We start from the raw sequence: 144,179 nt of genomic DNA on the forward strand, positions 1-144,179 counted from the left end.
CTTTCGCATTCTTCACATACTTGTTGAACGGATCCTGGGTTTTTTCTGGTTTGGATCACGTAGTAATGTGGGACCACACTGAAGCAGTCAATTAAACCTGGTTTCCATCAATATTTTAGAGGACAACGCAAGTTAGGTCTGGGATAGGTCTGGGATTTGCCCTCATCAGGCTCATACCATCGCGTTTTTCACATACTTGTAGAACAGATCCTGGGTTTTTTCTGGTTTGGATCCCGTAGTAGTGTGGTACCACAATAAAGCAGTCAATTAAACCTGGTTTCGATCAATATTTTAGAGGATATCGCAAGTTAGGTCTGGCATAGGTCTGGGATTTTCACTCATCAGACTCATACTTTCGCATTCTTCACATACTTGTTGAACGGATCCTGTGTTTTTTCTGGATTGGATCACGTAGTAATGTGGTACCACACTGAAACATTCAATGAAACCTGGTCTGGATAAATATTTTAGAGGATAACGCAAGTTAGGTCTGGGATAGGTCTGGGATTAGCCCTCATCAGACTCATACTTTCGCTTTCTTCACATACTCGTTGAACAGATCCTGTGTTATTTTCTGGTTTGGATCACATAGTAATGTGGTACCACACTGGAACAGTGGATTAAACCAGGTTTCGATCAATATTTTTGAGGATAACGCATGTTAGGTCTAGGTCAGGTCTGGGATTTTCACTCATCAGACTCATACTTTCGCATTCTTCACATACTTGTTGAACGGATCCTGGGTTTTTTCTGGATTGGATCACGTAGTAATGTGGTACCACACTGAAACATTCAATGAAACCTGGTCTGGATAAATATTTTAGAGGATAACGCAAGTTAGGTCTGGGGTAGGTCTGGGATTAGCCCTCATCAGACTCATACTTTCGCACACTTCACATACTCGTTGAACAGATCCTGGGTTTTTTTCTGGTTTGGATCACGTAGTAATGTGGTAACACACTGAAACAGTCGATTAAACCTGGTTTCGATCAATATTATTGAGGATAACGCATGTTAGGTCTAGGTCAGGTCTAGGATTTGCCCTCATCAGGCTCATACTTTCTCATATTTCTCATACTTCATGGCTGGATCCTGGGCTATTTCTGGATTGGATCACGTAGTAATGTGGTACCACACTGAAACAGTCAATTAAACCTGGTTTCGATTAATATTTTAGAGTACAACGCAAGTTAGGTCTATTTAAGGCCTGAGATTTTCACTGATCAGACTCATACTTTCGCCTTCTTCACATACTTGTTGAACGGATCCTGAGTTTTTTCTGGTTTGGAACACGTAGTAATGTGGTACCACACTGAAACATTCAATTAAACCTGGCCTTGATAAATATTTTAGAGAATAACGCATGTTAGGTCTGGGTTAGGTCTAGGATTTGCCCTCATCAGGCTCATACTTTCGCACACTTCACATACTCGTTGACGAGATCCTGGGTTTTTTTCTAGTTTGGATCACGCAGTAATGTGGTACCACACTGAAACAGTCGATTAAACCTGGTTTCGATCAATATTTTTGAGGATAACGCATGTTAGGTCTGGGATAGGTCTGGGATTAGCCCTCATCAGACTCATACTTTCGCTTTCTTCATACTTGTTGAACGGATCCTGGGCTTTATCTGGATTGCATCACGTAGTAATGTAGTACCATACTGAAACAGTCAATGAAACCTGGTTTCCATCAATATTTTAGAGGACAACGCAAGTTAGGTCTGGGATAGGTCTAGGATTTGCCCTCATCAGGCTCTTACTATCGCATATTTCTCATACTTCATGGCTAGATCCTGGGCTATTTCTGGATTGGATCACGTAGTAAAGTGGTACCACACTGAAACATTCAATGAAACCTGTTCTGGATAAATATTTTAGAGGATAACGCATCTTAGGTCTGGGTTAGGTCTAAGATTTTCACTGATCAGACTCATACATTCGCATTCTTCACATACTTGTTGAACGGATCCTGGGTTTTTTCTGGTTTGGATCACGTAGTAATGTGGTACCACACTGAAACATTCAATTAAACCTGGTCTTGATAAATATTTTAGAGGATAACGCATGTTAGGTCTGGGTTTGGTCTAGGATTTGCCCTCGTCAGGCTCATACTTTCGCATATTTCTCATACTTCATGGCTAGATCCTGGGCTATTTCTGGATTGGATCACGTAGTAATGTGGTACCACACTGAAACAGTCGATTAAACCAGGTTTCTATCAATATTTTTGAGGATAACGCAAGTTAGGTCTGGGATAGGTCTGGGATTTGCCCTCATCAGGCTCATACTTTCGCGTTTTTCACATACTTGTTGAACAGATCCTGGGTTTTTTCCTGTTTGGGTCACGTAGTAGTGTGGTACCACACTGAAACAGTCGATTAAACCTAGTTTCGATCAATATTTTTGAGGATAACGCATGTTAGGTCTAAGTTAGGTCTGGGATTTTCACTCATCAGGCTCATACTTTCGCATTTTTCTCATACTTCATGGCTAGATCCTGGGCTATTTCTGGATTGTATCACGTAGTAATGTGGTACCACACTGAAACAGTCAATTAAACCTGGTTTCGCTCAATATTTTAGAAGATAACGCATGTTAGGCCTAGGTTAGGCCTGGGATTTGCCCTCATTAGGGTCATACTTTCGCAGTTTTAACATGCATGTTGACCTGATCGAGTGTTTTTTCTGCTTTGGATCTCGTAGTAAAGTGGTACCACAACTAAAACAGTCAATGAAACCTGGTTTCGATCACTATTTTAGAGGATAACGCAAGTTAGGTCTGGGATAGGTCTGGGATTAGCCCTCATCAGGCTCATGCTTTCGCAGTTTTAACATGCATGTTGACCTGATCGAGGGTTTTTTCTGCTTTGGATCACGTAGTAAAGTGGTACCACAACTAAAACAGTCAATTAAACCTGGTTTCGATCAATATTTTAGAGAATAATTCATGTTAGGTCTAGGTTAGATCTGGGATTAGCCCTCATCAGACACATACTTTCGCACACTTTACATACTCGTTGACAAGATCCTGGGTTTTTTTCTTGTTTGGATCACGTAGTAATGTGGTACCACACTGAAACAGTCCATTAAACCTGGTCTTGATAAATATTTTAGAGGATAACGCATGTTAGGTCTGGGTTAGGACTAGGATTTGCCCACATCAGGCTCATACTTTCGCATATTTCTCATACTTCATGGCTGGATCCTGGGCTATTTCTGGTTTGGATCACGTAGTAATGTGGTACCACACTGAAACAGTCAATTAAACCTGGTTTTGATCAATATTTTAGAGAATAATTCATGTCAGGTCTAGGTTAGGTCTGGGATTTGCTCTCATCAGGCTCATTCTCTCGCATATTTCTCACACTTGATGGCTAGATCCTGGGCTTTTTCCGGTTTGCATCACGTAGTAATGAAGTACAACACTGAAACAGTCAATTAAACCTGGTCTTGATAAATATTTTAGAGGATAACGCATGTTAGGTCTGGGATAGGTCTGGGATTCGCCCTCATCAGGCTCATACTTTCGCGTTTTTCACACACTTTTTGAGCAGATCCTGGGTTTTTTCTGGCTTGGATCACGTAGTAATGTGGGACCACACTGAAACAGTCCATTAAACCTGGTTTGGATCAATATTTTAGAGGATAACGCAAGTTTGGTCTAGGTTAGGTCAGGGATTTTCACTCGTCAGACTCATACTTTCGCATTCTTCACATACTTGTTGAACGGATCCTGTGTTTTTTCTGGTTTGGTTCACGTAGTAATGTGGTACCACACTGGAACATTCAATTAAACCTGGTCTTGATAAATATTTTAGAGGATAACGCATGTTAGGTTTGGGTTAGGTCTAGGATATGCCCTCATCAGGCTGATACTTTCGCATATTTCTCATACTTCATGGCTAGATCCTGGGCTGTTTCTGGATTGTCTCACGTAGTAATGTGGTACCACGCTGAAACAGTCAATTAAGCCTGATTTCGAGGAATATTTTAGAGGATAACGCAAGTTAGGTCTGGGATAGGTCTGGGATTCGCCCTCATCAGGCTCATACCTTCGCATATTTCTCATACTTGATGGCTAGATCCTGGGCTTTTCCTGGATTGCATCACGCAGTAATGAAGTACAACACTGAAGCAGTCAATTAAACCTGGTTTCCATCAATATCTTAGTGGACAACGCAAGTTAGGTCTGGGATAAGTCTGGGATTTGCCCTCATCAGGCTCATACTTTCGCGTTTTTCACATACTTGTTGAACAGATCCTGTGTTTTTTCTAGTTTGGATCACGTAGTAGTGTGGTACCACACTGAAACAGTCCATTAAACCTTGTTTGGATCAATATTTTTGAGGATAACGCATGTTAGGTCTAGGTTAGGCCTGGGATTTTCACTCATCAGACTCATACTTTCGTATTCTTCACATACTTGTTGAACGGATCCTGGGTTTTTTCTGGTTTGGATTACGTAGTAATGAGGGACCACACTGAAGCAATCAAATAAACCTGGTCTTGATAAATATTTTAGAGGATAAAGCATGTTAGGTCTTCGTTAGGTCTAGGATTTGCCCTCGTCAGGCCCATACTTTCGCATATTTCAAATACGTCATGGCTAGATCCTGGGCTATTTCTGGATTGGATCACGTAGTAATGTGGTACCACACTGAAACAGTCGATTAAACCAGGTTTCGATCAATATTTTTGAGGATAACGCAACTTAGGTCTGGGATAGGTCTGGGATTTGCCCTCGTCAGGCTCATACTTTCGCGTTTATCACATATTTGTTCAACAGATCCTGGGTTTTTCCGGTTTGGGTCACGTAGTAGTGTGGTACCACACTGAAACAGTCTATTAAACCTGGTTTCGATCAATATTTTTGAGGATAACGCATGTTAGGTCTAGGTTAGGCCGGGGATTTTCACTCAGCAGACTCGTACTTTCGCATTCTTCACATACTTGTTGAACGGATCCTGGGTTTTTACTGGTTTGGATCACATAGTAATGTGGTACCACACTGAAACATTCAATTAAACCTGGTCTAGATAAATATTTTAGAGGATAACGCATGTTAGGTCTGGGTTAGGTCTAGGATTTGCCCCCATCAGGCTCATACTTTCGCATATTTCTCATACTTCATGGCTGGATCCTGGGCTATTTCTGGATTGGATCAGGTAGTAATGTGGTACCACACTGAAACAGTCAATTGAACCTGGTTTTGATCAATATTTTAGAGAATAATTCATGTCAGGTCTAGGTTAGGTCTGGGATTTGCCCTCATCAGGCTCATTCTTTCGCATATTTCTCATACTTGAATGCTAGATCCTGGGCTTTTTCTGGATTGCATCACGTAGTAATTAAGTACAACACTGAAACAGTCAATTAAACCTGGTTTCCATCAATATTTTAGAGGACAACGCATGTTAGGTCTAGGTAAGGCCTGGGATTTGCCCTCATCAGGGTCATACTTTCGCAGTTTTAACATACATGTTGACCTGATGGAGGGTTCTTAATGCTTTGGATCACGTAGTAAAGTGGTACCACCCTGGAACAGTCCATTAAACCTGGTTTGGATCAATATTTTAGAGGATAACGCATGTTAGGTTTGGGTTAGGTCTAGGATTTGCCCTCATCAGGCTCATACATTCGCATATTTCTCATACTTCATGGCAAGATCCTGGGCTGTTTCCGGATTGTATCACGTAGTAATGTGGTACCACGCTGAAACAGTCAATTAAACCTGGTTTCGATCAATATTTTAGAGGATAACGCAAGTTAGGTCTGGGATAGGTCTGGGATTCGCCCTCATCAGGCTCATACTTTCGCGTTTTTCACATACTTGTTGAACTGATCCTGGGTTTTTTCTGGTTTGGATCACGTATTAATGTGGTACCACACTGAGACAGTCGATTAAACCCGGTTTCGATCAATATTTTAGAGGATAACGCAAGTTAAGTCTGGGATAGGTCTGGGATTTGACCTCAACAGACTCATACTTTCGCACACTTCACATACTCGTTGAACAGATCCTGGGTTATTTTCAGGTTTGGATCACATAGTAATGTGGTACCACACTGAAACAGCAGATTAAACCAGGTTTCGATCAATATTTTTGAGGATAACGCGTGTTAGGTCTAGGTTAGGCCTGGGATTTTCACTCATCAGACTCATACTTTCGCATTCTTCACATACTTGTTGAACGGATCCTGGGTTTTTTCTGGTTTGGATCACGTAGTAATGTGGGACCACACTGAAATAGTCAATTAAACCTGGATTCGATCAATATTTTAGAGAATAATTCATGTTTGGTCTAGGTTAGGTGTGGGATTTGCTCTCATCAGGCTCATTCTTTCGCATATTTCTCATACTTGATGGCTAGATCCTGGGCTTTTTCTGGATTGCGTCACGTAGTAATGAAGTACAACACTGAAACAGTCAATTAAACCTGGTTTCCATCAATATCTTAGAGGACAACGCAAGTTAGGTCTGGGATAGGTCTGGGATTAGCCCTCATCAGACTCATACTTTCGCATTCCTCACATACTTGTTGAATGGATCCTGGTTTTTTTCTGGTTTGGTTCACGTAGTAATGTGGTATCACACTGGAACATTCAATTAAACGTGGTCTTGATAAATATTTTAGAGGATATCGCATGTTAGGTTTGGGTTAGGTCTAGGATTTGCCCTCATCAGGCTCATACTTTCGCATATTTCTCATACTTCATGGCTAGATCCTGGGCTGTTTCTGGATTGTACCACGTAGTAATGTGGTACCACGCTGAAGCAGTCAATTAAACCTGGTTTCGTTCAATATTTTAGAGGATAACGCAAGTTAGGTCTGGGATAGGCCTGGGATTTGCCCTCATGAGGCTCATTCTTTCGCATATTTCTCATACTTGATGGCTAGATCCTGGGCTTTTTCTGGATTGCATCACGTAGTAATGAAGTACAACACTGAAACAGTCAATTAAACCTGGTTTCCATCAATATCTTAGAGGACAACGCAAGTTAGGTCTGGGATAGGTCTGGGATTCGCCCTCATCAGGCTCATACTTTCGCACACTTCACAGACTCGCTTAACAGATCCTGGGTTTTTTCTGGTTTGGTTCACGTAGTAATGTGGTACCACACTGAAACATTCAGTTAAACCTGGTCTTGATAAATATTTTTGAGGATAACGCATGTTAGGTCTGGGTTAGGTCTAGGATTTGCCCTCATCAGGCTCATACTTTCGCATATTTATTATACTTCATGGATAGATCCTGGGCTATTTTCTGGTTTGGATCACATAGTAATGTGGTACCACACTGAAACAGTCGATTAAACCAGGTTTCGGTCAATATTCTTGAGGATAACGCATGTTAGGTCTAGGTAAGGCCTGGGATTTTCACTCATCAGACTCATTCTTTCGCATTCTTCACATACTTGTTGAACAGATCCTGGGTGTTCTCTGGTTTGGATCACGAATTAGTGAGGTACCACACTGAAACAGTCCATTAAACCTGGTTTCGCTCAATATCTTAGAAGATAACGCATGTTAGGTCTAGGTTAGGCCTGGGATTTGCCCTCATCAGGGTCATACTTTCGCAGTTTTAACATGCATGTTGACCTGATCGAGGGTTTTTTCTGCTTTGGATCACGTAGTAAAGTGGTACCACACTGAAACAGTCCACTAAACCTGGTTTGGATCAATATTTTAGAGGATAATGCATGTTAGGTCTAGGTCAGCCCTGAGATTATCACTCATCAGACTCATGCTTTCGCATTTTTCACATACTTGTTGAACAGATCCTGGGATTTTTCTGGCATGGATCACGTAGTAATGTGGTACCACACTGAAACAGTTGATTAAACCAGGTTTCGATCGATATTCTTGAGGATAACGCATGTTAGGTCTAGGTAAGGCCTGGGATTTTCACTCATCAGACTCATTCTTTCGCATTCTTCACATACCTGTTGAACGGATCCTGGGTTTTTTCTGGTATGGATCACGCAGTAATGTGGTACCACACTGAAACAATCAATTAAACCTGGTCTTGATAAATATTTTAGAGGATAACGCATATTAGGTCTGGGTTAGGTCTAGGATTTGCTCTCGTCAGGCTCATACTTTCGCATATTTCTCATACTTGATGGCTAGATCCTGGGCTTTTTCTGGATTCCATCACGTAGTAATGAAGTACAACACTGAAACAGTCAATTAAACCTGGTTTCCATCAATATCTTAGAGGACAACGCAAATTAGGTCTGGGATAGGTCTGGGATTCGCCCTCATCAGGCTCATACTTTCGCACACTTCACAGACTCGCTTAACAGATCCTGGGTTTTTTCTGGTTTGGTTCACGTAGTAATGTGGTACCACACTGAAACATTCAGTTAAACCTGGTCTTGATAAATATTTTTGAGGATAACGCATGTTAGGTCTGGGTTAGGTCTAGGATTTGCCCTCATCAGGCTCATACTTTCGCATATTTATTATACTTCATGGATAGATCCTGGGCTATTTTCTGGTTTGGATCACTTAGTAATGTGGTACCACACTGAAACAGTCGATTAAACCAGGTTTCGGTCAATATTCTTGAGGATAACGCATGTTAGGTCTAGGTAAGGCCTGGGATTTTCACTCATCAGACTCATTCTTTCGCATTCTTCACATACTTGTTGAACAGATCCTGGGTGTTCTCTGGTTTGGATCACGAATTAGTGAGGTACCACACTGAAACAGTCCATTAAACCTGGTTTCGCTCAATATCATAGAAGATAACGCATGTTAGGTCTAGGTTAGACCTGGGATTTGCCCTCATCAGGGTCATACTTTCGCAGTTTTAACATGCATGTTGACCTGATCGAGGGTTTTTTCTGCTTTGGATCACGTAGTAAAGTGGTACCACACTAAAACAGTCAATTAAACCTGGTTTCGATCAATATTTTAGAGGATAACGCAAGTTAGGCCTGGGATAGGTCTAGGATTTGCCGTCATCAGGCTCATTCCTTCGCATATTTCTCATACTTCATGGCTGGATCCTGGACTATTACTGGTTTGGATCACGTAGTAATGTGGTACCACACTGAAACAGTCAATTAAACCTGGTTTCGATCAATATTTTAGAGAGTAATTCATGTTAGGTCTGGGTTAGGTCTGGGATTTGCTCTCATCAGGCTCATACTTTCGCATATTTCTTATACTTCATGGATAGATCCTGGGCTATTTTCTGGTTTGGATCACATAGTAATGTGGTACCACACTGAAACAGTTGATTAAACCAGGTTTCGATCAATATTCTTGAGGATAACGCATGTTAGGTCTAGGTTAGCCCTGAGATTTTCACTCATCAGACACATTCTTTCGCATTCTTCACATACCTGTTGCACGGATCCTGGGTTTTTTCTGGTTTGGATCACGTAGTAATGTGGGACCACACTGAAGCAATCAATTAAACCTGGTCTTGATAAATATTTTAGAGGATAACGCATGTTAGGTCTGGGTTAGGTCTAGGATTTGCTCTCGTCAGGCTCATACTTTCGCGTTTTTCGCATACTTGATGGCTAGATCCTGGGCTTTTTCTGGATTGCATCACGTAGAAATGAAGTACAACACTGAAACAGTCAATTAAACCTGGTTTCGATAAATATTTTAGAGAACAATTCATGTTAGGTCTAGGTTAGGCCTGGGATTTGCCCTCATCAGGGTCATACTTTCGCAGTTCTAACATACATGTTGAACGGATCTTGGGTTTTTTCTGGTGTGGATCACGTAGTAATGTGGCACCACACTGATACAATCAATTAAACCTGGTCTTGATAAATATTTTAGAGTGTAACGCATGTTAGGTCTGGGTTAGGTCTAGGATTTGCCCTCATCAGGCTCATACTTTCGCATATTTCTCATACTTCATGGCTGGATCCTGGACTATTACTGGTTTGGATCACGTAGTAATGTGGTACCACACTGAAACAGTCAATTAAACCTGGTTTCGATCAATATTTTAGAGAATAATTCATGTTAGGTATGGGTTAGGTCTGGGATTTGCTCTCATCAGGCTCATTCTTTCGCATATTTCTCATACTTGATGGCTAGATCCTGGGCTTTTTCTGGATTGCATCACGTAGAAATGAAGTACAACACTGAAACAGTCAATTAAACCTGGTTTCGATAAATATTTTAGAGAACAATTCATGTTAGGTCTAGGTTAGGCCTGGGATTTGCCCTCATCAGGGTCATACTTTCGCAGTTCTAACATACATGTTGACCTGATCGAGGGTTTTTTCTGCTATGGATCACGTAGTAAAGTGGTACCACACTGAAACAGTCCACTAAACCTGGTTTGGATCAATATTTTAGAGGATAATGCATGTTAGGTCTAGGTCAGCCCTGAGATTATCACTCATCAGACTCATGCTTTCGCATTTTTCACATACTTGTTGAACAGATCCTGGGATTTTTCTGGCATGGATCACGTAGTAATGTGGTACCACACTGAAACATTCAATGAAACCTGGTCTGGATAAATATTTTAGAGGATTACGCATCTTAGGTCTGTGTTAGGTCTAAGATTTGCCCTCCTCAGGCTCACAGTTTCGCGTTTTTCGCATACTTGTTGAACAGATCCTGGGTTTTCTCTGGTTTGGATCACGAAGTAGTGAGGTACCACACTGAAACAGTCCATTAAACCTGGTTTCGATCAATATCTTAGAAGATAACGCATGTTAGGTCTAGGTTAGGCCTGGGATTTGCTCTCATCAGGGTCATACTTTCGCAGTTTTAACATGCATGTTGACCTGATCGAGGGTTTTTTCTGCTTTGTATCACGCAGTAAAGTGGTACCACACTAAAACAGTCAATTAAACCTGGCATCGATCAATATTTTAGAGGATAACGCAAGTTAGGCCTGGGATAGGTCTAGGATTTGCCCTCATCTGGCTCATTCTTTCGCATATTTCTCATACTTGATGGCTAGATCCTGGGCATTTTCTGGATTGCATCACGTAGTATTGTGGTACCACACTGAAACAGTCGATTAAACCAGGTTTCGATCAATATTTTTGAGGATAACGCATGTTAGGTCTAGGTTAGGCCTGGGATTTTCACTCATCAGACTCATACTTTCGCATTCTTCACATACTTGTTGAACGGATCTTGGGTATTTCCTGGTTTGGATCACATAGTAATGTGGTACCACACTGAAACAGTCCACTAAACCTGGTTTGGATCAATATTTTAGAGGATAATGCATGTTAGGTCTAGGTTAGCCCTGAGATTTTCACTCATCAGACTCATACTTTCGCATTCTTCAGATACTTGTTGTACGGATCCTGGGTTTTTTCTGGTATGGTTCACGTAGTAATGTGGTACCACACTGAAACAGTCGATTAAACCAGGTCTTGACAATATTTTAGAGGATAACGCATGTTAGGTCTGGGTTAGGTCTAGGATTTGCTCTCGTCAGGCTCATACTTTCGCATATTTCTCATACTTGATGGCTAGATCCTGGGCTTTTTCTGGATTGCATCACGTAGTAATGAAGTACAACACTGAAACAGTCAATTAAACCTGGTTTCCATCAATATCTTAGAGGACAACGCAAGTTAGGTCTGGGATAGGTCTGGGATTTGCCCTCATCAGACCCATACGTTCGCGTTTTTCACATACTTGCTGAACGGATCCTGGGTTTTTTCTGGTTTGGATCACGTAGTAATGTGGTACCACACTGAAACATTCAATTAAACCTGGTCTTGATCAATATTTTTGAGGATAACGCATGTTAGGTTTGGGTTAGGTCTAGGATTTGCCCACATCAGGCTCATACTATCGCATTTTTCACATACTTGTTGAACAGATCCTGGCTTTTTCTGGTTTGGATCGCGCAGTAATGTGGTACCACACTGAAACAGCCCTCTAAACCTGGTTTCGATCAATATTTTAGAGGATAACGAAAGTTATGTCTAGGTTAGGCCTGGGATTTGCCCTCATCAGACTCATGCTTTCGCATTTTTCACATACTTGTTGAACAGATCCTGGGATTTTTCTGGTATGGATCACGTAGTAATGTGGTACCATACTGAAACATTCAGTTAAACCTGGTCTTGATAAATATTTTTGAGGATAACGCATGTTAGGTCTGGGTTAGGTCTAGGATTTGCCCTCATCAGGCTCATACTTTCGCATATTTCTCATACTTCATGGCTAGATCCTGGGCTATTTCTGGATTGGATTACGTAGTAATGTGGTACCACACTGAAACATTCAATGAAACCTGGTCTGGATAAATATTTTAGAGGATAACGCATCTTAGGTCTGTGTGAGGTCTAAGATTTGCCCTCCTCAGGCTCACAGTTTCGCGTTTTTCGCATACTTGTTGAACAGATCCTGGGTTTTCTCTGGTTTGGATCACGAAGTAGTGAGGTACCACACTGAAACAGTCCATTAAACCTGGTTTCGCTCAATATCTTAGAAGATAACGCATGTTAGGTCTAGGTTAGGCCTGGGATTTGCCCTCATCAGGGTCATACTTTCGCAGTTTTAACATGCATGTTGACCTGATCGGGGGTTTTTTCTGCTTTGGATCACGCAGTAAAGTGGTACCACACTAAAACAGTCTATTAAACCAGGTTTCGATCAATATTTTAGAGGATAACGCAAGTTAGGCCTGGGATAGGTCTAGGATTTGTCCTCATCAGGCTCATACTTTCGCATATTTCTCATACTTCAAGGCTAGATCCTGGGCTGTTTCTGGATTGTATTACGTAGTAATGTGGTACCACGCTGAAACAGTCAATTAAACCTGGTTTCGATCAATATTTTAGAGGATAACGCAAGTTAGGTCTGGGATAGGTCTAGGATTTGCCCTCATCAGGCTCATAGTTTAGCGTTTTTCACATACTTGTTGAACAGATCCTGGGTTTTTTCTGGTTTGGATCACGTAGTAATGTGGTACCACACTGAAACAGTCGATTAAACCAGGATTCGATCAATATTTTAGAGGATAACGCATGTTAAGTCTGGGATTGGTCTGGGATTTGACCTCATCAGACTCATACTTTCGCACACTTCACATACTCGTTGAACAGATCCTGGGTTATTTTCTGGTTTGGATCACATAGTAATGTGGCACCACACTGAAACAGACGATTAAACCAGGTTTCGATCAATATTTTTGAGGATAACGCATGTTAGGTCTAGGTTAGGCCTGGGATTTTCACTCATCAGACTCATACTTTCGCATTCTTCACATACTTGTTGAACGGATCCTGGGTTTTTTCTGGTTTGGATCACGTAGTAATGTGGGACCACACTGAAACAGCGAATTAAACCTGGTTTCGATCAATATTTTAGAGAATAATTCATGTTAGGTCTGGGTCAGGTCTGGGATTTGCTCTCATCATGCTCATTCCTTCGCATATTTCTCATACTTGATTGCTAGATCCTGGGCTTTTTCTGGATTGCATCACGTAGTAATGAAGTACAACACTGAAACAGTCAATTAAACCTGCTTTCCATCAGTATTTTAGAGGATAACGCATGTTAGGTCTAGGTTAGGCCTGGGATTTTCACTCATCAGACACATACTTTCGCAGTTTTAACATACTTGTTGAACGGATCCTGGGATTTTTCTGGTTTGGTTCACGTAGTAATGTGGTACCACACTGAATCATTCAATTACACCTGGTCTTGATAAATATTTTAGAGGATAACGCATGTTAGGTTTGGGTTAGGTCTAGGATTTGCCCTCATCAGGCTCATACTTTCGCATATTTCTCATACTTCATGGCTAGATCCTGGGCTGTTTCTGGATTGTACCACGTAGTAATGTGGTACCACGCTGAAACAGTCAATTAAACCTGGTTTCGATCAATATTTTAGAGGATAACGCAAGTTACGTCTGGGATAGGTCTAGGATTTGCCCTCATCAGGCTCTTACTTTCGCATATTTCTCATACTTCATGGCTAGATCCTGGGCTTTTTCTGGATTGCATCACGTAGTAATGAAGTACAACACTGAAACAGTCAATTAAACCTGGTTTCCATCAATATTCTAGAGGACAACGCATGTTAGGTCTAGGTTAGGCCTGGGATTTGCCCGCATCAGGGTCATACTGTCGCAGTTTTAACATACTTGTTGAACGGATCCTGGGTTTTTTCAGGCTTGGTTCACGTAGTAATGTGGTACCACACTGAAACATTCAATTAAACCTGGTCTTGATAAATATTTTAGAGGATAACGCATGTTAGGTTTGGGTTAGGTCTAGGATTTGCCCTCATCAGGCTCATACTTTCGCATATTTCTCATACTTGATGGCTAGATCCTGGGCTGTTTCTGGATTGTATCACGTAGTAATGTGGCACCACGCTGAAACAGTCGATTAAACCTGGTTTCGATCAATATTTTAGAGGATAACGCAATTTAAGTCTGGGATAGGTCTGGGATTTGATCTCATCAGACTCATACTTTCGCGCTTTTCACATACTTGTTGAACAGACCCCGGGTTTTTCTCTGGTTTGGATCACGTAGTAATGTGGGGCCACACTGAAACAGGCAAGTAAACCTGATTTCGATCAATATTTTAGAGAATAATTCATGTTAGGTCTAGGTTAGGTCTGGGATTTGCCCTCGTCAGGCTCATTCTTTCGCATATTTCTCATACTTGATGGCTAGATCCTGGGTTTTTTCTGGTTTTGATCACGCAGTAATGAGGTACCACAATGAATCATTCAATTAAACCTGGTCTTGATAAAAATTTTACAGAATAACGCATGTTAGGTCTGGGTTAGGTCTAGGATTTGCCCTCATCAGGCTCATACTTTCGCATATTTCTCATACTTCATGGCTAGATCCTGGGCTTTTTCTGGATTGCGTCACGTAGTAATGAAGTACAACACTGAAACAGTCAATTAAAACTGGTTTCGATCAATATTTTAGAGAATAATTCATGTTAGATCTAGGTTAGGTCTGGGATTTGCTCTCATCAGGCTCATTCTTTCGCATATTTCTCATACTTGATGGCTAGATCCTGGGCTTTTTCTGGATTGCATCACGTAGTAATGAAGTACAACACTGAAACAGTCAATTAAACCTTGTTTCCATCAATATTTTAGAGGACAACGCATGTTAGGTCTAGGTTAGGCCTGGGATTTGCCCTTATCAGGGTCATACTGTCGCAGTTTTAACATACTTGTTGAACGGATCCTGGGATTTTTCTGGTTTGGTTCACGTAGTAATGTGGTACCACACTGAATCATTCAATTACACCTGGTCTTGATAAATATTTTAGAGGATAACGCATGTTAGGTTTGGGTTAGGTCTAGGATTTGCCCTCATCAGGCTCATACTTTCGCATATTTCTCATACTTCATGGCTAGATCCTGGGCTGTTTCTGGATTGTACCACGTAGTAATGTGGTACCACGCTGAAACAGTCGATTAAACCTGATTTCGATCAATATTTTAGATGATAACGCAAGTTAAGTCTGGGATAGGTCTGGGATTTGACCTCATCAGACTCATACTTTCGCAGTCTTCACATACTTGTTGAACGGATCCTGGGTTTTTTCTGGTTTGGTTCTCGTAGTAATGTGGTACCACACTGAAACGTTCAATTAAACCTGGTCTTGATAAATATTTTAGAGGATAACGCATGTTAGGTTTGGGTTAGTTCTAGGATTTGCCCTCATCAGGCTCATACTTTCGCATATTTCACATACTTCATGGCTAGATCCTGAGCTTTTTCTGGATTGCATCACGTAGTAAAGTGGTACCACACTGAAACATTCAATGAAACCTGGTTTCGATCATTATTTTAGAGGATAACACAAGTTAAGTCTGGGATAGGTCTGGGATTTGACCTCATCAGACTCATACTTTCGCGTTTTTCACATACTTGTTGAACAGATCCTGGGTTTTTTCTGGTTTGGATCACGTAGTAGTGTGGTACCACACTGAGAGAGTGCATTAAACCTGGTTGCGATCAATATTTTAGAGGATAACGCATGTTAGGTCTGGGTTAGGTCTAGTATTTGCCCTCATCAGGCTCATTCTTTCGCATATTTCTCAAACTTGATGGCTTGGTACTGGGCTTTTTCTGGATTGCATCACGTAGTAATGTGGTACCACACTGAAACATTCAATTAAACCTGGTCTTGATAAATATTTTAGAGGATAACGCATGTTAGGTCTGGGTTAGGTCTAGGATCTGCCCTCATCAGGCTCATACTTTCGCATATTTCTCATACTTCATGGCTAGATCCAGGGCTATTTCTGGATTGCATCACGTAGTAATGCGGTACCACACTGAAACATTCAATTAAACCTGGTCTTGATAAATATTTTAGAGGATAACGCATGTTAGGTCTGGGTTAGGTCCAGGATTTGCCCTCATCAGGCTCATACTTTCGCATATTGCTCAGACTTCATGGCTAGATCCTGGGCTGTTTCTGGATTGTATCACGTAGTAATGTGGCACCACGCTGAAACAGTCAATTAAACCTGATTTCGATCAATATTTTAGAGGATAACGCAAGTTAGGTCTGGGATAGGTCTAGGATTTGCCCTCATCAGGCTCTTACTTTCGCATATTTCTCATACTTCATGGCTAGATCCTGGGCTATTTCTGGATTGGATCACGTAGTAAAGTGGTACCACACTGAAACATTCAATGAAACCTGGTCTGGATAAATATTTTAGAGGATAACGCATGTTAGGTTAAGGTTAGGTCTAAGATTTGCCCTCATCAGGCTCACATTTTCGAATTTTTCACATACTTTTTGAACAGATCCTGGGTTTTTTCTGGTTTGGTTTACGTAGTACTGTGGTACCATACTGAAACTGTCCATTAAACCAGGTTTCGCTCAATATTTTAGAGGATAACGCATGTTAGGTCTAGGTTAGGTCTGGGATTTGCTGTCATCAGGCTCATTCTTTCGCATATTTCTCATACTTGATGGCTAGATCCTGGGCTTTTTCTAGATTGCATCACGTAGTAATGTAGTACCACACTGAAACAGTCAATGAAACCAGGTTTCCATCAATATTTTAGAAGACAACGCAAGTTAGGTCTAGGTAAGGCCTGAGATTTTCACTGCTCAGACTCATACTTTCGCATTCTTCGCATACCTGTTGTACGGATCCTCGGTTTTTTCTGGTTTGGATCACGTAGTAATGTGGTACCACACTGAAACATTCAATTAAACCTGGTCTTGATAAATATTTTAGAGGATAACGCATGTTAGGTTTGGGTTAGGTCTAGGATTTGCACTCATCAGGCTCATCCTTTCGCATATTTCTCATACTTCATGGCTAGATCCTGGGCTGTTTCAGGATTGTATCACGTAGTAATGTGGTACCACACTGAAACAGTCCATTAAACATGGTCTCGCTCAATATTTTAGAGGATAACGCAAGTTAGGTCTGGGATAGGTCTGGGATTCGCCCTAATCAGGCTCATACATTCGCGTTTTTCACGTACTTGTTGAACTGATCCTGGGTTTTTTCTGGTTTGGATCACGTAGTAATGTGGTACCACACTGAAACAGTCGATTAAACCTCGTTTCGATCAATATTTTGGAGGATAACGCAAGTTAGGTCTGGGATAGGTCTGGGATTTGACCTCATCAGACTCATACCTTCGCACCCTTCACATACTCGTTGAACAGATCCTGGGTTATTTTCTGGTTTGGATCACATAGTAATGTGGTACCACACTGAAACAGTCGATTAAACCAGGTTTCGATCAATATTTTTGAGGATAACGCATGTTAGGTCTAGGTTAGGCCTGGGATTTTCACTGATCAGACACATACTTTCGCATTCTTCACATACTTTTTGAACGGATCCTGGGTTTTTTCTGGTTTGGATCACGTAGCAATGTGGGACCACACTGAAACAGTCAATTAAACCTGGTTTCGATCAATATTTTAGAAAATAGTTCATGTTAGGTCTAGGTTAGGTCTGGGATTTGCTCTCATCGGGCTCATTCTTTCGCATATTTCTCATACATGTAGAACAGATCCTGGGTTTTTTCTGTTTTGTATCACGTAGTAATGTGGGACCACACTGAAACAATCAATTAAACCTGGTCTTGATAAATATTTTAGAGGATAACGCATGTTAGGTCTGGGTTAGGTCTAGGATTTGCCCTCATCAGGCTCATACTTTCGCATATTGCTCAGACTTCATGGCTAGATCCTGGGCTGTTTCTGGATTGTATCACGTAGTAATGTGGTACCACGCTGAAACTGTCAATTAAACCTGATTTCGATCAATATTTTAGAGGATAACGCAAGTTAGGTCTGGGATAGGTCTAGGATTTACCCTCATCAGGCTCTTACTTTCGCATATTTCTCATACTTCATGGCTAGATCCTGGGCTTTTTCTGGATTGCATCACGTAGTAATGAAGTACAACACTGAAACAGTCAATTAAACCTTGTTTCCATCAATATTTTAGAGGACAACGCATGTTAGGTCTAGGTTAGGCCTGGGATTTGCCCTTATCAGGGTCATACTGTCGCAGTTTTAACATACTTGTTGAACGGATCCTGGGATTTTTCTGGTTTGGTTCACGTAGTAATGTGGTACCACACTGAATCATTCAATTACACCTGGTCTTGATAAATATTTTAGAGGATAACGCATGTTAGGTTTGGGTTAGGTCTAGGATTTGCCCTCATCAGGCTCATACTTTCGCATATTTCTCATACTTCATGGCTAGATCCTGGGCTGTTTCTGGATTGTACCACGTAGTAATGTGGTACCACGCTGAAACAGTCGATTAAACCTGGTTTCGATCAATATTTTAGATGATAACGCAAGTTAAGTCTGGGATAGGTCTGGGATTTGACCTCATCAGACTCATACTTTCGCAGTCTTCACATACTTGTTGAACGGATCCTGGGTTTTTTCTGGTTTGGTTCTCGTAGTAATGTGGTACCACACTGAAACGTTCAATTAAACCTGGTCTTGATAAATATTTTAGAGGATAACGCATGTTAGGTTTGGGTTAGTTCTAGGATTTGCCCTCATCAGGCTCATACTTTCGCATATTTCACATACTTCATGGCTAGATCCTGGGCTTTTTCTGGATTGCATCACGTAGTAAAGTGGTACCACACTGAAACATTCAATGAAACCTGGTTTCGATCATTATTTTAGAGGATAACACAAGTTAAGTCTGGGATAGGTCTGGGATTTGACCTCATCAGACTCATACTTTCGCGTTTTTCACATACTTGTTGAACAGATCCTGGGTTTTTTCTGGTTTGGATCACGTAGTAGTGTGGTACCACACTGAGAGAGTCCATTAAACCTGGTTGCGATCAATATTTTAGAGGATAACGCATGTTAGGTCTGGGTTAGGTCTAGTATTTGCCCTCATCAGGCTCATTCTTTCGCATATTTCTCAAACTTGATGGCTTGGTACTGGGCTTTTTCTGGATTGCATCACGTAGTAATGTGGTACCACACTGAAACATTCAATTAAACATGGTCTTGATAAATATTTTAGAGGATAACGCATGTTAGGTCTGGGTTAGGTCTAGGATCTGCCCTCATCAGGCTCATACTTTCGCATATTTCTCATACTTCATGGCTAGATCCTGGGCTATTTCTGGATTGCATCACGTAGTAATGCGGTACCACACTGAAACATTCAATTAAACCTGGTCTTGATAAATATTTTAGAGGATAACGCATGTTAGGTCTGGGTTAGGTCCAGGATTTGCCCTCATCAGGCTCATACTTTCGCATATTGCTCAGACTTCATGGCTAGATCCTGGGCTGTTTCTGGATTGTATCACGTAGTAATGTGGCACCACGCTGAAACAGTCAATTAAACCTGATTTCGATCAATATTTTAGAGGATAACGCAAGTTAGGTCTGGGATAGGTCTAGGATTTGCCCTCATCAGGCTCTTACTTTCGCATATTTCTCATACTTCATGGCTAGATCCTGGGCTATTTCTGGATTGGATCACGTAGTAAAGTGGTACCACACTGAAACATTCAATGAAACCTGGTCTGGATAAATATTTTAGAGGATAACGCATGTTAGGTTAAGGTTAGGTCTAAGATTTGCCCTCATCAGGCTCACATTTTCGAATTTTTCACATACTTTTTGAACAGATCCTGGGTTTTTTCTGGTTTGGTTTACGTAGTACTGTGGTACCATACTGAAACTGTCCATTAAACCAGGTTTCGCTCAATATTTTAGAGGATAACGCATGTTAGGTCTAGGCTAGGTCTGGGATTTGCTGTCATCAGGGTCATTCTTTCGCATATTTCTCATACTTGATGGCTAGATCCTGGGCTTTTTCTAGATTGCATCACGTAGTAATGTAGTACCACACTGAAACAGTCAATGTAACCAGGTTTCCATCAATATTTTAGGAGACAACGCAAGTTAGGTCTAGGTAAGGCCTGAGATTTTCACTGCTCAGACTCATACTTTCGCATTCTTCGCATACCTGTTGTACGGATCCTCGGTTTTTTCTGGTTTGGATCACGTAGTAATGTGGCACCACACTGAAACATACAATTAAACCTGGTCTTGATAAATATTTTAGAGGATAACGCATGTTAGGTTTGGGTTAGGTCTAGGATTTGCACTCATCAGGCTCATCCTTTCGCATATTTCTCATACTTCATGGCTAGATCCTGGGCTGTTTCAGGATTGTATCACGTAGTAATGTGGTACCACACTGAAACAGTCCATTAAACATGGTTTCGCTCAATATTTTAGAGGATAACGCAAGTTAGGTCTGGGATAGGTCTGGGATTCGCCCTAATCAGGCTCATACATTCGCGTTTTTCACGTACTTGTGGAACTGATCCTGGGCTTTTTCTGGATTGGATCACGTAGTAATGTGGTGCCACACTGAAACATTCAATTAAACCTGGTCTTGATAAATATTTTAGAGGATAACGCATGTTAGGTCTGGGTTATGTCTGGGATTTGCCCTCATCAGACTCATACTTTCGCAGTCTTCACATACTTGTTGAACAGATCCTGGGTTATTTTCTGGTTTGGTTCACGTAGTAATGTGGTACCACACTGAAACAGTCAATGAAACCAGGTTTCCATCAATATTTTAGAAGACAACGCAAGTTAGGTCTAGGTAAGGCCTGAGATTTTCACTGATCAGACTCATACTTTCGCATTCTTCACATACCTGTTGCACGGCTCCTCGGTTTTTTCTGGTTTGGATCACGTAGTAATGTGGTACCACACTGAAACATTCAATTAAACCTGGTCTTGATAAATATTTTAGAGGATAACGTATGTTAGGTTTGGGTTAGGTCTAGGATTTGCACTCATCAGGCTCATCCTTTCGCATATTTCTCATACTTCATGGCTAGATCCTGGGCTGTTTCTGGATTGTATCACGTAGTAATGTGGTACCACACTGAAACAGTCCATTAAACCTGGTTTCGCTCAATATTTTAGAGGATAACGCAAGTTAGGTCTGGGATAGGTCTGGGATTCGCCCTAATCAGGCTCATACATTCGCGTTTTTCACGTACTTGTTGAACTGATCCTGGGCTTTTTCTGGATTGGATCACGTAGTAATGTGGTACCACACTGAAACATTCAATTAAACCTGGTCTTGATAAATATTTTAGAGGATAACGCATGTTAGGTTTGGGTTAGGTCTAGGATTTGCACTCATCAGGCTCATCCTTTCGCATATTTCTCATACTTCATGGCTAGATCCTGGGCTGTTTCAGGATTGTATCACGTAGTAATGTGGTACCACACTGAAACAGTCCATTAAACATGGTTTCGCTCAATATTTTAGAGGATAACGCAAGTTAGGTCTGGGATAGGTCTGGGATTCGCCCTAATCAGGCTCATACATTCGCGTTTTTCACGTACTTGTTGAACTGATCCTGGGTTTTTTCTGGTTTGGATCACGTAGTAATGTGGTACCACACTGAAACAGTCGATTAAACCTCGTTTCGATCAATATTTTGGAGGATAACGCAAGTTAGGTCTGGGATAGGTCTGGGATTTGACCTCATCAGACTCATACCTTCGCACCCTTCACATACTCGTTGAACAGATCCTGGGTTATTTTCTGGTTTGGATCACATAGTAATGTGGTACCACACTGAAACAGTCGATTAAACCAGGTTTCGATCAATATTTTTGAGGATAACGCATGTTAGGTCTAGGTTAGGCCTGGGATTTTCACTGATCAGACACATACTTTCGCATTCTTCAGATACTTTTTGAACGGATCCTGGGTTTTTTCTGGTTTGGATCACGTAGCAATGTGGGACCACACTGAAACAGTCAATTAAACCTGGTTTCGATCAATATTTTAGAAAATAGTTCATGTTAGGTCTAGGTTAGGTCTGGGATTTGCTCTCATCGGGCTCATTCTTTCACATATTTCTCATACATGTAGAACAGATCCTGGGTTTTTTCTGTTTTGTATCACGTAGTAATGTGGGACCACACTGAAACAATCAATTAAACCTGGTCTTGATAAATATTTTAGAGGATAACGCATGTTAGGTCTGGGTTAGGTCTAGGATTTGCCCTCATCAGGCTCATACTTTCGCATATTGCTCAGACTTCATGGCTAGATCCTGGGCTGTTTCTGGATTGTATCACGTAGTAATGTGGTACCACGCTGAAACTGTCAATTAAACCTGATTTCGATCAATATTTTAGAGGATAACGCAAGTTAGGTCTGGGATAGGTCTAGGATTTACCCTCATCAGGCTCTTACTTTCGCATATTTCTCATACTTCATGGCTAGATCCTGGGCTTTTTCTGGATTGCATCACGTAGTAATGAAGTACAACACTGAAACAGTCAATTAAACCTTGTTTCCATCAATATTTTAGAGGACAACGCATGTTAGGTCTAGGTTAGGCCTGGGATTTGCCCTTATCAGGGTCATACTGTCGCAGTTTTAACATACTTGTTGAACGGATCCTGGGATTTTTCTGGTTTGGTTCACGTAGTAATGTGGTACCACACTGAATCATTCAATTACACCTGGTCTTGATAAATATTTTAGAGGATAACGCATGTTAGGTTTGGGTTAGGTCTAGGATTTGCCCTCATCAGGCTCATACTTTCGCATATTTCTCATACTTCATGGCTAGATCCTGGGCTGTTTCTGGATTGTACCACGTAGTAATGTGGTACCACGCTGAAACAGTCGATTAAACCTGGTTTCGATCAATATTTTAGATGATAACGCAAGTTAAGTCTGGGATAGGTCTGGGATTTGACCTCATCAGACTCATACTTTCGCAGTCTTCACATACTTGTTGAACGGATCCTGGGTTTTTTCTGGTTTGGTTCTCGTAGTAATGTGGTACCACACTGAAACGTTCAATTAAACCTGGTCTTGATAAATATTTTAGAGGATAACGCATGTTAGGTTTGGGTTAGTTCTAGGATTTGCCCTCATCAGGCTCATACTTTCGCATATTTCACATACTTCATGGCTAGATCCTGGGCTTTTTCTGGATTGCATCACGTAGTAAAGTGGTACCACACTGAAACATTCAATGAAACCTGGTTTCGATCATTATTTTAGAGGATAACACAAGTTAAGTCTGGGATAGGTCTGGGATTTGACCTCATCAGACTCATACTTTCGCGTTTTTCACATACTTGTTGAACAGATCCTGGGTTTTTTCTGGTTTGGATCACGTAGTAGTGTGGTACCACACTGAGAGAGTCCATTAAACCTGGTTGCGATCAATATTTTAGAGGATAACGCATGTTAGGTCTGGGTTAGGTCTAGTATTTGCCCTCATCAGGCTCATTCTTTCGCATATTTCTCAAACTTGATGGCTTGGTACTGGGCTTTTTCTGGATTGCATCACGTAGTAATGTGGTACCACACTGAAACATTCAATTAAACATGGTCTTGATAAATATTTTAGAGGATAACGCATGTTAGGTCTGGGTTAGGTCTAGGATCTGCCCTCATCAGGCTCATACTTTCGCATATTTCTCATACTTCATGGCTAGATCCTGGGCTATTTCTGGATTGCATCACGTAGTAATGCGGTACCACACTGAAACATTCAATTAAACCTGGTCTTGATAAATATTTTAGAGGATAACGCATGTTAGGTCTGGGTTAGGTCCAGGATTTGCCCTCATCAGGCTCATACTTTCGCATATTGCTCAGACTTCATGGCTAGATCCTGGGCTGTTTCTGGATTGTATCACGTAGTAATGTGGCACCACGCTGAAACAGTCAATTAAACCTGATTTCGATCAATATTTTAGAGGATAACGCAAGTTAGGTCTGGGATAGGTCTAGGATTTGCCCTCATCAGGCTCTTACTTTCGCATATTTCTCATACTTCATGGCTAGATCCTGGGCTATTTCTGGATTGGATCACGTAGTAGAGTGGTACCACACTGAAACATTCAATGAAACCTGGTCTGGATAAATATTTTAGAGGATAACGCATGTTAGGTTAAGGTTAGGTCTAAGATTTGCCCTCATCAGGCTCACATTTTCGAATTTTTCACATACTTTTTGAACAGATCCTGGGTTTTTTCTGGTTTGGTTTACGTAGTACTGTGGTACCATACTGAAACTGTCCATTAAACCAGGTTTCGCTCAATATTTTAGAGGATAACGCATGTTAGGTCTAGGTTAGGTCTGGGATTTGCTGTCATCAGGCTCATTCTTTCGCATATTTCTCATACTTGATGGGTAGATCCTGGGCTTTTTCTAGATTGCATCATGTAGTAATGTAGTACCACACTGAAACAGTCAATGAAACCAGGTTTCCATCAATATTTTAGAAGACAACGCAAGTTAGGTCTAGGTAAGGCCTGAGATTTTCACTGCTCAGACTCATACTTTCGCATTCTTCGCATACCTGTTGTACGGATCCTCGGTTTTTTCTGGTTTGGATCACGTAGTAATGTGGTACCACACTGAAACATTCAATTAAACCTGGTCTTGATAAATATTTTAGAGGATAACGCATGTTAGGTTTGGGTTAGGTCTAGGATTTGCACTCATCAGGCTCATCCTTTCGCATATTTCTCATACTTCATGGCTAGATCCTGGGCTGTTTCAGGATTGTATCACGTAGTAATGTGGTACCACACTGAAACAGTCCATTAAACATGGTTTCGCTCAATATTTTAGAGGATAACGCAAGTTAGGTCTGGGATAGGTCTGGGATTCGCCCTAATCAGGCTCATACATTCGCGTTTTTCACGTACTTGTTGAACTGATCCTGGGCTTTTTCTGGATTGGATCACGTAGTAATGTGGTACCACACTGAAACATTCAATTAAACCTGGTCTTGATAAATATTTTAGAGGATAACGCATGTTAGGTCTGGGTTATGTCTGGGATTTGCCCTCATCAGACTCATACTTTCGCAGTCTTCACATACTTGTTGAACAGATCCTGGGTTATTTTCTGGTTTGGTTCACGTAGTAATGTGGTACCACACTGAAACAGTCAATGAAACCAGGTTTCCATCAATATTTTAGAAGACAACGCAAGTTAGGTCTAGGTAAGGCCTGAGATTTTCACTGATCAGACTCATACTTTCGCATTCTTCACATACCTGTTGTACGGATCCTCGGTTTTTTCTGGTTTGGATCACGTAGTAATGTGGTACCACACTGAAACATTCAATTAAACCTGGTCTTGATAAATATTTTAGAGGATAACGTATGTTATGTTTGGGTTAGGTCTAGGATTTGCACTCATCAGGCTCATCCTTTCGCATATTTCTCATACTTCATGGCTAGATCCTGGGCTGTTTCTGGATTGTATCACGTAGTAATGTGGTACCACACTGAAACAGTCCATTAAACCTGGTTTCGCTCAATATTTTAGAGGATAACGCAAGTTAGGTCTGGGATAGGTCTGGGATTCGCCCTAATCAGGCTCATACATTCGCGTTTTTCACGTACTTGTTGAACTGATCCTGGGCTTTTTCTGGATTGGATCACGTAGTAATGTGGTACCACACTGAAACATTCAATTAAACCTGGTCTTGATAAATATTTTAGAGGATAACGCATGTTAGGTCTGGGTTATGTCTGGGATTTGCCCTCATCAGACTCATACTTTCGCAGTCTTCACATACTTGTTGAACAGATCCTGGGTTATTTTCTGGTTTGGTTCACGTAGTAATGTGGTACCACACTGAAACATTCAATTAAACCTGGTCTTGATAAATATTTTAGAGGATAACGCATGTTAGGTCTGGGTCATGTCTAGAATTTGCCCTCATCAGACTCATACTTTCGCATTCTTCACATACTTGTTGAACGGATCCTGGGTTTTTTCTGGTTTGGATCACGTAGTAATGTGGGACCACACTGAAACAGTCAATTAAACCTGGTTTCGATCACTATTTTAGAGAACAATTCATGTTAGGTCTAGGTTAGCCCTGGGGTTTTCACTCATCAGACTCATACTTTCGCATTCTTCACATACTTGTTGAACTGATCCTTGTTTTTTTCTGGTTTGTTTCACGTAGTAATGTGGTACCACACTGAAACATTCAATTAAACCTGGCCTTGATAAATATTTTAGAGGATAACGCATGTTAGGTTTGGGTTAGGTCTAGGATTTGCACTCATCAGGCTCATACTTTCGCATATTTCTCATACTTCATGGCTAGATCCTGGGCTGTTTCTGGATTGTATCACGTAGTAATGTGGTACCACACTGAAACAGTCCATTAAACCTGGTTTCGCTCAATATTTTAGAGGATAACGCAAGTTAGGTCTGGGATAGGTCTGGGATTCGCCCTAATCAGGCTCATACATTCGCGTTTTTCACGTACTTGTTGAACTGATCCTGGGCTTTTTCTGGATTGGATCACGTAGTAATGTGGTACCACACTGAAACATTCAATTAAACCTGGTCTTGATAAATATTTTAGAGGATAACGCATGTTAGGTCTGGGTTATGTCTGGGATTTGCCCTCATCAGACTCATACTTTCGCAGTCTTCACATACTTGTTGAACAGATCCTGGGTTTTTCCTGGTTTGGATCACGTAGTAATGTGGTACCACGCTGAAACAGTCAATTAAACCTGGTTTCGATCAATATTTTAGAGGATAACGCAAGTTAGGTCTGGGATAGGTCTGGGATTTGCCCTCATCAGGCTCACAGTCTCGCGTTTTTCACATACTTGTTGAACAGATCCAGGGTTTTTTCTGGTTTGGATCACGTAGTAATGTGGTATCACACTGAAACATTAAATTAAACCTGGTCTTGATAAATATTTTAGAGGATAACGCATGTTAGGTCTGGGTTAGGTCTGTGATTTGCCCTCGTCAGGCTCATACTTTCGCAGTTTTAACATGCATGTTGACCTGATCGAGGGTTTTTTCTGGTTTGGATCACGTAGTAATGTGGGACCACACTGAAACAGTCAATTAAATCTGGTTTTGATCAATATTTTAGAGAATAATTCATGTTAGGTCTAGGTTAGGCCTGGGATTTTCACTCATCAGACTCATACTTTCGCATTCTTCACATACTTGTTGAACGGATCCTGGGTTTTTTCTGGTTTGGATCACGTAGTAATGTGGGACCACACTGAAACAGTCAATTAAACCTGGTTTCGATCAATAGTTTAGAGAATAATTCATGTTAGGTCTAGGTTAGTTCTGGGATTTGCTCTCATCAGGCTCATTCTTTCGCATATTTCTCATACATGTAGAACAGATCCTGGGTTTTTTCTGTTTTGGATCATGTAGTAATGTGGGACCACACTGAAACAATCAATTAAACCTGGTCTTGATAAATATTTTAGAGGATATCGCATGTTAGGTCTGGGTTAGGTCTAGGATTTGCCCTCATCAGGCTCATACTTTCGCATATTGCTCATACTTCATGGCTAGATCCTGGGCTGTTTCTGGATTGTATCACGTAGTAATGTGGTACCACGCTGAAACAGTCAATTAAACCTGATTTCGATCAATATTTTAGAGGATAACGCAAGTTAGGTCTGGGATAGGTCTAGGATTTGCCCTCATCAGGCTCTTACTTTCGCATATTTCTCATACTTCATGGCTAGATCCTGGGCTATTTCTGGATTGGATCACGTAGTAAAGTGGTACCACACCGAAACATTAAATGAAACCTGGTCTGGATAAATAGTTTAGAGGATAACGCATGTTAGGTCAAGGTTAGGTCTAAGATTTGCCCTCATCAGGCTCACATTTTCGCGTTTTTCACATACTTGTTGAACAGATCCTGGGTTGTTTCTGGTTTGGATCACGTAGTAATGTGGTACCATACTGAAACAGTCCATTAAACCTGGTTTCGCTCAATATTTTAGAGGATAACGCATGTTAGGTCTAGGTTAGGTCTGGGATTTGCTGTCATCAGGCTCATTCTTTCGCATATTTCTCATACTTGATGGCTAGATCCTGGGCTTTTTCTAGATTGCATCACGTAGTAATGTGGGACCACAGTGAAACAGTCGATTAAACCAGGTTTCGATCAATATTTTTGAGGATAACGCAAGTTAGGTCTGGTATAGGTCTGGGATTTGCCCTCATCAGACTCATACTTTCGCACACTTCACATACTCGTTGAACAGATCCTGGGTTACTTTCTGGTTTGGATCACATAGTAATGTGGTACCACACTGAAACAGTCGATTAAACCAGGTTCCGATCAGTATTTTTGAGGATAACGCATGTTAGGTCTAGGTTAGGTCTGGTATTTTCACTCATCAGACTCATACTTTCGCATTCTTCACATACTTGTTGAACGGATCCTAGGTTTTTTCTGGTTTGGATCACGTAGTAATGTGGGACCACACTGAAACAATCAATTACACCTGGTTTCGATCAATATTTAAGAGAATAATTCATGTTAGGTCTAGTTTAGATCTGGGATTTGCTCTCATCAGGCTCATTCTTTCGCATATTTCTCAAACTTGATGGCTAGATCCTGGGCTTTTTCTGGATTGCATCACGTAGTAATGAAGTACAACACTGAAACAGTCAATTAAACCTGGTTTCCATCAGTATCTTAGAGGACAACGCAAGTTAGGTCTGGGATAGGTCAGGGATTTGCCCTCATCAGGCTCATACTTTCGCGTTTTTCACATCCTTGTTGAACAGATCCTGGGTTTTTTCTGGTTTGGATCACGTAGTAGTGTGGTTCCACACTGAAACAGTCCATTAAACCTGGTTTGGATCAATATTTTAGAGGATAACGCATGTTAGGTCTAGGTTAGGTCTGGGATTTTCACTCATCAGACCCATACTTTCGCATTCTTCACATACTCGTTGAACAGATCCTGGGTTTTTTCTGGTTTGGATCACGTAGTAGTGTGGTACCACACAGAAACAGTCCATTAAACCTGGTTGCGATCAATATTTTAGAGGATAACGCATGTTAGGTCTGGGTTAGGTCTAGGATTTGCCCTCATCAGGCTCATTCTTTCGCATATTTCTTATACTTGATGCCTAGATCCTAGGCTTTTTCTGGATTGCATCACGTAGTAATGTGGTACCACACTGAAACATTCAATTAAACCTGGTCTTGATAAATATTTTAGAGGATAACGCATGTTAGGTCTGGGATAGGTGTGGGATTTGCCATCATCAGGCTCATACTTTCGCAGTTTTAACATGCATGCTGACCTGATCGAGGGTTTTTTCTGCTTTGGATCACGTAGTAAAGTGGTACCACACTAAAACTGTCAATTAAACCTGGTTTCGATCAATATTTTAGAGGATATCGCAAGTTAGGTCTGGGATAGGTCTGTGATTTGCCCTCATCAGACTCATACTTTCGCACACTTCACATACTCGTTGATCAGATCCTGGGTTTTTTTCTGGTTTAGTTCACGTAGTAATGTGGTACCACACTGAAACATTCAATTATACCTGGTCTTGATAAATATTTTAGAGGATAACGCATGTTAGGCCTGGGTTAGGTCTAGGATTTGCCCTCGTCAGGCTCATACTTTCGCACACTTCACATACTCGTTGACAAGATCCTGGGTTTTTTTCTGGTTTGAATCACGTAGTAATGTGGTTCCACACTGAAACAGTCGATTAAACCTGGTTTCGATCAATATTTTAGAGGATAACGCAAGTTAGGTCTGGGATAGGTCTGGGATTTGCCCTCATCAGGCTCATACTTTCGCGTTTTTCACATACTTATTAAACGGATCCTGGGTTTTTACTGGTTTGGATCACGTAGTAATGTGGTACCACACTGAAACAGTCGATTAAACCTGGTGTCGAACAATATTTTAGAGAATAATTCATGTTAGGTCTAGGTTAGGTCTGGGATTTGCTCTCATCAGGCTCATTCTTTCGCATATTTCTCATACTTGATGGCTAGATCCTGGGCTGTTTCTGGATTGTATGACGTAGTAATGTGGTACCACGCTGAAACAGCGAATTAAACCTGGTTTCGATCAATATTTTAGAGGATAACGCAAGTTAGGTCTAGGTTAGGCCTGGGATTTGCCCTCATCAGGGCCATACTTTCGCAGTTTTAACATACATGTTGACCTGATCGAGGGTTTTTTCTGCTTTGGATCACGTAGTAAAGTGGTACCACACTGAAACATTCAATTAAACCTGGTCTTGATAAATATTTTAGAGGATAACGCATGTTAGGTTTGGGTTAGGTCTAGGATTTGCCCTCATCAGGCTCACAGTTTCGCGTTTTTCACATACTTGTCGAACAGATCCTGGGTTTTTTGTGGTTTGGATCACGTAGTAGTGTGGTACCACACTGAAACAGTCGATTAAACCTGGTTTCGATCAATATTTTAGAGGATAACGCAAGTTATGTCAGGGATTGGTCTGGGATTTGACCTCATCAGACTTATAGTTTCGCACACTTCACATACTCGTTGAACAGATCCTGGGTTACTTTCTGGTTTGGATCACATAGTAACGTGGTACCACACTGAAACAGTCGATTAAACCAGGTTTCGATCAATATTTTTGAGGATAACGCATGTTAGGTATAGGTTAGGCCTGGGATTTTCACTCATCAGACTCATACTTTCGCATTCTTCACATACTTGTAGAACGGATCCTGGGTTTTTTCTGGTTTGGATCACGTAGTAATGTGGGGCCACACTGAAACAGTCAATTAATCCTGGGCTTGATAAATATTTTAGAGGATAACGCATGTTAGGTCTGGGTCAGGTCTAGAATTTGCCCTCATCATGCTCATACTTTCGCATCTGTCTCATACATCATGGCTAGATCCTGGGCTATTTCTGTATTGTATCACGTAGTAATGTGGTACCACGCTGAAACAGTCGATTAAACCTGGTTCCGATCAATATTTTAGAGGATAACGCAAGTTAAGTCTGGGATTGGTCTGGGATTTGACCTCATCAGACTCATACTTTCGCACCCTTCACGTACTTGTTGAACAGATCCTGGGTTTTTTCTGGTTTGGATCCCGTAGTAGTGTGGTACCACACTGAAACAGTCCATTAAACCTGGTTTCGCTCAATATTTTAGAGGATAACGCATGTTAGGTCTAGGTCAGGCCTGGGATTTTCACTCATCAGACTCATACTTTCGCATTCTTCACATACTTGTTGAACTGATCCTGGGTTTTTTCTGGTTTGGATCACGTTGTAGTGTGGGACCACACTGAAACAATCAATTAAACCTGGTCTTGATAAATATTTTAGAGGATAACGCCTGTTAGGTTTGGGTTAGGTCTAGGATTTGCCCTCAGCAGGCTCATACTTTCGCATATCTCTCATACTTCATGGCTAGATCCTGGGCTGCTTCTGGATTGTATCACGTAGTAATGTGGTACCACGCTGACACAGTCAATTAAACCTGGTTTCGATCAATATTTTAGAGGATAACGCAAGTTAGGTCTGGCATAGGTCTGGGATTCGCCCTCATCAGGCTCATACTTTCGCATTCCTCTCATACTTGTTGAACTGATCCTGGGTTTTTTCTGGTTTGGATAACGTAGTAGTGTAGTACCACACTGAAACAGTCCATCAAACCTGGTTTCGCTCAATATTTTAGAGGATAACGCATGTTAGGTCTAGGTTGGGTCTGGGATTTGCTCTCATTAGGCTCATACTTTCGCTTATTTCTCATACTTCATGGCTAGATCCTGGGCTATTTCTGGATTGGATCACGTAGTAAAGTGGTACCACACTGAAACATTCTATGAAACCTGGTCTGGATAAAAATTTTAGAGAATTACGCATGTTAGGTCAAGGTTAGGTCTAAGATTTGCCCTCATCAGGCTCACAGTTTCGCGTTTTTCACATACTTCTTGAACAGATCCTGGGGTTTTTCTGGTTTGTATCACGCAGTAGTGTGGTACCACACTGAAACAGTCGATTAAACCTGGTTTCGATGAATATTTTAGAGAATAATTCATGTTAGGTCTAGGTTAGGTCTGAGATTTGCTCTCATCAGGCTCATTCTTTCGCATATTTCCCATACTTGATGGCTAGATCCTGGGCTTTTTCTGGATTGCATCAGGTAGTAATGAAGTACAACACTGAAACAGTCAATTAAACCTGGTTTCCATCAATATCTTAGAGGACAACGCAAGTTAGGTCTGGGATTGGTCTGGGATTTGCCCTGATCAGGCTCATACTTTCGCGTTTTTCACATACTTGTTGAACAGATCCTGGGTTATTTTCTGGTTTGGATTACATAGTAATATGGTACCACACTGAAACAGTCGATTAAACCAGGTTTCGATCAATATTTTTGAGGATAACGCATGCTAGGTCTAGGTTAGGCCTGGGATTTTCACTCATCAGACTCATTCATTCGCATTCCTCACATACTTATTAAACGGATCCTGGGTTTTTACTGGTTTGGATCACGTAGTAATGTGGTACCACACTGAAACAGTCGATTAAACCTGGTGTCGAACAATATTTTAGAGAATAATTCATGTTAGGTCTAGGTTAGGTCTGGGATTTGCTCTCATCAGGCTCATTCTTTCGCATATTTCTCATACTTGATGGCTAGATCCTGGGCTGTTTCTGGATTGTATGACGTAGTAATGTGGTACCACGCTGAAACAGCGAATTAAACCTGGTTTCGATCAATATTTTAGAGGATAACGCAAGTTAGGTCTAGGTTAGGCCTGGGATTTGCCCTCATCAGGGCCATACTTTCGCAGTTTTAACATACATGTTGACCTGATCGAGGGTTTTTTCTGCTTTGGATCACGTAGTAATGTGGTGCCACACTGAAACAGTCGATTCAACCTGGTTTTGATCAATATTTTAGAGGATGACGCATAGTTAGGTTTGGGATAGGTCTGGGATTTGACCTCATCAGACTCATACTTTCGCACACTTCACATACTCGTTGAACAGATCCTGGGTTATTTTCTGGTTTGGATCACATAGTAATGTGGTACCACACTGAAACAGTCGATTAAACCTGGTTTCGATCAATATTTTAGAGAATAATTCATGTTAGGTCTAGGTTAGGTCTGGGATTTGCTCTCATCAGGCTCGTTCTTTCGCATATTTCTCATACTTGATGGCTAGATCCTGGGCTTTTTCTGGATTGCATCACGTAGTAATGAAGTACAACACTGAAACAGTCAATTAAACCTGGTTTCCATCAATATCTTAGAGGACAACGCAAGTTAGGTCTGGGATTGGTCTTGGTTTTGCCCTCATCAGGCTCATACTTTCGCGTTTTTCACATACTTGTTGAACAGATCCTAGGTTTTTTCTGGTTTGGATCACGTAGTAGTGTGGTACCACACTGAAATAGTCCATTAAACCTGGTTTGGATCAATATTTTAGAGGATAACGCATGTTAGGTCTAGGTTAGGTCTGGGATTTTCGCTCATGAGACTCATACTTTCGCATTCTTCACATACTTGTTGAACGGATCCTGGGTTTTTTCTGGTTTGGTTTAGGTAGTAATGTGGTACCACACTGAAACATTCAATTAAACCTGGTCTTGATAAATATTTTAGAGGATAACGCAAGTTAGGTCTGGCATAGGTCTGGGATTCGCCCTCATCAGGCTCATACTTTCGCGTTTTTCACATACTTGTTGAACAGATCCTGGGTTTTTTCTGGTCTGTATCACGTAGTAGTGTGGTACCACACTGAAACAGTCCATTAAACCTGGTTTGGATGAATTGTTTAGAGGATAACGCATGTTAGGTCTAGGTTAGCCCTGGGATTTTCACTCATCAGACTCATACTTTCGCATTCTTCACATACTTGTTGAACGGATCCTGGGTTTTTTCTGGTTTGGATCACGTAGTCGTGTGGTGCCACACTGAAACAGTCGATTCAACCTGGTTTTGATCAATATTTTAGAGGATAACGCATAGTTAGGTTTGGGATAGGTCTGGGATTTGACCTCATCAGACTCATACTTTCGCTCACTTCACATACTCGTTGAACAGATCCTGGGTTATTTTCTGGTTTGGATCACATAGTAATGTGGTACCACACTGAAACAGTCGATTAAACCTGGTTTCGATCAATATTTTAGAGAATAATGCATGTTAGGTCTAGGTTAGGTCTGGGATTTGCTCTCATCAGGCTCGTTCTTTCGCATATTTCTCATACTTGATGGCTAGATCCTGGGCTTTTTCTGGATTGCATCACGTAGTAATGAAGTACAACACTGAAACAGTCAATTAAACCTGGTTTCCATCAATATCTTAGAGGACAACGCAAGTTAGGTCTGGGATAGGTCTGGGATTTGCCCTCATCAGGCTCATACTTTCGCGTTTTTCACATACTTGTTGAACAGATCCTGGGTTTTCTCTGGTTTGGATCACGTAGTAGTGTGGTACCACACTGAAACAGTCCATTAAACCTGGTTTCGCTCAATATTTTAGAGAATAACGCATGTTAGGTCTAGGTCAGGCCTGGGATTTTCACTCATCAGACTCATACTTTCGCATTCTTCACATACTTGTTGAACGGATCCTGGGTTTTTTCGGGTTTGGATCACGTAGTAATGTGGGTCCACAATGAAACAATCAATTAAACCTGGTCTTGATAAATATTTTAGAGGATAACGCGTGTTAGGTTTGGGTTAGGTCTAGGATTTGCCCTCAGCAGGCTCATACTTTCGCACACTTCACATACTCGTTGAACAGATCCTGCATTATTTTCTGGTTTGGATCACGTAGTAATGTGGTACCACACTAAAACAGTCAATTAAACCTGGTTTCGATCAATATCTTACAGGATCACGCAAGCTAGGTCTGGGATAGGTCTGGGATTAGCCCTCATCAGACCCATACTTTCGCACACTTCACATACTCCTTGACAAGATCCTGGGTTTTTTTCTGGCTTGGATCACATAGTAATGTGGTACCACACTGAAACAGTCGATTAAACCAGGTTTCGATCAATATTTTTGAGGATAACGCATATTAGGTCTAGGTTAGGCCTGGGATTTTCACTCATCAGACTCATACTTTCGCATTCTTCACATACTTGTTGAACGGATCCTGGGTTTTTTCTGGTTTGGATCACGTAGTAATGTGGGTCCACACTGAATCAATCAATTAAACCTGGTCTTGATAAATATTTTAGAGGATAACGCATGTTAGTTCTGGGATAGGTCTGGGATTTGCCCTCATCAGACTCATACTTTCGCACACTTCACATACTCGTTGAACAGATCCTGGGTTATTTTCTGGTTTGGATCACATTGTAATGTGGTACCACACTGAAACTGTCGATTAAACCAGGTTTCGATCAATATTTTTGAGGACAACGCATGTTAGGTCTAGGTTAGGCCTGGGATTTTCACTCATCAGACTCATACTTTCGCATTCTTCACATACTTGTTGAACTGAGACTGGGTTTTTTTCTGGTTTGGATCACGTAGCAATGTGGTTCCACACTGAAACAGTCGGTTAAACCTGGTTTCGATCAATATTTTAGTGGATAACGCAAGTTAGGTCTGGGATAGGTCTGGGATTTGCCCTCATCAGACTCATACCTACGCACACTTCACATACTCGTTGAACAGATCCTGGGTTATTTTCTGGTTTGGATCACATAGTAATGTGGTACCAAACTGAAACAGTCCATTAAACCTGGTTTCGCTCAATATTTTAGAGGATAACGCATGTTAGGTCTAGGTCAGGCCTGGGATTTTCACTCATCAGACTCATACTTTCGCATTCTTCACATACTTGTTGAACTGATCCTGGGTTTTTTCTGGTTTGGATCACGTTGTAGTGTGGGACCACACTGAAACAATCAATTAAACCTGGTCTTGATAAATATTTTAGAGGATAACGCCTGTTAGGTTTGGGTTAGGTCTAGGATTTGCCCTCAGCAGGCTCATACTTTCGCATATCTCTCATACTTCATGGCTAGATCCTGGGCTGCTTCTGGATTGTATCACGTAGTAATGTGGTACCACGCTGACACAGTCAATTAAACCTGGTTTCGATCAATATTTTAGAGGATAACGCAAGTTAGGTCTGGCATAGGTCTGGGATTCGCCCTCATCAGGCTCATACTTTCGCATTCCTCTCATACTTGTTGAACTGATCCTGGGTTTTTTCTGGTTTGGATAACGTAGTAGTGTAGTACCACACTGAAACAGTCCATCAAACCTGGTTTCGCTCAATATTTTAGAGGATAACGCATGTTAGGTCTAGGTTGGGTCTGGGATTTGCTCTCATTAGGCTCATACTTTCGCTTATTTCTCATACTTCATGGCTAGATCCTGGGCTATTTCTGGATTGGATCACGTAGTAAAGTGGTACCACACTGAAACATTCTATGAAACCTGGTCTGGATAAAAATTTTAGAGAATTACGCATGTTAGGTCAAGGTTAGGTCTAAGATTTGCCCTCATCAGGCTCACAGTTTCGCGTTTTTCACATACTTCTTGAACAGATCCTGGGGTTTTTCTGGTTTGTATCACGCAGTAGTGTGGTACCACACTGAAACAGTCGATTAAACCTGGTTTCGATGAATATTTTAGAGAATAATTCATGTTAGGTCTAGGTTAGGTCTGAGATTTGCTCTCATCAGGCTCATTCTTTCGCATATTTCTCATACTTGATGGCTAGATCCTGGGCTTTTTCTGGATTGCATCAGGTAGTAATGAAGTACAACACTGAAACAGTCAATTAAACCTGGTTTCCATCAATATCTTAGAGGACAACGCAAGTTAGGTCTGGGATTGGTCTGGGATTTGCCCTGATCAGGCTCATACTTTCGCGTTTTTCACATACTTGTTGAACAGATCCTGGGTTATTTTCTGGTTTGGATTACATAGTAATATGGTACCACACTGAAACAGTCGATTAAACCAGGTTTCGATCAATATTTTTGAGGATAACGCATGCTAGGTCTAGGTTAGGCCTGGGATTTTCACTCATCAGACTCATTCATTCGCATTCCTCACATACTTATTAAACGGATCCTGGGTTTTTACTGGTTTGGATCACGTAGTAATGTGGTACCACACTGAAACAGTCGATTAAACCTGGTGTCGAACAATATTTTAGAGAATAATTCATGTTAGGTCTAGGTTAGGTCTGGGATTTGCTCTCATCAGGCTCATTCTTTCGCGTTTTTCACATACTTGTTGAACAGATCCTAGGTTTTTTCTGGTTTGGATCACGTAGTAGTGTGGTACCACACTGAAATAGTCCATTAAACCTGGTTTGGATCGATATTTTAGAGGATAACGCATGTTAGGTCTAGGTTAGGTCTGGGATTTTCGCTCATGAGACTCATACTTTCGCATTCTTCACATACTTGTTGAACGGATCCTGGGTTTTTTCTGGTTTGGTTTAGGTAGTAATGTGGTACCACACTGAAACATTCAATTAAACCTGGTCTTGATAAATATTTTAGAGGATAACGCAAGTTAGGTCTGGCATAGGTCTGGGATTCGCCCTCATCAGGCTCATACTTTCGCGTTTTTCACATACTTGTTGAACAGATCCTGGGTTTTTTCTGGTCTGTATCACGTAGTAGTGTGGTACCACACTGAAACAGTCCATTAAACCTGGTTTGGATGAATTGTTTAGAGGATAACGCATGTTAGGTCTAGGTTAGCCCTGGGATTTTCACTCATCAGACTCATACTTTCGCATTCTTCACATACTTGTTGAACGGATCCTGGGTTTTTTCTGGTTTGGATCACGTAGTCGTGTGGTGCCACACTGAAACAGTCGATTCAACCTGGTTTTGATCAATATTTTAGAGGATAACGCATAGTTAGGTTTGGGATAGGTCTGGGATTTGACCTCATCAGACTCATACTTTCGCTCACTTCACATACTCGTTGAACAGATCCTGGGTTATTTTCTGGTTTGGATCACATAGTAATGTGGTACCACACTGAAACAGTCGATTAAACCTGGTTTCGATCAATATTTTAGAGAATAATGCATGTTAGGTCTAGGTTAGGTCTGGGATTTGCTCTCATCAGGCTCGTTCTTTCGCATATTTCTCATACTTGATGGCTAGATCCTGGGCTTTTTCTGGATTGCATCACGTAGTAATGAAGTACAACACTGAAACAGTCAATTAAACCTGGTTTCCATCAATATCTTAGAGGACAACGCAAGTTAGGTCTGGGATAGGTCTGGGATTTGCCCTCATCAGGCTCATACTTTCGCGTTTTTCACATACTTGTTGAACAGATCCTGGGTTTTCTCTGGTTTGGATCACGTAGTAGTGTGGTACCACACTGAAACAGTCCATTAAACCTGGTTTCGCTCAATATTTTAGAGAATAACGCATGTTAGGTCTAGGTCAGGCCTGGGATTTTCACTCATCAGACTCATACTTTCGCATTCTTCACATACTTGTTGAACGGATCCTGGGTTTTTTCGGGTTTGGATCACGTAGTAATGTGGGTCCACAATGAAACAATCAATTAAACCTGGTCTTGATAAATATTTTAGAGGATAACGCGTGTTAGGTTTGGGTTAGGTCTAGGATTTGCCCTCAGCAGGCTCATACTTTCGCACACTTCACATACTCGTTGAACAGATCCTGCATTATTTTCTGGTTTGGATCACGTAGTAATGTGGTACCACACTAAAACAGTCAATTAAACCTGGTTTCGATCAATATCTTACAGGATCACGCAAGCTAGGTCTGGGATAGGTCTGGGATTAGCCCTCATCAGACCCATACTTTCGCACACTTCACATACTCCTTGACAAGATCCTGGGTTTTTTTCTGGCTTGGATCACATAGTAATGTGGTACCACACTGAAACAGTCGATTAAACCAGGTTTCGATCAATATTTTTGAGGATAACGCATATTAGGTCTAGGTTAGGCCTGGGATTTTCACTCATCAGACTCATACTTTCGCATTCTTCACATACTTGTTGAACGGATCCTGGGTTTTTTCTGGTTTGGATCACGTAGTAATGTGGGTCCACACTGAATCAATCAATTAAACCTGGTCTTGATAAATATTTTAGAGGATAACGCATGTTAGTTCTGGGATAGGTCTGGGATTTGCCCTCATCAGACTCATACTTTCGCACACTTCACATACTCGTTGAACAGATCCTGGGTTATTTTCTGGTTTGGATCACATTGTAATGTGGTACCACACTGAAACTGTCGATTAAACCAGGTTTCGATCAATATTTTTGAGGACAACGCATGTTAGGTCTAGGTTAGGCCTGGGATTTTCACTCATCAGACTCATACTTTCGCATTCTTCACATACTTGTTGAACTGAGACTGGGTTTTTTTCTGGTTTGGATCACGTAGCAATGTGGTTCCACACTGAAACAGTCGGTTAAACCTGGTTTCGATCAATATTTTAGTGGATAACGCAAGTTAGGTCTGGGATAGGTCTGGGATTTGCCCTCATCAGACTCATACCTACGCACACTTCACATACTCGTTGAACAGATCCTGGGTTATTTTCTGGTTTGGATCACATAGTAATGTGGTACCAAACTGAAACAGTCGATTAAACCAGGTTTCGATCAATATTTTTGAGGATAACGCATGTTAGGTCTAGGTTAGGCCTGGGATTTTCACTCATCAGACTCATACTTTCGCATTCTTCTTATACTTGTTGAACTGATCCTGGGTTTTTTCTGGTTTGGATCACGTAGTAATGTGGTACCACACTGAAACAGTCGATTAAACCTGGTTTCGATCAATATTTTAGAGGATAGCGCAAGTTAAGTCTGGGATTGGTCTGGGATTTGACCTCATCAGACTCATACTTTCGCACACTTCACATACTCGTTGAACAGATCCTGGGTTAGTTTCTGGTTTGTATCACGCAGTAGTGTGGTACCACACTGAAACAGTCGATTAAACCTGGTTTCGATGAATATTTTAGAGAATAATTCATGTTAGGTCTAGGTTAGGTCTGAGATTTGCTCTCATCAGGCTCATTCTTTCGCATATTTCTCATACTTGATGGCTAGATCCTGGGCTTTTTCTGGATTGCATCAGGTAGTAATGAAGTACAACACTGAAACAGTCAATTAAACCTGGTTTCCATCAATATCTTAGAGGAAACGCAAGTTAGGTCTGGTATTGGTCTGGGATTTGCCCTCATCAGGCTCATACTGTCGCGTTTTTCACATACTTGTTGAACAGATCCTGGGTTTTTTCTGGTTTGGATCACGTAGTAGTGTGGTACCACACTGAAACAGTCCATTAAACCTGGTTTGGATCAATATTTTAGAGGATAACGCATGTTAGGTTTGGGATAGGCCTGGGATTTGACCTCATCAGACTCATACTTTCGCACACTTCACATACTCGTTGAACAGATCCTGGGTTATTTTCTGGTTTGGATCACATAGTAATGTGGTACCACACTGAAACAGTCGATTAAACCTGGTTTCGATCAATATTTTAGAGAATAATTCATGTTAGGTCTAGGTTAGGTCTGGGATTTGCTCTCATCAGGCTCGTTCTTTCGCGTTTTTCACATACTTGTTGAACAGATCCTGGGTTTTTTCTGGTCTGTATCACGTAGTAATGAAGTACAACACTGAAACAGTCAATTAAACCTGGTTTCCATCAATATCTTAGAGGACAACGCAAGTTAGGTCTAGGTTAGCCCTGGGATTTTCACTCATCAGACTCATACTTTCGCATTCTTCACATACTTGTTGAACGGATCCTGGGTTTTTTCTGGTTTGGATCACGTAGTAATGTGGTGCCACACTGAAACAGTCGATTCAACCTGGTTTTGATCAATATTTTAGAGGATAACGCATGTTAGGTCTGGGATAGGTCTGGGATTTGACCTCATCAGACTCATACTTTCGCACACTTCACATACTCGTTGAACAGATCCTGGGTTTATTCTGGTTTGGTTCAGGTAGTAATGTGGTACCACACTGAAACATTCTATTAAACCTGGTCTTGATAAATATTTTAGAGGATAACGCATGTTAGGTCTGGCATAGGTCTGGGATTCGCCCTCATCAGGCTCATACTTTCGCGTTTTTCACATACTTGTTGAACAGATCCTGGGTTTTTCCTGGTCTGTATCACGTAGTAGTGTGGTACCACACTGAAACAGTCCATTAAACCTGGTTTGGATGAATTGTTTAGAGGATAACGCATGTTAGGTCTAGGTTAGCCCTGGGATTTTCACTCATCAGACTCATACTTTCGCATTCTTCACATACTTGTTGAACGGATCCTGGGTTTTTTCTGGTTTGGATCACGTAGTAGTGTGGTGCCACACTGAAAAAGTCGATTCAACCTGGTTTTGATCAATATTTTAGAGGATAACGCATAGTTAGTTTTGGGATAGGTCTGGGATTTGACCTCATCAGACTCATACTTTCGCATACTTCACATACTCGTTGAACAGATCCTGGGTTTTTTCTGGTTTGGTTCAGGTAGTAATGTGGTACCACACTGAAACATTCAATTAAACCTGGTCTTGATAAATATTTTAGAGGATAACGCAAGTTAGGTCTGGCATAGGTCTGGGATTCGCCCTCATCAGGCTCATACTTTCGCGTTTTTCACATACTTGTTGAACAGATCCTGGGTTATTTTCTGGTTTGGATCACATAGTAACGTGGTACCACACTGAAACAGTCGATTAAACCTGGTTTCGATCAATATTTTAGAGAATAATTCATGTTAGGTCTAGGTTAGGTCTGGGATTTGCTCTCATCAGGCTCGTTCTTTCGCATATTTCTCATACTTGATGGCTAGATCCTGGGCTTTTTCTGGATTGCATCACGTAGTAATGAAGTACAACACTGAAACAGTCAATTAAACCTGGTTTCCATCAATATCTTAGAGGACAACGCAAGTTAGGTCTGGGATAGGTCTGGGATTTGCCCTCATCAGGCTCATACTTTCGCGTTTTTCACATACTTGTTGAACAGATCCTGGGTTTTCTCTGGTTTGGATCACGTAGTAGTGTGGTACCACACTGAAACAGTCCATTAAACCTGGTTTGGATCAATATTTTAGAGGATAACGCATGTTAGGTCTAGGTTAGGTCTGGGATTTTCACCCTTCAGACTCATACTTTCGCATTCTTCACATACTTGTTGAACGGATGCTGGGTTTTTTCTGGTATGGATCACGTACTAATGTGGTACCACACTGAAACAGTCCATTAAACGTGGTTTTGATCAATATTTTAGAGGATAACGCATAGTTAGGTTTGGGATAGGTCTGGGATTTGACCTCATCAGACTCATACTTTCGCACACTTCACATACTCGTTGAACAGATCCTGGGTTATTTTCTGGTTTGGATCACATAGTAATGTGGTACCACACTGAAACAGTCGATTAAACCTGGTTTGGATGAATATTTTAGAGAATAATTCATGTTAGGTCTAGGTTAGGTCTGAGATTTGCTCTCATCAGGCTCATTCTTTCGCATATTTCTCATACTTGATGGCTAGATCCTGGGCTGTTCCTGGATTGTATCACGTAGTAATGTGGTACCACGCTGAAACAGTCGATTAAACCTGGTTCCGATCAATATTTTAGAGGATAACGCAAGTTAAGTCTGGGATTGGTCTGGGATTTGACCTCATCAGACTCATACTTTCGCACACTTCACATACTCGTTGAACAGATCCTGGGTTATTTTCTGGTTTGGATCACATAGTAATGTGGTACCACACTGAAACAGTCGATTAAACCTGGTTTCGATCAATATTTTAGAGAATAATTCATGTTAGGTCTAGGTTAGGTCTGGGATTTGCTCTCATCAGGCTCGTTCTTTCGCGTTTTTCACATACATGTTGAACAGATCCTGGGTTTTTTCTGGTCTGTATCACGTAGTAATGAAGTACAACACTGAAACAGTCAATTAAACCTGGTTTCCATCAATATCTTAGAGGACAACGCAAGTTAGGTCTAGGTTAACCCTGGGATTTTCACTCATCAGACTCATACTTTCGCATTCTTCACATACTTGTTGAACGGATCCTGGGTTTTTTCTGGTTTGGATCACGTAGTAATGTGGTACCACACTGAAACATTCAATTAAACCTGGTCTTGATAAATATTTTAGAGTATAACGCAAGTTAGGTCTGGCATAGGTCTGGGATTCGCCCTCATCAGGCTCATACTTTCGCGTTTTTCACATACTTGTTGAACAGATCCTGGGTTTTTTCTGGTCTGTATCACGTAGTAGTGTGGTACCACACTGAAACAGTCCATTAAACCTGGTTTGGATGAATTGTTTAGAGGATAACGCATGTTAGGTCTAGGTTAGCCCTGGGATTTTCACTCATCAGACTCATACTTTCGCATTCTTCACATACTTGTTGAACGGATCCTGGGTTTTTTCTGGTTTGGATCACGTAGTAGTGTGGTGCCACACTGAAACAGTCGATTCAACCTGGTTTTGATCAATATTTTAGAGGGTAACGCATAGTTAGGTTTGGGATAGGTCTGGGATTTGACCTCATCAGACTCATACTTTCGCACACTTCACATACTCGTTGAACAGATCCTGGGTTTTTTCTGGTTTGGTTCAGGTAGTAATGTGGTACCACACTGAAACATTCAATTAAACCTGGTCTTGATAAATATTTTAGAGGATAACGCAAGTTAGGTCTGGCATAGGTCTGGGATTCGCCCTCATCAGGCTCATACTTTCGCGTTTTTCACATACTTGTTGAACAGATCCTGGGTTATTTTCTGGTTTGGATCACATAGTAATGTGGTACCACACTGAAACAGTCGATTAAACCTGGTTTCGATCAATATTTTAGAGAATAATTCATGTTAGGTCTAGGTTAGGTCTGGGATTTGCTCTCATCAGGCTCGTTCTTTCGCATATTTCTCATACTTGATGGCTAGATCCTGGGCTTTTTCTGGATTGCATCACGTAGTAATGAAGTACAACACTGAAACAGTCAATTAAACCTGGTTTCCATCAATATCTTAGAGGACAACGCAAGTTAGGTCTGGGATAGGTCTGGGATTTGCCCTCATCCGGCTCATACTTTCGCGTTTTTCACATACTTGTTGAACAGATCCTGGGTTTTCTCTGGTTTGGATCACGTAGTAGTGTGGTACCACACTGAAACAGTCCATTAAACCTGGTTTGGATCAATATTTTAGAGGATAACGCATGTTAGGTCTAGGTTAGGTCTGGGATTTTCACCCTTCAGACTCATACTTTCGCATTCTTCACATACTTGTTGAACGGATGCTGGGTTTTTTCTGGTATGGATCACGTACTAATGTGGTACCACACTGAAACAGTCCATTAAACCTGGTTTCGATCAATATTTTAGAGAATAATTCATGTTAGGTCTAGGTTAGGTCTGGGATTTGCTCTCATCAGGCTCGTTCTTTCGCATATTTCTCATACTTGATGGCTAGATCCTGGGCTTTTTCTGGATTGCATCACGTAGTAATGAAGTACAACACTGAAACAGTCAATTAAACCTGGTTTCCATCAATATCTTAGAGGACAACGCAAGTTAGGTCTGGCATAGGTCTGGGATTCGCCCTCATCAGGCTCATACTTTCGCGTTTTTCACATACTTGTTGAACAGATCCTGGGTTTTTTCTGGTCTGTATCACGTAGTAGTGTGGTACCACACTGAAACAGTCCATTAAACCTGGTTTGGATGAATTGTTTAGAGGATAACGCATGTTAGGTCTAGGTTAGCCCTGGGATTTTCACTCATCAGACTCATACTTTCGCATTCTTCACATACTTGTTGAACGGATCCTGGGTTTTTTCTGGTTTGGATCACGTAGTAGTGTGGTGCCACACTGAAACAGTCGATTCAACCTGGTTTTGATCAATATTTTAGAGGATAACGCATAGTTAGGTTTGGGATAGGTCTGGGATTTGACCTCATCAGACTCATACTTTCGCACACTTCACATACTCGTTGAACAGATCCTGGGTTTTTTCTGGTTTGGTTCAGGTAGTAATGTGGTACCACACTGAAACATTCAATTAAACCTGGTCTTGATAAATATTTTAGAGGATAACGCAAGTTAGGTCTGGCATAGGTCTGGGATTCGCCCTCATCAGGCTCATACTTTCGCGTTTTTCACATACTTGTTGAACAGATCCTGGGTTATTTTCTGGTTTGGATCACATAGTAATGTGGTACCACACTGAAACAGTCGATTAAACCTGGTTTCGATCAATATTTTAGAGAATAATTCATGTTAGGTCTAGGTTAGGTCTGGGATTTGCTCTCATCAGGCTCGTTCTTTCGCATATTTCTCATACTTGATGGCTAGATCCTGGGCTTTTTCTGGATTGCATCACGTAGTAATGAAGTACAACACTGAAACAGTCAATTAAACCTGGTTTCCATCAATATCTTAGAGGACAACGCAAGTTAGGTCTGGGATAGGTCTGGGATTTGCCCTCATCCGGCTCATACTTTCGCGTTTTTCACATACTTGTTGAACAGATCCTGGGTTTTCTCTGGTTTGGATCACGTAGTAGTGTGGTACCACACTGAAACAGTCCATTAAACCTGGTTTGGATCAATATTTTAGAGGATAACGCATGTTAGGTCTAGGTTAGGTCTGGGATTTTCACCCTTCAGACTCATACTTTCGCATTCTTCACATACTTGTTGAACGGATGCTGGGTTTTTTCTGGTATGGATCACGTACTAATGTGGTACCACACTGAAACAGTCCATTAAACCTGGTTTCGATCAATATTTTAGAGAATAATTCATGTTAGGTCTAGGTTAGGTCTGGGATTTGCTCTCATCAGGCTCGTTCTTTCGCATATTTCTCATACTTGATGGCTAGATCCTGGGCTTTTTCTGGATTGCATCACGTAGTAATGAAGTACAACACTGAAACAGTCAATTAAACCTGGTTTCCATCAATATCTTAGAGGACAACGCAAGTTAGGTCTGGGATAGGTCTGGGATTTGCCCTCATCAGGCTCATACTTTCGCGTTTTTCACATACTTGTTGAACAGATCCTGGGTTTTCTCTGGTTTGGATCACGTAGTAGTGTGGTACCACACTGAAACATTCAATTAAACCTGGCCTTGATAAATATTTTGTAGGTTAACGCAAGTTAGGTCTGGGATAGGTCTGGGATTTGCTCTCATCAGGCTCATTCTTTCGCATATTTCTCATACTTGATGGCTAGATCCTGAGCTTTTTCTGGATTGCATCACGTAGTAATGTAGTACCACACTGAAACAGTCAATAAAACCTGGTTTCCATCAATATTTTAGAGGACAACGCAAGTTAGGTCTAGGTAAGTCCTGAGATTTTCACTGATCAGACTCATACATTCGCATTCTTCACATACTTGTTGAACGGATCCTGGGTTTTTTCTGGTTTGGAACACGTAGTTATGTGGGTCCACACTGAAACAATCAATTAAACCTGGTCTTGATAAATATTTTAGAGGATAACGCGTGTTAGGTCTGGGATAGGTCTGGGATTTGCCCTCATCAGACTCATACTTTCGCACACTTCACATACTCGTTGAACAGATCCTGGGTTATTTTCTGGTTTGGATCACATAGTAATGTGGTACCACACTGAAACAGTCGATTATAACCAGGTTTCGATCAATATTTTTGAGGATAACGCATATTAGGTCTAGGTTAGGCCTGGGATTTTCACTCATCAGACTCATACTTTCGCATTCTTCACATACTTGTTGAACGGATCCTGGGTTTTTTCTGGTTTGGATCACGTAGTAATGTGGGTCCACACTGAAACAATCAATTAAACCTGGTCTTGATAAATATTTTAGAGGATAACGCATGATAGGTCTGGGATAGGTCTGGGATTTGCCCTCATCAGACTCATACTTTCGCACACTTCACATACTCGTTGAACAGATCCTGGGTTATTTTCTGGTTTGGATCGCATAGTAATGTGGTACCACACTGAAACTGTCGATTAAACCAGGTTTCGATCAATATTTTTGAGGACAACGCATGTTAGGTCTAGGTTAGGCCTGGGATTTTCATTCATCAGACTCATACTTTCGCATTCTTCACATACTTGTTGAACTGAAACTGGGTTTTTTTCTGGTTTGGATCACGTAGCAATGTGGTTCCACACTGAAACAGTCGGTTAAACCTGGTTTCGATCAATATTTTAGTGGATAACGCAAGTTAGGTCTGGGATAGGTCTGGGATTTGCCCTCATCAGACTCATACTTTCGCACACTTCACATACTCGTTGAACAGATCCTGGGTTATTTTCTGGTTTGGATCACATAGTAATGTGGTACCACACTGAAACAGTCGATTAAACCAGGTTTCGATCAATATTTTTGAGGATAACGCATATTAGGTCTAGGTTAGGCCTGGGATTTTCACTCATCAGACTCATACTTTCGCATTCTTCACATACTTGTTGAACGGATCCTGGGTTTTTTCTGGTTTGGATCACGTAGTAATGTGGGTCCACACTGAAACAATCAATTAAACCTGGTCTTGATAAATATTTTAGAGGATAACGCATGTTAGGTCTGGGATAGGTGTGGGATTTGACCTCATCAGACTCATACTTTCGCACACTTCACATACTCGTTGAACAGATCCTGGGTTTTTTCTGGTTTGGTTCAGGTAGTAATGTGGTACCACACTGAAACATTCTATTAAACCTGGTCTTGATAAATATTTTAGAGGATAACGCATGTTAGGTCTGGCATAGGTCTGGGATTCGCCCTCATCAGGCTCATACTTTCGCGTTTTTCACATACTTGTTGAACAGATCCTGGGTTTTTCCTGGTCTGTATCACGTAGTAGTGTGGTACCACACTGAAACAGTCCATTAAACCTGGTTTGGATGAATTGTTTAGAGGATAACGCATGTTAGGTCTAGGTTAGCCCTGGGATTTTCACTCATCAGACTCATACTTTCGCATTCTTCACATACTTGTTGAACGGATCCTGGGTTTTTTCTGGTTTGGATCACGTAGTAGTGTGGTGCCACACTGAAAAAGTCGATTCAACCTGGTTTTGATCAATATTTTAGAGGATAACGCATAGTTAGGTTTGTGATAGGTCTGGGATTTGACCTCATCAGACTCATACTTTCGCACACTTCACATACTCGTTGAACAGATCCTGGGTTTTTTCTGGTTTGGTTCAGGTAGTAATGTGGTACCACACTGAAACATTCAATTAAACCTGGTCTTGATAAATATTTTAGAGGATAACGCAAGTTAGGTCTGGCATAGGTCTGGGATTCGCCCTCATCAGGCTCATACTTTCGCGTTTTTCACATACTTGTTGAACAGATCCTGGGTTTTTCCTGGTCTGTATCACGTAGTAGTGTGGTACCACACTGAAACAGTCCATTAAACCTGGTTTGGATGAATTGTTTAGAGGATAACGCATGTTAGGTCTAGGTTAGCCCTGGGATTTTCACTCATCAGACTCATACTTTCGCATTCTTCACATACTTGTTGAACGGATCCTGGGTTTTTTCTGGTTTGGATCACGTAGTAGTGTGGTGCCACACTGAAAAAGTCGATTCAACCTGGTTTTGATCAATATTTTAGAGGATAACGCATAGTTAGGTTTGGGATAGGTCTGGGATTTGACCTCATCAGACTCATACTTTCGCACACTTCACATACTCGTTGAACAGATCCTGGGTTTTTTCTGGTTTGGATCACGTAGTAATGTGGGTCCACACTGAAACAATCAATTAAACCTGGTCTTGATAAATATTTTAGAGGATAACGCATGTTAGGTCTAGGTTAGCCCTGGGATTTTCACTCATCAGACTCATACTTTCGCATTCTTCACATACTTGTTGAACGGATCCTGGGTTTTTTCTGGTTTGGATCACGTAGTAGTGTGGTACCACACTGAAACAGTCCATTAAACCTGGTTTGGATCAATATTTTAGAGGATAACGCATGTTAGGTCTAGGTTAGGTCTGGGATTTTCACCCTTCAGACTCATACTTTCGCATTCTTCACATACTTGTTGAACGGATGCTGGGTTTTTTCTGGTATGGATCACATAGTAATGTGGTACCACACTGAAACAGTCGATTAAACCTGGTTTCGATCAATATTTTAGAGAATAATTCATGTTAGGTCTAGGTTAGGTCTGGGATTTGCTCTCATCAGGCTCGTTCTTTCGCATATTTCTCATACTTGATGGCTAGATCCTGGGCTTTTTCTGGATTGCATCACGTAGTAATGAAGTACAACACTGAAACAGTCAATTAAACCTGGTTTCCATCAATATCTTAGAGGACAACGCAAGTTAGGTCTGGGATAGGTCTGGGATTTGCCCTCATCCGGCTCATACTTTCGCGTTTTTCACATACTTGTTGAACAGATCCTGGGTTTTCTCTGGTTTGGATCACGTAGTAGTGTGGTACCACACTGAAACAGTCCATTAAACCTGGTTTGGATCAATATTTTAGAGGATAACGCATGTTAGGTCTAGGTTAGGTCTGGGATTTTCACCCTTCAGACTCATACTTTCGCATTCTTCACATACTTGTTGAACGGATGCTGGGTTTTTTCTGGTATGGATCACGTACTAATGTGGTACCACACTGAAACAGTCCATTAAACCTGGTTTCGATCAATATTTTAGAGAATAATTCATGTTAGGTCTAGGTTAGGTCTGGGATTTGCTCTCATCAGGCTCGTTCTTTCGCATATTTCTCATACTTGATGGCTAGATCCTGGGCTTTTTCTGGATTGCATCACGTAGTAATGAAGTACAACACTGAAACAGTCAATTAAACCTGGTTTCCATCAATATCTTAGAGGACAACGCAAGTTAGGTCTGGGATAGGTCTGGGATTTGCCCTCATCAGGCTCATACTTTCGCGTTTTTCACATACTTGTTGAACAGATCCTGGGTTTTCTCTGGTTTGGATCACGTAGTAGTGTGGTACCACACTGAAACATTCAATTAAACCTGGCCTTGATAAATATTTTGTAGGTTAACGCAAGTTAGGTCTGGGATAGGTCTGGGATTTGCTCTCATCAGGCTCATTCTTTCGCATATTTCTCATACTTGATGGCTAGATCCTGAGCTTTTTCTGGATTGCATCACGTAGTAATGTAGTACCACACTGAAACAGTCAATAAAACCTGGTTTCCATCAATATTTTAGAGGACAACGCAAGTTAGGTCTAGGTAAGTCCTGAGATTTTCACTGATCAGACTCATACATTCGCATTCTTCACATACTTGTTGAACGGATCCTGGGTTTTTTCTGGTTTGGAACACGTAGTTATGTGGGTCCACACTGAAACAATCAATTAAACCTGGTCTTGATAAATATTTTAGAGGATAACGCGTGTTAGGTCTGGGATAGGTCTGGGATTTGCCCTCATCAGACTCATACTTTCGCACACTTCACATACTCGTTGAACAGATCCTGGGTTATTTTCTGGTTTGGATCACATAGTAATGTGGTACCACACTGAAACAGTCGATTATAACCAGGTTTCGATCAATATTTTTGAGGATAACGCATATTAGGTCTAGGTTAGGCCTGGGATTTTCACTCATCAGACTCATACTTTCGCATTCTTCACATACTTGTTGAACGGATCCTGGGTTTTTTCTGGTTTGGATCACGTAGTAATGTGGGTCCACACTGAAACAATCAATTAAACCTGGTCTTGATAAATATTTTAGAGGATAACGCATGATAGGTCTGGGATAGGTCTGGGATTTGCCCTCATCAGACTCATACTTTCGCACACTTCACATACTCGTTGAACAGATCCTGGGTTATTTTCTGGTTTGGATCACATAGTAATGTGGTACCACACTGAAACTGTCGATTAAACCAGGTTTCGATCAATATTTTTGAGGACAACGCATGTTAGGTCTAGGTTAGGCCTGGGATTTTCATTCATCAGACTCATACTTTCGCATTCTTCACATACTTGTTGAACTGAAACTGGGTTTTTTTCTGGTTTGGATCACGTAGCAATGTGGTTCCACACTGAAACAGTCGGTTAAACCTGGTTTCGATCAATATTTTAGTGGATAACGCAAGTTAGGTCTGGGATAGGTCTGGGATTTGCCCTCATCAGACTCATACTTTCGCACACTTCACATACTCGTTGAACAGATCCTGGGTTATTTTCTGGTTTGGATCACATAGTAATGTGGTACCACACTGAAACAGTCGATTAAACCAGGTTTCGATCAATATTTTTGAGGATAACGCATATTAGGTCTAGGATAGGCCTGGGATTTTCACTCATCAGACTCATACTTTCGCATTCTTCACATACTTGTTGAACGGATCCTGGGTTTTTTCTGGTTTGGATCACGTAGTAATGTGGGTCCACACTGAAACAATCAATTAAACCTGGTCTTGATAAATATTTTAGAGGATAACGCATGTTAGGTCTGGGATAGGTGTGGGATTTGACCTCATCAGACTCATACTTTCGCACACTTCACATACTCGTTGAACAGATCCTGGGTTTTTTCTGGTTTGGTTCAGGTAGTAATGTGGTACCACACTGAAACATTCTATTAAACCTGGTCTTGATAAATATTTTAGAGGATAACGCATGTTAGGTCTGGCATAGGTCTGGGATTCGCCCTCATCAGGCTCATACTTTCGCGTTTTTCACATACTTGTTGAACAGATCCTGGGTTTTTCCTGGTCTGTATCACGTAGTAGTGTGGTACCACACTGAAACAGTCCATTAAACCTGGTTTGGATGAATTGTTTAGAGGATAACGCATGTTAGGTCTAGGTTAGCCCTGGGATTTTCACTCATCAGACTCATACTTTCGCATTCTTCACATACTTGTTGAACGGATCCTGGGTTTTTTCTGGTTTGGATCACGTAGTAGTGTGGTGCCACACTGAAAAAGTCGATTCAACCTGGTTTTGATCAATATTTTAGAGGATAACGCATAGTTAGGTTTGTGATAGGTCTGGGATTTGACCTCATCAGACTCATACTTTCGCACACTTCACATACTCGTTGAACAGATCCTGGGTTTTTTCTGGTTTGGTTCAGGTAGTAATGTGGTACCACACTGAAACATTCAATTAAACCTGGTCTTGATAAATATTTTAGAGGATAACGCAAGTTAGGTCTGGCATAGGTCTGGGATTCGCCCTCATCAGGCTCATACTTTCGCGTTTTTCACATACTTGTTGAACAGATCCTGGGTTTTTCCTGGTCTGTATCACGTAGTAGTGTGGTACCACACTGAAACAGTCCATTAAACCTGGTTTGGATGAATTGTTTAGAGGATAACGCATGTTAGGTCTAGGTTAGCCCTTGGATTTTCACTCATCAGACTCATACTTTCGCATTCTTCACATACTTGTTGAACGGATCCTGGGTTTTTTCTGGTTTGGATCACGTAGTAGTGTGGTGCCACACTGAAAAAGTCGATTCAACCTGGTTTTGATCAATATTTTAGAGGATAACGCATAGTTAGGTTTGTGATAGGTCTGGGATTTGACCTCATCAGACTCATACTTTCGCACACTTCACATACTCGTTGAACAGATCCTGGGTTTTTTCTGGTTTGGTTCAGGTAGTAATGTGGTACCACACTGAAACATTCAATTAAACCTGGTCTTGATAAATATTTTAGAGGATAACGCAAGTTAGGTCTGGCATAGGTCTGGGATTCGCCCTCATCAGGCTCATACTTTCGCGTTTTTCACATACTTGTTGAACAGATCCTGGGTTTTTCCTGGTCTGTATCACGTAGTAGTGTGGTACCACACTGAAACAGTCCATTAAACCTGGTTTGGATGAATTGTTTAGAGGATAACGCATGTTAGGTCTAGGTTAGCCCTGGGATTTTCACTCATCAGACTCATACTTTCGCATTCTTCACATACTTGTTGAACGGATCCTGGGTTTTTTCTGGTTTGGATCACGTAGCAGTGTGGTGCCACACTGAAAAAGTCGATTCAACCTGGTTTTGATCAATATTTTAGAGGATAACGCATAGTTAGGTTTGGGATAGGTCTGGGATTTGACCTCATCAGACTCATACTTTCGCACACTTCACATACTCGTTGAACAGATCCTGGGTTTTTTCTGGTTTGGATCACGTAGTAATGTGGGTCCACACTGAAACAATCAATTAAACCTGGTCTTGATAAATATTTTAGAGGATAACGCATGTTAGGTCTAGGTTAGCCCTGGGATTTTCACTCATCAGACTCATACTTTCGCATTCTTCACATACTTGTTGAACGGATCCTGGGTTTTTTCTGGTTTGGATCACGTAGTAGTGTGGTACCACACTGAAACAGTCCATTAAACCTGGTTTGGATCAATATTTTAGAGGATAACGCATGTTAGGTCTAGGTTAGGTCTGGGATTTTCACCCTTCAGACTCATACTTTCGCATTCTTCACATACTTGTTGAACGGATGCTGGGTTTTTTCTGGTATGGATCACATAGTAATGTGGTACCACACTGAAACAGTCGATTAAACCTGGTTTCGATCAATATTTTAGAGAATAATTCATGTTAGGTCTAGGTTAGGTCTGGGATTTGCTCTCATCAGGCTCGTTCTTTCGCATATTTCTCATACTTGATGGCTAGATCCTGGGCTTTTTCTGGATTGCATCACGTAGTAATGAAGTACAACACTGAAACAGTCAATTAAACCTGGTTTCCATCAATATCTTAGAGGACAACGCAAGTTAGGTCTGGGATAGGTCTGGGATTTGCCCTCATCCGGCTCATACTTTCGCGTTTTTCACATACTTGTTGAACAGATCCTGGGTTTTCTCTGGTTTGGATCACGTAGTAGTGTGGTACCACACTGAAACAGTCCATTAAACCTGGTTTGGATCAATATTTTAGAGGATAACGCATGTTAGGTCTAGGTTAGGTCTGGGATTTTCACCCTTCAGACTCATACTTTCGCATTCTTCACATACTTGTTGAACGGATGCTGGGTTTTTTCTGGTATGGATCACGTACTAATGTGGTACCACACTGAAACAGTCCATTAAACCTGGTTTCGATCAATATTTTAGAGAATAATTCATGTTAGGTCTAGGTTAGGTCTGGGATTTGCTCTCATCAGGCTCGTTCTTTCGCATATTTCTCATACTTGATGGCTAGATCCTGGGCTTTTTCTGGATTGCATCACGTAGTAATGAAGTACAACACTGAAACAGTCAATTAAACCTGGTTTCCATCAATATCTTAGAGGACAACGCAAGTTAGGTCTGGGATAGGTCTGGGATTTGCCCTCATCAGGCTCATACTTTCGCGTTTTTCACATACTTGTTGAACAGATCCTGGGTTTTCTCTGGTTTGGATCACGTAGTAGTGTGGTACCACTCTGAAACATTCAATTAAACCTGGCCTTGATAAATATTTTGTAGGTTAACGCAAGTTAGGTCTGGGATAGGTCTGGGATTTGCTCTCATCAGGCTCATTCTTTCGCATATTTCTCATACTTGATGGCTAGATCCTGAGCTTTTTCTGGATTGCATCACGTAGTAATGTAGTACCACACTGAAACAGTCAATAAAACCTGGTTTCCATCAATATTTTAGAGGACAACGCAAGTTAGGTCTAGGTAAGTCCTGAGATTTTCACTGATCAGACTCATACATTCGCATTCTTCACATACTTGTTGAACGGATCCTGGGTTTTTTCTGGTTTGGAACACGTAGTTATGTGGGTCCACACTGAAACAATCAATTAAACCTGGTCTTGATAAATATTTTAGAGGATAACGCGTGTTAGGTCTGGGATAGGTCTGGGATTTGCCCTCATCAGACTCATACTTTCGCACACTTCACATACTCGTTGAACAGATCCTGGGTTATTTTCTGGTTTGGATCACATAGTAATGTGGTACCACACTGAAACAGTCGATTATAACCAGGTTTCGATCAATATTTTTGAGGATAACGCATATTAGGTCTAGGTTAGGCCTGGGATTTTCACTCATCAGACTCATACTTTCGCATTCTTCACATACTTGTTGAACGGATCCTGGGTTTTTTCTGGTTTGGATCACGTAGTAATGTGGGTCCACACTGAAACAATCAATTAAACCTGGTCTTGATAAATATTTTAGAGGATAACGCATGATAGGTCTGGGATAGGTCTGGGATTTGCCCTCATCAGACTCATACTTTCGCACACTTCACATACTCGTTGAACAGATCCTGGGTTATTTTCTGGTTTGGATCACATAGTAATGTGGTACCACACTGAAACTGTCGATTAAACCAGGTTTCGATCAATATTTTTGAGGACAACGCATGTTAGGTCTAGGTTAGGCCTGGGATTTTCATTCATCAGACTCATACTTTCGCATTCTTCACATACTTGTTGAACTGAAACTGGGTTTTTTTCTGGTTTGGATCACGTAGCAATGTGGTTCCACACTGAAACAGTCGGTTAAACCTGGTTTCGATCAATATTTTAGTGGATAACGCAAGTTAGGTCTGGGATAGGTCTGGGATTTGCCCTCATCAGACTCATACTTTCGCACACTTCACATACTCGTTGAACAGATCCTGGGTTATTTTCTGGTTTGGATCACATAGTAATGTGGTACCACACTGAAACAGTCGATTAAACCAGGTTTCGATCAATATTTTTGAGGATAACGCATATTAGGTCTAGGTTAGGCCTGGGATTTTCACTCATCAGACTCATACTTTCGCATTCTTCACATACTTGTTGAACGGATCCTGGGTTTTTTCTGGTTTGGATCACGTAGTAATGTGGGTCCACACTGAAACAATCAATTAAACCTGGTCTTGATAAATATTTTAGAGGATAACGCATGTTAGGTCTGGGATAGGTGTGGGATTTGACCTCATCAGACTCATACTTTCGCACACTTCACATACTCGTTGAACAGATCCTGGGTTTTTTCTGGTTTGGTTCAGGTAGTAATGTGGTACCACACTGAAACATTCTATTAAACCTGGTCTTGATAAATATTTTAGAGGATAACGCATGTTAGGTCTGGCATAGGTCTGGGATTCGCCCTCATCAGGCTCATACTTTCGCGTTTTTCACATACTTGTTGAACAGATCCTGGGTTTTTCCTGGTCTGTATCACGTAGTAGTGTGGTACCACACTGAAACAGTCCATTAAACCTGGTTTGGATGAATTGTTTAGAGGATAACGCATGTTAGGTCTAGGTTAGCCCTGGGATTTTCACTCATCAGACTCATACTTTCGCATTCTTCACATACTTGTTGAACGGATCCTGGGTTTTTTCTGGTTTGGATCACGTAGTAGTGTGGTGCCACACTGAAAAAGTCGATTCAACCTGGTTTTGATCAATATTTTAGAGGATAACGCATAGTTAGGTTTGTGATAGGTCTGGGATTTGACCTCATCAGACTCATACTTTCGCACACTTCACATACTCGTTGAACAGATCCTGGGTTTTTTCTGGTTTGGTTCAGGTAGTAATGTGGTACCACACTGAAACATTCAATTAAACCTGGTCTTGATAAATATTTTAGAGGATAACGCAAGTTAGGTCTGGCATAGGTCTGGGATTCGCCCTCATCAGGCTCATACTTTCGCGTTTTTCACATACTTGTTGAACAGATCCTGGGTTTTTCCTGGTCTGTATCACGTAGTAGTGTGGTACCACACTGAAACAGTCCATTAAACCTGGTTTGGATGAATTGTTTAGAGGATAACGCATGTTAGGTCTAGGTTAGCCCTGGGATTTTCACTCATCAGACTCATACTTTCGCATTCTTCACATACTTGTTGAACGGATCCTGGGTTTTTTCTGGTTTGGATCACGTAGTAGTGTGGTGCCACACTGAAAAAGTCGATTCAACCTGGTTTTGATCAATATTTTAGAGGATAACGCATAGTTAGGTTTGTGATAGGTCTGGGATTTGACCTCATCAGACTCATACTTTCGCACACTTCACATACTCGTTGAACAGATCCTGGGTTTTTTCTGGTTTGGTTCAGGTAGTAATGTGGTACCACACTGAAACATTCAATTAAACCTGGTCTTGATAAATATTTTAGAGGATAACGCAAGTTAGGTCTGGCATAGGTCTGGGATTCGCCCTCATCAGGCTCATACTTTCGCGTTTTTCACATACTTGTTGAACAGATCCTGGGTTTTTCCTGGTCTGTATCACGTAGTAGTGTGGTACCACACTGAAACAGTCCATTAAACCTGGTTTGGATGAATTGTTTAGAGGATAACGCATGTTAGGTCTAGGTTAGCCCTGGGATTTTCACTCATCAGACTCATACTTTCGCATTCTTCACATACTTGTTGAACGGATCCTGGGTTTTTTCTGGTTTGGATCACGTAGTAGTGTGGTGCCACACTGAAAAAGTCGATTCAACCTGGTTTTGATCAATATTTTAGAGGATAACGCATAGTTAGGTTTGGGATAGGTCTGGGATTTGACCTCATCAGACTCATACTTTCGCACACTTCACATACTCGTTGAACAGATCCTGGGTTTTTTCTGGTTTGGATCACGTAGTAATGTGGGTCCACACTGAAACAATCAATTAAACCTGGTCTTGATAAATATTTTAGAGGATAACGCATGTTAGGTCTAGGTTAGCCCTGGGATTTTCACTCATCAGACTCATACTTTCGCATTCTTCACATACTTGTTGAACGGATCCTGGGTTTTTTCTGGTTTGGATCACGTAGTAGTGTGGTACCACACTGAAACAGTCCATTAAACCTGGTTTGGATCAATATTTTAGAGGATAACGCATGTTAGGTCTAGGTTAGGTCTGGGATTTTCACCCTTCAGACTCATACTTTCGCATTCTTCACATACTTGTTGAACGGATGCTGGGTTTTTTCTGGTATGGATCACATAGTAATGTGGTACCACACTGAAACAGTCGATTAAACCTGGTTTCGATCAATATTTTAGAGAATAATTCATGTTAGGTCTAGGTTAGGTCTGGGATTTGCTCTCATCAGGCTCGTTCTTTCGCATATTTCTCATACTTGATGGCTAGATCCTGGGCTTTTTCTGGATTGCATCACGTAGTAATGAAGTACAACACTGAAACAGTCAATTAAACCTGGTTTCCATCAATATCTTAGAGGACAACGCAAGTTAGGTCTGGGATAGGTCTGGGATTTGCCCTCATCCGGCTCATACTTTCGCGTTTTTCACATACTTGTTGAACAGATCCTGGGTTTTCTCTGGTTTGGATCACGTAGTAGTGTGGTACCACACTGAAACAGTCCATTAAACCTGGTTTGGATCAATATTTTAGAGGATAACGCATGTTAGGTCTAGGTTAGGTCTGGGATTTTCACCCTTCAGACTCATACTTTCGCATTCTTCACATACTTGTTGAACGGATGCTGGGTTTTTTCTGGTATGGATCACGTACTAATGTGGTACCACACTGAAACAGTCCATTAAACCTGGTTTCGATCAATATTTTAGAGAATAATTCATGTTAGGTCTAGGTTAGGTCTGGGATTTGCTCTCATCAGGCTCGTTCTTTCGCATATTTCTCATACTTGATGGCTAGATCCTGGGCTTTTTCTGGATTGCATCACGTAGTAATGAAGTACAACACTGAAACAGTCAATTAAACCTGGTTTCCATCAATATCTTAGAGGACAACGCAAGTTAGGTCTGGGATAGGTCTGGGATTTGCCCTCATCAGGCTCATACTTTCGCGTTCTTCACATACTTGTTGAACAGATCCTGGGTTTTCTCTGGTTTGGATCACGTAGTAGTGTGGTACCACACTGAAACATTCAATTAAACCTGGCCTTGATAAATATTTTGTAGGTTAACGCAAGTTAGGTCTGGGATAGGTCTGGGATTTGCTCTCATCAGGCTCATTCTTTCGCATATTTCTCATACTTGATGGCTAGATCCTGAGCTTTTTCTGGATTGCATCACGTAGTAATGTAGTACCACACTGAAACAGTCAATAAAACCTGGTTTCCATCAATATTTTAGAGGACAACGCAAGTTAGGTCTAGGTAAGTCCTGAGATTTTCACTGATCAGACTCATACATTCGCATTCTTCACATACTTGTTGAACGGATCCTGGGTTTTTTCTGGTTTGGAACACGTAGTTATGTGGGTCCACACTGAAACAATCAATTAAACCTGGTCTTGATAAATATTTTAGAGGATAACGCGTGTTAGGTCTGGGATAGGTCTGGGATTTGCCCTCATCAGACTCATACTTTCGCACACTTCACATACTCGTTGAACAGATCCTGGGTTATTTTCTGGTTTGGATCACATAGTAATGTGGTACCACACTGAAACAGTCGATTATAACCAGGTTTCGATCAATATTTTTGAGGATAACGCATATTAGGTCTAGGTTAGGCCTGGGATTTTCACTCATCAGACTCATACTTTCGCATTCTTCACATACTTGTTGAACGGATCCTGGGTTTTTTCTGGTTTGGATCACGTAGTAATGTGGGTCCACACTGAAACAATCAATTAAACCTGGTCTTGATAAATATTTTAGAGGATAACGCATGATAGGTCTGGGATAGGTCTGGGATTTGCCCTCATCAGACTCATACTTTCGCACACTTCACATACTCGTTGAACAGATCCTGGGTTATTTTCTGGTTTGGATCACATAGTAATGTGGTACCACACTGAAACTGTCGATTAAACCAGGTTTCGATCAATATTTTTGAGGACAACGCATGTTAGGTCTAGGTTAGGCCTGGGATTTTCATTCATCAGACTCATACTTTCGCATTCTTCACATACTTGTTGAACTGAAACTGGGTTTTTTTCTGGTTTGGATCACGTAGCAATGTGGTTCCACACTGAAACAGTCGGTTAAACCTGGTTTCGATCAATATTTTAGTGGATAACGCAAGTTAGGTCTGGGATAGGTCTGGGATTTGCCCTCATCAGACTCATACTTTCGCACACTTCACATACTCGTTGAACAGATCCTGGGTTATTTTCTGGTTTGGATCACATAGTAATGTGGTACCACACTGAAACAGTCGATTAAACCAGGTTTCGATCAATATTTTTGAGGATAACGCATATTAGGTCTAGGTTAGGCCTGGGATTTTCACTCATCAGACTCATACTTTCGCATTCTTCACATACTTGTTGAACGGATCCTGGGTTTTTTCTGGTTTGGATCACGTAGTAATGTGGGTCCACACTGAAACAATCAATTAAACCTGGTCTTGATAAATATTTTAGAGGATAACGCATGTTAGGTCTGGGATAGGTGTGGGATTTGACCTCATCAGACTCATACTTTCGCACACTTCACATACTCGTTGAACAGATCCTGGGTTTTTTCTGGTTTGGTTCAGGTAGTAATGTGGTACCACACTGAAACATTCTATTAAACCTGGTCTTGATAAATATTTTAGAGGATAACGCATGTTAGGTCTGGCATAGGTCTGGGATTCGCCCTCATCAGGCTCATACTTTCGCGTTTTTCACATACTTGTTGAACAGATCCTGGGTTTTTCCTGGTCTGTATCACGTAGTAGTGTGGTACCACACTGAAACAGTCCATTAAACCTGGTTTGGATGAATTGTTTAGAGGATAACGCATGTTAGGTCTAGGTTAGCCCTGGGATTTTCACTCATCAGACTCATACTTTCGCATTCTTCACATACTTGTTGAACGGATCCTGGGTTTTTTCTGGTTTGGATCACGTAGTAGTGTGGTGCCACACTGAAAAAGTCGATTCAACCTGGTTTTGATCAATATTTTAGAGGATAACGCATAGTTAGGTTTGGGATAGGTCTGGGATTTGACCTCATCAGACTCATACTTTCGCACACTTCACATACTCGTTGAACAGATCCTGGGTTTTTTCTGGTTTGGTTCAGGTAGTAATGTGGTACCACACTGAAACATTCAATTAAACCTGGTCTTGATAAATATTTTAGAGGATAACGCAAGTTAGGTCTGGCATAGGTCTGGGATTCGCCCTCATCAGGCTCATACTTTCGCGTTTTTCACATACTTGTTGAACAGATCCTGGGTTTTTCCTGGTCTGTATCACGTAGTAGTGTGGTACCACACTGAAACAGTCCATTAAACCTGGTTTGGATGAATTGTTTAGAGGATAACGCATGTTAGGTCTAGGTTAGCCCTGGGATTTTCACTCATCAGACTCATACTTTCGCATTCTTCACATACTTGTTGAACGGATCCTGGGTTTTTTCTGGTTTGGATCACGTAGTAGTGTGGTGCCACACTGAAAAAGTCGATTCAACCTGGTTTTGATCAATATTTTAGAGGATAACGCATAGTTAGGTTTGGGATAGGTCTGGGATTTGACCTCATCAGACTCATACTTTCGCACACTTCACATACTCGTTGAACAGATCCTGGGTTTTTTCTGGTTTGGATCACGTAGTAATGTGGGTCCACACTGAAACAATCAATTAAACCTGGTCTTGATAAATATTTTAGAGGATAACGCATGTTAGGTCTAGGTTAGCCCTGGGATTTTCACTCATCAGACTCATACTTTCGCATTCTTCACATACTTGTTGAACGGATCCTGGGTTTTTTCTGGTTTGGATCACGTAGTAGTGTGGTACCACACTGAAACAGTCCATTAAACCTGGTTTGGATCAATATTTTAGAGGATAACGCATGTTAGGTCTAGGTTAGGTCTGGGATTTTCACCCTTCAGACTCATACTTTCGCATTCTTCACATACTTGTTGAACGGATGCTGGGTTTTTTCTGGTATGGATCACGTACTAATGTGGTACCACACTGAAACAGTCCATTAAACGTGGTTTTGATCAATATTTTAGAGGATAACGCATAGTTAGGTTTGGGATAGGTCTGGGATTTGACCTCATCAGACTCATACTTTCGCACACTTCACATACTCGTTGAACAGATCCTGGGTTATTTTCTAGTTTGGATCACATAGTAATGTGGTACCACACTGAAACAGTCGATTAAACCTGGTTTGGATGAATATTTTAGAGAATAATTCATGTTAGGTCTAGGTTAGGTCTGAGATTTGCTCTCATCAGGCTCATTCTTTCGCATATTTCTCATACTTGATGGCTAGATCCTGGGCTGTTCCTGGATTGTATCACGTAGTAATGTGGTACCACGCTGAAACAGTCGATTAAACCTGGTTCCGATCAATATTTTAGAGGATAACGCAAGTTAAGTCTGGGATTGGTCTGGGATTTGACCTCATCAGACTCATACTTTCGCACACTTCACATACTCGTTGAACAGATCCTGGGTTATTTTCTGGTTTGGATCACATAGTAATGTGGTACCACACTGAAACAGTCGATTAAACCTGGTTTCGATCAATATTTTAGAGAATAATTCATGTTAGGTCTAGGTTAGGTCTGGGATTTGCTCTCATCAGGCTCGTTCTTTCGCGTTTTTCACATACATGTTGAACAGATCCTGGGTTTTTTCTGGTCTGTATCACGTAGTAATGAAGTACAACACTGAAACAGTCAATTAAACCTGGTTTCCATCAATATCTTAGAGGACAACGCAAGTTAGGTCTAGGTTAACCCTGGGATTTTCACTCATCAGACTCATACTTTCGCACACTTCACATACTCGTTGAACAGATCCTGGGTTTTTTCTGGTTTGGTTCAGGTCGTAATGTGGTACCACACTGAAACATTCAATTAAACCTGGTCTTGATAAATATTTTAGAGGATAACGCAAGTTAGGTCTGGCATAGGTCTGGGATTCGCACTCATCAGGCTCATACTTTCGCGTTTTTCACATACTTGTTGAACAGATCCTGGGTTATTTTCTGGTTTAGATCACATAGTAATGTGGTACCACACTGAAACAGTCGATTAAACCTGGTTTCGATCAATATTTTAGAGAATAATTCATGTTAGGTCTAGGTTAGGTCTGGGATTTGCTCTCATCAGGCTCGTTCTTTCGCATATTTCTCATACTTGATGGCTAGATCCTGGGCTTTTTCTGGATTGCATCACGTAGTAATGAAGTACAACACTGAAACAGTCAATTAAACCTGGTTTCCATCAATATCTTAGTGGACAACGCAAGTTAGGTCTGGGATAGGTCTGGGATTTGCCCTCATCCGGCTCATACTTTCGCGTTTTTCACATACTTGTTGAACAGATCCTGGGTTTTCTCTGGTTTGGATCACGTAGTAGTGTGGTACCACACTGAAACAGTCCATTAAACCTGGTTTGGATCAATATTTTAGAGGATAACGCATGTTAGGTCTAGGTTAGGTCTGGGATTTTCACCCTTCAGACTCATACTTTCGCATTCTTCACATACTTGTTGAACGGATGCTGGGTTTTTTCTGGTATGGATCACGTACTAATGTGGCACCACACTGAAACAGTCCATTAAACCTGGTTTCGATCAATATTTTAGAGAATAATTCATGTTAGGTCTAGGTTAGGTCTGGGATTTGCTCTCATCAGGCTCGTTCTTTCGCATATTTCTCATACTTGATGGCTAGATCCTGGGCTTTTTCTGGATTGCATCACGTAGTAATGAAGTACAACACTGAAACAGTCAATTAAACCTGGTTTCCATCAATATCTTAGAGGACAACGCAAGTTAGGTCTGGGATAGGTCTGGGATTTGCCCTCATCAGGCTCATACTTTCGCGTTTTTCACATACTTGTTGAACAGATCCTGGGTTTTCTCTGGTTTGGATCACGTAGTAGTGTGGTACCACACTGAAACATTCAATTAAACCTGGCCTTGATAAATATTTTGTAGGTTAACGCAAGTTAGGTCTGGGATAGGTCTGGGATTTGCTCTCATCAGGCTCATTCTTTCGCATATTTCTCATACTTGATGGCTAGATCCTGAGCTTTTTCTGGATTGCATCACGTAGTAATGTAGTACCACACTGAAACAGTCAATAAAACCTGGTTTCCATCAATATTTTAGAGGACAACGCAAGTTAGGTCTAGGTAAGTCCTGAGATTTTCACTGATCAGACTCATACATTCGCATTCTTCACATACTTGTTGAACGGATCCTGGGTTTTTTCTGGTTTGGATCACGTAGTTATGTGGGTCCACACTGAAACAATCAATTAAACCTGGTCTTGATAAATATTTTAGAGGATAACGCGTGTTAGGTCTGGGATAGGTCTGGGATTTGCCCTCATCAGACTGATACTTTCGCACACTTCACATACTCGTTGAACAGATCCTGGGTTATTTTCTGGTTTGGATCACATAGTAATGTGGTACCACACTGAAACAGTCGATTATAACCAGGTTTCGATCAATATTTTTGAGGATAACGCATATTAGGTCTAGGTTAGGCCTGGGATTTTCACTCATCAGACTCATACTTTCGCATTCTTCACATACTTGTTGAACGGATCCTGGGTTTTTTCTGGTTTGGATCACGTAGTAATGTGGGTCCACACTGAAACAATCAATTAAACCTGGTCTTGATAAATATTTTAGAGGATAACGCATGATAGGTCTGGGATAGGTCTGGGATTTGCCCTCATCAGACTCATACTTTCGCACACTTCACATACTCGTTGAACAGATCCTGGGTTATTTTCTGGTTTGGATCACATAGTAATGTGGTACCACACTGAAACTGTCGATTAAACCAGGTTTCGATCAATATTTTTGAGGACAACGCATGTTAGGTCTAGGTTAGGCCTGGGATTTTCATTCATCAGACTCATACTTTCGCATTCTTCACATACTTGTTGAACTGAAACTGGGTTTTTTTCTGGTTTGGATCACGTAGCAATGTGGTTCCACACTGAAACAGTCGGTTAAACCTGGTTTCGATCAATATTTTAGTGGATAACGCAAGTTAGGTCTGGGATAGGTCTGGGATTTGCCCTCATCAGACTCATACTTTCGCACACTTCACATACTCGTTGAACAGATCCTGGGTTATTTTCTGGTTTGGATCACATAGTAATGTGGTACCACACTGAAACAGTCGATTAAACCAGGTTTCGATCAATATTTTTGAGGATAACGCATATTAGGTCTAGGTTAGGCCTGGGATTTTCACTCATCAGACTCATACTTTCGCATTCTTCACATACTTGTTGAACGGATCCTGGGTTTTTTCTGGTTTGGATCACGTAGTAATGTGGGTCCACACTGAAACAATCAATTAAACCTGGTCTTGATAAATATTTTAGAGGATAACGCATGTTAGGTCTGGGATAGGTCTGGGATTTGCCCTCATCAGACTCATACTTTCGCACACTTCACATACTCGTTGAACAGATCCTGGGTTATTTTCTGGTTTGGATCACATAGTAATGTGGTACCACACTGAAACTGTCGATTAAACCAGGTTTCGATCAATATTTTTGAGGACAACGCATGTTAGGTCTAGGTTAGGCCTGGGATTTTCACTCATCAGACTCATACTTTCGCATTCTTCACATACTTGTTGAACTGAAACTGGGTTTTTTTCTGGTTTGGATCACGTAGCAATGTGGTTCCACACTGAAACAGTCGGTTAAACCTGGTTTCGATCAATATTTTAGTGGATAACGCAAGTTAGGTCTGGGATAGGTCTGGGATTTGCCCTCATCAGACTCATACCTACGCACACTTCACATACTCGTTGAACAGATCCTGGGTTATTTTCTGGTTTGGATCACATAGTAATCTGGTACCAAACTGAAACAGTCGATTAAACCAGGTTTCGATCAATATTTTTGAGGATAACGCATGTTAGGTCTAGGTTAGGCCTGGGATTTTCACTCATCAGACTCATACTCTCGCATTCTTCTTATACTTGTTGAACTGATCCTGGGTTTTTTCTGGTTTGGATCACGTAGTAATGTGGTACCACACTGAAACAGTCGATTAAACCTGGTTTCGATCAATATTTTAGAGGATAACGCAAGTTAAGTCTGGGATTGGTCTGGGATTTGACCTCATCAGACTCATACTTTCGCACACTTCACATACTCGTTCAACAGATCCTGGGTTATTTTCTGGTTTGTATCACGCAGTAGTGTGGTACCACACTGAAACAGTCGATTAAACCTGGTTTCGATGAATATTTTAGAGAATAATTCATGTTAGGTCTAGGTTAGGTCTGAGATTTGCTCTCATCAGGCTCATTCTTTCGCATATTTCTCATACTTGATGGCTAGATCCTGGGCTTTTTCTGGATTGCATCAGGTAGTAATGAAGTACAACACTGAAACAGTCAATTAAACCTGGTTTCCATCAATATCTTAGAGGACAACGCAAGTTAGGTCTGGGATTGGTCTGGGATTTGCCCTCATCAGGCTCATACTTTCGCGTTTTTCACATACTTGTTGAACAGATCCTGGGTTTTTTCTGGTTTGGATCACGTAGTAGTGTGGTACCACACTGAAACAGTCCATTAAACCTGGTTTGGATCAATATTTTAGAGGATAACGCATGTTAGGTTTGGGATAGGCCTGGGATTTGACCTCATCAGACTCATACTTTCGCACACTTCACATACTCGTTGAACAGATCCTGGGTTATTTTCTGGTTTGGATCACATAGTAATGTGGTACCACACTGAAACAGTCGATTAAACCTGGTTTCGATCAATATTTTAGAGAATGATTCATGTTAGGTCTAGGTTAGGTCTGGGATTTGCTCTCATCAGGCTCGTTCTTTCGCGTTTTTCACATACTTGTTGAACAGATCCTGTGTTTTTTCTGGTCTGTATCACGTAGTAATGAAGTACAACACTGAAACAGTCAATTAAACCTGGTTTCCATCAATATCTTAGAGGACAACGCAAGTTAGGTCTAGGTTAGCCCTGGGATTTTCACTCATCAGACTCATACTTTCGCATTCTTCACATACTTGTTGAACGGATCCTGGGTTTTTTCTGGTTTGGATCACATAGTAATGTGGTACCACACTGAAAGAGTCGATTAAACCTGGTTTCGATCAATATTTTAGAGAATAATTCATGTTAGGTCTAGGTTAGGTCTGGGATTTGCTCTCATCAGGCTCGTTCTTTCGCATATTTCTCATACTTGATGGCTAGATCCTGGGCTTTTTCTGGATTGCATCACGTAGTAATGAAGTACAACACTGAAGCAGTCAATTAAACCTGGTTTCCATCAATATCTTAGAGGACAACGCAAGTTAGGTCTGGGATAGGTCTGGGATTTAACCTCATCAGGCTCATACTTTCGCGTTTTTCACATACTTGTTGAACAGATCCTGGGTTTTCTCTGGTTTGGATCACGTAGTAGTGTGGTACCACACTGAAACAGTCCATTAAACCTGGTTCCGATCAATATTTTAGAGGATAACGCAAGTTAAGTCTGGGATTGGTCTGGGATTTGACCTCATCAGACTCATACTTTCGCACAATTCACATACTTGTTGAACAGATCCTGGGTTTTTTCTGGTTTGGATCCCGTAGTAGTGTGGTACCACACTGAAACAGTCCATTAAACCTGGTTTCGCTCAATATTTTAGAGAATAACGCATGTTAGGTCTAGGTCAGGCCTGGGATTTTCACTCATCAGACTCATACTTTCGCATTCTTCACATACTTGTTGAACGGATCCTGGGATTTTTCGGGTTTGGATCACGTAGTAATGTGGGTCCACACTGAAACAATCAATTAAACCTGGTCTTGATAAATATTTTAGAGGATAACGCATGTTAAGTCTGGGATAGGTATGGGATTTGCCCTCATCGGACTCATACTTTCGCACACTTCACATACTCGTTGAACAGATCCTGGGTTATTTTCTGGTTTGGATCGCATAGTAATGTGGTACCACACTGAAACAGTCCATTAAACCAGGTTTCGATCAATATTTTTGAGGATAACGCATGTTAGGGCTAGGTTAGGCCTGGGATTTTCACTCATCAGACTCATACTTTCGCATTCTTCACATACTTGTTGAACTGATCCTGGGTTTTTTCTGGTTTGGATCACGTTGTAGTGTGGGACCACACTGAAACAATCAATTAAACCTGGTCTTGATAAATATTTTAGAGGATAACGCCTGTTAGGTTTGGGTTAGGTCTAGGATTTGCCCTCAGCAGGCTCATACTTTCGCATATCTCTCATACTTCATGGCTAGATCCTGGGCTGTTTCTGGATTGTATCACGTAGTAATGTGGTACCACGCTGACACAGTCAATTAAACCTGGTTTCGATCAATATTTTAGAGGATAACGCAAGTTAGGTCTGGCATAGGTCTGGGATTCGCCCTCATCAGGCTCATACTTTCGCGTTTTTCACATACTTGTTGAACAGATGCTGGGTTTTTTCTGGTTTGTATCACGCAGTAGTGCGGTACCACACTGAAACAGTCCATTAAACCTGGTTTGGATGAATATTTTAGAGGATAACGCATGTAAGGTCTAGGTTAGCCCTGGGATTTTCACTCATCAGACTCATACTTTCGCATTCCTCTCATACTTGTTGAACTGATCCTGGGTTTTTTCTGGTTTGGATCACGTAGTAATGTGGTACCAGACTGAAACAGACGATTAAACCTGGTTTCGATCAATATCTTAGAGGATAACGAAAGTTAAGTCTGGGATTGGTCTGGGATTTGACCTCATCAGGCTCATACTTTCGCGTTTTTCACATACTTGTTGAACAGATCCTGGGTTTTTTCTGGTTTGGATCCCGTAGTAGTGTGGTACCACACTGAAACAGTCCATCAAACCTGGTTTCGCTCAATATTTTAGAGGATAACGCATGCTAGGTCGAGGTTAGGTCTAAGATTTGCCCTCATCAGGCTCACAGTTTCGAGTTTTTCACATACCTGTTAAACAGATCCTGTGTTTTTTCTGGTTTGGATCACGAAGTAGTGTGGTACCACACTGAAACAGTCCATTAAACCTGGTTTCGCTCAATATTTTAGAGGATAACGCATGTTAGGTCTAGGTTGGGTCTGGGATTTGCTCTCATTAGGCTTATTCTTTTGCATATTTCTCATACTTGATGGCTATATCATGGGCTTTTTCTGCATTGCATCACGTAGTTATGTAGTACCACACTGAAACAGTCAATGAAACCTGGTTTCCATCAATATTTTAGAGGACAACGTAAGTTAGGACTAGGTAAGGCCTGAGATTTTCACTGATCAGACTCATAATTTCGCCTTCTTCACATACTTGTTGAACGGATCCTGGGTTTTTCTGGTTTGGAACACGTAGTAATGTGGTACCACACTGAAACATTCAATTAAACCTGGTCTTGATAAATATTTTAGAAAATAACGCATGTTAGGTCAGGGTTAGGTCTAGGATTTGCCCTCATCAGGCTCATACTTTCGCATATTTCTCATACTTCACGGCTAGATCCTGGGCTATTTCTGGATTGGATCACGTAGTAAAGTGGTACCACACTGAAACATTCTATGAAACCTGGTCTGGATAAAAATTTTAGAGAATTAGGCATGTTAGGTCAAGGTTAGGTCTAAGATTTGCCCTCATCAGGCTCACAGTTTCGCGTTTTTCACATACTTCTTGAACAGATCCTGGGGTTTTTCTGGTTTGTATCACGCAGTAGTGTGGTACCACACTGAAACAGTCGATTAAACCTGGTTTCGATGAATATTTTAGAGAATAATTCATGTTAGGTCTAGGTTAGGTCTGAGATTTGCTCTCATCAGGCTCATTCTTTCGCATATTTCTCATACTTGATGGCTAGATCCTGGGCTTTTTCTGGATTGCATCAGGTAGTAATGAAGTACAACACTGAAACAGTCAATTAAACCTGGTTTCCATCAATATGTTAGAGGACAACGCAAGTTAGGTCTGGGATTGGTCTGGGATTTGCCCTGATCAGGCTCATACTTTCGCGTTTTTCACATACTTGTTGAACAGATCCTGGGTTTTTTCTGGTTTGGATCACGTAGTAGTATGGTACCACACTGAAACAGTCCATTAAACCTGGTTTGGATCAATATTTTAGAGGATAACGCAAGTTAGGTCTGGCATAGGTCTGGGACTCGCCCTCATCAGGCTCAAACTTTCGCGTCTTTCACATACTTGTTGAACAGATCCTGGGTTTTTTCTGGTCTGTATCACGTTGTAGTGTGGTACCACACTGAAACAGTCCATTAAACCTGGTTTGGATCAATTGTTTAGAGGATAACGCATGTTAGGTCTAGGTTAGCCATGGGATTTTCACTCATTAGACTCATACTTTCGCATTCTTCACATACTTGTTGAACGGATCCTGGGTTTTTTCTGGGTTGGATCACGTAGTAATATGGTGCCACACTGAAACAGTCGACTCAACCTGGTTTTGATCAATATTTTAGAGGATGACGCATAGTTAGGTTTGGGATAGGTCTGGGATTTGACCTCATCAGACTCATACTTTCGCACACTTCACATACTCGTTGAACAGATCCTGGGTTATTTTCTGGTTTGGATCACATAGTAATGTGGTACCACACTGAAACAGTCGATTAAACCTGGTTTCGATCAATATTTTAGAGAATAATTCATGTTAGGTCTAGGTTAGGTCTGGGATTTGCTCTCATCAGGCTCGTTCTTTCGCATATTTCTCATACTTGATGGCTAGATCCTGGGCTTTTTCTGGATCGCATCACGTAGTAATGAAGTACAACACTGAAACAGTCAATTAAACCTGGTTTCCATCAATATCTTAGAGGACAACGCAAGTTAGGTCTGGGATTGGTCTTGGTTTTGCCCTCATCAGGCTCATACTTTCGCGTTTTTCACATACTTGTTGAACAGATCCTGGGTTTTTTCTGGTTTGGATCACGTAGTAGTGTGGTACCACACTGAAACAGTCCATTAAACCTGGTTTGGATCAATATTTTAGAGGATAACGCATGTTAGGTCTAGGTTAGGTCTGGGATTTTCGCTCATGAGACTCATACTTTCGCATTCTTCACATACTTGTTGAACGGATCCTGGGTTTTTTCTGGTTTGGTTCAGGTAGTAATGTGGTACCACACTGAAACATTCAATTAAACCTGGTCTTGATAAATATTTTAGAGGATAACGCAAGTTAGGTCTGGCATAGGTCTGGGATTCGCCCTCATCAGGCTCATACTTTCGCGTTTTTCACATACTTGTTGAACAGATCCTGGGTTTTTTCTGGTCTGTATCACGTAGTAGTGTGGTACCACACTGAAACAGTCCATTAAACCTGGTTTGGATGAATTGTTTAGAGGATAACGCATGTTAGGTCTAGGTTAGCCCTGGGATTTTCACTCATCAGACTCATACTTTCGCATTCTTCACATACTTGTTGAACGGATCCTGGGTTTTTTCTGGTTTGGATCACGTAGTAGTGTGGTGCCACACTGAAACAGTCGATTCAACCTGGTTTTGATCAATATTTTAGAGGATAACGCATAGTTAGGTTTGGGATAGGTCTGGGATTTGACCTCATCAGACTCATACTTTCGCACACTTCACATACTCGTTGAACAGATCCTGGGTTATTTTCTGGTTTGGATCACATAGTAATGTGGTACCACACTGAAACAGTCGATTAAACCTGGTTTCGATCAATATTTTAGAGAATAATTCATGTTAGGTCTAGGTTAGGTCTGGGATTTGCTCTCATCAGGCTCGTTCTTTCGCATATTTCTCATACTTGATGGCTAGATCCTGGGCTTTTTCTGAATTGCATCACGTAGTAATGAAGTACAACACTGAAACAGTCAATTAAACCTGGTTTCCATCAATATCTTAGAGAACAACGCAAGTTAGGTCTGGGATAGGTCTGGGATTTGCCCTCATCAGGCTCATACTTTCGCGTTTTTCACATACTTGTTGAACAGATCCTGGGTTTTCTCTGGTTTGGATCACGTAGTAGTGTGGTACCACACTGAAACAGTCCATTAAACCTGGTTTGGATCAATATTTTAGAGGATAACGCATGTTAGGTCTAGGTTAGGTCTGGGATTTTCACCCTTCAGACTCATACTTTCGCATTCTTCACATACTTGTTGAACGGATGCTGGGTTTTTTCTGGTATGGATCACGTACTAATGTGGTACCACACTGAAACAGTCCATTAAACGTGGTTTTGATCAATATTTTAGAGGATAACGCATAGTTAGGTTTGGGATAGGTCTGGGATTTGACCTCATCAGACTCATACTTTCGCACACTTCACATACTCGTTGAACAGATCCTGGGTTATTTTCTGGTTTGGATCACATAGTAATGTGGTACCACACTGAAACAGTCGATTAAACCTGGTTTCGATCAATATTTTAGAGAATAATTCATGTTAGGTCTAGGTTAGGTCTGAGATTTGCTCTCATCAGGCTCATTCTTTCGCATATTTCTCATACTTGATGGCTAGATCCTGGGCTGTTCCTGGATTGTATCACGTAGTAATGTGGTACCACGCTGAAACAGTCGATTAAACCTGGTTCCGATCAATATTTTAGAGGATAACGCAAGTTAAGTCTGGGATTGGTCTGGGATTTGACCTCATCAGACTCATACTTTCGCACAATTCACATACTTGTTGAACAGATCCTGGGTTTTTTCTGGTTTGGATCCCGTAGTAGTGTGGTACCACACTGAAACAGTCCATTAAACCTGGTTTCGCTCAATATTTTAGAGGACAACGCAAGTTAGGTCTGGGATAGGTCTGGGATTTTCACTCATCAGACTCATACTTTCGCATTCTTCACATACTTGTTGAACGGATCCTGGGTTTTTTCGGGTTTGGATCACGTAGTAATGTGGGTCCACAATGAAACAATCAATTAAACCTGGTCTTGATAAATATTTTAGAGGATAACGCGTGTTAGGTTTGGGTTAGGTCTAGGATTTGCCCTCAGCAGGCTCATACTTTCGCACACTTCACATACTCGTTGAACAGATCCTGCATTATTTTCTGGTTTGGATCACGTAGTAATGTGGTACCACACTAAAACAGTCAATTAAACCTGGTTTCGATCAATATCTTACAGGATCACGCAAGCTAGGTCTGGGATAGGTCTGGGATTAGCCCTCATCAGACCCATACTTTCGCACACTTCACATACTCGTTGACAAGATCCTGGGTTTTTTTCTGGCTTGGATCACGTAGTAATGTGGTTCCACACTGATACAGTCGATTAAACTTGGCTTCGATCAATATTTTAGAGGATAACGCAAGTTAGGTCTGGGACAGGTCTGGGATTTGCCCTCATCAGGCTCATACTTTCGCGTTTTTCACATACTTGTTGAACGGATCCTGGGTTTTTTTCTGGTTTGGTTCACGTAGTAATGTGGGTCCACACTGAAACAATCAATTAAACCTGGTCTTGATAAATATTTTAGAGGATAACGCATGTTAGGTCCGGGATAGGTCTGGGATTTGCCCTCATCAGACTCATACTTTCGCACACTTCACGTACTCGTTGAACAGATCCTGCATTATTTTCTGGTTTGGATCACATAGTAATGTGGTACCACACTGAAACAGTCGGTTAAACCTGGTTTCGATCAATATTTTAGTGGATAACGCAAGTTAGGTCTGGGATAGGTCTGGGATTTGCCCTCATCAGACTCATACTTTCGCACACTTCACATACTCGTTGAACAGATCCTGGGTTATTTTCTGGTTTGGATCACATAGTAATGTGGTACCACACTGAAACAGTCGATTAAACCAGGTTTCGATCAATATTTTTGAGGATAACGCATATTAGGTCTAGGTTAGGCCTGGGATTTTCACTCATCAGACTCATACTTTCGCATTCTTCACATACTTGTTGAACGGATCCTGGGTTTTTTCTGGTTTGGATCACGTAGTAATGTGGGTCCACACTGAAACAATCAATTAAACCTGGTCTTGATAAATATTTTAGAGGATAACGCATGTTAGGTCTGGGATAGGTCTGGGATTTGCCCTCATCAGACTCATACTTTCGCACACTTCACATACTCGTTGAACAGATCCTGGGTTATTTTCTGGTTTGGATCACATAGTAATGTGGTACCACACTGAAACTGTCGATTAAACCAGGTTTCGATCAATATTTTTGAGGACAACGCATGTTAGGTCTAGGTTAGGCCTGGGATTTTCACTCATCAGACTCATACTTTCGCATTCTTCACATACTTGTTGAACTGAAACTGGGTTTTTTTCTGGTTTGGATCACGTAGCAATGTGGTTCCACACTGAAACAGTCGGTTAAACCTGGTTTCGATCAATATTTTAGAGGATAACGCAAGTTAGGTCTGGGATAGGTCTGGGATTTGCCCTCATCAGACTCATACCTACGCACACTTCACATACTCGTTGAACAGATCCTGGGTTATTTTCTGGTTTGGATCACATAGTAATGTGGTACCAAACTGAAACAGTCGATTAAACCAGGTTTCGATCAATATTTTTGAGGATAACGCATGTTAGGTCTAGGTTAGGCCTGGGATTTTCACTCATCAGACTCATACTTTCGCATTCTTCTTATACTTGTTGAACTGATCCTGGGTTTTTTCTGGTTTGGATCACGTAGTAATGTGGTACCACACTGAAACAGTCGATTAAACCTGGTTTCGATCAATATTTTAGAGGATAACGCAAGTTAAGTCTGGGATTGGTCTGGGATTTGACCTCATCAGACTCATACTTTCGCACACTTCACATACTCGTTGAACAGATCCTGGGTTATTTTCTGGTTTGGATCACATAGTAATGTGGTACCACACTGAAACAGTCGATTAAACCTGGTTTCGATCAATATTTTAGAGAATAATTCATGTTAGGTCTAGGTTAGGTCTGGGATTTGCTCTCATCCGGCTCATTCTTTCGCATATTTCTCATACTTGATGGCTAGATTCTGGGCTGTTTCTGGATTGTATGACGTAGTAATGTGGGTCCACAGTGAAACAATCAATTAAACCTGGTCTTGATAAATATTTTAGAGGATAACGCATGTTAGGTCTGGGATAGGTCTGGGATTTGCCCTCATCAGACTCATACTTTCGCACACTTCACATACTCGTTGAACAGATCCTGGGTTACTTTCTGGTTTGGATCACATAGTAATGTGGTACCACACTGAAACAGTCGATTAAACCAGGTTTCGATCAATATTTTTGAGGATAACGCATGTTAGGTCTAGGTTAGGCCTGGGATTCTCACTCATCAGACTCATACTTTCGCATTCTTCACGTACTTGTAGAACGGATCCTGGGTTTTTTCTGGTTTGGATCACGTAGTAATGTGGGACCACACTGAAACAGTCAATTAAACCTGGTCTTGATAAATATTTTAGAGGATAACGCATGTTAGGTCTGGGTCAGCTCTAGAATTTGCCCTCATCATGCTCATACTTTCGCATCTTTCTCATACATCATGGCTAGATCCTGGGCTATTTCTGGATTGTATCACGTAGTAATGTGGTACCACGCTGAAACAGTCGATTAAACCTGGTTTCGATCAATATTTTAGAGGATAACGCAAGTTAAGTCTGGGATTGGTCTGGGATTTGACCTCATCAGACTCATAGTTTCGCACACTTCACATACTTGTTGAACAGATCCTGGGTTTTTTCTGGTTTGGATCACGTAGGAATGTGGGTCCACACTGAAACAATCAATTAAACCTGGTCTTGATATATATTTTAGAGGATAACGCATGTTAGGTCTGGGATAGGTATGGGATTTGCCCTCATCAGACTCATACTTTCGCATTCTTCACATACTTGTTGAACTGACCCTGGGTTTTTTCTGGTTTGTATCATGTTGTAATGTGGGACCACACTGAAACAATCAATTAAACCTTGTCTTGATAAATATTTTAGAGGATAACGCATGTTAGGCTTGGGTTAGGTCTAGGATTTGCACTCAGCAGGCTCATACTTTCGCATATATCTCATACTTCATGGCTAGATCCTGGGCTGTTTCTGGATTGTATCACGTAGTAATGTGGCACCACGCTGAAACAGTCAATTAAACCTGGTTTCGATCAATATTTTAGAGGATAACGCAAGTTAGGTCTGGCATAGGTCTGGGATTCGCCCTCATCAGGCTCATACTTTCGCGTTTTTCACATACTTGTTGAACAGATCCTGGGTTTTTTCTGGTTTGTATCACGTAGTAGTGTGGTACCACACTGAAACAGTCCATTAAACCTGGTTTGGATCAATATTTTAGAGGATAACGCATGTTAGGGCTAGGTTAGCCCTCGGATTTTCACTCATTAGACTCATACTTTCGCATTCTTCTCATACTTGTTGAACTGATCCTGGGTTTTTTCTGGTTTGGATCACGTAGTAATGTGGTACCACACTGAAACAGTCGATTAAACCTGGTTTCGATCAATATTTTAGAGGATAACGCAAGTTAAGTCTGGGATTGGTCTGGGATTTGACCTCATCAGACTCATACTTTCGCACACTTCACATACTCCTTGAACAGATCCTGGGTTATTTTCTGGTTTGGATCACATAGCAATGTGGTACCACTCTGAAACAGTCGGTTAAACCAGGTTTCGATCAATATTTTAGAGGATAACGCATGTTAGGTCTGGGATAGGTCTGGGATTTGCCCTCATCAGGCTCATACTTTCGCATTCTTCACATACTTGTTGAACGGATCCTTTGTTTTTTCTGGATTGGATCACGTAGTAATGTGGTACCACACTGAAACATCCAATGAAACCTGGTCTGGATAAATATTTTAGAGGATAACGCAAGTTAGGTCTGGGATAGGTCTGGGATTAGCCCTCATCAGACTCATACTTTCGCATATTTCTCATACTTCATGGCTAGAGCCTGGGCTATTTCTGGATTGGGTCACGTAGTAAAGTGGTACCACACTGAAACATTCAATGAAACCTGGTCTGGATAAAAATTTTAAAGGATAACGCATGTTAGGTCAAGGTTAGGTCTAAGATTTGCCCTCATCAGGCTCACAGTTTCGCGTTTTTCACATACTTGTCGAACAGATCCTGGGTTTTTTGTGGTTTGGATCACGTAGTATTGTGGTACCACACTGAAACATTCAATTAAACCTGGTCTTGATAAATATTTTAGAGGATAACGCATGTTAGGTCTGGGTTACGTCTACGATTTTCCCTCATCAGGCTCATACTTTCGCATATTTCTCATACTTCACGGCTAGATCCTGGGCTGTTTCTGCATTGTATCTCGTAGTAATGTGGTACCACACTAAAACAGTCAATTAAACCTGGTTTCGATCAATATTTTACAGGATCACGCAAGCTAGGTCTGGGATAGGTCTGGGATTAGCCCTCATCAGACTCATACTTTCGCACACTTCACATACTCGTTGACATGATCCTGGGTTTTTTTCTGGCTTGGATGACGTAGTAATGTGGTTCCACACTGATACAGTCGATTAAACTTGGTTTCGATCAATATTTTAGAGGATAACGCAAGTTAGGTCTGGGACAGGTCTGGGATTTGCCCTCATCAGGCTCATACTTTCGCGTTTTTCACATACTTGTTGAACGGATCCTGCATTATTTTCTGGTTTGGATCACATAGTAATGTGGTACCACACTGAAACATTCAATTAAACCTGGCCTTGATAAATATTTTGGAGGATAACGCAAGTTAGGTCTGGGATAGGTCTGGGATTTGCTCTCATCAGGCTCATTCTTTCGCATATCTCTCGTACTTGATGGCTAGATCCTGAGCTTTTTCTGGATTGCATCACGTAGTAATGTAGTACCACACTGAAACAGTCAATGAAACCTGGTTTCCATCAATATTTTAGAGGACAACGCAAGTTAGGTCTAGGTAAGGCCTGAGATTTTCACTGATCAGACTCATACATTCGCATTCTTCACATACTTGTTGAACGGATCCTGGGTTTTTTCTGGTTTGGATCACGTAGTTATGTGGGTCCACACTGAAACAATCAATTAAACCTGGTCTTGATAAATATTTTAGAGGATAACGCATGTTAGGTCTGGGATAGGTCTGGGATTTGCCCTCATCAGACTCATACTTTCGCACACTTCACATACTCGTTGAACAGATCCTGGGTTATTTTCTGGTTTGGATCACATAGTAATGTGGTACCACACTGAAACAGTCGATTAAACCAGGTTTCGATCACTATTTTTGAGGACAACGCATGTTAGGTCTAGGTTAGGCCTGGGATTTTCACTCATCAGACTCATACTTTCGCATTCTTCACATACTTGTTGAACTGAAACTGGGTTTTTTCTGGTTTGGATCACGTAGTAATGTGGTTCCACACTGAAACAGTCGGTTAAACCTGGTTTCGATCAATATTTTAGTGGATAACGCAAGTTAGGTCTGGGATAGGTCTGGGATTTGCCCTCATCAGACTCATACCTACGCACACTTCACATACTCGTTGAACAGATCCTGGGTTTTTTCTGGAGTGGATCACGTAGTAATGAAGTACAACACTGAAACAGTCAATTAAACCTGGTTTCCATCAATATTTTAGAGGACAGCGCATGTTAGGTCTAGGTTAGGCCTGGGATTTGCCCTGATCAGGGTCATACTTTCGCAGTTTTAACATACATGTTGACCTGATCGAGGGTTTTTTCTGCTTTGGATCACGTAGTAAAGTGGTACCACACTGAAACAGTCCATTAAACCTGGTTTGGATCAATTGTTTAGAGGATAACGCATGTTAGGTCTAGGTTAGCCCTGGGATTTTCACTCATCAGACTCATACTTTCGCATTCTTCTCATACTTGTTGAACAGATCCTGGGTTTTTTTCTGGTTTGTAACACGTAGTAGTGTGGTACCACACTGAAACAGTCCATTAAACCTGGTTTGGATCAATTGTTTAGAGGATAACGCATGTTAGGTCTAGGTTAGCCCTGGGATTTTCACTCATCAGACTCATACTTTCGCATTCTTCTCATACTTGTTGAACTGATCCTGGGTTTTCTCTGGTTTGGATCACGTAGTAATGTGGTACCACACTGAAACAGTCGATTAAACCTGGTTATGATCAATATTTTAGAGGATAACGCATAGTTAGGTTTGGGATAGGTCTGGGATTCGACCTCATCAGACTCATACTTTCGCACACTTCACATACTCGTTGAACAGATCCTGGGTTATTTTCTGGTTTGGATCACATAGTAATGTGGTACCACACTGAAACAGTCGATTAAACCTGGTTTCGATCAATATTTTAGAGAATAATTCATGTTAGGTCTAGGTTAGGTCTGGGATTTGCTCTCATCAGGCTCGTTCTTTCGCATATTTCTCATACTTGATGGCTAGATCCTGGGCTTTTTCTAGATTGCATCACGTAGTAATGAAGTACAACACTGAAACAGTCAATTAAACCTGGTTTCCATCAATATCTTAGAGGACAACGCAAGTTAGGTCTGGGATAGGTCTGGGATTTGCCCTCATCAGGCTCATACTTTCGCGTTTTTCACATACTTGTTGAACAGATCCTGGGTTTTCTCTGGTTTGGATCACGTAGTAGTGTGGTACCACACTGAAACAGTCCATTAAACCTGGTTTGGATCAATATTTTAGAGGATAACGCATGTTAGGTCTAGGTTAGGCCTGGGATTTTCACACATCAGACTCATACTTTCGCATTCTTCACATACTTGTTGAACGGATCCTGGGTTTTTTCTGGTTTAGATCACGTAGTAATGTGGGACCACACTGAATCAGTCAATTAAACCTGGTTTCGACCAATATTTTAGAGAATAATTCATGTTAGGTCTAGGTTAGGTCTGGGATTTTCTCTCATCAGGCTCATTCTTTCGCATATTTCTCATACTTGATGGCTAGAACCTGGGCTTTTTCTGGATTGGATCACGTAGTAATGAAGTACAACACTGAAACAGTCAATTAAACCTGGTTTCCATCAATATTTTAGAGGACAGCGCATGTTAGGTCTAGGTTAGGCCTGGGATTTGCCCTGATCAGGGTCATACTTTCGCAGTTTTAACATACATGTTGACCTGATCGAGGGTTTTTTCTGCTTTGGATCACGTAGTAAAGTGGTACCACACTGAAACAGTCCATTAAACCTAGTTTGGATCAATTGTTTAGAGGATAACGCATGTTAGGTCTAGGTTAGCCCTGAGATTTTCACTCATCAGACTCATACTTTCGCATTCTTCTCATACTTGTTGAACAGATCCTGGGTTTTTTCTGGTTTGTATCACGTAGTAGTGTGGTACCACACTGAAACAGTCCATTAAACCTGGTTTGGATCAATTGTTTAGAGGATAACGCATGTTAGGTCTAGGTTAGCCCTGGGATTTTCACTCATCAGACTCATACTTTCGCATTCTTCTCATACATGTTGAACTGATCTTGGGGTTTTTCTGGTTTGGATCACGTAGTAATGTGGTACCACACTGAAACAGTCGAGTAAACCTGGTTTCGATCAATATCTTAGAGGATAACGCAAGTTAAGTCTGGGATTGGTCTGGGATTTGACCTCATCAGACTCATACTTTCGCACACTTCACATACTCGTTGAACAGATCCTGGGTTATTTTCTGGTTTGGATCACATAGTAATGTGGTACCACACTGAAACAGTCGATTAAACCAGGTTTCGATCAATATTTTAGAGAATAATTCATGTTAGGTCTAGGTTAGGTCTGGGATTTGCTCTCATCCGGCTCATTCTTTCGCATATTTCTCATACTTGATGGCTAGATTCTGGGCTGTTTCTGGATTGTATGACGTAGTAATGTGGGTCCACACTGAAACAATCAATTAAACCTGGTCTTGATAAATATTTTAGAGGATAACGCATGTTAGGTCTGGGATAGGTCTGGGATTTGCCCTCATCAGACTCATACTTTCGCACACTTCACATACTCGTTGAACAGATCCTGGGTTACTTTCTGGTTTGGATCACATAGTAATGTGGTACCACACTGAAACAGTCGATTAAACCAGGTTTCGATCAATATTTTTGAGGATAACGCATGTTAGGTCTAGGTTAGGCCTGGGATTCTCACTCATCAGACTCATACTTTCGCATTCTTCACGTACTTGTAGAACGGATCCTGGGTTTTTTCTGGTTTGGATCACGTAGTAATGTGGGACCACACTGAAACAGTCAATTAAACCTGGTCTTGATAAATATTTTAGAGGATAACGCATGTTAGGTCTGGGTCAGCTCTAGAGTTTGCCCTCATCATGCTCATACTTTCGCATCTTTCTCATACATCATGGCTAGATCCTGGGCTATTTCTGGATTGTATCACGTAGTAATGTGGTACCACGCTGAAACAGTCGATTAAACCTGGTTTCGATCAATATTTTAGAGGATAACGCAAGTTAAGTCTGGGATTGGTCTGGGATTTGACCTCATCAGACTCATAGTTTCGCACACTTCACATACTTGTTGAACAGATCCTGGGTTTTTTCTGGTTTGGATCCCGTAGTAGTGTGGTACCACACTGAAACAGTCCATTAAACCTGGTTTCGCTCAATATTTTAGAGGATAACGCATGTTAGGTCTAGGTCAGGCCTGGGATTTTCACTCATCAGACTCATACTTTCGCATTCTTCACATACTTGTTGAACGGATGCTGGGTTTTTTCTGGTTTGGATCACGTAGGAATGTGGGTCCACACTGAAACAATCAATTAAACCTGGTCTTGATAAATATTTTAGAGGATAACGCATGTTAGGTCTGGGATAGGTATGGGATTTGCCCTCATCAGACTCATACTTTCGCATTCTTCACATACTTGTTGAACTGACCCTGGGTTTTTTCTGGTTTGTATCATGTTGTAATGTGGGACCACACTGAAACAATCAATTAAACCTTGTCTTGATAAATATTTTAGAGGATAACGCATGTTAGGCTTGGGTTAGGTCTAGGATTTGCACTCAGCAGGCTCATACTTTCGCATATATCTCATACTTCATGGCTAGATCCTGGGCTGTTTCTGGATTGTATCACGTAGTAATGTGGTACCACGCTGAAACAGTCAATTAAACCTGGTTTCGATCAATATTTTAGAGGATAACGCAAGTTAGGTCTGGCATAGGTCTGGGATTCGCCCTCATCAGGCTCATACTTTCGCGTTTTTCACATACTTGTTGAACAGATCCTGGGTTTTTTCTGGTTTGTATCACGTAGTAGTGTGGTACCACACTGAAACAGTCCATTAAACCTGGTTTGGATCAATATTTTAGAGGATAACGCATGTTAGGGCTAGGTTAGCCCTCGGATTTTCACTCATTAGACTCATACTTTCGCATTCTTCTCATACTTGTTGAACTGATCCTGGGTTTTTTCTGGTTTGGATCACGTAGTAATGTGGTACCACACTGAAACAGTCGATTAAACCTGGTTTCGATCAATATTTTAGAGGATAACGCAAGTTAAGTCTGGGATTGGTCTGGGATTTGACCTCATCAGACTCATACTTTCGCACACTTCACATACTCCTTGAACAGATCCTGGGTTATTTTCTGGTTTGGATCACATAGCAATGTGGTACCACTCTGAAACAGTCGGTTAAACCAGGTTTCGATCAATATTTTAGAGGATAACGCATGTTAGGTCTGGGATAGGTCTGGGATTTGCCCTCATCAGGCTCATACTTTCGCATTCTTCACATACTTGTTGAACGGATCCTTTGTTTTTTCTGGATTGGATCACGTAGTAATGTGGTACCACACTGAAACATCCAATGAAACCTGGTCTGGATAAATATTTTAGAGGATAACGCAAGTTAGGTCTGGGATAGGTCTGGGATTAGCCCTCATCAGACTCATACTTTCGCATATTTCTCATACTTCATGGCTAGAGCCTGGGCTATTTCTGGATTGGATCACGTAGTAAAGTGGTACCACACTGAAACATTCAATGAAACCTGGTCTGGATAAAAATTTTAAAGGATAACGCATGTTAGGTCAAGGTTAGGTCTAAGATTTGCCCTCATCAGGCTCACAGTTTCGCGTTTTTCACATACTTGTCGAACAGATCCTGGGTTTTTTGTGGTTTGGATCACGTAGTATTGTGGTACCACACTGAAACATTCAATTAAACCTGGTCTTGATAAATATTTTAGAGGATAAAGCATGTTAGGTCTGGGTTACGTCTAGGATTTTCCCTCATCAGGCTCATACTTTCGCATATTTCTCATACTTCATGGCTAGATCCTGGGCTGTTTCTGCATTGTATCTCGTAGTAATGTGGTACCACACTAAAACAGTCAATTAAACCTGGTTTCGATCAATATTTTACAGGATCACGCAAGCTAGGTCTGGGATAGGTCTGGGATTAGCCCTCATCAGACTCATACTTTCGCACACTTCACATACTCGTTGACATGATCCTGGGTTTTTTTCTGGCTTGGATGACGTAGTAATGTGGTTCCACACTGATCCAGTCGATTAAACTTGGTTTCGATCAATATTTTAGAGGATAACGCAAGTTAGGTCTGGGACAGGTCTGGGATTTGCCCTCATCAGGCTCATACTTTCGCGTTTTTCACATACTTGTTGAACGGATCCTGCATTATTTTCTGGTTTGGATCACATAGTAATGTGGTACCACACTGAAACATTCAATTAAACCTGGCCTTGATAAATATTTTGGAGGATAACGCAAGTTAGGTCTGGGATAGGTCTGGGATTTGCTCTCATCAGGCTCATTCTTTCGCATATCTCTCGTACTTGATGGCTAGATCCTGAGCTTTTTCTGGATTGCATCACGTAGTAATGTAGTACCACACTGAAACAGTCAATGAAACCTGGTTTCCATCAATATTTTAGAGGACAACGCAAGTTAGGTCTAGGTAAGGTCTGAGATTTTCACTGATCAGACTCATACATTCGCATTCTTCACATACTTGTTGAACGGATCCTGGGTTTTTTCTGGTTTGGATCACGTAGTTATGTGGGTCCACACTGAAACAATCAATTAAACCTGGTCTTGATAAATATTTTAGAGGATAACGCATGTTAGGTCTGGGATAGGTCTGGGATTTGCCCTCATCAGACTCATACTTTCGCACACTTCACATACTCGTTGAACAGATCCTGGGTTATTTTCTGGTTTGGATCACATAGTAATGTGGTACCACACTGAAACAGTCGATTAAACCAGGTTTCGATCACTATTTTTGAGGACAACGCATGTTAGGTCTAGGTTAGGCCTGGGATTTTCACTCATCAGACTCATACTTTCGCATTCTTCACATACTTGTTGAACTGAAACTGGGTTTTTTCTGGTTTGGATCACGTAGTAATGTGGTTCCACACTGAAACAGTCGGTTAAACCTGGTTTCGATCAATATTTTAGTGGATAACGCAAGTTAGGTCTGGGATAGGTCTGGGATTTGCCCTCATCAGACTCATACCTACGCACACTTCACATACTCGTTGAACAGATCCTGGGTTTTTTCTGGAGTGGATCACGTAGTAATGAAGTACAACACTGAAACAGTCAATTAAACCTGGTTTCCATCAATATTTTAGAGGACAGCGCATGTTAGGTCTAGGTTAGGCCTGGGATTTGCCCTGATCAGGGTCATACTTTCGCAGTTTTAACATACATGTTGACCTGATCGAGGGTTTTTTCTGCTTTGGATCACGTAGTAAAGTGGTACCACACTGAAACAGACCATTAAACCTGGTTTGGATCAATTGTTTAGAGGATAACGCATGTTAGGTCTAGGTTAGCCCTGGGATTTTCACTCATCAGACTCATACTTTCGCATTCTTCACATACTTGTTGAACTGACCCTGGGTTTTTTCTGGTTTGTATCATGTTGTAATGTGGGACCACACTGAAACAATCAATTAAACCTTGTCTTGATAAATATTTTAGAGGATAACGCATGTTAGGCTTGGGTTAGGTCTAGGATTTGCACTCAGCAGGCTCATACTTTCGCATATATCTCATACTTCATGGCTAGATCCTGGGCTGTTTCTGGATTGTATCACGTAGTAATGTGGTACCACGCTGAAACAGTCAATTAAACCTGGTTTCGATCAATATTTTAGAGGATAACGCAAGTTAGGTCTGGCATAGGTCTGGGATTCGCCCTCATCAGGCTCATACTTTCGCGTTTTTCACATACTTGTTGAACAGATCCTGGGTTTTTTCTGGTTTGTATCACGTAGTAGTGTGGTACCACACTGAAACAGTCCATTAAACCTGGTTTGGATCAATATTTTAGAGGATAACGCATGTTAGGGCTAGGTTAGCCCTCGGATTTTCACTCATTAGACTCATACTTTCGCATTCTTCTCATACTTGTTGAACTGATCCTGGGTTTTTTCTGGTTTGGATCACGTAGTAATGTGGTACCACACTGAAACAGTCGATTAAACCTGGTTTCGATCAATATTTTAGAGGATAACGCAAGTTAAGTCTGGGATTGGTCTGGGATTTGACCTCATCAGACTCATACTTTCGCACACTTCACATACTCCTTGAACAGATCCTGGGTTATTTTCTGGTTTGGATCACATAGCAATGTGGTACCACTCTGAAACAGTCGGTTAAACCAGGTTTCGATCAATATTTTAGAGGATAACGCATGTTAGGTCTGGGATAGGTCTGGGATTTGCCCTCATCAGGCTCATACTTTCGCATTCTTCACATACTTGTTGAACGGATCCTTTGTTTTTTCTGGATTGGATCACGTAGTAATGTGGTACCACACTGAAACATCCAATGAAACCTGGTCTGGATAAATATTTTAGAGGATAACGCAAGTTAGGTCTGGGATAGGTCTGGGATTAGCCCTCATCAGACTCATACTTTCGCATATTTCTCATACTTCATGGCTAGAGCCTGGGCTATTTCTGGATTGGATCACGTAGTAAAGTGGTACCACACTGAAACATTCAATGAAACCTGGTCTGGATAAAAATTTTAAAGGATAACGCATGTTAGGTCAAGGTTAGGTCTAAGATTTGCCCTCATCAGGCTCACAGTTTCGCGTTTTTCACATACTTGTCGAACAGATCCTGGGTTTTTTGTGGTTTGGATCACGTAGTATTGTGGTACCACACTGAAACATTCAATTAAACCTGGTCTTGATAAATATTTTAGAGGATAACGCATGTTAGGTCTGGGTTACGTCTAGGATTTTCCCTCATCAGGCTCATACTTTCGCATATTTCTCATACTTCATGGCTAGATCCTGGGCTGTTTCTGCATTGTATCTCGTAGTAATGTGGTACCACACTAAAACAGTCAATTAAACCTGGTTTCGATCAATATTTTACAGGATCACGCAAGCTAGGTCTGGGATAGGTCTGGGATTAGCCCTCATCAGACTCATACTTTCGCACACTTCACATACTCGTTGACATGATCCTGGGTTTTTTTCTGGCTTGGATGACGTAGTAATGTGGTTCCACACTGATCCAGTCGATTAAACTTGGTTTCGATCAATATTTTAGAGGATAACGCAAGTTAGGTCTGGGACAGGTCTGGGATTTGCCCTCATCAGGCTCATACTTTCGCGTTTTACACATACTTGTTGAACGGATCCTGCATTATTTTCTGGTTTGGATCACATAGTAATGTGGTACCACACTGAAACATTCAATTAAACCTGGCCTTGATAAATATTTTGGAGGATAACGCAAGTTAGGTCTGGGATAGGTCTGGGATTTGCTCTCATCAGGCTCATTCTTTCGCATATCTCTCGTACTTGATGGCTAGATCCTGAGCTTTTTCTGGATTGCATCACGTAGTAATGTAGTACCACACTGAAACAGTCAATGAAACCTGGTTTCCATCAATATTTTAGAGGACAACGCAAGTTAGGTCTAGGTAAGGTCTGAGATTTTCACTGATCAGACTCATACATTCGCATTCTTCACATACTTGTTGAACGGATCCTGGGTTTTTTCTGGTTTGGATCACGTAGTTATGTGGGTCCACACTGAAACAATCAATTAAACCTGGTCTTGATAAATATTTTAGAGGATAACGCATGTTAGGTCTGGGATAGGTCTGGGATTTGCCCTCATCAGACTCATACTTTCGCACACTTCACATACTCGTTGAACAGATCCTGGGTTATTTTCTGGTTTGGATCACATAGTAATGTGGTACCACACTGAAACAGTCGATTAAACCAGGTTTCGATCACTATTTTTGAGGACAACGCATGTTAGGTCTAGGTTAGGCCTGGGATTTTCACTCATCAGACTCATACTTTCGCATTCTTCACATACTTGTTGAACTGAAACTGGGTTTTTTCTGGTTTGGATCACGTAGTAATGTGGTTCCACACTGAAACAGTCGGTTAAACCTGGTTTCGATCAATATTTTAGTGGATAACGCAAGTTAGGTCTGGGATAGGTCTGGGATTTGCCCTCATCAGACTCATACCTACGCACACTTCACATACTCGTTGAACAGATCCTGGGTTTTTTCTGGAGTGGATCACGTAGTAATGAAGTACAACACTGAAACAGTCAATTAAACCTGGTTTCCATCAATATTTTAGAGGACAGCGCATGTTAGGTCTAGGTTAGGCCTGGGATTTGCCCTGATCAGGGTCATACTTTCGCAGTTTTAACATACATGTTGACCTGATCGAGGGTTTTTTCTGCTTTGGATCACGTAGTAAAGTGGTACCACACTGAAACAGACCATTAAACCTGGTTTGGATCAATTGTTTAGAGGATAACGCATGTTAGGTCTAGGTTAGCCCTGGGATTTTCACTCATCAGACTCATACTTTCGCATTCTTCTCATACTTGTTGAACAGATCCTGGGTTTTTTTCTGGTTTGTAACACGTAGTAGTGTGGTACCACACTGAAACAGTCGATTAAACCTGGTTATGGTCAATATTTTAGAGGATAACGCATAGTTAGGTTTGGGATAGGTCTGGGATTCGACCTCATCAGACTCATACTTTCGCACACTTCACATACTCGTTGAACAGATCCTGGGTTATTTTCTGGTTTGGATCACATAGTAATGTGGTACCACACTGAAACAGTCGATTAAACCTGGTTTCGATCAATATCTTAGAGGATAACGCAAGTTAAGTCTGGGATAGATCTGGGATTTGACCTCATCAGACTCATACTTTCGCACACTTCACATAGTCGTTGAACAGATCCTGGGTTATTTTCTGGTTTGGATCACATAGTAATGTGGTACCACACTGAAACAGTCGATTAAACCTGGTTTCGATGAATATTTTAGAGAATAATTCATGTTAGGTCTAGGTTTGGTCTGGGATTTGCTCTCATCAGGCTCATTCTTTCGCATATTTCTCATACTTGATGGCTAGATCCTGGGCTGTTCCTGGATTGTATCACGTAGTAATGTGGTTCCACGCTGAAACAGTCGATTAAACCTGGTTCCGATCAATATTTTAGAGGATAACGCAAGTTAAGTCTGGGATTGGTCTGGGATTTGACCTCATCAGACTCATACTTTCGCACAATTCACATACTTGTTGAACAGATCCTGGGTTATTTTCTGGTTTGGATCACATAGTAATGTGGTACCACACTGAAACAGTCGATTAAACCTGGTTTCGATGAATATTTTAGAGAATAATTCATGTTAGGTCTAGGTCAGGCCTGGGATTTTCACTCATCAGACTCATACTTTCGCATTCTTCACATACTTGTTGAACGGATCCTTGGTTTTTTCTTGTTTGGATCACGTAGTAATGTGGTACCACACTGAAACATTCAATTAAACCTGGCCTTGATAAATATTTTGGAGGATAACGCAAGTTAGGTCTGGGATAGGTCTGGGATTTGCTCTCATCAGGCTCATTCTTTCGCATATTTCTCATACTTGATGGCTAGATCCTGAGCTTTTTCTGGATTGCATCACGTAGTAATGTAGTACCACACTGAAACAGTCAATGAAACCTGGTTTCCATCAATATTTTAGAGGACAACGCAAGTTAGGTCTAGGTAAGGCCTGAGATTTTCACTGATCAGACTCATACATTCGCATTCTTCACATACTTGTTGAACGGATCCTGGGTTTTTTCTGGTTTGGATCACGTAGTTATGTGGGTCCACACTGAAACAATCAATTAAACCTGGTCTTGATAAATATTTTAGAGGATAACGCGTGTTAGGTCTGGGATAGGTCTGGGATTTGCCCTCATCAGACTCATACTTTCGCACACTTCACATACTCGTTGAACAGATCCTGGGTTATTTTCTGGTTTGGATCACATAGTAATGTGGTACCACACTGAAACAGTCGTTTAAACCAGGTTTCGATCAATATTTTTGAGGATAACGCATGTTAGGTCTAGGTTAGGCCTGGGATTTTCACTCATCAGACTCATACTTTCGCATTCTTCACATACTTGTTGAACGGATCCTGGGTTTTTTCTGGTTTGGATCACGTAGTAATGTGGGTCCACACTGAAACAATCAATTAAACCTGGTCTTGATAAATATTTTAGAGGATAACGCATGTTAGGTCTGGGATAGGTCTGGGATTTGCCCTCATCAGACTCATACTTTCGCACACTTCACATACTCGTTGAACAGATCCTGGGTTATTTTCTGGTTTGGATCACATAGTAATGTGGTACCACATTGAAACAGTCGATTAGACTTGGCTCCGATCAATATTTTAGAGGATAACGCATCTTAGGTCTGGGTTAGGTCTAAGATTTGCCCTCATCAGGCTCACAGTTTCGCGTTTTTCACATACTTGTTGAACAGATCCTGGGTTTTTTCTGGTTTGGATCACGTAGTAATGTGGTACCACACTAAAACAGTCAATTAAACCAGGTTTCGATCAATATTTTGGAGGATAACGCAAGTTAGGTCTGGGATAGGTCTGGGATTTGCTCTCATCAGGCTCATTCTTTCGCATATTTCTCATACTTGATGGCTAGATCCTGAGCTTTTTCTGGATTGCATCACGTAGTAATGTAGTACCACACTGAAACAGTCAATGAAACCTGGTTTCGATCAATATTTTAGAGGACAACGCAAGTTAGGTCTAGGTAAGGCCTGAGATTTTCACTGATCAGACTCATACATTCGCATTCTTCACATACTTGTTGAACGGATCCTGGGTTTTTTCTGGTTTGGATCACGTAGTAATGTGGTTCCACACTGAAACAGTCGATTAAACCTGGTTTCGATCAATATTTTTGAGGATAACGCATGTTAGGTCTGGGATAGTTCTGGGATTAGCCCTCATCAGACTCATACTTTCGCTTTCTTCATACTTGTTGAACGGATCCTGGGCTTTATCTGGATTGCATCACGTAGTAATGTAGTACCATACTGAAACAGTCAATGAAACCTGGTTTCCATCAATATTTTAGAGGACAACGCAAGTTAGGTCTGGGATAGGTCTAGGATTTGCCCTCATCAGGCTCTTACTATCGCATATTTCTCATACTTCATGGCTAGATCCTGGGCTATTTCTGGATTGGATCACGTAGTAAAGTGGTACCACACTGAAACATTCAATGAAACCTGTTCTGGATAAATATTTTAGAGGATAACGCATCTTAGGTCTGGGTTAGGTCTAAGATTTTCACTGATCAGACTCATACATTCGCATTCTTCACATACTTGTTGAACGGATCCTGGGTTTTTTCTGGTTTGGATCACGTAGTAATGTGGTACCACACTGAAACATTCAATTAAACCTGGTCTTGATAAATATTTTAGAGGATAACGCATGTTAGGTCTGGGTTTGGTCTAGGATTTGCCCTCGTCAGGCTCATACTTTCGCATATTTCTCATACTTCATGGCTAGATCCTGGGCTATTTCTGGATTGGATCACGTAGTAATGTGGTACCACACTGAAACAGTCGATTAAACCAGGTTTCTATCAATATTTTTGAGGATAACGCAAGTTAGGTCTGGGATAGGTCTGGGATTTGCCCTCATCAGGCTCATACTTTCGCGTTTTTCACATACTTGTTGAACAGATCCTGGGTTTTTTCCTGTTTGGGTCACGTAGTAGTGTGGTACCACACTGAAACAGTCGATTAAACCTAGTTTCGATCAATATTTTTGAGGATAACGCATGTTAGGTCTAAGTTAGGTCTGGGATTTTCACTCATCAGGCTCATACTTTCGCATTTTTCTCATACTTCATGGCTAGATCCTGGGCTATTTCTGGATTGTATCACGTAGTAATGTGGTACCACACTGAAACAGTCAATTAAACCTGGTTTCGCTCAATATTTTAGAAGATAACGCATGTTAGGCCTAGGTTAGGCCTGGGATTTGCCCTCATCAGGGTCATACTTTCGCAGTTTTAACATGCATGTTGACCTGATCGAGTGTTTTTTCTGCTTTGGATCTCGTAGTAAAGTGGTACCACAACTAAAACAGTCAATTAAACCTGGTTTCGATCACTATTTTAGAGGATAACGCAAGTTAGGTCTGGGATAGGTCTGGGATTAGCCCTCATCAGGCTCATGCTTTCGCAGTTTTAACATGCATGTTGACCTGATCGAGGGTTTTTTCTGCTTTGGATCACGTAGTAAAGTGGTACCACAACTAAAACAGTCAATTAAACCTGGTTTCGATCAATATTTTAGAGAATAATTCATGTTAGGTCTAGGTTAGATCTGGGATTAGCCCTCATCAGACACATACTTTCGCACACTTTACATACTCGTTGACAAGATCCTGGGTTTTTTTCTTGTTTGGATCACGTAGTAATGTGGTACCACACTGAAACAGTCGATTAAACCTGGTTTCGATTAATATTTTAGAGGATAACGCATGTTAGGTCTGGGATAGGTCTGGGATTCGCCCTCATCAGGCTCATACTTTCGCATATTTCTCATACTTCATGGCTAGATCCTGGGCTATTTCTGGATTGGATCACGTAGTAATGTGGTACCACACTGAAACAGTCGATTAAACCAGGTCTCTATCAATATTTTTGAGGATAACGCAAGTTAGGTCTGGGATAGGTCTGGGATTTGCCCTCATCAGGCTCATACTTTCGCGTTTTTCACATAGTTGTTGAACAGATCCTGGGTTTTTTCCTGTTTGGGTCACGTAGTAGTGTGGTACCACACTGAAACAGTCGATTAAACCTGGTTTCGATCAATATTTTTGAGGATAACGCATGTTAGGTCTAGGTTAGGTCTGGGATTTTCACTCATCAGGCTCATACTTTCGCATTTTTCTCATACTTCATGGCTAGATCCTGGGCTATTTCTGGATTGTATCACGTAGTAATGTGGTACCACACTGAAACAGTCAATTAAACCTGGTTTCGCTCAGTATTTTAGAAGATAACTCATGTTAGGCCTAGGTTAGGCCTGGGATTTGCCCTCATCAGGGTCAAACTTTCGCAGTTTTAACATACATGTTGGCCTGATCGAGGGTTTTTTCTGCTTTGGATCACGTAGTGAAGTGGTACCACACTGAAACAGTCGATTAAACCTGGTTTCGATTAATATTTTAGAGGATAACGCATGTTAGGTCTGGGATAGGTCTGGGATTCGCCCTCATCAGGCTCATACTTTCGCATATTTCTCATACTTCATGGCTAGATCCTGGGCTATTTCTGGATTGGATCACGTAGTAATGTGGTACCACACTGAAACAGTCGATTAAACCAGGTTTCTATCAATATTTTTGAGGATAACGCAAGTTAGGTCTGGGATAGGTCTGGGATTTGCCCTCATCAGGCTCATACTTTCGCGTTTTTCACATACTTGTTGAACAGATCCTGGGTTTTTTCCTGTTTGGGTCACGTAGTAGTGTGGTACCACACTGAAACAGTCGATTAAACCTAGTTTCGATCAATATTTTTGAGGATAACGCATGTTAGGTCTAAGTTAGGTCTGGGATTTTCACACATCAGGCTCATACTTTCGCATTTTTCTCATACTTCATGGCTAGATCCTGGGCTATTTCTGGATTGTATCACGTAGTAATGTGGTACCACACTGAAACAGTCAATTAAACCTGGTTTCGCTCAATATTTTAGAAGATAACGCATGTTAGGCCTAGGTTAGGCCTGGGATTTGCCCTCATCAGGGTCATACTTTCGCAGTTTTAACATGCATGTTGACCTGATCGAGTGTTTTTTCTGCTTTGGATCTCGTAGTAAAGTGGTACCACAACTAAAACAGTCAATTAAACCTGGTTTCGATCACTATTTTAGAGGATAACGCAAGTTAGGTCTAGGTTAGATCTGGGATTAGCCCTCATCAGACACATACTTTCGCACACTTTACATACTCGTTGACAAGATCCTGGGTTTTTTTCTTGTTTGGATCACGTAGTAATGTGGTACCACACTGAAACAGTCGATTAAACCTGGTTTCGATTAATATTTTAGAGGATAACGCATGGTAGGTCTGGGATAGGTCTGGGATTCGCCCTCATCAGGCTCATACTTTCGCATATTTCTCATACTTCATGGCTAGATCCTGGGCTATTTCTGGATTGGATCACGTAGTAATGTGGTACCACACTGAAACAGTCGATTAAACCAGGTTTCGATCAATATTTTTGAGGATAGCGCATGTTAGGTCTAGGTTAGGTCTGGGATTTTCACTCATCAGGCTCATACTTTCGCATTTTTCTCATACTTCATGGCTAGATCCTGGGCTATTTCTGGATTGTATCACGTAGTAATGTGGTACCACACTGAAACAGTCAATTAAACCTGGTTTCGCTCAGTATTTTAGAAGATAACTCATGTTAGGCCTAGGTTAGGCCTGGGATTTGCCCTCATCAGGGTCATACTTTCGCAGTTTTAACATACATGTTGGCCTGATCGAGGGTTTTTTCTGCTTTGGATCACGTAGTGAAGTGGTACCGCACTGAAGCAGACCATTAATCCTGGTTTGGATCAATATTTGAGAGGATAACGCATGTTAGGTCTAGGTTGGGCCTGGGATTTTCACTCATCAGACACATATTTTCGCATTCTTCACATACTTGTTGAACGGATCCTGGGTTTTTCCTGGTTTGGATCAGGTAGTAATGTGGTACCACACTGGAACATTCATTTAAACCTGGTCTTGATAAATAATTTAGAGGATAACGCATGTTAGGTTTGGGTTAGGTCTAGGATTTGCCCTCATCAGGCTGATACTTTCGCATATTTCTCATACTTCACGGCTAGATCCTGGGCTGTTTCTGGATTGTATCACGTAGTAATGTGGTACCACGCTGAAACAGTCAATTAAGCCTGGTTTCGATCAATGTTTTGGAGACTATTTCATGTTAGGTCTAGGTTAGGTCTGGGATTTGCTCTCATCAGGCTCATTCTTTCGCATATTTCTCATACTTGATGGCTAGATCCTGGGCTTTTTCTGGATTGCATCACGTAGTAATGAAGTACAACACTGAAACAGTCAATTAAACCTGGTCTTGATAAATATTTTAGAGGATAACGCATGTTAGGCTTGGGTTAGGTCTAGGATTTGCCCCCATCAGGCTCATACTTTCGCATATTTCTCATACTTCATGGCTGGATCCTGGGCTATTTCTGGATTGGATCACGTGGTAATGTGGTACCACACTGAAACAGTCAATTAAACCTGGTTTCCATCAATGTTTTAGAGGAAAACGCATGTTAGGTCTAGGTTAGGCCTGGGATTTGCCCCCATCAGGGTCATACTTTCGCAGCTTTAACATACATGTTGACGTGAACGTGGGTTTTTTCTGCTTTGGATCACGTAGTAAAGTGGTACCACACTGAAACAGTCCATTAAACCTGGTTTGGATCAATATTTTAGAGGATAACGCATGTTAGGTCTAGGTTAGGCCTGGGATTTGCCCTCATCAGACTCATACTTTCGCACACTTCACATACTTCATGGCTAGATCCTGGGCTATTTCTGGATTGGATCACGTAGTAATGTGGTACCACACTGAAACAGTCGATTAAACCAGGTTTCGATGAATATTTTTGAGGATAACGCAACTTAGGTCTGGGATAGGTCTGGGATTTGCCCTCGTCAGGCTCATACTTTCGCGTTTTTCACATACTTGTCCAACAGATCCTGGGTTTTTCCGGTTTGGGTCACGTAGTAGTGTGGTACCACACTGAAACAGTCGATTAAACCTGGTTTCGATCAATATTTTTGAGGATAACGCATGTTAGGTCTGGGTTAGGTCTAGGATTTGCCCTCATCGGGCTGATACTTTCGCATATTTCTCATACTTGATGGCTAGATCCTGGGCTTTGTCTGGATTGCATCACGTTGTAATGAAGTGCAACACTGAAACAGTCAATTAAGCCTGGTTTCCATCAATATTTTAGAGGACAACGCATGTTAGGTCTAGGTTAGCCCAGGGATTTTCTCTCATCAGACTCATACTTTCGCATTCTTCACATACTTGTTGAACGGATCCTGGGTATTTTCTGGTTTGGATCACGTAGTAATGTGGGACCACACTGAAACAATCAATTAAACCTGGTCATGATAAATATTTTAGAAGATAACGCATGTTAGGCCTAGGCTAGGCCTGGGATTTGCCCTCATCAGGGTCATACTTCCGCAGTTTTAACATACATGTTGGCCTGATCGAGGGTTTTTTCTGCTTTGGATCAGGTAGTGAAGTGGTACCGCACTGAACCAGACCATTAAACCTGGTTTGGAACAATATTTTAGAGAATAATTCATGTCAGGTCTAGGTTAGGTCTGGGATTTGCCCTCATCAGGCTCATTCTTTCGCATATTTCTCATACTTGAATGCTAGATCCTGGGCTTTTTCTGGATTGCATCACGTAGTAATGAAGTACAACACTGAAACAGTCAATTAAACCTGGTTTCCATCAATATTTTAGAGGACAACGCATGTTAGGTCTAGGTTAGCCCAGGGATTTTCTCTCATCAGACTCATACTTTCGCATTCTTCACATACTTGTTGAACGGATCCTGGGTATTTTCTGGCTTGGATCACGTAGTAATGTGGGACCACACTGAAACAGTCAATTAAACCTGGTCTAGATAAATATTTTAGAGGATAACGCATGTTAGGTCTGGGTTAGGTCTAGGATTTGCCCCCATCAGGCTCATACTTTCGCATATTTCTCATACTTCATGGCTGGATCCTGGGCTATTTCTGGATTGGATCAGGTAGTAATGTGGTACCACACTGAAACAGTCAATTAAACCTGGTTTTGATCAATATTTTAGAGAATAATTCATGTCAGGTCTAGGTTAGGTCTGGGATTTGCCCTCATCAGGCTCATTCTTTCGCATATTTCTCATACTTGAATGCTAGATCCTGGGCTTTTTCTGGATTGCATCACGTAGTAATGAAGTACAACACTGAAACAGTCAATTAAACCTGGTTTCCATCAATATTTTAGAGGACAACGCATGTTAGGTCTAGGTAAGGCCTGGGATTTGCCCTCATCAGGGTCATACTTTCGCAGTTTTAACATACATGTTGACCTGATGGAGGGTTCTTAATGCTTTGGATCACGTAGTAAAGTGGTACCACCCTGGAACAGTCCATTAAACCTGGTTTGGATCAATATTTTAGAGGATAACGCATGTTAGGTTTGGGTTAGGTCTAGGATTTGCCCTCATCAGGCTCATACATTCGCATATTTCTCATACTTCATGGCAAGATCCTGGGCTGTTTCCGGATTGTATCACGTAGTAATGTGGTACCACGCTGAAACAGTCAATTAAACCTGGTTTCGATCAATATTTTAGAGGATAACGCAAGTTAGGTCTGGGATAGGTCTGGGATTCGCCCTCATCAGGCTCATACTTTCGCGTTTTTCACATACTTGTTGAACTGATCCTGGGTTTTTTCTGGTTTGGATCACGTATTAATGTGGTACCACACTGAGACAGTCGATTAAACCCGGTTTCGATCAATATTTTAGAGGATAACGCAAGTTAAGTCTGGGATAGGTCTGGGATTTGACCTCAACAGACTCATACTTTCGCACACTTCACATACTCGTTGAACAGATCCTGGGTTATTTTCAGGTTTGGATCACATAGTAATGTGGTACCACACTGAAACAGCAGATTAAACCAGGTTTCGATCAATATTTTTGAGGATAACGCGTGTTAGGTCTAGGTTAGGCCTGGGATTTTCACTCATCAGACTCATACTTTCGCATTCTTCACATACTTGTTGAACGGATCCTGGGTTTTTTCTGGTTTGGATCACGTAGTAATGTGGGACCACACTGAAATAGTCAATTAAACCTGGATTCGATCAATATTTTAGAGAATAATTCATGTTTGGTCTAGGTTAGGTGTGGGATTTGCTCTCATCAGGCTCATTCTTTCGCATATTTCTCATACTTGATGGCTAGATCCTGGGCTTTTTCTGGATTGCATCACGTAGTAATGAAGTACAACACCGAAACAGTCAATTAAACCTGGTTTCCATCAATATCTTAGAGGACAACGCAAGTTAGGTCTGGGATAGGTCTGGGATTAGCCCTCATCAGACTCATACTTTCGCATTCCTCACATACTTGTCCAACAGATCCTGGGTTTTTCCGGTTTGGGTCACGTAGTAGTGTGGTACCACACTGAAACAGTCGATTAAACCTGGTTTCGATCAATATTTTTGAGGATAACGCATGTTAGGTCTGGGTTAGGTCTAGGATTTGCCCTCATCGGGCTGATACTTTCGCATATTTCTCATACTTGATGGCTAGATCCTGGGCTTTGTCTGGATTGCATCACGTTGTAATGAAGTGCAACACTGAAACAGTCAATTAAGCCTGGTTTCCATCAATATTTTAGAGGACAACGCATGTTAGGTCTAGGTTAGCCCAGGGATTTTCTCTCATCAGACTCATACTTTCGCATTCTTCACATACTTGTTGAACGGATCCTGGGTATTTTCTGGTTTGGATCACGTAGTAATGTGGGACCACACTGAAACAATCAATTAAACCTGGTCATGATAAATATTTTAGAAGATAACGCATGTTAGGCCTAGGCTAGGCCTGGGATTTGCCCTCATCAGGGTCATACTTCCGCAGTTTTAACATACATGTTGGCCTGATCGAGGGTTTTTTCTGCTTTGGATCAGGTAGTGAAGTGGTACCGCACTGAACCAGACCATTAAACCTGGTTTGGAACAATATTTTAGAGGATAACGCATGTTAGGTCTAGGTTGGGCCTGGGATTTTCACTCATCAGACACATATTTTCGCATTCTTCACATACTTGTTGAACGGATCCTGGGTTTTTCCTGGTTTGGATCAGGTAGTAATGTGGGACCACACTGGAGCAGTCAATTAAACCTGGTTTCGATCAATGTTTTAGAGAATATTTCATGTTAGGTCTAGGTTAGGTCTGGGATTTGCTCTCATCAGGCTCATTCTTTCGCATATTTCTCATACTAGATGGCTTGATCCTGGGCTTTTTCTGGATTGCATCACGTAGTAATGAAGTACAACACTGAAACAGTCAATTAAACCTGGTCTTGATAAATATTTTAGAGGATAACGCATGTTAGGTTTGGGTTAGGTCTAGGATTTGCCCCCATCAGGCTCATACTTTCGCATATTTCTCATACTTCTTGCCTGGATCCTGGGCTATTTCTGGATTGGATCACGTGGTAATGTGGTACCACACTGAAACAGTCAATTAAACCTGGTTTCCATCAATATTTTAGAGGAAAACGCATGTTAGGTCTAGGTTAGGTCTGGGATTTTCACTCATCAGGCTCATACTTTCGCATTTTTCTCATACTTCATGGCTAGATCCTGGGCTATTTCTGGATTGTATCACGTAGTAGTGTGGTACCACACTGAAACAGTCAATTAAACCTGGTTTCGCTCAATATTTTAGAAGATAACGCATGTTAGGCCTAGGCTAGGCCTGGGATTTGCCCTCATCAGGGTCATACTTCCGCAGTTTTAACATACATGTTGACCTGATCGAGGGTTTTTTCTGCTTTGGATCACGTAGTGAAGTGGTACCGCACTGAAGCAGACCATTAAACCTGGTTTGGATCAATATTTTAGAGGATAACGCATGTTAGGTCTGGGTTAGGTCTGGGATTTGCCCTCATCAGGCTCATACTTTCGCATTCTTCACATACTTGTTGAACGGATCCTGGGTTTTTTCCTGTTTGGGTCACGTAGTAGTGTGGTACCACACTGAAACAGTCGATTAAACCTGGTCATGATCAATATTTTAGAGAATAATTCATGTTATGTCTAGGCTAGGTCTGGGATTTGCTCTCATCAGGCTCATTCTTTCGCATATTTCTCATACTTGATGGCTAGATCCTGGGCTTTTTCTGGATTGCATCACGTAGTAATGAAGTACAACACTGAAACAGTCAATTAAACCTGGTCTTGATAAATATTTTAGAGGATAACGCATGTTAGGTTTGGGTTAGGTCTAGGATTTGCCCTCATCAGGCTCATACTTTCGCATATTTCTCATACTTCATGGCTAGATCCTGGGCTGTTTCTGGATTGTATCACGTGGTAATGTGGTACCACGCTGAAACAGTCAATTAAAACTGGTTTCGATCAATATTTTAGAGGATAACGCAAGTTAGGTCTGGGATAGGTCTGGGATTCGCCCTCATCAGGCTCATACTTTCGCGTTTTTCACACACTTTTTGAGCAGATCCTGGGTTTTTTCTGGCTTGGATCACGTAGTAATGTGGGACCACACTGAAACAGTCCATTAAAACTGGTTTGGATCAATATTTTAGAGGATAACGCAATTTTGGTCTAGGTTAGGTCAGGGATTTTCACTCGTCAGACTCATACTTTCGCATTCTTCACATACTTGTTGAACGGATCCTGTGTTTTTTCTGGTTTGGTTCACGTAGTAATGTGGTACCACACTGGAACATTCAATTAAACCTGGTCTTGATAAATATTTTAGAGGATAACGCATGTTAGGTTTGGGTTAGGTCTAGGATATGCCCTCATCAGGCTGATACTTTCGCATATTTCTCATACTTCATGGCTAGATCCTGGGCTGTTTCTGGATTGTCTCACGTAGTAATGTGGTACCACGCTGAAACAGTCAATTAAGCCTGATTTCGATGAATATTTTAGAGGATAACGCAAGTTAGGTCTGGGATAGGTCTGGGATTCGCCCTCATCAGGCTCATACCTTCGCATATTTCTCATACTTGATGGCTAGATCCTGGGCTTTTCCTGGATTGCATCACGCAGTAATGAAGTACAACACTGAAGCAGTCAATTAAACCTGGTTTCCATCAATATCTTAGTGGACAACGCAAGTTAGGTCTGGGATAAGTCTGGGATTTGCCCTCATCAGGCTCATACTTTCGCGTTTTTCACATACTTGTTGAACAGATCCTGTGTTTTTTCTAGTTTGGATCACGTAGTAGTGTGGTACCACACTGAAACAGTCCATTAAACCTTGTTTGGATCAATATTTTTGAGGATAACGCATGTTAGGTCTAGGTTAGGCCTGGGATTTTCACTCATCAGACTCATACTTTCGTATTCTTCACATACTTGTTGAACGGATCCTGGGTTTTTTCTGGTTTGGATTACGTAGTAATGAGGGACCACACTGAAGTAATCAAATAAACCTGGTCTTGATAAATATTTTAGAGGATAAAGCATGTTAGGTCTTCGTTAGGTCTAGGATTTGCCCTCGTCAGGCCCATACTTTCGCATATTTCAAATACGTCATGGCTAGATCCTGGGCTATTTCTGGATTGGTTCACGTAGTAATGTGGTACCACACTGAAACAGTCGATTAAACCAGGTTTCGATCAATATTTTTGAGGATAACGCAACTTAGGTCTGGGATAGGTCTGGGATTTGCCCTCGTCAGGCTCATACTTTCGCGTTTATCACATACTTGTTCAACAGATCCTGGGTTTTTCCGGTTTGGGTCACGTAGTAGTGTGGTACCACACTGAAACAGTCTATTAAACCTGGTTTCGATCAATATTTTTGAGGATAACGCATGTTAGGTCTAGGTTAGGCCGGGGATTTTCACTCAGCAGACTCGTACTTTCGCATTCTTCACATACTCGTTGAACGGATCCTGGGTTTTTACTGGTTTGGATCACATAGTAATGTGGTACCACACTGAAACATTCAATTAAACCTGGTCTAGATAAATATTTTAGAGGATAACGCATGTTAGGTCTGGGTTAGGTCTAGGATTTGCCCCCATCAGGCTCATACTTTCACATATTTCTCATACTTCATGGCTGGATCCTGGGCTATTTCTGGATTGGATCAGGTAGTAATGTGGTACCACACTGAAACAGTCAATTAAACCTGGTTTTGATCAATATTTTAGAGAATAATTCATGTCAGGTCTAGGTTAGGTCTGGGATTTGCCCTCATCAGGCTCATTCTTTCGCATATTTCTCATACTTGAATGCTAGATCCTGGGCTTTTTCTGGATTGCATCACGTAGTAATGAAGTACAACACTGAAACAGTCAATTAAACCTGGTTTCCATCAATATTTTAGAGGACAACGCATGTTAGGTCTAGGTAAGGCCTGGGATTTGCCCTCATCAGGGTCATACTTTCGCAGTTTTAACATACATGTTGACCTGATGGAGGGTTCTTAATGCTTTGGATCACGTAGTAAAGTGGTACCACCCTGGAACAGTCCATTAAACCTGGTTTGGATCAATATTTTAGAGGATAACGCATGTTAGGTTTGGGTTAGGTCTAGGATTTGCCCTCATCAGGCTCATACATTCGCATATTTCTCATACTTCATGGCAAGATCCTGGGCTGTTTCCGGATTGTATCACGTAGTAATGTGGTACCACGCTGAAACAGTCAATTAAACCTGGTTTCGATCAATATTTTAGAGGATAACGCAAGTTAGGTCTGGGATAGGTCTGGGATTCGCCCTCATCAGGCTCATACTTTCGCGTTTTTCACATACTTGTTGAACTGATCCTGGGTTTTTTCTGGTTTGGATCACGTATTAATGTGGTACCACACTGAGACAGTCGATTAAACCCGGTTTCGATCAATATTTTAGAGGATAACGCAAGTTAAGTCTGGGATAGGTCTGGGATTTGACCTCAACAGACTCATACTTTCGCACACTTCACATACTCGTTGAACAGATCCTGGGTTATTTTCAGGTTTGGATCACATAGTAATGTGGTACCACACTGAAACAGCAGATTAAACCAGGTTTCGATCAATATTTTTGAGGATAACGCGTGTTAGGTCTAGGTTAGGCCTGGGATTTTCACTCATCAGACTCATACTTTCGCATTCTTCACATACTTGTTGAACGGATCCTGGGTTTTTTCTGGTTTGGATCACGTAGTAATGTGGGACCACACTGAAATAGTCAATTAAACCTGGATTCGATCAATATTTTAGAGGATAACGCATGTTAGGTCTGGGTTAGGTCTAGGATTTGCCCTTATCAGACTCATACTTTCGCATTTTTCGCATACTCATTGGCCAGATCCGGGGCTTTTTCTGGTTTGGATCATGTGGTAATGTGGTACCTCACTGAAACAGTCCATTAAACCTGGTTTCGATCAATAGTTTAGAGGATAACTCATGTTAGGTCAAGGTTAGGCCTGGGATTTGCCCCCATCAGACTCATACTTTCGCATATTTCTCATACTTGTTGGCCAGATCCTGGGTTATTTCTGGTTTGGATCAGGTAGTAATGTGACACCACACTGAAACAGTCGATTAAACCTGGTTTCGATCTATATTTTAGAGGATAACGCATGTTAGGTCTAGGTTAGGTCTGGGATTTGCTCTCATCAGGCTCATACTTTCGCATATTTCTCAAACGTGTTGGCCAGATTCAGTGATTTCACTGGTTTGGATCACGTAGTAATGTGGTACCGCCCTGAAACAGTCAATTCAACCTGGTCTCGATAAATATTTTAGAGGATAACGCATGTTAGGTGTGGGTTAGGTCTAGGATTTGCCCTTATCAGACTCATACTTTCGCATTTTTCGCATACTCATTGGCCAGATCCGGGGCTTTTTCTGGATTGGATCACGTAGTAATGTGGTACCACACTGAAACTGTTAATTAAACCTGGATACGACCAATATTTTAGAGGTTACACCATGTTAGGTCTAGGTTAGGCCTGGGATTTGCCCTCATGAGACTCATACTTTCGCATTCTTCACATACTTGTTGGCCAGATCCTGGGTTATTTCTGGTTTGGATCAGGTAGTAATGTGATACCACACTGAAACAGTCGATTAAACCTGGTCACGATCAATATTTTAGAGGATAACGCATGTTAGGTCTAGGTTAGTCCTGGGATTTGCCCTCATCAGACTCAAACTTTCGCATATTTCTCATACTTGTTGGGCAGATCCATGGATTTTTCTGGATTGGATCACGTAGTAATGTGGTACCACACTGAAACAGTTAATAAAACCAGGATACGACTAATATTTTAGAGGATACACCAAGTTAGGTCTAGGTTAGGCGTGGGATTTGCCCTCATCAGACTCATACTTTTGCATTTTTCACATACTTGTTGAACAGATCCTGGGTTTTTCCTGGGTTGGATCACGTAGTAATGTGGTACCACACTCAAACAGTCAGTTAAACCTGGATACGACCAATATTTTAGAGGATAACGCATGTTAGGTCTGGGTTAGGTCTAGGATTTGCCCTTATCAGACTCATACTTTCGCATTTTTCGCATACTCATTGGCCAGATCCGGGGCTTTTTCTGGTTTGGATCATGTGGTAATGTGGTACCACACTGAAACAGTCCATTAAACCTGGTTTCGATCAATAGTTTAGAGGATAACTCATGTTAGGTCAAGGTTAGGCCGGGGATTTGCCCCCATCAGACTCATACTTTCGCATATTTCTCATACTTGTTGGCCAGATCCTGGGTTATTTCTGGTTTGGATCAGGTAGTAATGTGACACCACACTGAAACAGTCGATTAAACCTGGTTTCGATCTATATTTTAGAGGATAACGCATGTTAGGTCTAGGTTAGGTCTGGGATTTGCTCTCATCAGGCTCATACTTTCGCATATCTCTCAATCGTGTTGGCCAGATTCAGTGATTTCACTGGTTTGGATCACGTAGTAATGTGGTACCGCCCTGAAACAGTCAATTCAACCTGGTCTCGATAAATATTTTAGAGGATAACGCATGTTAGGTGTGGGTTAGGTCTAGGATTTGCCCTTATCAGACTCATACTTTCGCATTTTTCGCATACTCATTGGCCAGATCCGGGGCTTTTTCTGGATTGGATCACGTAGTAATGTGGTACCACACTGAAACTCTTATTTAAACCTGGATACGACCAATATTTTAGAGGTTACACCATGTTAGGTCTAGGTTAGGCCTGGGATTTGCCCTCATGAGACTCATACTTTCGCATTCTTCACATACTTGTTGGCCAGATCCTGGGTTATTTCTGGTTTGGATCAGGTAGTAATGTGATACCACACTGAAACAGTCGATTAAACCTGGTCACGATCAATATTTTAGAGGATAACGCATGTTAGGTCTAGGTTAGTCCTGGGATTTGCCCTCATCAGACTCAAACTTTCGCATATTTCTCATACTTGTTGGGCAGATCCATGGATTTTTCTGGATTGGATCACGTAGTAATGTGGTACCATACTGAAACAGTTAATAAAACCAGGATACGACTAATATTTTAGAGGATACACCAAGTTAGGTCTAGGTTAGGCGTGGGATTTGCCCTCATCAGACTCATACTTTTGCATTTTTCACATACTTGTTGAACAGATCCTGGGTTTTTCCTGGGTTGGATCACGTAGTAATGTGGTACCACACTCAAACAGTCAGTTAAACCTGGATACGACCAATATTTTAGAGGATAACGCATGTTAGGTCTGGGTTAGGTCTAGGATTTGCCCTTATCAGACTCATACTTTCGCATTTTTCGCATACTCATTGGCCAGATCCGGGGCTTTTTCTGGTTTGGATCATGTGGTAATGTGGTACCACACTGAAACAGTCCATTAAACCTGGTTTCGATCAATAGTTTAGAGGATAACTCATGTTAGGTCAAGGTTAGGCAGGGGATTTGCCCCCATCAGACTCATACTTTCGCATATTTCTCATACTTGTTGGCCAGATCCTGGGTTATTTCTGGTTTGGATCAGGTAGTAATGTGACACCACACTGAAACAGTCGATTAAACCTGGTTTCGATCTATATTTTATAGGATAACGCATGTTAGGTCTAGGTTAGGTCTGGGATTTGCTCTCATCAGGTTCATACTTTCGCATATCTCTCAATCGTGTTGGCCAGATTCAGTGATTTCACTGGTTTGGATCACGTAGTAATGTGGTACCGCCCTGAAACAGTCAATTCAACCTGGTCTCGATAAATATTTTAGAGGATAACGCATGTTAGGTGTGGGTTAGGTCTAGGATTTGCCCTTATCAGACTCATACTTTCGCATTCTTCACATACTTGTTGGCCAGATCCTGGGTTATTTCTGGTTTGGATCAGGTAGTAATGTGATACCACACTGAAACAGTCGATTAAACCTGGTCACGATCAATATTTTAGAGGATAACGCATGTTAGGTCTAGGTTAGTCCTGGGATTTGCCCTCATCAGACTCAAACTTTCCCATATTTCTCATACTTGTTGGGCAGATCCATGGATTTTTCTGGATTGGATCACGTAGTAATGTGGTACCACACTGAAACAGTTAATAAAACCAGGATACGACTAATATTTTAGAGGATACACCAAGTTAGGTCTAGGTTAGGCGTGGGATTTGCCCTCATCAGACTCATACTTTTGCATTTTTCACATACTTGTTGAACAGATCCTGGGTTTTTCCTGGGTTGGATCACGTAGTAATGTGGTACCACACTCAAACAGTCAGTTAAACCTGGATACGACCAATATTTTAGAGGATAACGCATGTTAGGTCTGGGTTAGGTCTAGGATTTGCCCTTATCAGACTCATACTTTCGCATTTTTCGCATACTCATTGGCCAGATCCGGGGCTTTTTCTGGTTTGGATCATGTGGTAATGTGGTACCACACTGAAACAGTCCATTAAACCTGGTTTCGATCAATAGTTTAGAGGATAACTCATGTTAGGTCAAGGTTAGGCCGGGGATTTGCCCCCATCAGACTCATACTTTCGCATATTTCTCATACTTGTTGGCCAGATCCTGGGTTATTTCTGGTTTGGATCAGGTAGTAATGTGACACCACACTGAAACAGTCGATTAAACCTGGTTTCGATCTATATTTTAGAGGATAACGCATGTTAGGTCTAGGTTAGGTCTGGGATTTGCTCTCATCAGGCTCATACTTTCGCATAACTCTCAATCGTGTTGGCCAGATTCAGTGATTTCACTGGTTTGGATCACGTAGTAATGTGGTACCGCCCTGAAACAGTCAATTCAACCTGGTCTCGATAAATATTTTAGAGGATAACGCATGTTAGGTGTGGGTTAGGTCTAGGATTTGCCCTCATCAGGCTTATACTTTCGCACATTTCTCACACTTGTTGGCCAGATCCTGCGTTTTTTTCTGGTCTGGATCACGTAGTAATATGGTGCCACACTGAAACAGTCAACTAAACCTGGTTTCGATCAGTATTTTAGAGGATAACTCATGCTAGGTCTAGGTTAGGCCTGGGATTTGCCCCATCAGACTCATACTTTCGCATATTTCTCATACTTGTTGGCCAGATCCTGGGTTATTTCTGGTTTGGATCAGGTAGTAATGTGACACAGCACTGAAACAGTCGATTAAACCTGGTCACGATCAACATTTTAGAGGATAACGCATGTTAGGTCTAGGTTAGGCCTGGGATTTGCCCCCATCAGACTCAAACTTTCGCATATTTCTCATACTTGTTGGGCAGATCCTTGGATTTTTCTGGATTGGATCACGTAGTAATGTGGTACCACACTGAAACAGTTAATTAACCCTGTATACGACCAATATTTTAGAGGTTACACCATGGTAGGTCTAGGTTAGGCCTGGGATTTGCCCTCATGAGACTCATACTTTCGCATATTTCTCATACTTGTTGGCCAGGTCCTGGGCTTTTTCTGGTTTCGATCACGTAGTAATGTGGTACCACACTGAAACAGTCGGTTAAATCTGGTTTCGATCAATATTTTAAATGATAACGCATGTAAGGTCTGGGTTAGGTCTAGGATTTTCCATCATCTGGCTCATACTTTCGAATTCTTCACATACTTGTTGGCCAGATCCTGGGTTATTTCTGGTTTGGATCAGGTAGTAATGTGATACCACACTGAAACAGTCGATTAAACCTGGTCACGATCAACATTTTAGAGGATAACCCCGAATAGGACTCGGTTGGGTGTGGGATTTGCCCTCATCAGACTAAACTTTCGCATAATTCTCATACTTGTTGGGCAGATACTTGGATTTGTCTGGCTTGAATCACGTAGTAATGTGGTACCACACTGAAACAGTCGATTAAACCTGGTTTCGATCAATATTTTAGATGATAACGCATGTTAGGTCTGGGTTAGGTCTAGGATTTGCCATCATCTGGCTCATACTTTCGCATTCTTCACATACTTGTTGTGCAGATACTTGGATTTGTCTGGATTGGATAAGGTAGTATGTGGCACCACACTGAAACAATTAAATAAACCTGGATACGACCAATATTTTAGAGGATACACCATGTTAGGTCTAGGTTAGGCCTGGGATTTGCCCTCATCAGACTCATACTTTCGCATATTTCACATACTTGTTGTACAGATCCTGGGTCTTTTCTGGCTTGAATCACGTGGTAATGTGGTATCACACTGAAACAGTCCATGAAACCTGGTTTCGATCAATATTTTAGAGGATAACGCTTGTTAGGTCTGGGTTAGGTCTAGGATTTGCTCTCATCAGGCTCATACTTTCGCATATTTCTCAAACGTGTTGGCCAGATTCAGTGATTTCACTGGTTTGGATCACGTAGTAATGTGGTACCGCCCTGAAACAGTCAATTCAACCTGGTCTCGATAAATATTTTAGAGGGTAACGCATGTTAGGTCTCGGTTAGGTCTATGATTTGCCCTCATCTGGGTCATACTTTCGCATATCTCTCAAACTTGTCGGCTAGATTCTGGGTTTTCACTGGTCTGGATCACGTAGTAATGTGGTACCGCCCTGAAACAGTCAATTCAACCTGGTCTCGATAAATATTTTAGAGGATAACGCATGTTAGGTCTAGGTTAGGCCTGGGATTTGCCCTCATCAGACTAAACTTTCGCATATTTCTCGTACTAGTTGGGCAGATCCTTGGATTTGTCTGGATTGGATAACGTAGTATGTGGTACCACACTGCAACAATTAATTAAACCTGGATACGACTAATATTTTAGAGGATACACCATGTTAGGTCTAGGTTAGGCCTGGGATTTGCCCTCATCAGACTCATACTTTCGCATTTTTCACATACTTGTTGAGCAGATCCTGGGTTATTTCTGGCTTGGATCAGGTAGTAATGTGGTACCACACTGAAACAGTCGATTAAACCTGGTCACGATCAACATTTTAGAGGATAACGCCGGTTAGGACTCGGTTAGGTGTGGGATTTGCCCCCATGAGGTTCATACTTTCGCATATTTCTCATACTTGTTGGCCAGATCCTTGGATTTTTCAGGATTGGATCACGTAGTAATGTGGTACCACACTGAAACTGTTAATTAAACCTGGATACGACCAATATTTTGGAGGATACACCATTTTAGGTCTAGGTTAGGCCTGGGATTTGCCCTCAGGAGACCCATACATTCGCATATTTCTCATACTTGTTGGCCAGACCATGGGCTTTTTCTGGTTTGGATCACGTAGTAATGTGGTACCACACTGAAACAGTCGATTAAACCAGGTTTCGTTCAATATTTTAGGTGATAACGCATGTTAGGTCTGGGTTAGGTCTAGGATTTGCCATCATCTGTCTCATACTTTCGCATTCTTCACATACTTGTTGAGCAGTTCCTGGGTTTTTTCTGGTTTGGATCACGTAGTAATGTGGTACCACACTGAAACAGTCAATTAATCCTGGTCTCGATCAATATTTTAGAGGATAACGCATGTTAGGTCTGGGTTAGGTCTGGGATTTGCCCTCATGATGCTCATACTTTCGTATATTTCTCATACTTGTTGGGCAGATCCTTGGATTTTTCAGGATTGGATCACGTAGTAATGTGGTACCACACGGAAACTGTTAATTAAACCTGGATACGACCAATATTTTGGAGGATACACCATTTTAGGTCTAGGTTAGGCCTGGGATTTGCCCTCATCCGACTCAAACATTCGCATATTTCTCATACTTGTTGGGCAGATCCTGGGCTTTTTCTGATTTGGATCACGTAGTAACGTGGTACCACACTGAAACAGTCGATTAATCATGGTCTCGAATAATATTTTAGAGGATAACTCATGGTAGGTCTAGGTTAGGCCTGGGAGTTGCCCTCATCAGACCCATACTTTCGCATTCATCACATACTCGTTGAACAGATGCTGGGTTATTTCTGGCTTGGATCACGTAGTAATGTGGTACCACACGGAAACTGTTAATTAAACCTGGATACGACCAATATTTTGGAGGATACACCATTTTAGGTCTAGGTTAGGCCTGGGATTTGCCCTCATCCGACTCAAACATTCGCATATTTCTCATACTTGTTGGGCAGATCCTGGGCTTTTTCTGATTTGGATCACGTAGTAACGTGGTACCACACTGAAACAGTCGATTAATCATGGTCTCGAATAATATTTTAGAGGATAACTCATGGTAGGTCTAGGTTAGGCCTGGGAGTTGCCCTCATCAGACCCATACTTTCGCATTCATCACATACTCGTTGAACAGATGCTGGGTTATTTCTGGCTTGGATCACGTAGTAGTGTGGTACCACACTGAAACAGTCGATTAAACCTGGTCACGATCAACATTTTAGAAGATAACGCCGGTTAGGACTCGGTTAGGTGTGGGATTTGCCCTCATGAGGTTCATACTTTCGCATATTTCTTATACATGTTGGCCAGATCCTGGGCTTTTTCTGGTTAGGATCACGTTGTACTGTGGTACCGCACTGAAACAGTCGATTAAACCTGGTTTCGATCAATATTTTAGATGATAACGCATGTTAGGTCTGGGTTAGGTCTAGGATTTGCCATCATCTGACTCATACCTTTTTTTTTTTTTTTTTTTTTTTTTTTTTTTGGCGTGGGGAAAATCTTCGAAAGACTCCCTCCCACCTCCTTGGGGAGAGGTGGGAGGGGTGTGTGGGATTCCCCGCGCCCGTACAACGACAGGCGCGGGACCTACCCACTAAAAACCCCACGGTGACCCTTCGGCACGCTTTAGGAGGATACCGGGAATCGCTCGAAACATTCTTCCGGTATCCTCCCCGTGCCCGCGCTTTCGCGCCCATCCCCCGGGGGGACAATCGGTCCCCCCAGTAGACACACTGCCTCATAGCGGCGGGACGGGGCCACTCCATCCCGCCGCTATCCGTCCCGGGGCCGCGTTTAGTGGCGGCTGCGAGCCCCAACTCGCAACCGCCCGCGACCCCGTTTCCACCCCTCGGCGGCCGGGCGTTCATGGCCGCACCAGACCGCCGAGGGTGCCTCCCCTTGCGTCGGACCGGTGGGGGGAGGCACTCCTACCCCCAACCGGTCCGACCCGGCGCCGCCTGGCGGGAGGAGGGTCCCCTCAGGACCCCCCTCCCAGCCTAGGTCATCCGCCACGCCGAGGCGGCCGCCCGCGGCGCCTCGCGACCGGGCGACGACCTCGGGCCACCGCACGAGCGCGAGCTTCAGTGCGCCGCTGAAGCTCGCGCTCCCTCCCCGCGGCCTCCTTCTGCAACATTACGTTCTCGCAGAAGGAGGCCACGGCCCTCCACTTCTCCTCGCTGCCGAGCATGGCGCGCACCACGCCCGGCAGCGAGACATCCCGCCCGACGACGCCGACCAGGACACGGCGCTCCCCCTCCCACGCGGGGCATACCTCCAGGGTATGATCCGCCGTGTCCTGCTCAGCGTCGCAGTGGCAGCAACGCCCCGTCGGCTCCTTCCCTATCCGGCACAGGTATCTTCCGAAGCTGCCATGCCCGGAAAATACCTGTGCCAGCCGGTAGGTGAGGCTGCCATGGCCTCTGTCCAGCCACTCCTTCAGGAGTGGCCGAACAGCCCTGACAGTCCGGTGCCCCGCGGTTGGCAGAGCCAGCCGCTCCTGCCACGCGAGCAACACGGACTGCCGGGCCTGGCGCTTCAAATCGCCCCAAGCAGGTTCCTGCCCGCCCGGGACCGCCCCCACCCCCGCGCGTCGGTCGACGCGGTGCCGGTACATCACCGCGTGCGACCGCGCGAGCAGGTCCATGGGCGGCATCCCCGCTAGAACCGTCGCCGCCTCATGTGACATGGTCCGATACCCGCGGACGACCCTGAGCGCAACGCGCCTCTGCACCCGACGCAGCATAGTCATGCTGCGCCGGGAGGCAGCCAGGTCGTCCGCCCAGACGGGGGCCCCGTATAGGGCCACATCTGACTCATACCTTCGCATTCTTCTGATACTTGTTGAACAGATCCTGGGTTTTTTCTGGTTTGGCTCACGTAGTAATGTGGTACCACACTGAAACAGTCAATTAAACCTGGTTTCGATCAATATTTTAGATGTTAACGCAGGTTAGGTCTATGTTAGGCCTGGGATTTGCCCTCATCATACTCAATCTTTCGCATATTTCTCATACTTGTTGGTCAGATCCTTGGATTTTTCAGGATTGGATCACGTAGTAATGTGGTACCACACTGAAACACTGTTAATTAAACCTGGATACGACCAATATTTTGGAGGATACACCATTTTAGGTCTAGGTTAGGCCTGGGATTTGCCCTCATCAGGCTCATTCTTTCGCATATTTCTCATACTTGATGGCTAGATCCTGGGCTTTTTCTGGATTGCATCACATAGTAATGAAGTACAACACTGAAACGGTCAATTAAACCTGGTTTCGATCCATATTTTAGTGGACAACGCAAGTTAGGTCTGGGTTAGATCTAGGATTTGCCCTCATCAGGCTCATACTTTCGCATTCTTCACATACTTGCTGAACGGATCCTGGGTTTTTTCTACTTTGGATCACGTAGTAAAGTGGTAACACACTGAAACAGTCAATTAAACCTGGTTTCGATCAATATTTTAGAGGATAACGCATGTTAGGTCTGGCATAGGTCTGGGATTTGCCCTCATCAGGCTCATACTTTCGCGTTTTTCACATACTTGTTGGCCAGATCCTGGGTTTTTTCTCGTTTGGATAACGTAGTAGTGTGGTACCACACTGAAGCAGTCCATTAAACTTGGTTTCGATCAATATTTTAGAGGTTAACGCATGTTAGGTTTGGGTTAGGTCTAGGATTTGCCCTCGTCAGGCTCATACTTTCGCATATTTCTCATACTTAATGGCTAGATCCTGGACTTTTTCTGGACTGGATCACGTAGTAATGTGGTACCACACTGAAACAGTCGATTAAACCCGGTTTCGATCAATATTTTAGAGGATAACACAAGTTAAGTCTGGGATAGGTCTGGGATTTGCCCACTTCAGGGTCATATTTTCGTCTTTTTCACATACTTGTTGAACAGATCCCTGGCCTTTTCTGGTTCGGATCACGTAGTAATGTGGTACCACACTGAAACAGTCCATTAAACCTGGTTTTGATCAATATTTTAGAGGATATCGCATGTTAGGTCCAGGTTAGGCCTGGGATTTGCCCTAATCAGGGTCATACTTTCGCAGTTTCAACATACATGTTGACCTGATCGAGGGGTTTTTCTACTTAGGATCACGTAGTAACGTGGTACCACACTGAAACAGTCTATTAAACCTGGTTTCGATCAATATTTTAGGGGATATCGCATGTTAGGTCTAGGTTAGGCCTGGGATTTACCCTAATCAGGGTCATACTTTCGCAGTTTTAGCATACATGTTGTCCTGATCGAGGGGGTTTTCTACTTTGGATCACGTAGTAATGTGGTACCACACTGAAACAGTCAATTAAACCTGGTTTCGATCAATATTTTAGAGGATAACGCATGTCAGGTCTGGGTTAGGTCTAGGATTTGCCCTCATCAGGCTCATTCTTTCGCATATTTCTCATACTTGATGGCTAGATCCTGGACTTTCTCTGGACTGGATCACGTAGTAATGTGGTACCACACGGAAACAGTCCATTGAACCTGGTTTCGATCATTATTTTAGAGGATAACGCATGTTAGGTCTAGGATAGGTCTGGGATTTGCTCTCATCAGGCTCGTACTTTCGCATATTTCTCATACTTGATGGCTAGATCCTGGGCTTTTTCTGGATTGGATCACGTAGTAATGTGGTACCACACTGAAACAGTCCACTAAACCTGGCTTCGGTCAATATTTTAGAGGATAACGCATGTTATGTCCTGGTTAGGCCTGGGATTTGCCCTCATCAGGCTCATTCTTTCGCATATTTCTCATACTTGATGGCTAGATCCTGGACTTTCTCTGGACTGGATCACGTAGTAATATGGTACCACACTGAAAGTCAATTAATCCTGGTCTCGATCAATATTTTAGAGGATAACGCATGTTAGGTCTGGGTTAGGTCTGGGATTTGCCCTCATGATGCTCATACTTTCGTATATTTCTCATACTTGTTGGGCAGATCCTTGGATTTTTCAGGATTGGATCACGTAGTAATGTGGTACCACACTGAAACTGTTAATTAAACCTGGATACGACCAATATTTTGGAGGATACACCATTTTAGGTCTAGGTTAGGCCTGGGATTTGCCCTCATCCGACTCAAACATTCGCATATTTCTCATACTTGTGGGGCAGATCCTGGGCTTTTCCTGGTTTGGATCACGTAGTAACGTGGTACCACACTGAAACAGTCGATTAATCATGGTCTCGAATAATATTTTAGAGGATAACTCATGCTAGGTCTAGGTTAGGCCTGGGAGTTGCCCTCATCAGACCCATACTTTCGCATTCATCACATACTCGTTGAACAGATGCTGGGTTATTTCTGGCTTGGATCACGTAGTAGTGTGGTACCACACTGAAACAGTCGATTAAACCTGGTCACGATCAACATTTTAGAAGATAACGCCGGTTAGGACTCGGTTAGGTGTGGGATTTGCCCTCATGAGGTTCATACTTTCGCATATTTCTTATACATGTTGGCCAGATCCTGGGCTTTTTCTGGTTTGGATCACGTTGTACTGTGGTACCGCACTGAAACAGTCGATTAAACCTGGTTTCGATCAATATTTTAGATGATAACGCATGTTAGGTCTGGGTTAGGTCTAGGATTTGCCCTCATCAGGCTCATATTTTCGCATTCTTCACATACTTGCTGAACGGATCCTGGGTTTTTTCTGGTTTGGTTCACGTAGTAATGTGGTACCACGCTGAAACTGTCGATTAAACCAGGTTTCGATCAATATTTTTGAGGATAACGCATGTTAGGTCTAGGTTAGGCCTGGGATTTTCACTCATCAGACACATACTTTCGCATTCTTCACATACTTGTTGAACGGATCCTGGGTTTTTTCTGGTTTGGTTCACGTAGTAACGTGGTACCACACTGAAACAGTCTATTAAACCTGGTTTCGATCAATATTTTAGGGGATATCGCATGTTAGGTCTAGGTTAGGCCTGGGATTTACCCTAATCAGGGTCATCCTTTCGCAGTTTTAGCATACATGTTGTCCTGATCGAGGGGTTTTTCTACTTTGGATCACGTAGTAATGTGGTACCACACTGAAACAGTCAATTAAACCTGGTTTCGATCAATATTTTAGAGGATAACGCATGTCAGGTCTGGGTTAGGTCTAGGATTTGCCCTCATCAGGCTCATTCTTTCGCATATTTCTCATACTTGTTGGCTAGATCCTGGACTTTCTCTGGACTGGATCACGTACTAATGTGGTACCACACGGAGGCAGTCCATTGAACCTGGTTTCGATCATTATTTTAGAGGATAACGCATGTTAGGTCTAGGATAGGTCTGGGATTTGCTCACATCAGGCTCGTACTTTCGCATATTTCTCATACTTGATGGCTAGATCCTGGGCTTTTTCTGGATTGGATCACGTAGTATTGTGGTACCACACTGAAACAGTCCACTAAACCTGGATTCGGTCAATATTTTAGAGGATAACGCATGTTATGTCCTGGTTAGGCCTGGGATTTTCCCTCATCAGACTCATACTTTCGCATACTTCACATACTTGTTGAACAGATCCTGGGTTTTTTCTACTTTGGATCACGTAGTATAGTGGTACCACACTGAAACAGTCAATTAAACCTGTGTTCGATCAATATTTTGGAGGAAAACGCAAGTTAGGTCTGGGTTAGATCTGGGATTTGCGCTCATCAGTGTAATACTTTCGCACACTTCACATACTCGTTGAACAGGTCCTGGGTTATTTTCTGGTTTGGTTCACGTAGTAATGTGGTACCACACTGAAACATTCAATTACACCTGGTCTTGATAAACATTTTAGAGGATAATGCAAGTTATGTCTGGTATAGGTCTGGGATTTGCTCTCATCAGGCTCATTCTTTCGCATATTTCTCATACATGATGGCTAGATCCAGGGCTTTTTCTGGATTGCATCACGTAGTAATGAAGTACGACACTGAAACAGTCAATTAAACCTGGTTTCCATCAATATTTTAGAGGACAACGCATGTTAGGTATAAGTTAGGCCAGGGATTTTCACTGATCAGACTCATACTTTCGCATTTTTCACATACTTATTGAACGGATCCTGGGTTTTTTCCGGTTTGGTTCACGTAGTAATGTGGTACCACACTGAAACATTCAATTAAACCTGGTCTTGATAAATCTTTTAGAGGATAACGTATGTTAGGTCGGGGTTACGTCTAGGATTTGCCCTCATCAGGCTCATACTTTCGCATATTTCTCATACTTCATGGCTAGATCCTGGGCTATTTCTGGATTGTATCACGTAGTAATGTGGTACCACGCTGAAACAGTCAATTAAACCTGGTTTCGATCAATATTTTAGAGGATAACGCAAGTTAGGTCTGAGATAGGTCTGGGATTCGCCCTCATCAGGCTCATACTGGTTTCGATCAATATTTTAGAAGACAGCGCAAGTTAGGTCTGGGATAGGTCTGGGATTAGCCCTCATCAGGGTCATACTTTCGCATATTTCTCATACTTCATGGCTAGATCCTGTGTTTCTTCTGGTTTGGATCACGAAGTAGTGTGGTACTACACTGAAACAGTCCATTAAACCTTGTTTCGCTCAATATTTTAGAAGATAACGCATGTTAGGTCTAGGTTAGGCCTGGGATTTGCCCTCATTAGGGTCATACTTTCGCAGTTTTAACATGCATGTTGACCTGATCGAGGGTTTTTTCTTTTTTGGATAACGTAGTAAAGTGGTACCACAAATAAAACAGTCAATTAAACCTGGTTTCGATCAATATTTTAGAGGATAACGCAAGTTAGGTCTGGGATAGGTCTGGGATTAGCCCTCATCAGACTCATACTTTCGCACACTTCACATACTCGTTGACAAGATCCTGGGTTTTTTTCTGGTTTGGATCACGTAGTAATGTGGTACCACACTGAAACAGTCGGGTAAACCTGGTTTCGTATAATATTTTTGAGGATAGCGCATGTTAGGTCTGGGATAGGTCTGGGCTTTGCCCTCATCAGGCTCATACTTTCGCAGTTTTAAAATGCATGTTGACCTGATCGATGGTTTTTTCTGCTTTGGATCACGTAGTAAAGTGGTACCACACTAAAACAGTCAATTAAACCTGGTTTCGATCAATATTTTAGAGGATAACGCAAGTTAGGTCCGGGATAGGTCAGAGATTTGCCCCCATCAGACTCATACTTTCGCACACTTCACATACTCGTTGAACAGATCCTGGATTTTTTTCTGGTTTGGATCACGTAGTAATGTGGTAACACACTGAAACTGTCGATTAAACCTGGTTTCGATCAATATTATTGAGGAAAACGCATGTTAGGTCTAGGTTAGGCCTGGGATTTTCACTCATCAGGCTCGTACTTTCGCGTTTTTCACATACCTGTAGAACAGGTCCGGGGTTTTTTCTGGATTGGATCACGCAGTAATGTGGTACCACACCGAAACATTCAATTAAACCTGGTCTGGATAAACATTTTAGGGGGTATCGCATGTTAGGTCTAGGTTAGGCCTGGGATTTGCCCTAATCAGGGTCATACTTTCGCAGTTTTAACATACATGTTGACCTGATCGAGGGTTTTTTCTACTTTGGATCACGTAGTAAAGTGGTACCACACTAAAACAGTCAATTAAACCTGGTTTCGATCAATATTTTAGAGGATAACGCAAGTTAGGTCCGGGATAGGTCAGAGATTTGCCCCCATCAGACTCATACTTTCGCACACTTCACATACTCGTTGAACGGATCCTGCGTTTTTTCTGGTTCGGATCACGTAGTAGTGTGGTACCACATTGAAACAGTCCATTAAACCTGGTTTCGATCAATATTTTAGAGGACAACGCAAGTTAGGTCTGGGATAGGTCTGGGATTTGCCCTCATCAGGGTCATACTTTCGCATATTTCTCATACTTCATGGCTATGTCCTGGGCTATTTCTGGATTGGATCACGTAGTAATGTGGTACCACGCTGAAACAGTCAATTAAACCCGGTTTCGATCAATATTTTATAGGATAACGGAAGTTAGGTCTGGGATAGGTCTGGGATATGCCCTCATCAGGCTCATACTTTCGCGTTTTTCACATACTTGTTGAACAGATCCAGGGTTTTTTCTGGTTTGGTTCAGGTAGTAGTGTGGTACCACACTGAAACAGTCCAGTAAACCTGGTTTCGATCAATATTTTAGAGGATATCGCATGTTAGGTCTGGGTTAGGTCTAGGATTTGCCCTCATCAGGCTCATACTTTCGCGTTTTTCACATACTTGTTGAACAGATCCTGGGTTTTTTCTGGTTTGGATCACGTAGTAATGTGGTACCACACTGAAACAGTCCATTAAACCTGGTTTCGATCAATATTTTAGAGGATAACGCAAGTTAGGTCTGAGATAGGTCTGGGATTCGCCCTCATCAGGCCCATACTGGTTTCGATCAATATTTTAGAAGACAACGCAAGTTAGGTCTGGGTTAGGTCTGGGATTTGCCCTCATCAGGGTCATACTTTCGCATATTTCTCATACTTCATGGCTAGATCCTGTGTTTCTTCTGGTTTGGATCACGAAGTAGAGTGGTACTACACTGAAACAGTCCATTAAACCTTGTTTCGCTCAATATTTTAGAAGATAACGCATGTTAGGTCTAGGTTAGGCCTGGGATTTGCCCTCATTAGGGTCATACTTTCGCAGTTTTAACATGCATGTTGACCTGATCGAGGGTTTTTTCTTTTTTGGATCACGTAGTAAAGTGGTACCACAAATAAAACAGTCAATTAAACCTGGTTTCGATCAATATTTTAGAGGATAACGCAAGTTAGGTCTGGGATAGGTCTGGGATTAGCCCTCACCAGACTCATACTTTCGCACACTTCACATACTCGTTGACAAGATCCTGGGTTTTTTTCCGGTTTGGATCACGTAGTAATGTGGTACCACACTGAAACAGTCGGGTAATCCTGGTTTCGTATAATATTTTTGAGGATAACGCATGTTAGGTCTAGGTTAGGCCTGGGATTTGCCCTCATTAGGGTCATACTTTCGCAGTTTTAACATGCATGTTGACCTGATCGAGGGTTTTTTCTTTTTTGGATCACGTAGTAAAGTGGTACCACACTAAAACAGTCAATTAAACCTGGTTTCGGTCAATATTTTAGAGGATAACGCAAATTAGGTCCGGGATAGGTCTGAGATTTTCCCTCATCAGACTCATACTTTCGCATTCCTGACATACTTGTTGAACGGATCCTGCGTTTTTTCTGGTTCGGATCACGTAGTAGTGTGGTACCACACTGAAACAGTCCATTAAACCTGGTTTCGATCAATATTTTAGAGGACAACGCAAGTTAGGTCTGGGATAGGTCTGGGATTTGCCCTCATAAGGGTCATACTTTCGCATATTTCTCATACTTCATGGCTATGTCCTGGGCTATTTCTGGATTGGATCACGTAGTAATGTGGTACCACACTGAAGCGGTCAATTAAACCTGGTTTCGATCAATATTTTAGAGGATAACGCAAGTTAGGTCAGGGATAGGTCTGGGATTTGCCCTCATCAGGCTCATACTTTCGCGTTTTTCACATACATGTTGAACAGATCCTGGGTTTCTTCTGGTTCGGATCACGTAGTAATGTGGTACCACACTGAAACAGTCCACTAAACCTGGCTTCGGTCAATATTTTAGAGGATAACGCATGTTATGTCCTGGTTAGACCTGGGATTTTCCCTCATCAGACTCATACTTTCGCATACTTCACATACTTGTTGATCAGATCCTGGGTTTTTTCTACTTTGGATCACGTAGTATAGTGGTACCACACTGAAACAGTCAATTAAACCTGTGTTCGATCAATATTTTGGAGGAAAACGCATGTTAGGTCTGGGTTAGATCTGGGATTTGCGCTCATCAGTGTAATACTTCCGCATATTTCTCATACTTGATGGCCAGATCCTGGGCTTTTTCTGGGTTGGATCACGTGGTAATGTGGTACAACACTGAAACAGGCAATTAAACCTGGTTTCGATCAATATTTTAGAGAATAACGTGTGTTAGGTCTGTGTTACGTCTAGGATTTGCCCTCATCAGGCTCATACTTTCGCATATTTCTCATACTTCATGGCTAGATCCTGGGCTATTTCTGGATTGTATCACGTAGTAATGTGGTACCACGCTGAAACAGTCAATTAAACCTGGTTTCGATCAATATTTTATAGGATAACGGAAGTTAGGTCTGGGATAGGTCTGGGATATGCCCTCATCAGGCTCATACTTTCGCGTTTTTCACATACTTGTTGAACCGATCCTGGGTTTTTTCTGGTTTGGTTCACGTAGTAGTGTGGTACCACACTGAAACAGTCCAGTAAACCTGGTTTCGATCAATATTTTAGAGGATATCGCATGTTAGGTCTGGGTTAGGTCTAGGATTTGCCCTCATCAGGCTCATACTTTCGCGTTTTTCACATACTTGTTGAACAGATCCTGGGTTTTTTCTGGTTTGGATCACGTAGTAATGTGGTACCACACTGAAACAGTCCATTAAACCTGGTTACGATCAATATTTTAGAGAATAATTCATGTTAGGTCGGGGTTACGTCTAGGATTTGCCCTCATCAGGCTCATACTTTCGCATATTTCTCATACTTCATGGCTAGATCCTGGGCTATTTCTGGATTATATCACGTAGTAATGTGGTACCACGCTGAAACAGTCAATTAAACCTGGTTTCGATCAATATTTTAGAGGATAACGCAAGTTAGGTCTGAGATAGGTCTGGGATTCGCCCTCATCAGGCTCATACTGGTTTCGATCAATATTTTAGAAGACAACGCAAGTTAGGTCTGGGATAGGTCTGGGATTTGCCCTCATCAGGGTCATACTTTCGCATATTTCTCATACTTCATGGCTAGATCCTGTGTTTCTTCTGGTTTGGATCACGAAGTAGTGTGGTACTACACTGAAACAGTCCATTAAACCTTGTTTCGCTCAATATTGTAGAAGATAACGCATGTTAGGTCTAGGTTAGGCCTGGGATTTGCCCTCATTAGGGTCATACTTTCGCAGTTTTAACATGCATGTTGACCTGATCGAGGGTTTTTTCTTTTTTGGATCACGTAGTAAAGTGGTACCACAAATAAAACAGTCAATTAAACCTGGTTTCGATCAATATTTTAGAGGATAACGCAAGTTAGGTCTGGGATAGGTCTGGGATTAGCCCTCACCAGACTCATACTTTCGCACACTTCACATACTCGTTGACAAGATCCTGGGTTTTTTTCCGGTTTGGATCACGTAGTAATGTGGTACCACACTGAAACAGTCGGGTAATCCTGGTTTCGTATAATATTTTTGAGGATAACGCATGTTAGGTCTGGGATAGGTCTGGGCTTTGCCCTCATCAGGCTCATACTTTCGCAGTTTTAAAATGCATGTTGACCTGATCGATGGTTTTTTCTGCTTTGGATCACGTAGTAAAGTGGTACCACACTAAAACAGTCAATTAAACCTGGTTTCGATCAATATTTTAGAGGATAACGCAAGTTAGGTCCGGGATAGGTCAGAGATTTGCCCCCATCAGACTCATACTTTCGCACACTTCACATACTCGTTGAACAGATCCTGGATTTTTTTCTGGTTTGGATAACGTAGTAATGTGGTACCACACTGAAACTGTCGATTAAACCTGGTTTCGATCAATATTATTGAGGAAAACGCATGTTAGGTCTAGGTTAGGCCTGGGATTTTCACTCATCAGGCTCGTACTTTCGCGTTTTTCACATACCTGTAGAACAGGTCCGGGGTTTTTTCTGGATTGGATCACGCAGTAATGTGGTACCACACCGAAACATTCAATTAAACCTGGTCTGGATAAACATTTTAGGGGGTATCGCATGTTAGGTCTAGGTTAGGCCTGGGATTTGCCCTAATCAGGGTCATACTTTCGCAGTTTTAACATACATGTTGACCTGATCGAGGGTTTTTTCTACTTTGGATCACGTAGTAAAGTGGTACCACACTAAAACAGTCAATTAAACCTGGTTTCGGTCAATATTTTAGAGGATAACGCAAATTAGGTCCGGGATAGGTCTGAGATTTTCCCTCATCAGACTCATACTTTCGCATTCTTGACATACTTGTTGAACGGATCCTGCGTTTTTTCTGGTTCGGATCACGTAGTAGTGTGGTACCACACTGAAACAGACCATTAAACCTGGTTTCGATCAATATTTTAGAGGACAACGCAAGTTAGGTCTGGGATAGGTCTGGGATTTGCCCTCATCAGGGTCATACTTTCGCATATTTCTCATACTTCATGGCTATGTCCTGGGCTATTTCTGGATTGGATCACGTAGTAATGTGGTACCACACTGAAGCGGTCAATTAAACCTGGTTTCGATCAATATTTTAGAGAATAACGCAAGTTAGGTCAGGGATAGGTCCGGGATTTGCCCTCATCAGGCTCATACTTTCGCATACTTCACATACTTGTTGATCAGATCCTGGGTTTTTTCTACTTTGGATCACGTAGTAATGTGGTACAACACTGAAACAGGCAATTAAACCTGGTTTCGATCAATATTTTAGAGAATAACGTATGTTAGGTCTGGGTTAGGTCTAGGATTTGCCCTCATCAGGCTCATACTTTCGCGTTTTTCACATACTTGTTGAACAGATCCTGGGTTTTTTTCCGGTTTGGATCACGTAGTAATGTGGTACCACACTGAAACAGTCGGGTAATCCTGGTTTCGTATAATATTTTTGAGGATAACGCATGTTAGGTCTGGGATAGGTCTGGGCTTTGCCCTCATCAGGCTCATACTTTCGCAGTTTTAAAATGCATGTTGACCTGAACGATGGTTTTTTCTGCTTTGGATCACGTAGTAAAGTGGTACCACACTAAAACAGTCAATTAAACCTGGTTTCGATCAATATTTTAGTGGATAACGCAAGTTAGGTCCGGGATAGGTCAGAGATTTGCCCCCATCAGACTCATACTTTCGCACACTTCACATACTCGTTGAACAGATCCTGGATTTTTTTCTGGTTTGGATCACGTAGTAATGTGGTACCACACTGAAACTGTCGATTAAACCAGGTTTCGATCAATATTATTGAGGAAAACGCAAGTTAGGTCTGGGATAGGTCTGGGATTTGCCCTCATCAGGGTCATACTTTCGCATATTTCTCATACTTCATGGCTATGTCCTGGGCTATTTCTGGATTGGATCACGTAGTAATGTGGTACCACACTGAAGCGGTCAATCAAACCTGGTTTCGATCAATATTTTAGAGGATAACGCAAGTTAGGTCTGGGATAGGTCTGGGATTTGCCCTCATCAGGCTCATACTTTCGCGTTTTTCACATACTTGTTGAACAGATCCTGGGTTTTTTCTGGTTTGGATCACGTAGTAATGTGGTACCACACTGAAACAGTCCATTAAACCTGGTTACGATCAATATTTTAGAGAATAATTCATGTTAGGTCGGGGTTACGTCTAGGATTTGCCCTCATCAGGCTCATACTTTCGCATATTTCTCATACTTCATGGCTAGATCCTGGGCTATTTCTGGATTATATCACGTAGTAATGTGGTACCACGCTGAAACAGTCAATTAAACCTGGTTTCGATCAATATTTTAGAGGATAACGCAAGTTAGGTCTGAGATAGGTCTGGGATTCGCCCTCATCAGGCTCATACTGGTTTCGATCAATATTTTAGAAGACAACGCAAGTTAGGTCTGGGATAGGTCTGGGATTTGCCCTCATCAGGGTCATACTTTCGCATATTTCTCATACTTCATGGCTAGATCCTGTGTTTCTTCTGGTTTGGATCACGAAGTAGTGTGGTACTACACTGAAACAGTCCATTAAACCTTGTTTCGCTCAATATTGTAGAAGATAACGCATGTTAGGTCTAGGTTAGGCCTGGGATTTGCCCTCATTAGGGTCATACTTTCGCAGTTTTAACATGCATGTTGACCTGATCGAGGGTTTTTTCTTTTTTGGATCACGTAGTAAAGTGGTACCACAAATAAAACAGTCAATTAAACCTGGTTTCGATCAATATTTTAGAGGATAACGCAAGTTAGGTCTGGGATAGGTCTGGGATTAGCCCTCACCAGACTCATACTTTCGCACACTTCACATACTCGTTGACAAGATCCTGGGTTTTTTTCCGGTTTGGATCACGTAGTAATGTGGTACCACACTGAAACAGTCGGGTAATCCTGGTTTCGTATAATATTTTAGAGAATAACGCAAGTTAGGTCAGGGATAGGTCCGGGATTTGCCCTCATCAGGCTCATACTTTCGCATACTTCACATACTTGTTGATCAGATCCTGGGTTTTTTCTACTTTGGATCACGTAGTAATGTGGTACAACACTGAAACAGGCAATTAAACCTGGTTTCGATCAATATTTTAGAGAATAACGTATGTTAGGTCTGGGTTAGGTCTAGGATTTGCCCTCATCAGGCTCATACTTTCGCGTTTTTCACATACTTGTTGAACAGATCCTGGGTTTTTTTCCGGTTTGGATCACGTAGTAATGTGGTACCACACTGAAACAGTCGGGTAATCCTGGTTTCGTATAATATTTTTGAGGATAACGCATGTTAGGTCTGGGATAGGTCTGGGCTTTGCCCTCATCAGGCTCATACTTTCGCAGTTTTAAAATGCATGTTGACCTGAACGATGGTTTTTTCTGCTTTGGATCACGTAGTAAAGTGGTACCACACTAAAACAGTCAATTAAACCTGGTTTCGATCAATATTTTAGAGGATAACGCATGTTAGGTCTGGCATAGGTCTGGGATTTGCCCTCATCAGGCTCATACTTTCGCGTTTTTCACATACTTGTTGGCCAGATCCTGGGTTTTTTCTCGTTTGGATAACGTAGTAGTGTGGTACCACACTGAAGCAGTCCATTAAACTTGGTTTCGATCAATATTTTAGAGGTTAACGCATGTTAGGTTTGGGTTAGGTCTAGGATTTGCCCTCGTCAGGCTCATACTTTCGCATATTTCTCATACTTAATGGCTAGATCCTGGACTTTTTCTGGACTGGATCACGTAGTAATGTGGTACCACACTGAAACAGTCGATTAAACCCGGTTTCGATCAATATTTTAGAGGATAACACAAGTTAAGTCTGGGATAGGTCTGGGATTTGCCCACTTCAGGGTCATATTTTCGTCTTTTTCACATACTTGTTGAACAGATCCCTGGCCTTTTCTGGTTCGGATCACGTAGTAATGTGGTACCACACTGAAACAGTCCATTAAACCTGGTTTTGATCAATATTTTAGAGGATATCGCATGTTAGGTCCAGGTTAGGCCTGGGATTTGCCCTAATCAGGGTCATACTTTCGCAGTTTCAACATACATGTTGACCTGATCGAGGGGTTTTTCTACTTAGGATCACGTAGTAACGTGGTACCACACTGAAACAGTCTATTAAACCTGGTTTCGATCAATATTTTAGGGGATATCGCATGTTAGGTCTAGGTTAGGCCTGGGATTTACCCTAATCAGGGTCATACTTTCGCAGTTTTAGCATACATGTTGTCCTGATCGAGGGGGTTTTCTACTTTGGATCACGTAGTAATGTGGTACCACACTGAAACAGTCAATTAAACCTGGTTTCGATCAATATTTTAGAGGATAACGCATGTCAGGTCTGGGTTAGGTCTAGGATTTGCCCTCATCAGGCTCATTCTTTCGCATATTTCTCATACTTGATGGCTAGATCCTGGACTTTCTCTGGACTGGATCACGTAGTAATGTGGTACCACACGGAAACAGTCCATTGAACCTGGTTTCGATCATTATTTTAGAGGATAACGCATGTTAGGTCTAGGATAGGTCTGGGATTTGCTCTCATCAGGCTCGTACTTTCGCATATTTCTCATACTTGATGGCTAGATCCTGGGCTTTTTCTGGATTGGATCACGTAGTAATGTGGTACCACACTGAAACAGTCCACTAAACCTGGCTTCGGTCAATATTTTAGAGGATAACGCATGTTATGTCCTGGTTAGGCCTGGGATTTGCCCTCATCAGGCTCATTCTTTCGCATATTTCTCATACTTGATGGCTAGATCCTGGACTTTCTCTGGACTGGATCACGTAGTAATATGGTACCACACTGAAAGTCAATTAATCCTGGTCTCGATCAATATTTTAGAGGATAACGCATGTTAGGTCTGGGTTAGGTCTGGGATTTGCCCTCATGATGCTCATACTTTCGTATATTTCTCATACTTGTTGGGCAGATCCTTGGATTTTTCAGGATTGGATCACGTAGTAATGTGGTACCACACTGAAACTGTTAATTAAACCTGGATACGACCAATATTTTGGAGGATACACCATTTTAGGTCTAGGTTAGGCCTGGGATTTGCCCTCATCCGACTCAAACATTCGCATATTTCTCATACTTGTGGGGCAGATCCTGGGCTTTTCCTGGTTTGGATCACGTAGTAACGTGGTACCACACTGAAACAGTCGATTAATCATGGTCTCGAATAATATTTTAGAGGATAACTCATGCTAGGTCTAGGTTAGGCCTGGGAGTTGCCCTCATCAGACCCATACTTTCGCATTCATCACATACTCGTTGAACAGATGCTGGGTTATTTCTGGCTTGGATCACGTAGTAGTGTGGTACCACACTGAAACAGTCGATTAAACCTGGTCACGATCAACATTTTAGAAGATAACGCCGGTTAGGACTCGGTTAGGTGTGGGATTTGCCCTCATGAGGTTCATACTTTCGCATATTTCTTATACATGTTGGCCAGATCCTGGGCTTTTTCTGGTTTGGATCACGTTGTACTGTGGTACCGCACTGAAACAGTCGATTAAACCTGGTTTCGATCAATATTTTAGATGATAACGCATGTTAGGTCTGGGTTAGGTCTAGGATTTGCCCTCATCAGGCTCATATTTTCGCATTCTTCACATACTTGCTGAACGGATCCTGGGTTTTTTCTGGTTTGGTTCACGTAGTAATGTGGTACCACGCTGAAACTGTCGATTAAACCAGGTTTCGATCAATATTTTTGAGGATAACGCATGTTAGGTCTAGGTTAGGCCTGGGATTTTCACTCATCAGACACATACTTTCGCATTCTTCACATACTTGTTGAACGGATCCTGGGTTTTTTCTGGTTTGGTTCACGTAGTAACGTGGTACCACACTGAAACAGTCTATTAAACCTGGTTTCGATCAATATTTTAGGGGATATCGCATGTTAGGTCTAGGTTAGGCCTGGGATTTACCCTAATCAGGGTCATCCTTTCGCAGTTTTAGCATACATGTTGTCCTGATCGAGGGGTTTTTCTACTTTGGATCACGTAGTAATGTGGTACCACACTGAAACAGTCAATTAAACCTGGTTTCGATCAATATTTTAGAGGATAACGCATGTCAGGTCTGGGTTAGGTCTAGGATTTGCCCTCATCAGGCTCATTCTTTCGCATATTTCTCATACTTGTTGGCTAGATCCTGGACTTTCTCTGGACTGGATCACGTACTAATGTGGTACCACACGGAGGCAGTCCATTGAACCTGGTTTCGATCATTATTTTAGAGGATAACGCATGTTAGGTCTAGGATAGGTCTGGGATTTGCTCACATCAGGCTCGTACTTTCGCATATTTCTCATACTTGATGGCTAGATCCTGGGCTTTTTCTGGATTGGATCACGTAGTATTGTGGTACCACACTGAAACAGTCCACTAAACCTGGATTCGGTCAATATTTTAGAGGATAACGCATGTTATGTCCTGGTTAGGCCTGGGATTTTCCCTCATCAGACTCATACTTTCGCATACTTCACATACTTGTTGAACAGATCCTGGGTTTTTTCTACTTTGGATCACGTAGTATAGTGGTACCACACTGAAACAGTCAATTAAACCTGTGTTCGATCAATATTTTGGAGGAAAACGCAAGTTAGGTCTGGGTTAGATCTGGGATTTGCGCTCATCAGTGTAATACTTTCGCACACTTCACATACTCGTTGAACAGGTCCTGGGTTATTTTCTGGTTTGGTTCACGTAGTAATGTGGTACCACACTGAAACATTCAATTACACCTGGTCTTGATAAACATTTTAGAGGATAATGCAAGTTATGTCTGGTATAGGTCTGGGATTTGCTCTCATCAGGCTCATTCTTTCGCATATTTCTCATACATGATGGCTAGATCCAGGGCTTTTTCTGGATTGCATCACGTAGTAATGAAGTACGACACTGAAACAGTCAATTAAACCTGGTTTCCATCAATATTTTAGAGGACAACGCATGTTAGGTATAAGTTAGGCCAGGGATTTTCACTGATCAGACTCATACTTTCGCATTTTTCACATACTTATTGAACGGATCCTGGGTTTTTTCCGGTTTGGTTCACGTAGTAATGTGGTACCACACTGAAACATTCAATTAAACCTGGTCTTGATAAATCTTTTAGAGGATAACGTATGTTAGGTCGGGGTTACGTCTAGGATTTGCCCTCATCAGGCTCATACTTTCGCATATTTCTCATACTTCATGGCTAGATCCTGGGCTATTTCTGGATTGTATCACGTAGTAATGTGGTACCACGCTGAAACAGTCAATTAAACCTGGTTTCGATCAATATTTTAGAGGATAACGCAAGTTAGGTCTGAGATAGGTCTGGGATTCGCCCTCATCAGGCTCATACTGGTTTCGATCAATATTTTAGAAGACAGCGCAAGTTAGGTCTGGGATAGGTCTGGGATTAGCCCTCATCAGGGTCATACTTTCGCATATTTCTCATACTTCATGGCTAGATCCTGTGTTTCTTCTGGTTTGGATCACGAAGTAGTGTGGTACTACACTGAAACAGTCCATTAAACCTTGTTTCGCTCAATATTTTAGAAGATAACGCATGTTAGGTCTAGGTTAGGCCTGGGATTTGCCCTCATTAGGGTCATACTTTCGCAGTTTTAACATGCATGTTGACCTGATCGAGGGTTTTTTCTTTTTTGGATCACGTAGTAAAGTGGTACCACAAATAAAACAGTCAATTAAACCTGGTTTCGATCAATATTTTAGAGGATAACGCAAGTTAGGTCTGGGATAGGTCTGGGATTAGCCCTCATCAGACTCATACTTTCGCACACTTCACATACTCGTTGACAAGATCCTGGGTTTTTTTCTGGTTTGGATCACGTAGTAATGTGGTACCACACTGAAACAGTCGGGTAAACCTGGTTTCGTATAATATTTTTGAGGATAGCGCATGTTAGGTCTGGGATAGGTCTGGGCTTTGCCCTCATCAGGCTCATACTTTCGCAGTTTTAAAATGCATGTTGACCTGATCGATGGTTTTTTCTGCTTTGGATCACGTAGTAAAGTGGTACCACACTAAAACAGTCAATTAAACCTGGTTTCGATCAATATTTTAGAGGATAACGCAAGTTAGGTCCGGGATAGGTCAGAGATTTGCCCCCATCAGACTCATACTTTCGCACACTTCACATACTCGTTGAACAGATCCTGGATTTTTTTCTGGTTTGGATCACGTAGTAATGTGGTAACACACTGAAACTGTCGATTAAACCTGGTTTCGATCAATATTATTGAGGAAAACGCATGTTAGGTCTAGGTTAGGCCTGGGATTTTCACTCATCAGGCTCGTACTTTCGCGTTTTTCACATACCTGTAGAACAGGTCCGGGGTTTTTTCTGGATTGGATCACGCAGTAATGTGGTACCACACCGAAACATTCAATTAAACCTGGTCTGGATAAACATTTTAGGGGGTATCGCATGTTAGGTCTAGGTTAGGCCTGGGATTTGCCCTAATCAGGGTCATACTTTCGCAGTTTTAACATACATGTTGACCTGATCGAGGGTTTTTTCTACTTTGGATCACGTAGTAAAGTGGTACCACACTAAAACAGTCAATTAAACCTGGTTTCGATCAATATTTTAGAGGATAACGCAAGTTAGGTCCGGGATAGGTCAGAGATTTGCCCCCATCAGACTCATACTTTCGCACACTTCACATACTCGTTGAACGGATCCTGCGTTTTTTCTGGTTCGGATCACGTAGTAGTGTGGTACCACATTGAAACAGTCCATTAAACCTGGTTTCGATCAATATTTTAGAGGACAACGCAAGTTAGGTCTGGGATAGGTCTGGGATTTGCCCTCATCAGGGTCATACTTTCGCATATTTCTCATACTTCATGGCTATGTCCTGGGCTATTTCTGGATTGGATCACGTAGTAATGTGGTACCACGCTGAAACAGTCAATTAAACCCGGTTTCGATCAATATTTTATAGGATAACGGAAGTTAGGTCTGGGATAGGTCTGGGATATGCCCTCATCAGGCTCATACTTTCGCGTTTTTCACATACTTGTTGAACAGATCCTGGGTTATTTTCTGGTTTGGTTCACGTAGTAATGTGGTACCACACTGAAACATTCAATTACACCTGGTCTTGATAAACATTTTAGAGGATAACGTAAGTTAGGTCTGGGTTACGTCTAGGATTTACCCTCATCAGGTTCATACTTTCGCATATTTCTCATACTTCATGGCTAGATCCTGGGCTATTTCTGCATTGGATCACGTAGTAATGTGGTACCACGCTGAAACAGTCAATTAAACCTGGTTTCGATCAATATTTTATAGGATAACGGAAGTTAGGTCTGGGATAGGTCTGGGATATGCCCTCATCAGGCTCATACTTTCGCGTTTTTCACATACTTGTTGAACAGATCCAGGGTTTTTTCTGGTTTGGTTCAGGTAGTAGTGTGGTACCACACTGAAACAGTCCAGTAAACCTGGTTTCGATCAATATTTTAGAGGATATCGCATGTTAGGTCTGGGTTAGGTCTAGGATTTGCCCTCATCAGGCTCATACTTTCGCGTTTTTCACATACTTGTTGAACAGATCCTGGGTTTTTTCTGGTTTGGATCACGTAGTAATGTGGTACCACACTGAAACAGTCCATTAAACCTGGTTTCGATCAATATTTTAGAGGATAACGCAAGTTAGGTCTGAGATAGGTCTGGGATTCGCCCTCATCAGGCCCATACTGGTTTCGATCAATATTTTAGAAGACAACGCAAGTTAGGTCTGGGTTAGGTCTGGGATTTGCCCTCATCAGGGTCATACTTTCGCATATTTCTCATACTTCATGGCTAGATCCTGTGTTTCTTCTGGTTTGGATCACGAAGTAGAGTGGTACTACACTGAAACAGTCCATTAAACCTTGTTTCGCTCAATATTTTAGAAGATAACGCATGTTAGGTCTAGGTTAGGCCTGGGATTTGCCCTCATTAGGGTCATACTTTCGCAGTTTTAACATGCATGTTGACCTGATCGAGGGTTTTTTCTTTTTTGGATCACGTAGTAAAGTGGTACCACAAATAAAACAGTCAATTAAACCTGGTTTCGATCAATATTTTAGAGGATAACGCAAGTTAGGTCTGGGATAGGTCTGGGATTAGCCCTCACCAGACTCATACTTTCGCACACTTCACATACTCGTTGACAAGATCCTGGGTTTTTTTCCGGTTTGGATCACGTAGTAATGTGGTACCACACTGAAACAGTCGGGTAATCCTGGTTTCGTATAATATTTTTGAGGATAACGCATGTTAGGTCTAGGTTAGGCCTGGGATTTGCCCTCATTAGGGTCATACTTTCGCAGTTTTAACATGCATGTTGACCTGATCGAGGGTTTTTTCTTTTTTGGATCACGTAGTAAAGTGGTACCACACTAAAACAGTCAATTAAACCTGGTTTCGGTCAATATTTTAGAGGATAACGCAAATTAGGTCCGGGATAGGTCTGAGATTTTCCCTCATCAGACTCATACTTTCGCATTCCTGACATACTTGTTGAACGGATCCTGCGTTTTTTCTGGTTCGGATCACGTAGTAGTGTGGTACCACACTGAAACAGTCCATTAAACCTGGTTTCGATCAATATTTTAGAGGACAACGCAAGTTAGGTCTGGGATAGGTCTGGGATTTGCCCTCATAAGGGTCATACTTTCGCATATTTCTCATACTTCATGGCTATGTCCTGGGCTATTTCTGGATTGGATCACGTAGTAATGTGGTACCACACTGAAGCGGTCAATTAAACCTGGTTTCGATCAATATTTTAGAGGATAACGCAAGTTAGGTCAGGGATAGGTCTGGGATTTGCCCTCATCAGGCTCATACTTTCGCGTTTTTCACATACATGTTGAACAGATCCTGGGTTTCTTCTGGTTCGGATCACGTAGTAATGTGGTACCACACTGAAACAGTCCACTAAACCTGGCTTCGGTCAATATTTTAGAGGATAACGCATGTTATGTCCTGGTTAGACCTGGGATTTTCCCTCATCAGACTCATACTTTCGCATACTTCACATACTTGTTGATCAGATCCTGGGTTTTTTCTACTTTGGATCACGTAGTATAGTGGTACCACACTGAAACAGTCAATTAAACCTGTGTTCGATCAATATTTTGGAGGAAAACGCATGTTAGGTCTGGGTTAGATCTGGGATTTGCGCTCATCAGTGTAATACTTCCGCATATTTCTCATACTTGATGGCCAGATCCTGGGCTTTTTCTGGGTTGGATCACGTGGTAATGTGGTACAACACTGAAACAGGCAATTAAACCTGGTTTCGATCAATATTTTAGAGAATAACGTGTGTTAGGTCTGTGTTACGTCTAGGATTTGCCCTCATCAGGCTCATACTTTCGCATATTTCTCATACTTCATGGCTAGATCCTGGGCTATTTCTGGATTGTATCACGTAGTAATGTGGTACCACGCTGAAACAGTCAATTAAACCTGGTTTCGATCAATATTTTATAGGATAACGGAAGTTAGGTCTGGGATAGGTCTGGGATATGCCCTCATCAGGCTCATACTTTCGCGTTTTTCACATACTTGTTGAACCGATCCTGGGTTTTTTCTGGTTTGGTTCACGTAGTAGTGTGGTACCACACTGAAACAGTCCAGTAAACCTGGTTTCGATCAATATTTTAGAGGATATCGCATGTTAGGTCTGGGTTAGGTCTAGGATTTGCCCTCATCAGGCTCATACTTTCGCGTTTTTCACATACTTGTTGAACAGATCCTGGGTTTTTTCTGGTTTGGATCACGTAGTAATGTGGTACCACACTGAAACAGTCCATTAAACCTGGTTACGATCAATATTTTAGAGAATAATTCATGTTAGGTCGGGGTTACGTCTAGGATTTGCCCTCATCAGGCTCATACTTTCGCATATTTCTCATACTTCATGGCTAGATCCTGGGCTATTTCTGGATTATATCACGTAGTAATGTGGTACCACGCTGAAACAGTCAATTAAACCTGGTTTCGATCAATATTTTAGAGGATAACGCAAGTTAGGTCTGAGATAGGTCTGGGATTCGCCCTCATCAGGCTCATACTGGTTTCGATCAATATTTTAGAAGACAACGCAAGTTAGGTCTGGGATAGGTCTGGGATTTGCCCTCATCAGGGTCATACTTTCGCATATTTCTCATACTTCATGGCTAGATCCTGTGTTTCTTCTGGTTTGGATCACGAAGTAGTGTGGTACTACACTGAAACAGTCCATTAAACCTTGTTTCGCTCAATATTGTAGAAGATAACGCATGTTAGGTCTAGGTTAGGCCTGGGATTTGCCCTCATTAGGGTCATACTTTCGCAGTTTTAACATGCATGTTGACCTGATCGAGGGTTTTTTCTTTTTTGGATCACGTAGTAAAGTGGTACCACAAATAAAACAGTCAATTAAACCTGGTTTCGATCAATATTTTAGAGGATAACGCAAGTTAGGTCTGGGATAGGTCTGGGATTAGCCCTCACCAGACTCATACTTTCGCACACTTCACATACTCGTTGACAAGATCCTGGGTTTTTTTCCGGTTTGGATCACGTAGTAATGTGGTACCACACTGAAACAGTCGGGTAATCCTGGTTTCGTATAATATTTTTGAGGATAACGCATGTTAGGTCTGGGATAGGTCTGGGCTTTGCCCTCATCAGGCTCATACTTTCGCAGTTTTAAAATGCATGTTGACCTGATCGATGGTTTTTTCTGCTTTGGATCACGTAGTAAAGTGGTACCACACTAAAACAGTCAATTAAACCTGGTTTCGATCAATATTTTAGAGGATAACGCAAGTTAGGTCCGGGATAGGTCAGAGATTTGCCCCCATCAGACTCATACTTTCGCACACTTCACATACTCGTTGAACAGATCCTGGATTTTTTTCTGGTTTGGATAACGTAGTAATGTGGTACCACACTGAAACTGTCGATTAAACCTGGTTTCGATCAATATTATTGAGGAAAACGCATGTTAGGTCTAGGTTAGGCCTGGGATTTTCACTCATCAGGCTCGTACTTTCGCGTTTTTCACATACCTGTAGAACAGGTCCGGGGTTTTTTCTGGATTGGATCACGCAGTAATGTGGTACCACACCGAAACATTCAATTAAACCTGGTCTGGATAAACATTTTAGGGGGTATCGCATGTTAGGTCTAGGTTAGGCCTGGGATTTGCCCTAATCAGAGTCATACTTTCGCAGTTTTAACATACATGTTGACCTGATCGAGGGTTTTTTCTACTTTGGATCACGTAGTAAAGTGGTACCACACTAAAACAGTCAATTAAACCTGGTTTCGGTCAATATTTTAGAGGATAACGCAAATTAGGTCCGGGATAGGTCTGAGATTTTCCCTCATCAGACTCATACTTTCGCATTCTTGACATACTTGTTGAACGGATCCTGCGTTTTTTCTGGTTCGGATCACGTAGTAGTGTGGTACCACACTGAAACAGACCATTAAACCTGGTTTCGATCAATATTTTAGAGGACAACGCAAGTTAGGTCTGGGATAGGTCTGGGATTTGCCCTCATCAGGGTCATACTTTCGCATATTTCTCATACTTCATGGCTATGTCCTGGGCTATTTCTGGATTGGATCACGTAGTAATGTGGTACCACACTGAAGCGGTCAATTAAACCTGGTTTCGATCAATATTTTAGAGAATAACGCAAGTTAGGTCAGGGATAGGTCCGGGATTTGCCCTCATCAGGCTCATACTTTCGCATACTTCACATACTTGTTGATCAGATCCTGGGTTTTTTCTACTTTGGATCACGTAGTAATGTGGTACAACACTGAAACAGGCAATTAAACCTGGTTTCGATCAATATTTTAGAGAATAACGTATGTTAGGTCTGGGTTAGGTCTAGGATTTGCCCTCATCAGGCTCATACTTTCGCGTTTTTCACATACTTGTTGAACAGATCCTGGGTTTTTTTCCGGTTTGGATCACGTAGTAATGTGGTACCACACTGAAACAGTCGGGTAATCCTGGTTTCGTATAATATTTTTGAGGATAACGCATGTTAGGTCTGGGATAGGTCTGGGCTTTGCCCTCATCAGGCTCATACTTTCGCAGTTTTAAAATGCATGTTGACCTGAACGATGGTTTTTTCTGCTTTGGATCACGTAGTAAAGTGGTACCACACTAAAACAGTCAATTAAACCTGGTTTCGATCAATATTTTAGTGGATAACGCAAGTTAGGTCCGGGATAGGTCAGAGATTTGCCCCCATCAGACTCATACTTTCGCACACTTCACATACTCGTTGAACAGATCCTGGATTTTTTTCTGGTTTGGATCACGTAGTAATGTGGTACCACACTGAAACTGTCGATTAAACCAGGTTTCGATCAATATTATTGAGGAAAACGCAAGTTAGGTCTGGGATAGGTCTGGGATTTGCCCTCATCAGGGTCATACTTTCGCATATTTCTCATACTTCATGGCTATGTCCTGGGCTATTTCTGGATTGGATCACGTAGTAATGTGGTACCACACTGAAGCGGTCAATCAAACCTGGTTTCGATCAATATTTTAGAGGATAACGCAAGTTAGGTCTGGGATAGGTCTGGGATTTGCCCTCATCAGGCTCATACTTTCGCGTTTTTCACATACTTGTTGAACAGATCCTGGGTTTTTTCTGGTTTGGATCACGTAGTAATGTGGTACCACACTGAAACAGTCCATTAAACCTGGTTACGATCAATATTTTAGAGAATAATTCATGTTAGGTCGGGGTTACGTCTAGGATTTGCCCTCATCAGGCTCATACTTTCGCATATTTCTCATACTTCATGGCTAGATCCTGGGCTATTTCTGGATTATATCACGTAGTAATGTGGTACCACGCTGAAACAGTCAATTAAACCTGGTTTCGATCAATATTTTAGAGGATAACGCAAGTTAGGTCTGAGATAGGTCTGGGATTCGCCCTCATCAGGCTCATACTGGTTTCGATCAATATTTTAGAAGACAACGCAAGTTAGGTCTGGGATAGGTCTGGGATTTGCCCTCATCAGGGTCATACTTTCGCATATTTCTCATACTTCATGGCTAGATCCTGTGTTTCTTCTGGTTTGGATCACGAAGTAGTGTGGTACTACACTGAAACAGTCCATTAAACCTTGTTTCGCTCAATATTGTAGAAGATAACGCATGTTAGGTCTAGGTTAGGCCTGGGATTTGCCCTCATTAGGGTCATACTTTCGCAGTTTTAACATGCATGTTGACCTGATCGAGGGTTTTTTCTTTCTTGGATCACGTAGTAAAGTGGTACCACAAATAAAACAGTCAATTAAACCTGGTTTCGATCAATATTTTAGAGGATAACGCAAGTTAGGTCTGGGATAGGTCTGGGATTAGCCCTCACCAGACTCATACTTTCGCACACTTCACATACTCGTTGACAAGATCCTGGGTTTTTTTCCGGTTTGGATCACGTAGTAATGTGGTACCACACTGAAACAGTCGGGTAATCCTGGTTTCGTATAATATTTTTGAGGATAACGCATGTTAGGTCTGGGATAGGTCTGGGCTTTGCCCTCATCAGGCTCATACTTTCGCAGTTTTAAAATGCATGTTGACCTGATCGATGGTTTTTTCTGCTTTGGATCACGTAGTAAAGTGGTACCACACTAAAACAGTCAATTAAACCTGGTTTCGATCAATATTTTAGAGGATAACGCAAGTTAGGTCCGGGATAGGTCAGAGATTTGCCCCCATCAGACTCATACTTTCGCACACTTCACATACTCGTTGAACAGATCCTGGATTTTTTTCTGGTTTGGATAACGTAGTAATGTGGTACCACACTGAAACTGTCGATTAAACCTGGTTTCGATCAATATTATTGAGGAAAACGCATGTTAGGTCTAGGTTAGGCCTGGGATTTTCACTCATCAGGCTCGTACTTTCGCGTTTTTCACATACCTGTAGAACAGGTCCGGGGTTTTTTCTGGATTGGATCACGCAGTTATGTGGTACCACACCGAAACATTCAATTAAACCTGGTCTGGATAAACATTTTAGGGGGTATCGCATGTTAGGTCTAGGTTAGGCCTGGGATTTGCCCTAATCAGGGTCATACTTTCGCAGTTTTAACATACATGTTGACCTGATCGAGGGTTTTTTCTACTTTGGATCACGTAGTAAAGTGGTACCACACTAAAACAGTCAATTAAACCTGGTTTCGGTCAATATTTTAGAGGATAACGCAAATTAGGTCCGGGATAGGTCTGAGATTTTCCCTCATCAGACTCATACTTTCGCATTCTTGACATACTTGTTGAACGGATCCTGCGTTTTTTCTGGTTCGGATCACGTAGTAGTGTGGTACCACACTGAAACAGTCCATTAAACCTGGTTTCGATCAATATTTTAGAGGACAACGCAAGTTAGGTCTGGGATAGGTCTGGGATTTGCCCTCATCAGGGTCATACTTTCGCATATTTCTCATACTTCATGGCTATGTCCTGGGCTATTTCTGGATTGGATCACGTAGTAATGTGGTACCACACTGAAGCGGTCAATTAAACCTGGTTTCGATCAATATTTTAGAGAATAACGCAAGTTAGGTCAGGGATAGGTCCGGGATTTGCCCTCATCAGGCTCATACTTTCGCATACTTCACATACTTGTTGATCAGATCCTGGGTTTTTTCTACTTTGGATCACGTAGTAATGTGGTACAACACTGAAACAGGCAATTAAACCTGGTTTCGATCAATATTTTAGAGAATAACGTATGTTAGGTCTGGGTTAGGTCTAGGATTTGCCCTCATCAGGCTCATACTTTCGCGTTTTTCACATACTTGTTGAACAGATCCTGGGTTTTTTTCCGGTTTGGATCACGTAGTAATGTGGTACCACACTGAAACAGTCGGGTAATCCTGGTTTCGTATAATATTTTTGAGGATAACGCATGTTAGGTCTGGGATAGGTCTGGGCTTTGCCCTCATCAGGCTCATACTTTCGCAGTTTTAAAATGCATGTTGACCTGAACGATGGTTTTTTCTGCTTTGGATCACGTAGTAAAGTGGTACCACACTAAAACAGTCAATTAAACCTGGTTTCGATCAATATTTTAGTGGATAACGCAAGTTAGGTCCGGGATAGGTCAGAGATTTGCCCCCATCAGACTCATACTTTCGCACACTTCACATACTCGTTGAACAGATCCTGGATTTTTTTCTGGTTTGGATCACGTAGTAATGTGGTACCACACTGAAACTGTCGATTAAACCAGGTTTCGATCAATATTATTGAGGAAAACGCAAGTTAGGTCTGGGATAGGTCTGGGATTTGCCCTCATCAGGGTCATACTTTCGCATATTTCTCATACTTCATGGCTATGTCCTGGGCTATTTCTGGATTGGATCACGTAGTAATGTGGTACCACACTGAAGCGGTCAATCAAACCTGGTTTCGATCAATATTTTAGAGGATAACGCAAGTTAGGTCTGGGATAGGTCTGGGATTTGCCCTCATCAGGCTCATACTTTCGCGTTTTTCACATACATGTTGAACAGATCCTGGGTTTCTTCTGGTTCGGATCACGTTGTAGCGTGGTACCACACTGAAACAGTCCATTAAACCTGGTTTCGATCAATATCTTAGTGGATAACGCAAGTTAGGTCTGGGTTAGGTCTGGGATTTGCCCTCATCAGGCTCGTACTTTCGCGTTTTTCACATACCTGTAGAACAGATCCGTGGTTTTTTCCGGATTGGATCACGCAGTAATGTGGTACCACACCGAAACATTCAATTAAACCTGGTCTGGATAAATATTTTAGGGGGTATCGCATGTTAGGTCTGAGATAGGTCTGGGATTCGCCCTCATCAGGCTCATACTTTCGCGTTTTTCACATACTTGTTGAACTGTTCCCGGGTTTTTTCTGGATTGGATCACGCAGTAATGTGGTACCACACCGAAACATTCAATTAAACCTGGTCTGGATAAATATTTTAGGGGGTATCGCATGTTAGGTCTAGGTTAGGCCTTGGATTTGCCCTAATCAGGGTCATACTTTCGCAGTTTTAACATACATGTTGACCTGATCGAGGGGTTTTTCTACTTTGGATCACGTAGTAATGTGGTACCACACTGAAACAGTCAATTAAACCTGGTTTCGATCAATATTTTAGAGGATAACGCATGTCAGGTCTGGGTTAGGTCTAGGATTTGCCCTCATCAGGCTCATTCTTTCGCATATTTCTCATACTTGATGGCTAGATCCTGGACTTTCTCTGGACTGGATCACGTAGTAATGTGGTACCACACAGAAACAGTCCATTGAACCTGGTTTCGATCATTATTTTAGATGATAACGCATGTTAGGTCTAGGATAGGTCTGGGATTTGCTCTCATCAGGCTCGTACTTTCGCATATTTCTCATAGTTGATGGCTAGATCCTGGGCTTTTTCTGGATTGGATCACGTAGTAATGTGGTACCACACTGAAACAGTCCACTAAACCTGGCTTCGGTCAATATTTTAGAGGATAACGCATGTTATGTCCTGGTTAGGCCTGGGATTTTCCCTCATCAGACTCATACTTTCGCATACTTCACATACTTGTTGAACAGATCCTGGGTTTTTTCTACTTTGGATCACGTAGTATAGTGGTACCACACTGAAACAGTCAATTAAACCTGTGTTCGATCAATATTTTGGAGGAAAACGCATGTTAGGTCTGGGTTAGATCTGGGATTTGCGCTCATCAGTGTAATACTTCCGCATATTTCTCATACTTGATGGCCAGATCCTGGGCTTTTTCTGGATTGGATCACGTAGTAATGTGGTACAACACTGAAACAGTCAATTAAACCTGGTTTCGATCAATATTTTAGAGAATAACGTATGTTAGGTCTGGGTTACGTCTAGGATTTGCCCTCATCAGGCTCATACTTTCGCATATTTCTCATACTTCATGGCTAGATCCTGGGCTATTTCTGGATTGTATCACGTAGTAATGTGGTACCACGCTGAAACAGTGAATGAAACCTGGTTTCCATCAATATTTTAGAGGACAACGCAAGTTAGGTCTGGGATAGGTCTGGGATTTGCCCTCATCAGACTCATACTTTCGCACACTTCACATACTCGTTGAACAGATCCTGGGATATTTTCTGGTTTGGTTCACGTAGTAATGTGGTACCACACTGAAACATTCAATTAAACCTGGTCTTGATAAATATTTTAGAGGATAACGTATGTTAGGTCGGGGTTACGTCTAGGATTTGCCCTCATCAGGCTCATACTTTCGCGTTTTTCACATACTTGTTGAACAGATCCTGGGTTTTTTCTGGTTTGGATCACGTAGTAATGTGGTACCACACTGAAACAGTCCATTAAACCTGGTTACGATCAACATTTTAGAGAATAATTTATGTTAGGTCTAGGTTAGGTCTGGGATTTGCCCTCATCAGGCTCATACTTTCGCGTTTTTCACATACTTGTTGAACAGATCCTGGGTTTTTTCTGGTTTGGTTCACGTAGTAGTGTGGTACCACACTGAAACAGTCCATTAAACCTGGTTTCGATCAATATTTTAGAGGATATCGCATGTTAGGTCTGGGTTAGGTCTGGGATTTGCGCTCATCAGTGTAATACTTCCGCATATTTCTCATACTTGATGGCCAGATCCTGGGCTTTTTCTGGATTGTATCACGTAGTAATGTGGTACCACGCTGAAACAGTGAATGAAACCTGGTTTCCATCAATATTTTAGAGGACAACGCAAGTTAGGTCTGGGATAGGTCTGGGATTTGCCCTCATCAGACTCATACTTTCGCGTTTTTCACATACTTGTTGAACAGATCCTGGGTTTTTTCTGGTTTGGTTCACGTAGTAGTGTGGTACCACACTGAAACAGTCCATTAAACCTGGTTTCGATCAATATTTTAGAGGATATCGCATGTTAGGTCTGGGTTAGGTCTAGGATTTGCCCTCATCAGGCTCATACTTTCGCGTTTTTCACATACTTGTTGAACAGATCCTGGGTTTTTTCTGGTTTGGATCACGTAGTAATGTGGTACCACACTGAAACAGTCCATTAAACCTGGTTACGATCAACATTTTAGAGAATAATTTATGTTAGGTCTAGGTTAGGTCTGGGATTTGCTCTCATCAGGCTCATTCTTTCGCATATTTCTCATACTGGATGGCTAGATCCTGGTCTTTTTCTGGATTGCATCACGTAGTAATGTGGTACCACACTGAAACAGTCCATTAAACCTGGTTTCGATCAAGATTTTAGAGGACAACGCAAGTTAGGTCTGGGATAGGTCTGGGATTTGCCCTCATCAGGATCATACTTTCGCATTTTTCACATACTTGTTGAACAGGTCCTGGGCTTTTTCTGGATTGGATCACGTAGTAATGTGGTACCACACCGAAGCAGTCAATTAAACCTGGTTTCGATCAATATTTTAGAGGATAATGCAAGTTATGTCTGGTATAGGTCTGGGATTTGCTCTCATCAGGCTCATTCTTTCGCATATTTCTCATACATGATGGCTAGATCCAGGGCTTTTTCTGGATTGCATCACGTAGTAATGAAGTACGACACTGAAACAGTCAATTAAACCTGGTTTCCATCAATATTTTAGAGGACAACGCATGTTAGGTATAAGTTAGGCCAGGGATTTGCCCTCATCAGTGTCATGCTTTCGCAGTTTTAACATACATGTTGACCTGATCGAGGGTTTTTTCTGCTTTGGATCACGTAGTAAAGTGGTACCACGCTGAAACAGTCAATTAAAACCTGGTTTCGATCAATATGTTAGAGGATAACGCATGTTAGGTCTAGGTTAGGCCTGGGATTACCACTGATCAGACTCATACTTTCGCATTTTTCACATACTTGTTGAACGGATCCTGGGTTTTTTCCGGTTTGGTTCACGTAGTAATGTGGTACCACACTGAAACATTCAATTAAACCTGGTCTTGATAAATATTTTAGAGGATAACGTATGTTAGGTCGGGGTTACGTCTAGGATTTGCCCTCATCAGGCTCATACTTTCACATATTTCTCATACTTCATGGCTAGATCCTGGGCTATTTCTGGATTGTATCACGTAGTAATGTGGTACCACGCTGAAACAGTCAATAAACCTGGTTTCGATCAATATTTTAGAGGATAACGCATGTTAGGTCTAGGTTAGGCCTGGGATTTGCCCTCATCAGGGTCATACTTTCGCAGTTTTAACATGCATGTTGACCTGATCGAGGGTTTTTTCTGCTTTGGATCACGTAGTAATGTGGCACCACACTGAAACATTCAATTAAACCTGGTCTTGATAAATATTTTAGAGGATAACGTATGTTAGGTCGGGGTTACGTCTAGGATTTGCCCTCATCAGGCTCATACTTTCGCATATTTCTCATACTTCATGGCTAGATCCTGTGCTATTTCTGGATTGAATCACGTAGTAATGTGGTACTACACTGAAACAGTCCATTAAACCTTGTTTCGCTCAATATTTTAGAAGATAACGCATGTTAGGTCTAGGTTAGGCCTGGGATTTGCCCTCATTAGGGTCATACTTTCGCAGTTTTAACATGCATGTTGACCTGATCGAGGGTTTTTTCTTTTTTGGATCACGTAGTAAAGTGGTACCACAAATAAAACAGTCAATTAAACCTGGTTTCGATCAATATTTTAGAGGATAACGCAAGTTAGGTCTGGGATAGGTCTGGGATTAGCCCTCATCAGACTCATACTTTCGCACACTTCACATACTCGTTGACAAGATCCTGGGTTTTTTTCTGGTTTGGATCACGTAGTAATGTGGTACCACACTGAAACAGTCGGGTAAACCTGGTTTCGTATAATATTTTTGAGGATAACGTATGTTAGGTCCGGGATAGGTCTGGGCTTTGCCCTCATCAGGCTCATACTTTCGCAGTTTTAAAATGCATGTTGACCTGATCGATGGTTTTTTCTGCTTTGGATCACGTAGTAAAGTGGTACCACACTAAAACAGTCAATTAAACCTGGTTTCGATCAATATTTTAGAGGATAACTCAAGATAGGTCCGGGATAGGTCAGAGATTTGCCCCCATCAGACTCATACTTTCGCACACTTCACATACTCGTTGAACAGATCCTGGATTTTTTTCTGGTTTGGATCACGGAGTAATGTGGTACCACACTGAAACTGTCGATTAAACCAGGTTTCGATCAATATTATTGAGGAAAACGCATGTTAGGTCTAGGTTAGGCCTGGGATTTTCACTCATCAGGCTCGTACTTTCGCGTTTTTCACATACTTGTTGAACGCATCATGGGTTTTTTCTGGTTTGGTTCACGTAGTAATGTGTTACCACACTGAAACATTCAATTACACCTGGTCTTGATAAACATTTTAGAGGATAACGTAAGTTAGGTCTGGGTTACGTCTAGGATTTGCCCTCATCAGGTTCATACTTTCGCATATTTCTCATACTTCATGGCTAGATCCTGGGCTATTTCTGCATTGGATCACGTAGTAATGTGCTACCACGCTGAAACAGTCAATTAAACCTGGTTTCGATCAATATTTTATAGGATAACGGAAGTTAGGTCTGGGATAGGTCTGGGATATGCCCTCATCAGGCTCATACTTTCGCGTTTTTCACATACTTGTTGAACAGATCCTGGGTTTTTTCTGGTTTGGATCACGTAGTAGTGTGGTACCACACTGAAACAGTCCATTAAACCTGGTTTCGATCAATATTTTAGAGGATATCGCATGTTAGGTCTGGGTTAGGTCTAGGATAGCCCTCATCAGGCTCATACTTTCGCGTTTTTCACATACTTGTTGAACAGATCCTGGGTTTTTTCTGGTTTGGATCACGTAGTAATGTGGTACCACACTGAAACAGTCCATTAAACCTGGTTACGATCAATATTTTAGAGAATGATTCATGTTAGGTCTAGGTTAGGTCTGGGATTTGCTCTCATCA

Source organism: Colletes latitarsis, unplaced genomic scaffold, assembly GCF_051014445.1.
Source record: "Colletes latitarsis isolate SP2378_abdomen unplaced genomic scaffold, iyColLati1 scaffold0007, whole genome shotgun sequence".
NCBI classification, from domain to species: domain Eukaryota; kingdom Metazoa; phylum Arthropoda; class Insecta; order Hymenoptera; family Colletidae; genus Colletes; species Colletes latitarsis.